Source organism: Homalodisca vitripennis, chromosome 3 (genome assembly GCF_021130785.1).
Source record: "Homalodisca vitripennis isolate AUS2020 chromosome 3, UT_GWSS_2.1, whole genome shotgun sequence".
Classification (NCBI taxonomy): Eukaryota; Metazoa; Arthropoda; class Insecta; order Hemiptera; family Cicadellidae; genus Homalodisca; species Homalodisca vitripennis.
Window position 1 is genome coordinate 22,654,727 of NC_060209.1, and position 144,179 is coordinate 22,798,905.

The 144,179-nt window shown below is 33.3% G+C and overlaps 2 protein-coding genes across 5 annotated transcripts; one reads left to right on the forward strand and one right to left on the reverse strand.

The window, feature by feature from the left end:
* Window positions 1–4,549: 4,549 nt before the first annotated feature.
* On the reverse strand, window positions 4,550–46,784 carry LOC124356690 (mediator of RNA polymerase II transcription subunit 15-like). 2 transcript variants are annotated; one of them, XM_046807839.1, is made up of 8 exons: window positions 46,391–46,765; window positions 42,612–42,813; window positions 38,894–39,073; window positions 31,847–31,973; window positions 29,479–29,606; window positions 26,394–26,558; window positions 23,463–23,670; window positions 4,550–5,051 (listed from the first exon to the last, which is right to left on the reverse strand). In XM_046807839.1, exons 2-8 carry the CDS (start codon window positions 42,804–42,806, stop codon window positions 4,960–4,962), a joined length of 1,095 nt encoding a protein of 364 aa, XP_046663795.1. In that variant the 5' UTR covers window positions 42,807–42,813; window positions 46,391–46,765; the 3' UTR covers window positions 4,550–4,959. The 2 variants fall into 2 exon arrangements, with proteins under 2 accessions (XP_046663795.1, XP_046663794.1); XM_046807838.1 differs by lacking the exon at window positions 4,550–5,051 and adding an exon at window positions 15,124–15,780 and having other exon boundaries at window positions 46,391–46,784.
* Window positions 46,785–50,400: 3,616 nt separating this feature from the next.
* Window positions 50,401–99,025, forward strand: LOC124356691 (leucine-rich PPR motif-containing protein, mitochondrial). 3 transcript variants are annotated; one of them, XM_046807841.1, is made up of 23 exons: window positions 50,401–50,650; window positions 52,575–52,714; window positions 52,895–53,017; window positions 56,677–56,823; window positions 59,335–59,455; window positions 61,263–61,494; window positions 64,173–64,364; window positions 68,890–69,103; window positions 71,606–71,821; window positions 73,158–73,417; window positions 75,153–75,338; window positions 78,776–78,916; window positions 80,064–80,262; window positions 80,384–80,591; window positions 84,228–84,459; window positions 85,889–86,048; window positions 86,273–86,419; window positions 87,610–87,730; window positions 90,240–90,456; window positions 91,657–91,858; window positions 93,966–94,250; window positions 95,604–95,755; window positions 97,957–99,025. In XM_046807841.1, exons 1-23 carry the CDS (start codon window positions 50,514–50,516, stop codon window positions 98,029–98,031), a joined length of 4,107 nt encoding a protein of 1,368 aa, XP_046663797.1. In that variant the 5' UTR covers window positions 50,401–50,513; the 3' UTR covers window positions 98,032–99,025. The 3 variants fall into 3 exon arrangements, with proteins under 3 accessions (XP_046663797.1, XP_046663798.1, XP_046663799.1); XM_046807842.1 differs by having other exon boundaries at window positions 52,578–52,714; XM_046807843.1 differs by lacking the exons at window positions 50,401–50,650; window positions 52,575–52,714; window positions 52,895–53,017; ... (1 more) ...; window positions 59,335–59,455; window positions 61,263–61,494 and adding an exon at window positions 63,052–63,143.
* Window positions 99,026–144,179: the final 45,154 nt, after the last annotated feature.

The following is a 144,179-nucleotide window of genomic DNA, read 5'->3' on the forward strand; positions in this document are numbered from 1 at the left end:
TAATAATGTACTGCCTTTACAAGTAAATTGCAACATCAGTAGTATGTTCGCTATAAATAACTGATGTTCATGTTACAATTTAATATCTTACACCTCATAATTATATTTGTTCTACCTCGGCATCAGATTATGGTGGATATAACAGGATTTACTATTATTAGTAAATAACAAAATATGTAATATGGCATTAGTTGATTATGGTAGTTGTGTTTTATTTATTTCCAACGGACACACTTCTCCATTTTTATATTCAAAATTCATATAATTAACTTATGAATAGAAGAACATCTTATTTACAAGTATTGGTTTCAGTAAGCTACTGAAACATAAAAGATCGGCACATCAACCAGTTAACGTACCAGATACATTTTCAGTTTATTGGAATATGTTGGTATTGGTAATTAGAATATATTTGTTTGTTACAAATAAAAATGTGTAACTAACACCTTACGACATATAGAATTTATGTATTGCTATTTTGTTCAGTGACATTATTTTATGAACAAAATAGTTTCCAAATGTAATGTGCAATCATGCTGAAAAATAGTCTGTAAGAAATTGTTCATGATGTATCTAAGGAAATAAACATAATAGAAGTTTATCCATGGGAAAACATTTATTTGTACATTACACTAATTATAAACATCCATTTGTACAAAGGTGGATCAAACACATAAACTAGAATCCTTCACTGCAGCTAGAAAAGCGTGTTAAATGACTTCAATTTCTGAGACTTTATAACAGAAACATATGATATTCTAAACATGGATGAGGCAGATGGAAATCTTGTACTGCCCGGCACTTTTCCGTTTTTTTAAAATATTTGTACACTGTCAATTATTGGTACAAATAGTTTCTTCAGAACATTACATATAATATTCATTTGCAGTTGAAAGCGTTTTTCATATCAATTTCAGCTATTTATCTCTATTTTATTTTTTTAATTATTGTTACTAATTTTTATAAATAAGTATTTTTTACATTGCAAAAACCAATAAAACTATGGCATAAAAATGTAAAGCCTTATAAAAAATAATTTTTATGGGGAAATCCATAGTATATGAAGTATACCAAAAATGATTTTATACAAAACAATAAAAATAATTCCCACTCTAAAATCATTTTTTTTAATATTTATATTGGCCCTGTAGAACAAGAAACATATGTTTTGTATTCTTGTGTAGAAAGTGATGTAGCTCAAAACTTCCAAGTGATAGTTCTCACGAGAAAACAAGAGGGTCAAATTCCCTTATCACGCATTCTCTAGATGCGGGCGAGTAGTAGTGACAATCTAACGTATCATAATTTTACAGATTTTTGGCATACATATTATTTATACTATTCCATTAATTATATATAAAATTTAAGACATCTCAATTAATACAATATATAATTTAAATGTAGTTTTAAATAGCAAAACTTTTATTAATTGGTGATTGCACTAAAGACCAGACTAGTCACTTGCCACTGGCATAATGTCCTACAATGACTAGTTACTATTTGCAAGTTAAAGGGTTAAATAACTGTTATTATAATTTCATGACACATTCCAGGTTATGTTTGATCCTCTTCACAATGTCCGATGACAAATTACAAAACAAATGTTAGCTTATTAAAAAAAAAAAAAAAAAAAAAATACTGAGCAACACTTAATAAACAAACACTAACCATTAACTATTACTAAACTGAGTTGTACTCATATTATTTATTAATAAATATTATAAATACATTGACTATATTACATTTATTTTCTTTACAGGAAAATCTGTGATTACATACATAGACAGCTATAGTATTGTAGTATTAATTACTGTACAAATACAATTTCTACAGAACTGCCAATTTTGAAGTATCATTTGGCTCATTTTCACAATAATAACACATAGCATACACAATAGAGGCAGATTTAACCCAATAATGGCCAATAAGCTATTGGAACAAGTTTTTTTACAGATCAAAATTCCACTAGGAAATGCAAATCACTTGTTACATGATCTAAGATACACCTTAGAGTCACATATCTTAATAATATTATAAGTGCGAAAGTGCCTTTGTTTGTTTGTTTTGCTTTTACTTGTAAACAATTCAACCAATTATCCTGAAATTTTACGTGGATATTCTTAGGATCCCTGAGATCAATATAGGCCTATTATTATTTCAAAAATTCTTCCGAGTTACGCCCCACTACTCTCTAAAGGAGTTAAAAGTCCCATTTAGGTCTCTAAAGTTTGGAAATGTTAATTGAAGGCCCTGTTAAATATAATCAGTCATTCTGTGAAAACATTGTATTATGACTATTTTCCATTGTGTAAAAATAATTGTTGCATTACTAGATAACAAACATTTTATAATGTTATTAGATCCAAGGAGCTTAAGTCACCCTTTGTAACTATTGTAAGTTTACACAATAATTTTGTATAGTGTTTATATTTTTTTCACTTCTTTTAATACTCATATTTTTGGCTAGTTAGTTAAATAAGTCCAAGGTATATTTCACGTGATATGCAAATTTTCACATAATGCATGTAACTTTTTATGAAAATATTAAATTTTCTTTAAATTACAGGTGATTAAATAGGCTAAGCAGGGTTTTCATTCGAAAACTAAAAAATTGTATTAAAACACTTATAGCTCAAGTATAAAAATTCTGTAAACGGGAGTGTATAGTACTAATTGGGGGAACAAAAGTTTTTTTTCAAAATAGGGGTAAGTAATGGTGTTGTGTTATTAGCAGTAATACAGTAATTTGTAGACTAATAATTGTGTAAGAAATACATAATTGGCTTACTTATATTAAAGTAACTTTTAATGTAAGTAAGTTATCAGTACCAATATAAGCTCCATCTACAACATAATTGGCTGCTGATACCAAACGGCTTGGCCGATTTCTATTTTCTTTACCAAAATACAGCATTTTTTATGAGCTTCAATTTGAGGTATTAGTTGCAATTAAACATTTTGGCTTTGGGTACAGGAGGGCATGGGGGTTAGCACCCCCATTTTGAAAATATATTTTTGTTTTGTTCCCCCAATTAGTACTATACACTCCCGTTTACAGAATTTTGATACTTGGGCTATAAGTGTTTTAATACAATTTTTTAGTTTTCGAATGAAAACCCTGCATAAAAATAACACTATGAGGCACTTTTATTAAATTCTTTATTAAAAATGTTTATTTTCTTATTTGATTCTCGAATCCGGGGAGACTTCACATAGTTGGTAAAAACCACATATTCACATACATTTGATCTATAAAGGGAAACTCTTTTACATCTAAACATAGGGATAGAAATTATTTTGATATTCAGCAACACTCAAAATAAAACATTTCAATGTAAAAAGTATTCTTGGTAATTTCGTATATTAGTTCAAATTTGATGTGACTATACAATCATATTTCACTAATTTTATACACAGTGATGTTACATACGCCTATTTCATTCAATTATATTTCTTTAGACATGTTTTAAATATATGTGTCAATTTTAATAAATTACAAGAATTTTTTTAATTTTAGTATTCTATTTAAGTAATTATTAAACACACTTTATATTTCTGCACAAGAGCATAAATATCAAACCTTGTTTAATTTTATAAAAATAGGATAAACTTTGCTATTTTCCCTCCAACACTATGAATAGTAATTCCACATCAAATTTTGGAGCGTACTACATGCTAACTTCAGTAATCCTGATAGCCATATGTGAAGTACCATGGCGCTAAACAGTTCTCACAATAATGTTTTGTGACAAATAATCTCTTGTCTGAATATGTATACAATCTAGAGGAATGAATAAGAAACACTTTCATATAGTTTCTGTCGTTCCCACTAGATCATAGTGTTACTCTGTTTATTTCTTTTCAGTTCCAATTTACTGCAACATGACGGTGTTCAATCAGTTAGTAATCAGCTGCTTCAATTTATGTTCATGTACAATTCAGTTGTCATGTCAGATATGCTGTAACCTCACTTTTATGTTGCTGGTTTATCTTAGAGTTTGTAAACTTTTTGTTACGTTTGCTGTGAGTGAATAAACATGGATGTTTGTGTATATTAGTATCAAATGTGTGAGTGTAGTATATAAATAGTCAAAAAAAAGCTTGAAAAAATGTTAAATTGAGTGTTTTTCACATTACTTCTGCAGAAAACCCAAAACACCTAAAAAAAAAATTAAAAAGCTCACTATTTAGGGCACTCCTACAGAGAAAAAAAGAGTTAGATAGTCACTTAATAATTTCTGCATTTTAAAAAACCAATTATCTCATTTTCCTGCTCATAAGTTTTCATATAATCTATTAGTTATATTTTAGATACTTACAATCTACATTTTGAGCTGAACAAAATGGTATGCAACACTAATAGCTTTAGACTATAAATGTACTTTTCATTCATAAACAATAGCCAAAATTTGACTGGCCGCAGGGTGTTGATCCATGGCTGATCTAGGATTAATCAGGATATACTTGGCGAACAGAAGAGCCCTTTTTTGTGTTCAAGAATATGACTGTAACGTCTTCATTGATTGATCCAGTTGCAGTAAAACTCCCATTATCTTTTAAAAACAATTATATTTTAATAAATAAACACAATGTCACACATGCAGTATAAATCAAAACCTATAAAGTTTCTTTACTTCATTGTTTCAATAGATTTTCTTACGAGCAACAGTTTCTCTTATTTACAATTTTACAATCCTGTATAGGAAGTGCTCATAATATAAACAAAATAAAAACATAAATGTGTCAGATTAAACTTTAATAAGTATATTTTGCAAAGTAAAAAAAAGTAACACATTAACTTGAAAGAAAACGTAAACAAATAAAAGAAAAATTGACTGTCAAGAAACTTTTCAGAACACACGGTGCCCACTAGTTTATCCTCCGGACAAAGGTGTTCCGCTGTGCCTGGCTTGTTGCCCGTACTTGTGGTTGACGCCCCACAAGTACGGGTGCTCGCTGCTATTGTCTTCTCAGTGCCAAGCGGTTGGTGCCGACTCCGAGCCTGTTCTGCGCTACTGGTTGCGGTGCTCTTGCTAATCTTCTCCCTCGGACTGTAACACACTCAGTTATACTCCCTATGTACAAAAATCATTAGTTACCTTAAAGAGATCATCTGAGCTTTTAATTTTTTTAAGACCCTTGATGTACTGTCTATTTTACGTGTTGTACAACATGTTAACATTATTCCTACACACACTAAATTACATATTTTGTTGATTATGTCAGCTAGTAACAATGTCAAGCTGTGTTTCGATTTTGAATAGGACTAAGTACAGAGCCCTGAAGAACTCCATACTCATCATACTTTCATTTGACCATTTACCATTCAAAATAACTTTTTGCTGTCTATTAGTTAAATGTGAGCAAAATAATTTTAAACATGATTCCATAGTGGTCAATTCCAAAATTAGGTCAGAGTGATTAACATAATCAAACGCCTTGCTTAGGTCACAAAAAATGGCCTGAGCAAAAGCCTCACACTCATAAGCCTGAATGACACCATTGACTAGGTTTTCAATAGCCACTATCGTAGATTTTCCCTTTCTAAACCCAAACTGAGATAAATTTAAAATATTTATTTTTAAAAATTGGCTTATTTGGTCATAGACTACTATTTCTATTAATTTCCATAAAACTGATATGATTGAGATGGGTCTATAACTTCCAACACTATTATAAACATCCATGTTGTCAGAGTTGTTTAATCTTTTAGATACATTTAAAATCTGGTAATAGGTTAATGGACTCCAATTAAAACAGTCTGGAGTAGAATTTGGATTTTTCAATAAATCCTCACATAGAATTACTAGAGTACCTATTTTTTGTTTGATTTGTTTTATATGCGGGCCATTTATACTTCAACCTCCGATCACACACCATGATAGCCAGACACGTAGCAGGTCCGTAAAGTGCAAAATAGTATATAGTATAATAAGCAGAATTGCGCATCTTCCCTCGTACAACATTTGGCACTGCAGAGTTTGAGTAGCTAGTCTGCACTGAGCTGCAATCACAAAAACATGTCCGCCTCTATTGATTCTCCCACACAGGTGAATTGAGGAGTGTTATTTGTTTCCTGCAAACAGAAGGGAATAGTGCAGCAGAAATCCATTGAAGAATGTGGTGTGTTTACGGAGAAAACGTTATGAGTGATGGTATTGTAAGCGAATAGTGTAGAAAGTTTAAAGATGGCCGAACTGATGTGCACGATGAAGGAAGTCAAGGACAAAATCTGTTGCTACAGATGGCCTTGTTGAACAAATTGGCACAGTGCTTAGAGAAAACCATACATTAAGTGCTTTGTACTTGGAATTTACAGAAGTGTAAACATTTTTTTATCACTCTATTGTTATAAAACGTTTAGGCTACAAAAATATTTGTATTCACTGGGTACCAAAAATGTTGATTCAAAACCCATGAAACTCGCCAAATGGGCTCAGCTTTGGCATTTCTAAAATTTTACATTCAGCCATCTTTAAACTTTTGATGCATTTCACATACAACACTATTACTCATAATGTTTTCTCCGTACTTCTCATCCACTACTGTGCACACCATAGGACTGCTATGTGTCTGACTGTCATGGCTTGAGATCGAAGGTTGAAAAAAAAACCAGCCTTCATACATTCAATAAAATAGTTATTGAGATGGTTTTATTTTGTTTGCTGTACTTCAAGTGTTGTTTTTAATGAGATTCCAAGCCTCCTTACAATTATTACTGCTATTATTAAACATATTTAACAATGTGAGACAACCCAGCACCTGTATGAATTGTTTATATTGTTTAAAATATACTGATATCCTGTTGTAAGTTGTGGTTGCTTTTATTCTTGGTTAAATTATATAAAAAAAATTGTTTTTCATATTTGATAGATTACTCATAAACCAGTCTTGATCATCTTGATGAGTTTTTGTGTTCAAACACTGGAAGCATTTAATTTTATTCAACTAAATCACAAAATAGGGATGAAAGTTCTCTTTTGCACTATTTTTGATACAATGATAAAACACAACAACATAATCAGACAAACACAATTTGGGAAAAAACTGACTTTGGAAACACCAATTGACACATTTTTGCATTGTTCTTAGATGGTCTTTGACGTTCTGAACTGTAACAATGATTTCATCATAGTCTGAAGAAGGAAAATGAAAAATGTATCATGTGGTGTTGGAATGATGTATTGATATATGCATTATCAAGGCAGTTTCTATCTCTTCTGGGTTTGGTATTCATACAGAAAAAATTAAATGGTATTTTTAAGATTTAAAAAAAAAACATTAATGGTTTATTTTTTTGGATGATATCAAAATATATATATAAATCCCCACCAACAATAATAGTGTAACTACACCACTGAGTAGTGAAATAAAGCAAATATTCAAGTTTTTAAGAAACATCATAGGATCTCCTGCAGTAGAGTGATATAAAGACACAACTATCAATTTAAGATGATCAACAAAAATTGCAGATGATTAAAATTGCAATTCTATACAAAAAAAACTGCTTACATCACATATCCTAGATTAATATTTATTACTTATATAAAACCATGATCTACCTCTTACACGGTTATTTTTGCTAAAAATACTGGTACTGTAGCATTCAGGTGGATTTTGATTAAACCAGCGTTCAGAGATGCAGATGACATGTATATTTTCTACTTTTTGTAAACAATTGTCAAGAACCAATGTTTTAAAGTCCTTACATACGTGGAAAAAGTTAGCCTATTATTCGTTATTCTTATTTACATATTTGTTATTCTTATCCTTATTCATTAGTACGGATGTAATAGGAGAAATAAAGTGCAGAAGACTCCGTTGGGCAGGCCATGTTTTGAGAAGAGAAGAGGAATGCAAACTGAGGAGGGTAATGTACGGTAACCCAGAAGGAAGACGACCCCGTGGGAGACCGAAAGTGAGATGGTGGAACCAGGTGAAGGCTGATATGGAGAGGGTGGGCGCTTCAGAGGAAGATGCAGAGGACCGTTCAAGATGGAGGAGCTTTGTTGGTGCGGCTAAATATCACCTCCGATATAAATGGCCCTGGGAGTAAGTAAGTATCCTTATTCACAATGATATATTATTAATATTAGCTATAGTTACATTATATATAATTTGACAACTTACTTAAATCATTTATACTATTCTACACATGAAATTTAGATCTATTTGTATTATTTATTGGTATTACACTTTGTTTTTAGTTTGTAGACTGCAGTTGACAATAAATTCTTTTGTTTTTTTTCTTGATTAGGGTAACCCTGATCAAGAGGGGGTGATGGCAGCACTCGGTGCTATGTGTTGGATTGTGCATTCATGGAAAGATGTAAGGCTTGCCAATAATAAAGAAGGGACACAATTATTACCAGTTTACAAGCTGGTATCAGAGAGTTCCTGCACTGTACTCTCTATTATTTTTTGGATGTGACTGTACAAGCCGGCAGAATTTATTGAAGCGCCGCCTTGAACAGTCATGTTTAAAAAGAAATGGCAAGAACAGTCCGGGAACTTTCTGATACCACCTCGTACACATTAAGTTCAGATGATGCCTTTTACACATGTGTAGGTTCGGTAGTAGTACCAGAGTGGCTATTGCACATTGTAGTCTCTGTGTTGATTTTAAATATGAAATGTATTTTGTTAGTCGCTCAATATAAATCTGCAGTGAAGTTGTTAACTACTTGTACTATAACTAGACAGTAACTGTTCTATAGTTTGAAAAGTTCACTGCAGCCTTATGGCACAGAGGCTGAGTACAATGTTGGATGTGACTCAGTATAGACCAGCAGTGAAGGTACGGATGTTCATAAATATTTACCAGCCTCAAGACAGATTAATATGTTCATTCGCTTATATTTTTGAATTAGTGTTTTATCATTGGCAGGACTATAAATAAACACAAAACATGCTTGTAACAAATTTTAATTTTTTAAACATTACTTTATATTTAACCTCATATAACAGTTGTATATTTATTTCATATAAAGAGTTTTTCTGAGAACATACACATAAGATCATTAACTTCCCAACTATAATAAATTGTACACAATGAACACTATTTATAACTTTATACCTGGAAAATGGTATTGCATGTTGTAATGGATTTTTTTAAAGTGCTTAGAATTTTTTAATTTATGAACCCTTTGATAGCAAACACTGACATAAATAAGAATCAAAATCCAATAAGTGTAAGAAACGATTTTTTAGGCCGTAGAAAAACTATTTTATGTTTTATTAGCGATGTTGTTAATAATAACAAAACTATTAATTCTTTGTTTGTTATTTTTGACGATGGAAGGATTGTGAAGGAAACAGGATTTTTCCAGACATTTGCCATCGTTCAGTGAAACAAGAAATCAGTAACACTACGTTTCGAGACCTGCAATCTGATCTCTTCTTCAGGTAAAGAACTAACCTAATACATAATTACAAACTAAGTTAAAATAAACAAATCTTACCAAAGCGTTGTGGCACGCCTTAGTCAGGAATCACAACCTACATGTTGTTTGTCATATTCACTAACTCTATAAACATGCACTTAATATAAACTATACAAAACACTAATCATTAAAACTGAACTCCGGAATACAGGTCACAATAAGTCTTCACTCGTCTACTAACCACCTACGACTGACCAGAGGGTCTAGCCAATGGTGATCGTCACAGCTGGTTAAAACAAGATGGCGGAAATAAAAGGGAAGGTGGACAGGAATGGGCATAAGTCCCCTAGTCCTCTTTATCTAGGTTTGAAATTGTATAATATTTCACAGTCATATAAAAAAACTTCCCTTATCTACATTTATAAAAAAATTTAAAGAACCACTTTGTCAAAAAACATACTATAGTGTAAATGAATTCTTTGAAGACAGTTTATGATAAAAAGAAATAAAACAAATATATGTTAAAAAAATTGTAAAATGAGTTTAATATAACCATAACCATGAAGAGGACTCTTTGAGGTTGGCTGGAAGAGAGGGCTTTCTACATGCTGAACGAGTTACATGGAATGATTAACTTTAAACTGCAATATAACCTCATCCAATTCATACATTTCTCTATGTCTTCCCAGTCCTTTTTTTCATGACTCTGTAACATATCTCAAAGATATTGTTAGTAAAGAATTATCTATCTGCTTATTTGAAAAAAATTGTAACAAAACTTTAAAACTGATCTTTCTATAAAATGTCCAGGTTTAGAGAAACATATCAGATTATTTTCTTCTGTTGTAATAATTTAGGGGAAATCGTAAATTTTTAATTCAATAACCATTTTTACTAATCTCAAACAAGAACACACAAACTCTAAGCACGTGAGCACATAATACAAATACATATTTACACTATAATTTGCTCTGAGTCCTTGTAAATTAAGTAGAACATATTGAAATTTTCAAGATTATATGAGTTTGTTGCCTATATTACATTCTGTAAATTTACAGTGTCTGTACCACTTCTTCAGACAAAGTTAGGTCAGCCACGATCACTATTAATGAGTTTAGCTGTAGCAGAGCAGAAAAGCTAGTTGTATTCATCTGTTGATGGATACATTGTAAAGGTTATGCAGATTGTGTATTGTGATTGAACAATGCTATGTCAGGCACAATCACTATTACTGAGTTCAGCTGTAGCAGAGCAGAACAGCTAGTTGTATTCATCTATTGATGGATAAATTGCAAAGGTTATGCAAATTGTTATTGTGATTGAACAATGATATGTCAGCCACGATTACTACTACAGAGTTCAGCTGTAGCAGAGCAGAACAGCTAGTTGTATTCATCTATTGATGGATAAATTGCAAAGGTTATGCAGATTGTGTATCAGGGGCGGTTTCAGGGAAGGGGCCATGGGGGCCATGGCCCCCCCCGAAATACTAGGAAAGCTTAGTGTAATATTTTCTATAATCTATAAGTTCTAACAAAATTGAATCCCAATACTCGTACATATCAATTAACAATAATTATTTTAGTATAAAAACGAGTCAAACAGAAAGTATTTATTTTTAAATAGTATTAAGTTAACAATCAGTTTCAGTGGTCAAAAGGCACTCGCATCTAGTTGGCGCCTTGAGAACACAAAGAAATCTGGCAACAGTGCAGCCGCGTCCCTCCCAACCGTCATCTTGTTATTGTAGTGACTCACAGCCCACGCTCGTCGCGTATCACGTAGTCTGTACTCATCCGCCGACTTGTACACTTATAGTGTTGTGTTTTCTGTATTCGTTGCCTCCACTGGTTTGTTTAATGTTTAGTTTAATCTGCAGTTCTAAAAAAATGGTAAGTACGAACACAGACAAATGTTATAGGCTATACTGTTTATGTGTAATTGTGTAGACTATAGGCCTAAATAGTGTATTTACAAAGTAGTATTGCATTTACATTAAACGAGGAAAACAAACTCAAAAGTAATTAATATTTATGCATTTATTTTATGCTCATGTATGAGTGCACAATATTCATATACTTCTTCTTTGTAAAAGAAATAGGTGCACATAATCACATATTTATTTCTTTTAAATTGAATTTAATGACTAAAAAAACGGAAAGACGCCAGAAACGCGCGCCACTATGTGTTTATTTTCAAGTATTTAATACCCCTTGGAAACAACCTGACTATAAGATAAAAAAGATTCAGAATTTGTTCTTGTATTTGACAAAAACAGCATTCAACAAATAACGCCAAAATGAAAACAAATTTTCATCTACATTCGACTTTTTTCTAAAGCTATATTCTTTTGGCCCTTTACATATTTAAAGTTGCTGACCTATGTAAATTAATATGGATATATTATTCAATTTTGTGGAATGAGCATCTTCAGACCTATATTTTTGACAATTCATTATCGTGGAATTTATTTTTGCACAATGTTTCAATATATGTATTCCGTGGCGTTGCTAAATAAGCAGTAGCTTTTTGGAATACCTATCATGAAGTGGCCCAGTTCGAATACCGTCGGGAGTCGGGACCATCTCTCATCTCAAGTATAAGTACAATTTTATTAAGACTTTTCTATGTTTAAAGGTAAAATATAATAACTAATTAGTGAATACGTACCGGTAACTATTTGGAAGCATAATACGGTCTTGTCTAGGTTAGGAAAGGAACTATAAACAAATAACAAAATCACGAGACAGGCGCTTGGCTTTAAAATAAATACTCAACCTTAATTTTTTAAATGATAATTAATAACTTCCTAATTGTTTCAGGCATCTCAAAATAATCGAAAACGACCGAATCCAAAATCAATTATTAGTTCATATTTTCAAAAAGTTGAGAAAATAACAGACGACAATGAAACACGTGTAAAAAAGACTAATATATCTTCATCACAACCTAATCCTGACTCATGCATAAATACTTTATCAATTTCTCTTACCGATGCTGCATCTAACAACACCACTATTGTGAACACTGAAGAGCACAATGAAAACCAAAATACATCCCTAGAATTAGGTAGAGATGGTAGTTGTGCCAATGACATAGGGCTTTTTGTGAATAAAAAGACAGATGAATTTACAAAGTGTCAATTGTTAGAACGACATTGGACACCGCCCAAATCATATGAATTCCCATATTCAATTCACACTAAAAATGGCAAGGAAGTAAAACGTTACTTAGGTCATCAACACCTGGAACAAAGAAATTGGCTAGTTTTTTCCGACGTTAAAAAGGGGTTATTTTTTAAGTTCTGCGTTTTGTTTTCCGATAAAAAGTGTGGGCACAATAAAGGGATGTTAGCTCAGAACCTTGTAACCCAACCCTTGACTTCATATGCCAAGCTATTGGGTAAAGACGGCTTCATACAAACACATGAAAACACGGCTTATCATAAAATATGCGTGCAGGCTGGTCTAGACTTCCTTCAAAGTTATCACAATCCGGACAAATCCATTGACAACCAAGTAAACTCTCAACGACTACAGCAGGTACAAGAAAATAGAGAGAGGTTACGCCCAATAGAATAAATCGTATTCTTAGTATTCTTAGGCAAACAAAATATACCTTTAAGAGGTCATCGAGATGATGGACAACTGGATGAAGAGGCTGGTCCGAGTAACGAGGGGAATTTTAGAGAACTGTTAAGATTCAAAATCTCTTCAGGAGATGAGACACTAAAACGGCACTTAGCCGCAGCGTCTTCAAGAGCAACCTATATTGGTAATACCACTCAAAACCAATTGATCACATGCTGCGGTGAAGAGATAACGGAAACAATATTAAATCAAGTCCGAAACGCAAAGTATTATTCGGTGATTTTTGACGAGACGACAGATATTTCACATGTCGAACAACTGTCTTTGAACTTAAGATATGTACACAACAATAAAATTCAGGAAGATTTTGTTAAATTTATTGATGCTTATGAAAACATAAAATCCATCAGTCCAGATCAAGATGTGCATAGTGAGCAACGTTTAAGTGGAGAGGCTCTAGGAAAGATTGTTGTTAAATTACTTCATGATTTATCCTTAGATCTGAACAACTGTGTAGGAATTGGCACAGACAGTTGTAGTGTAATGTCGTCTGAAGCAGCGGGTGCAGTATCTGAAATACAAAAGGTTGCAAAACATGCATGTAGATGTCCGTGTTTAAATCACGCCTTGAACAACTCTCTTTCAACTTCTGTAAATATTGCTTGTATCCGAAATACAGTAGGGATAATAAAAACAGTAGTGTCGTTTTTCAATGTGTCGGCCAAGAGAAATCAAGTTTTAAAATTAACACTAGGGCGTCAGTTAAGTAGTTTGTGTGAAACTAGATGGGTAGAGCGACATGAAGGAGTAATTCAGTTCAGATCTGGGATTCGTCAGATAGTTGAAGCACTCACATCTATCTCGTCATGGCAAGATCGCACAACTTCGTCAGTTGCAGCGACTTTGCTCAACTCTTTATGCACGGCTGAGTTTTTAATATCAATGATGTCATTGATTGACGTTCTAAAAGTCTCATTGCCGCTCAGTCGACTTCTACAAACACCATCACTTGACACTATCCGGGCATCTACCGCAGTCACCAACACCATGGCAACATTAAAAGAAAGAAGGATTAAATGTGATGATATATTCAAACAAATATTTTTTGAAACCAAAGCGCTAGCAGAGGAGCTGGATGTTGAATTGAAGTTACCAAGACGTACGGGCAGTAAAACTAACAGATCAAATCACCCAGGAGACGTAGAAGAGTACTACAGACGATCTATTTATATACCTCTTCTTGATAATGTTTGTGCTGACTTAACATCCAGGTTAAGTTATAGCTCACTGGAATGTTTTGGCCTACGAGGAATAATTCCCACCAATATAGTTGAGGATGCCAGAGAAAAAAATGATCTCATTGTCAATTTAAAAAAAGGTTTCGAACAGTTTGCACCTATTATCGGTGATGGAGATACCCTAAGTAATGAAATTCAGTTTGAAGGTGACGTGGACCTGTGGAAAAATCACTGGAAGATGAAGAAGGAGTAAGAGCAAAATGTAAAACTCCCTGAAGATATATTGAAAGTGTTAGACTCCTGTGACCCAAATATATTTCCAAATATCCATGATGTTCTCAAAATCTTGGCCACACTTCCAGGTACATAAATTAATAAATAAAATTAGTCATATAGGTATGGGCTGGCTGGGTGACTTTACATACTTTAGATATGTGGGTTTAAATGGAAAAGCACACAGAATGGGTACTGTATTACCTGAAGAGTATACTATAAGAACTAACCTAAGAATAAAAAAAATATCAGCCACGATCATTATTACTGAGTTCAGCTGTAGTAGAGCAGAACAGCTAGTTGTATTCATCTATTGATGGATAAATTGCAAAGGTTATGCAGACTGTGTATTATGATTGAACAATGTTATGTCAGCCACGATCATTATTACTGAGTTCAGCTGTAGTAGAGCAGAACAGCTAGTTGTATTTATCTATTGATGAACAAATTGTAAAAGTTACTAATCACTAATTTGGGACAGTATGATGTGTAAACTCCTTACATTGATTTACTTATAAGAAATTTTGCTCACGGCCTTATCAAATTTGTTATAAATAGTGATCACCATATTATAAAATAAAGACTTTTAAGGCACAACATCTGTTAACAGGATAATATTACAATTAAAAAACACTGTTGTATTATAAATAATCTAATCCTAGCCAACAATAATAATCAAAATGAGAATGCCTATTTAACATATATTACTTACTTTATCAATAAAAACATGTGCTTGATTGAAAATATAGTAAAGTTCACAGGAAGACTGAACAAGACAATGAACGCAAGTTTGCATTAAGGATACTTTAAACATGCTTTGAAACTATTTGAGTGCAAAAATAGGCTACTAAACTAAAAGTTTAAAACATCATATCCTGAACACAGATAAATTTAAACTTATTAGCTAATCCAATAATAACTATCTTGTCTACTTCCTCTTCTTTCCCTTCTTCTTTTTCGCTTCCTGCCAAGGATTGAAATCTTCATCTCGTTCATCATCAGACTTGGTAAAAGGAATGGATTTTTTCTTCTTGGGTCTAAGATTAATTTTTGGAATGGAGCTTGGTGCATCGGGTTCTGTGGTGGGTGGGTTGTCTGGCAAAATTGACTCATCAAGCGTTTGACAAGCCTTGAGTACTTGGTCGATCTGCTTTTCTCGACCTGACAAGTCCACATTAAGCTTGGCCTCCAGCCATTCGCGTATGGTCTTAGCTGTCAGAGTCTCTAGGTTTGTCAGGCTCTCTTGGTTGTCCGTATGCTCCTGCAGGACCAACATGATGTCTTCCGTGCTGATCTCTGGCCACAAACAACGAAGTTTACTTCAGCGAATAAATATATTTCTAACCCCAAAATTAGAAAAAATATTTACAAGGTTTATGTATTAATTATCCCGTTAGAAAAGTAAGGACATTTCAGGAAGACGTTAAGCCAACAAATACTAGAGCTTCTTTGTTTAACCAGTGAGAGATAGCACCTACTTCCTGGATGCCAACGCGATATACCCACGCATAACCAATAATAAAAAAAAGTATTTTTTAATGAAGATATAAAACTCTGTCTATAAAAAATATATTAGAAATACTGTTCAATCTGATGTAACATTTACAGTACACAGAAGATGATGCATGTATCTTTTCAACCATATAATTAATAAATAAAATATGTGTAATGAAAGAACAACGTTTAAATTGTAACTTGATTTATTATATCTGAGTGATTGTATTAAACAATGTAAATGTTTATTTCTAATAATACTGATGAACCAGGTGTAGGGGACAACAAATGTTTAATTATTTTGAAAACAAAGTGAGCAAAAGACTAAAAGATGTCAAGAGAATCTAAAGAAATACAAGAGAAGGGGTAAGAAGAATACCCAAGCTACAAATAATGTCAATAACAAAAATATCACCAAATTTTGAAAAGTATGGTAAACTGCTGTGCGATCTCTCGTATGTTAAAATTATAAATAACGATTTAGTTCATTCAGCCAAATTGTTACACATATCACTGAACACAGTATAGACATAATAATTTATGAAAATAAAAAATTTGTTACTTATTAGTTTGTAGAGAACAAATAACCTAAAAAGTTACAGAAAATTAGAATGAATGTCACATTAGTACAAAGAATGAAAAGAAAATACTATGGCAAATTAAAATGGTACGATCAGTCCAAAGTCTTCTCCCTTCTTTCCATGATATGAACTCTTCCATGGTATAAACAGGCAAACAATGTGTTAATAGCGGCCTTAGTAGTTGCAGTTAGTATTTTGTACCTATCAGGCCTGGGAAAGCAGTGTTATGGTAGTGTAGCTAATGTTACTAATCCATGTTCTCCGAATGCAGTGTCAGATAGGTTGTTTGCAGAACCACTTTTACACCAGTCTCACGCACATGTAACATCAACACCTACACCTCTTTCACCCACGACCACTTCAATCAATGACGCAACACATTACACTGACAACACTTTTTTAGGGTAGACCAGAAACAACCTGTCACTAATGGAGGAGATGGAAGTTTGTGTGGAAGTTGTCTCTGGATGGCGACGATCGAGAAACTAATCATAGTTAGCTATAACATTAGGAGTGTTAAAAATAAAATTCCTGAACTTGTCATATATCTCGATTCTCTTCCTCGATCTCCAGATGTGCTGTGTCTACAGGAGAGTTGGACTGATGCTGACACGGAGGCTCTGCTGCATACCGTGCCTGGCTACAGACTTGTCTCTTGCTATTCACGCTCAGAACAAGAGGCAGGAGGGACCGCAATACTAGCCAAATCAAATCTAAAAACTAACTCAGTGAAGAATATGAATCGAATTAAATGTATCGACGGCACATTTGAGTACAGTGTTGCTGAGGTTCTTAAAGGTTGTAATTCGTTTCTAATAATGTCTTTGTACAGAATTCCTGAGAGCAAAGCTCTAGATTTCTTATCTAGTCTCAAGGAAGCGCTCACCCTAATCTCTAAAAAACATAAACACATAGTTATAGCTGCAGATTTTAATATAGACATTTTGATACAATCAAAACAATGCGAAATCTTTAAAAATGTTATCACATCTTTTGGTCTGAAAATAAACTTCGTAAATGCAACTAGAATAACAAAGGTGTCATAAAAATGTATAGATAATATTCTCACAATTTTTAGTCCCGATGTATGCAATTTGATGGAGCCTTCATTCTCTGACCACCAAATGCTGTTACTAGAACATCCCTTAATAAAAAAGAATCAAACCCAAATTTAAAAAAATAAATTATTTAAAAACAATTCAATAATTACAATATTAGTAATTTTTTAAATAACCTTGAATTACAACTGAATATTTTCGATTATTATACGACTGAATTTGATTATTTTTATTCAACATTTCTAAAACTTTTTGAACAATGTTTCCCACTGAAACTCTCAACTAAGACAAGAGGAATACAGCAGGTTGGATGACCGGGGGAATTAACACATCATGCAAGAGAAAACAAGAATTATATGAAGCTCAGAAATCACTGAACAGTCCAGAGCTCACTAAATACTATAAGAAGTATTGTAATATCTTAAGAAAAGTAATTCTTGCTTCCAAAAATATGGCAAATGACAGATTCATATTGGATGCGAGGAACAGCCCACAAGCGATGTGGGATGTGGTTAATAGAGAAACTGGTAAGTTAAAATTTAAAGCGGATGAGGATCTTGAAATAATAGTTAATAAATCTCCCATAGTCAATAAATTCCAAATAGCCAATTCATTTAATGACTTTTTTATTAACGTAAGTAAATTAATTATACCAAACAAAAAATTACCGATTAATTTTCTGAACAAAGATAACAAAATTTTTCCAACTTTGTTTTCGTACCCCACTAACGCTGAAGAAGTGTTTCACATCATTAAAAATTTAAAAAATTCCAAATCATGTGGATGGGATGAAGTTCCAACTCACATATTAAAAGTATCAGCCTCAATTATACCAAAGCCTTTAGCTCTTTTCATTAATAATTGTTTTTCAAATGGTATTTTTCCTGAAAAACTAAAATACTCACTAATTAAACCTATCCATAAGAAAAATGACAAAACTGACATGTCAAACTACCGTCCTATAGCCCTTCTTCCAGTGATTTCCAAAATTTTCGAAAAAGTAATCGCAGTCAGAATTCATAAACATTTTACTAAATATAACATTTTGTGTAAAAATCAATTTGGTTTTAAACCAAACTGAACTAATTGACACAATTTTATGTTCAATTGACAAAAACCATCGTACTGCATCTCTTTTTTGCAACCTTTCAAAGGCTTTTGACTGTGTTGAAAACAGTATATTGTTAAAGAAATTAGAATTTTATGGCTTAACCTGTTGACGAGTGCAGCAAAACATACCCAAATGAGTTAGGTCCCATATGAGGGAGGACGGCATTTTCCGTTGCAGACTAATGACTGTCAGTTCGTTCTCACTGACTTACTGTGACGTCTAGCGGAGATTTTTTGAACTTTTCAGTTGTTTCTAATAGTGTCGCTGTAAAGTGTTGCTAGTCCTGTATCGAGGTGGCACCTGGTGATAACTTTTAAAACTATTTTACGGAGGCGGGACACAAGACCCGCTACGCCTCCAAGGTCGCCATTCTATAAAAAGGATAAAAATTTGTCCTGGAGACCATACATAGATGTCTTAAACAAAAAACTGAGTTCAGCTTGCTACCAAATGTTTACATTAAGGAAGTTGGTAGACATTAACACTAGGCTTATAGTTTATTATTCTTGCTTTTATTCACTAGCACAGTATGGAATACAAATATGGGGCAGCTGCTCTGGCATTATCTCTGTCCTCAAAATTCAAAAGAGATACATAAGAACCATGCTATTTTTGAATATAAGAACCTCATGTAAAAAAATATTTACAGATTTAGAAATATTGACAATTCCATCATTGTATATTTATAGTTGTTTAATTTTTATTCATAATCGTCTAAATTCAGGAAATATAAAGCAACATGAGCACCAGTATAACACCCGTTTTAAAGATAGACTGCAATTTCCTGTACACAAATTAACATTATTTGAAAGTTCACCAAGTTATATGGGAACAAAATTTTATAATAAGCTTCCTCCTCATTTAAAACAGCTTAAAATGTCTTGTTTTAAGAACTCAGTTAAAAGTCTACTAATTAGTAAAGCTTACTAATAGCATAACTGAGTTTTTACATGACAGTCTTTACGATCACAAGTTTTAATGTTTGTAATATTTTAATGTAATGTAAGTTTTATTCTGATGTAATTGTATTACAGATTTAGTATTTATTATTGACAAGCAACCTGTTCACACAACATCTGAAGTTATAAAATCTGTGAATGTTTTGTTGCAATAAACTTCTTGATTCTTGATTCTATAAGGCCACTCCCCCAGAATGACACAAAGAAGCGTAAACTACTCAGGCAGTGCTATGTGTGCAAACACACCACTCGAACTGGACAAAGAAGAAAAGAAACCAGCTATGAATGTTCAACATGTGAGGTCGCCCTTTGTATATATCCTTGTTTTGAGCAGTATCACACACTAGCAAAGTTTTAAATGAAATTATAGCTTTTAACAATCTACAATGTATTTTATATACATTTAAACTATGATAAACAAGTTTATTAACAATTAAAAGTTTTTTTTTAAATTTTACTCCCTAATAGTCTGTCACTGGTCAATGAGGCACTCAGTATGGACCGTCATAGCGGCACGGCAAATGTCGTGCGCACTCGTCGTCAACAGGTTAAGAGGCTCAGTTCACAGTTTATTATCTTCATATTTATTAAATAGGAAACAAAAGGTTACAATTAAAAATAGCTCTTCTGTCAAGTTTTCTTCCCACTGGCAACTCAATGATCGTGGCGTTCTCCAGGGCTCAGTGCTGGATCCACTACTGCTTCTCATTTACGTGAACGATTTCCCACATAACCTAACTACATCATCTGTAGTTCTGTTTGCTGACGACACCACTCTTACTATAAAATCAAAATCTCTTGATGATTTAGAGAATAAAATTAATCAAGCAACTGACGAAGCAGGACAGTGGTTCTCAGCAAATGGGCTACTGCTCAATGAAAATAAAAGCCAATTATTAATATTCTCAACACTCCAATCGGCAAGCACGTATACTAACTTTAACCTAACTAATATTAAAGTAACATTGTCATGTAAATTTCTGGGTTTAGTTGTGGATAATTCAATATCATGGAAAGAACATTTTCATTTTATAGAAAAGAAGTTACATTCAGCCTGTTTCGCATTGAGAACTATCTCTCATGTGGCTAGTTTAGATACTGTGAAAGCAGTTTACTATGGTTATGTTTACTCGCATCTGAGGTATGGAGTGGTATTTTGGGAAATTCAGTGTTATCAAAACAAATTTTCAAAACTCAGAAATATATCATTAGAATCATGTTCAAACTTAAAAAAACACAATCCTGCAAACCACTTTTTAAAAACCATAACATTCTCACTTTACCATCTCTATATATTCTAGAAATCCTATTACTGTTTAAAATTAATTAATAACAACTCTTTTCAAAAACATCAAGTATTGCACTATCATAACATCAGAAATCAACCCTTACAATACCCCATACACAGATTAAAACTATTCAAGCAGGGTCCTTATTATTCAGCTCTTAAAATCTACAATAAATTACCTCCAAATCTAAAGAAGGAGAATTCCATAAATGCATTTAAAACTTCCCTAAAATGCTACCTCATTAACCAGGCATTCTATTCAGTTGATGAATACTTAAATGAATAACAGTTGTTTACTAGTTCTTATTATTGAATTTTTAGACCAAGTTTATTAAGCTTTGCAGATATGTAAATTCTGTTTCTTGATTGGTTTAGTTTAGTTTATTAGTTTATTTTTAACATTGACAATTCATATGTTTATCTTTAGCTATGCTGAAAATTATAAACCTTTGTGAAGCTTATAATAAATAAATAAATACATTTTTGTGAAATACTATTTTCAAACAAGATTCCTTGATTTGGGAAAAATTTGTGTAGAGATACATTTTGAAGCTTTTGCAATTATTATTGAGATATTTAAATTAATATTGTGGTTTGCTTATACCATTCCCCATCAGGAGATGTAGATATTTTTCTTAACAACCTGGATAAAATACTGTTCCTTTAAATCAATATCCCAATTATAGAGTGTTAGCCAGTGGAGACCTAAATAATAAATAATTGTACAATAACGGTGAAACAATGTTTATTGGTTAAATTCAGTTGCAACATGGGATAAACAATTGCCTGGATAATATTTTTATTAAATGTGTTAGGCATTAGTTAGTGTGTTGTATTATTTTTTACTTTTCACACTCAGATCATGGTTTATTGCTTGGTAACTGTCAAGATGTTTTAAAATTTTATTTGCATTCAAACTTATTATCTTAAGTTTTTATTACCTAACTCTGCTGTGGTATATTTAATAGACAGCCTAGTCTCATTTGACTGGCATAGTAGTATTTATTTCAAGTTAACATATGCAAACCAAATTTTTGAAATGACATTAGAAGTAATTTTGAGGTCCTTACAATTTTGTAAAGTTCCAAAACTAGCTACAAACAGTTCTTTTAGAAAAGTAAGTAACATATAGTATACCAAAGATCTTGCAAAAATTAAAAAAGGTTATTGTTTTTAGGCAAATTGAGAACACATAGCTCTATATCACAGCTGACAGTGTTGAAGAAAATAATAAAAACATGCAATTGGTGAAGCCAAGCTTAAGTAATGCAAATACAATTGAAAAAAGTACAAGTAAATGCAAGGCCGTATGAAAAATAATAAATAACAATAATAGTAATAACTCCAGACATCACAAAATTAAAACACCAACAGATACATTCAATGAGTATTTTATCAATCTATCCACTGTTATAAACATTTATTGACAAACATATTATATATTTAATAATTAACTAAAAATAATTATGAAAAAATTAAAAGCAATTTGAAATGATAAAATAGAGATTATTATGGCATTTACTTTTGATTCTTTAGATAGGAACTAAATTTATAGTACATGAACACAACTCTAATTTGTGGAAGAGAATTATTAGAGCAATAGTATCAATAAACACCATATATCTTTATTCTTATGAATGTGTAATACATCAATAGCTATAACTTATAGGCGGGTTTTATTGATAAATTAATGGTTACTACAGTACTGTGTTTATTATATTATTTTTACTCTTGTTGACATTCTTTCGCTTATTTTTTTCATCTTACAATTTAACCCATTGCGGATCACTGACGAGCTGGGCTCATCACGCAGCGGCCAGGCCTAACGGTATGATGGATAGCTCAGCTCGCAAAAGCGGTCTGCTTTTAAGTTTCCCTCCAAATAGTTCTAGTAATGTCTGATAGATCGGGCGATCATCTTCACTTGTCAACTAAGAGTGTTTAACAACGGTCTACGTTTAGAGTTTTCAAAAGTTTTATAAATATCCTACAGATCGCAGTTGTATGTCGAAGTTGAAAAATCATTCATATGAGTTTACTATCTGCTTTTTAGCACTTCTGATTGGGTGTTTTCCACAGTTGTTATTATAATACTTTTGAGGTTAGTGACAAAGAACTAAACGACGCAGAAGTACATGTTGGTGGGTTTAGTCTAGACAATGGCTCAGATGTTGTAATCGCTTCGCCCGAGCCGCTTTATTTAGACTATGATTCAGACATCATCAATGCCACCCCGGAACCTTGCTCGCGTGTTATCGTTCCTACATCACGGATACCCCAGCAGGTTCATGTCCATCCGAACGAATACCTTCACAGCTGAATTTTCTAGTATACAATAGTGAGCAATACAATGTGGCGCACCATTGCTGTTTGTTCGGCCGCTGACCATAAATTAATTTGTGCCCGCGCACCAAAACAATACGATCCGCAATGGGTTAATGTCTCTGATGCACGTATTTGATGAGTACAAATGTTACAGCTACTCACCATTACTGTTGGTAACCCTGGGATGTGGAGGTTGCTGTACTGTCTTTGCCCGGCCTACGGTGCCCTGATTGATCCGTGTCGTGCTGTTTGGTTGGTTGAACTGTCGGGTGGGTGTAGTCATTTGATTAGTGGAGGAGGACATTGCATATTGCGGTCGTTGCTGCTGTGTTGACTGTGTTGTGTAGTTGCTCTGTGCCACCGGAACTGTCTACAATTCAACAACATCTTAATTGTAAAATTGTTGTAAATAAGTTTAATATAGTGAAGAAATAACAACAAATGTCCTTGATAAATGTTTAATTACAACGTCTGTGAATTCCTGACTGACGGCTAATTGGACAACCTGGTAGTTTTAAAATATCTTAAGAGTTCAAGTCGTTTTAGTTAATTTACTGACAATTATAATCTGTTGTAAGAAATTATCTGACATGACCAATGCATGTAATTGTGTTACTTTGATTGAATAAACGAGTTATTGAATTATAGTTATACATTTTTTTATTTATTTACACTGAAATTTCCCATACAACCAGCATGAACCAATTAAGTGTTTATAGACGAAAAAATCCTGTTCTGAGCGAATCATTTACGCAGCTTGGCTAAAATAGTGTGGTAAACAATTCCAGATTAGTGCATCACATCGTACACTACAAATGTGTTGAAGCCGAATCTCAAGTCCACTGTATCTTAGAGTCCACTGTATAAATTTCGATCTGTAGAAATTTGGCATAACACTAAGAAATGTTCATATTCCACCACTTCTAGTCCGGCAACATGTGGGTAGGTGAGATTTTCCTTATGCCAAACTAGTAAACAGTGAATTATTTTAATCGAAAAATAGTCTTGAGTATTACGTTGTCTGTTTGTTGTGGTGGTCGATCGATTCTGGCTAAGAGTCACGAAGAGAAACGGAAGTGCTCGAGCTGAGGAGAATTCCTTGTTGTGTGAGCATTACTGTCATTTGACTAGTGCAAATGAAAAAAAAATTGTGGTATTTACCAAAATAAGAATATTGAAAATCTACAAACAATATTTCATTTGAAAACCATATATTTTACGTTTTTTGTCCCAGCATGTCTACTCAAGAGCTGATATTAAAGCTTATTAGCAGAAGACAATAATCGATAACTAAAAAAATGTTTAGAAACTTGTAAATTAGGTGGTTTCAAGAAAGTTAAGAATGGTATAATTTGGTTTGGCGATAATCTTACATCCAATATATATATATATATATATATATATATATATATAAGAGGGAAAATACCTAAGCTCTGGCACAATGGCAGGATCAAACTGCTAACTTTCAAATATCCCACCATAGCTAATCACTGTGTTATAATTTACTCAACGTTATGTAATTTATACTTGTAAAAGAGTACAATAAGACGTACAAATGAAGTTTGTGTAAAAGAAACATGGAGAATTGTAGACAGGAATTGTTATAAACTTTAAACTCTGAGATGGTATTGTAAATATTCTGATACTAGAAACAAGTAATTTCCTTATTATTATTAATCTCTAAGATAGTATACATTTATTTATTAGGAATAAGCCATTTATGAAAAAATTTTGGATTCTAAATTGGATCTTCAGGTTTTTATGGTAATTATAAATAGATCTAATCAAAAGGATTTCATCCTTAATATCTGTAATTTTATATTACTATTATACACTTTAAATAAATGGTTAAACTTAATTTGTATTCTGATGATTATAGCTAGAAATAACAAATAACTCAGTATGATATAAATGTAAACTTTAATGATGATAAATTAATTGACATACAAGTTTGAATTTTGAAACAAGATGGAGGATACAATAATGGTAAATTTTTAAATACAATTCTTAATTTTTAGGGCAGGGTGGTCGTGCTGGCTTAATGAAATAGAAATATTGGGTTTTTTTTTTATAAAAGATATTGTAATTTTTGAAAAATAATTGTTGTTAAATTTTAATTATTTTAATTTTGAATTATTAGCCAAATCGAATGTTCCTGGGTTTTATGTTCTTCCAATGAATCACTAGTAAACTTAAAAGGAATTTTCTCACCCAATGTCTGTCTTCTGCTTCTTTGTACTTCAGTGATAATAAGAATTTAATAAAGTAACCTTTCAAATACTGCTGAATAAATGTAACCAGTTTCTTTATAATAATAATCTTGCTTCACTTCTTCCAGATCCCTCTCTCCTCTTCACCTTTTAAAAATCTGCTCTCTTCACTCTTCAACAATCATCCCTGCACACTGTATCACTGACTTTAGTTCACTTTATAACTTTTGAATTTTATATGTAATAAGGTGAATTTTGATTAATTTTGATTTCGTATTTATTATTGTTTGTAGTTAAATTTGAGACAATTTATAAATAATTATTCCTTAATTATTATTACTAATAAAGTTCTAAATTAAATTAGGCCTAAGTATTGAAATGGATGTGAGATGGGTGTATGAAATGAGTCATTACATATCATAAGCAAGAATTAAACCGGCGAATCCAAATCCTACTTACGCATCAAAGTAATAGCTTGGACCACACAGCTATCCTGGCTTAATGTTGTGAATTCTACCCTTGTGCTTCCATTAAGGATATGTGGTGTGTCTGACAAAACCATTCCTTTATAGTACGTCAATGGGTTACAAAAGTTATTTGAACTGTCTTGATCTTTTAATTTTACACTACCAAACCAAGTTGAAATGAACTGAATTGGTCAATATGAATTGTCTCTGTAGCTATTTTTACTTTAACATTAGTTGAACGTAAATATTTTTCTAGCTCAAAAGTTAAATCTACTTATGTTAGTGGATCCAATTAATTCTTTAATTCTTAGACAGCCTAGTCTAGCCTAACCTACCTACGCTAATCTAATCTAATCTAACCTAGCCTAACCTAACCTAGTGATTTTACCAGTAAATCAGAAAGGATGATATAATACCTGATTTTGCATGCCAACCTGCACCTGATTACTGGCCATGATAGTCTGCTGGTTGCCCTGAACCACCATTTGTCCAGCGCATTGCACCACCGGCATCACCTGACCTCCACTCGGCTGCACAATCTGCATCATGTTGTTCTGCTGTACCTGTGATCCTGCCTGCATCTAAAAAGTGATGAGTTATTGGCAATTTGTTTGAAAAAATTAGAGAATTCCAGTTAGTTAATGGAAATTTATATGCTTATGTTATAATTTATTATAAAGAGGAACCCAGTATATGCAAACTAAATTTAATTGTCAGTTCCTAATCAGCTCTGAGCAGTTCTTGAGAAGGGAATAAAAAGTATAAACTGATTGCATAATGTAATTTCACAAATCAGTCAAATCAATGAAAATATATTTTATACCATTACATTATTTTTATCTTATATTTCTAATGAGAGACTGATCATCTGTTTTTGAACTTGGTATTGTATTCTCCCTTAACATTATCATAATCACAATATCACTAGTATTCAAAAATTATAACTAAAAACAATATTTTATACATAGAAATTGTAGCCTTTTCACAATTTAAATAATATCCAAACTGTTATTTTAAATTTGAACCAAATTTGTTAAGTTTGCTTTGTTTTTTATTATGAAAATACATTCCCTTTAGCCATCTTTCATATATAAGCTATATAACATATTTATCGTGTCATTTTTTAGGAGAGATCTGATTTCCCCAAAATACCCCCAATTACAACTATAACCTTTAAGAAGTGCATAAAAACTTTACAAAATGAGTACGAATGTAATATGACACCTTCTGTAGAAATTGTCCAATTGTTATATAATGTTTTATTACTGTGTTTCGTTCTTTCGTGAATACCTTTTCTATCAAGCTTGCTGTTTAACAGATAGTCTGTACATTGACTCAATGTATTGGTTACTTTCTCAACTTTCATGTTCGCACAGCCATTGGTTTGTTGCAGTTTCCAATGAGCAAGGGTCACGTTGTGCACATATTTGGTTACTGTCAGAACTTCCCACCTTAAGGCAACGGCTCCTCCTTGTTTCATGGCAACTATAATACTGCCGCTGAGTCCGTTAAGCGTGCCACTGCTTCATATAGCCGTACTTTTTACTTTCTTGAGATTTTTGCTGTTTGTGTTATGTTATAATTGTACAAATGGCGGAGAAATATGCACAGTGAATAAGTACATCATTTGATTTATGACTAGAGTATAGTGAAAGTGATCAAATTGCTACTGGTGAAGCTCCCCCCAGGAGGGTTCACTTCTGGCTGGTTTATACCTTCCAGTTGAACTCACACTGGGCACAGCAAAAACCGATGTGTCATTTAAATCTGGGCAAAATTAAAGATGTCCAGGGGCAGCACATCACTAACCCCAAAAATTCTGTAGTGCATGGGCATGGGTAGTTAGATAGGTCTAGACTACTGCGGGAGATTACTATTGGAGTTTGTGGGGTTCCCTAAGAGTAAAATGTTCATGATAGTCTAGACATAAGGGCTTGCCATCCCCTGCCTGCTTTGACTGGAAGGCTCATTCAGAGCTGGCTTCCCCTTCTTCCAAGGGGATGTAAAGTTAACCTCATGTATCTCGACAGGAGTTGGCCCCTACCCCAACATTACCTATCCAGAATATCCTGTCACTCCGGAAGCAGCACTAAGGTTCTTTTAGGACTAGGTGCAATTTCTAAGCATGTACTAAAAGAGAAAAAAAAAACTGGAGAAGATCAAGTTTTAGACTCACATAAAGACATTTTTGCTGTTTCGAAAAGGGAGTTTGATAACACAGAACACAAGTCAACTGAATTGATCATTTTATTCCAGGCACAGATGTAAGTGACGATGAATTTGAATCCATCACTTTCTTGATTTGTTCAGAAACAATGTGGATATTTGTGTTACACGTTAGTGGAAGTCCAAGGATGGTTTGAGCAAATTATTTTGATCTTTCAAACTCTGGACTTAATCTATATTTGAAAACAAATTAAACAAGGAAAACTAATGCTTTCCACTCTTTATTGGATTATGACTTTGTATGTCACACTACAGAGGATACAAATAGATACCTCAAGGAGTATTTAGAAAATAAATGGAGCTATCAGAAAACTTAAAACTGAAGTGACAGACAAGACATTAATGCAGATGAGCTCTACTGTATTTTATTATTTTGTTTCTAATGGCACATAGCAAAACATACTTGGAAACAGTATTATAGTACTGACTCACTGTCAGTAACATATTTTTCTAAAGTACTCAGTCAGTACAGGTTTTTTCTCTTACTAAGGATGCTCTCTCTTGACGACAATTCCCTTGCAAATGGTGGGAGCACGCTACACAAGAACTGAGAAGGTTATTTCAGTTTAAGACAGAAACTATAATTTCCAGTATGAGGGGGAAATCCTTATTCACTTGAAAGGACAACAGGATTTTGGTCATTTGCCATCATTATAGGTTACAAAAGGTATAACACAATATTTCCAGGATTGGAATCTATCCTCTTCGTCAAAACGGCTACCTATTATAAACAATTACTATGAAAAGTTGCATGAACTTGGATTTTACTTTTATTTTATTAGACACTTTTCGACCAAAGATGGCTTCTCAGGCCTACATATATTTATATTTTCTTGATCGGGCAACAAAACAAACTTATCAATGGCACTGAAAATAAATTAAACCCGAAATAGATTACAATTGGTGGAAGCAGACACTCTGACCATAGTAGAAATTTTAATAAATTCCAGTGACCATCGCATCTCAGGAATGTTTGGTACGCCATTTAAAAAGGATATGGCCATGGCATTCCTGATATTCAGTAGGAAATTACATGTATAGCAACAAGTGGTACTAATTTATAATAAACATACTGTTTCAACTATGTACCTTTATGAATTTTCACAAATCTCTAAGTATATGTCACCACAGGTTTGGAACTGCTGCCTTAAATGCAGGAAAAGATTTCAATACAAGCGCAGTCTAATACACATGTAAAATGTGTGTGTTGCTGGACAGAAAAAACATTTGCTGTTTCCTTTTAATAATAAATTGTAATGACTTGTTTTAACTCACCATCTGGCCAGCATTGGGAGTCATCATTATGGGCTGGGTAGCGGTCTGGGCAGACACCACAGGAGACATGCCTACCATAGAACCTTGAGCCAGGGATGCCGGAGCTGCCAACACATACTGGACTTGACCTGCAAGGGTAGTCTTACATAAGCAAACACTTAACATTTAAATTGAACTAATCTTATTTGAATGAAAAGATAAAACTTGTTCAATACAATTTATGAACCAAGATTAACCCTTCATACGCTGAAAGCAAGTCATATAAAATTGCTCTAATGCTCAATAAAACAAAAAATAATTTTAAATTTTTTCAAAGTTATATATTTTTTTAGGTTTATTGGTCTTGCAACTGATGAAAAGACATGATAGTTTTTGTATTGCTTTTATTTTATTTACATATAAGTACATACATATACATGTAAATATACACAGCAGTATATAAAGTACAATAAACTTTTCTGAAAGTAGCAAAATTTAGCACAACAGTAATTTATATTATTTATACAAAGTTAGTAGATAATGAATGGAACAAATCCATGACAAATATAGAATATATAAAGAACACAAAATGGTACAAAAATAAAAAAGGCACACTAATATTGGACTTGTGTGTGGTAAATCTCAAAACACTCATCTGGGTGGAGGGCAGGTTTGGCCTCACATGATTTTCATAGATATACAGTTTATCACATTATCGATATGGATAACCTCGCACAACAGAAAGCTAAAGCAGTATTATAGCTGGTTATAAACAAAAAACAACAATACACTGCGGTCGCCGGCAGCTGACTGTCACACACGAGTATTTCCGCTTAGAGCGTACAGCTTGCTCACTGGCGATGGCGCTGACTGACAAAGCATACAAAAGCTTCCGTTGTAATTGGTCCCAGCTGTTTTGATAAGTCATGCTTCACATTGCGTCATATTAGAACACGAAATATTCACTCTCAAGCATTCTGGCGGCAATTTGTAGAACTAACGTAAATATATCGCATTGTCAGGGGATACCGCGATCTATTCCGCTTAGAACGTTTTGAGTTAGATTTACTCTGTGGAATATTCCGCTTACAGCGTACGTAGGGTTAATACTCAAGTTTTTATATTGCATAACACATTATATTCTGCTCCATAGACTCTTGGATGAATCCATGGCTCTCTAAGTAAGTGATCATGGATTCATTTCAAATCATAATATGACCCAGACTAGCCAGAAATAGCCAAGAGCTAAGGCTTAAAGAGATTGTAAAACATTCTATTAATTGGCTGAGTATTAATGGAGCCTATCACTCTGAGGGGTGGCAAAATTTAACTGTCTGTACGATATCTTGAGAATTAATTGATCTGCATACTTTGAATTTCGCATGAGTTCCATTGCTATATAGACAACATTGAGTTCGATGGTGATGCATGTCTCTCCTTTGAATTTGATTGAGAGCTACGTAGGGTATCTCAAAATGAATTGAGCTATTGACCTGACATCATGTACACTATACTATTACTTAGAGGGGTGGCACCATTCCTCTTCTGTATGTTTATCTGCCTATGTGTCTATTTTCAGCTGGATATCTCAAGAACGAATTGAAATTATGAACTTGTAATTTTACATGTGACTTTATGTTTGATTAATAGGCACGTTCCTCTATCATGGGAATTGGCTGAAGCAATCACTATCATCAACAGGCTAAAAACATTTCTCTCGTCTGATTGTGTCTATGTGTAGCCCCATTAACATTTTGAGAATGAAATGAGCTACAGACCTGACGTTTTGCAAACAACTTCAGCTAAGAATGTTACACAACATGTAAATAAATAAATTAGCCTACATTAGCTACTAGGTGGGAGGGTGCTGTGTTGGTAATTGGCTGTGGTCGTGTTAAACAACCTTACTTTGGTTGTTAGGAGTTTGTAGGTAGACCAGTTGGGAGGGCTGGATCTGCTGCTGGGTGGGAGGGTGCTGTGCTGTTGGATGACTGGGAATTGCAGTGGCTGTATTAAACAAACTTACCTTGACTGTTAGGAGGAGTTTGCAGGTAGACCAGTTGGGAGGGCTGGATCTGCTGCTGGGTGGGAGGGGGCTGTGCTGGTGGTTGGCTGGGAATTGCAGTGGCTGTATTAAACAAACTTACCTTGACTGTTAGGAGGAGTTTGCAGGTAGACCAGTTGGGAGGGCTGGATCTGCTGCTGGGTGGGAGGGGGCTGTGCTGGTGGTTGGCTGGGTGTGGCAGTGGCTGTATTAAACAAACTTACCTTGACTGTTAGGAGGAGTTTGCAGGTAGACCAGTTGGGAGGGCTGGATCTGCTGCTGGGTGGGAGGGGGCTGTGCTGGTGGTTGGCTGGGTGTGGCAGTGGCTGTATTAAACAAACTTACCTTGACTGTTAGGAGGAGTTTGCAGGTAGACCAGCTGGGAGGGCTGGATCTGCTGCTGGGTAGGAGGGGGCTGTGCTGGTGGTTGGCTGGGTGTGGCAGTGGCCGTGTTAGTTACAGTCTCTTTGTTCTGTAACATAGATAATCACCATTATTTCATTTTAATTCATGGCAATTCAAAATTGTATAACTTACAGAGATTATATATCCGTGACTTTATTAAATAACATCAAATTTATTTATAGGTAGGCAGAATCTCCCTTTAACCACTATACATGATTTGTAATACAAAGTCACTATGAACTCTTCAAGTGCCTATAAGTTATATCTGGTCAAGCCAATTGCTTAAACATAACAACATTTATAGACGCAGGTCGCTCTGGGTAAAAAACTGAGTGTTCTCTGTTGAAAATGTCCAACAGAGATTAGTTAGAAGTGCATTTCTACTTGAGTCTGTACTTATCAAAGTGTTTTTTCACTGCTATTATGATGATTACCAATATATCAATCAATCAATCAATCAATATTTCTTTATTACATTGAACATTAAGTACAGTAATATAATCAAACATAGTATAATGTAATAGGAAAAGTCGCTTAGGTGTTTGTTGCATCCAGGAACTCCTCCAGGGTGTAGAGTGGAGTCTTGACAAGGAATTCTTGAAGTGCTTTCTTCAGTGCGTTTCCAGTTAGCAATTGGAAGTCTTCTGGCAGTTGATTTCTGAGTTTTCGTCCTATGTAGGACGGTTTTTCTTTCAAAGAGGGCTGTTCGATGGCGGGGTAGAACATATCTGGAGGCATGTCGTGTGTTGTAGTCATGGAAATCGTTGTAAGTGTCAAAATTGAGTCTGTTCACAACATGTAGAATTGTTTTGTATACATACAAGGCTGGTACAGTTAGAATGCCTAAATTTGGATACGCTTCCCTGCAGCTTTGTCGAGATTCAAGATTGGCGAGGGATCTAATTGCCTTTTTTGAAGGGTGAGTATCCTCTTCAGGTTTTCAGTAGAGCTGCCCCAGATGATAAGACCATATCTAATGTGGGACTCTACCAGTGCGTAATAAGCAGCTTTGACGGATCCCTGAGTACCCACTGATTTGAGTTGCCTCATAACGTATATGCCTGCGCATATTTTATTGGAAATGGTGCTCACATGATGGACTCCATGAAAGTGTATACTATCGATAGTCAGGCCCAGAAATTGTGTTTTATCAACTACTGATATGTCTGGAAATATTTGTTGGTATTTCCTTTTTCCTACTGAAATGCACTTGCGTTGTTTTATTACGATTTATTGCCAGATCATTCAGTGCACTGTATTTGATGGCTTGTTGGAGAGAAGTCAAGGAGTTAAGGGATAGTTCATCTGCTGTGTCATTTTTTATAAGAAGGGTAGTGTCGTCTGTAATACATTATGCAGTCAGTACTGGAGCTGGCGATGAAAGTAGGGAAGTCATTAGTTAGAAGAATTAAAAAAGAACTGGGCCCAAGTACCGATCCTTGAGGCACACCTCGTGCCAGTGGTTTTGGAGTTGATGTGTACGATCTGATGATGGAAGATTCAGTATGCTGTACCTCCACAAGTTGTGACCTTCCTCGGAGGTAGCTGGAGAACCATTTGTTCTCTATGCCTCTTACTCCCAGATTTTCCAGCTTTTTTAAGATTAGGTCATGTCCCAGACAGTCAAAAGCCTTGCTGTAGTCAAGAAATAGGGCTGTTACGTACTTTTCGTCATCTATGCTGTCAATGATTGATTCTACTAGGCTAATAATTGCTGATATGGTTGATTTTCCTTTTTGAAATCCATGTTGGTTGAACTGTGATTAGGTCATGTTGTTTAAGGTAGGCCATCAATCGCTTCAGAACAAGTTTCTCTATGATTTTTTGCAAATGTAGATATTAGCGAGATGGGTCTCTAGTTCTGAGGGTCTGATTTCTTCCCTTTCTTGTGTTTTGCATAGACCTTTGACACTTTAAGCCCTTGAGGGAAGTGACCGTCGGCAAAAGATTTGTTAATGATTGCTACAAGGGGTTGGGTTAATTTCATTTGCACAGAACTTCACACTCTTTGAAGAAAACTCATCTATGCCACTGGGACGATTTGTTTTTTTCAGGCTGCAAATTGTTTGATTCACCTCTCGGTCCAAGTTGTTGGTGTCATGCAAAATGACTGTGGCAAGGGAATGTGCAATAAGGTCGGGTTTTTTCCTGTCCACCCAGGTGCTAGGGTATGTATTTGGTTTTTGAATTGTCATGCCAGCCATCTGAGTAAAGTAAGTGTTAAGGCTTTCGGCTACTTCTGTAGGATTATGTAGGGTGGTGTTGTTGTTTACGTTTTAGGGCACTCCTGGTTGCACTGTTTCCCAACGCCTCTCATTATTAATCAAACTCCATAGAGCCTTGGTCTTGTTGTCAGATTCTTCTATGTGCTTTGAGTTTGCTTGCCGATGCAGTGTTCTTAGTTTTTGGTCATATATCCTCTTACTGTTTCTCATTATTTTTTGTCTCGAATGTCTCCTGTTGTTTCATAGGTGTTGAGGGCTCCGTAGGTAGGAGGCTTTCATATCGGCAGATTCCAGGTCATAGTAATGAGATGGTTTGGTAGGGCCTCTGTTCTTGTGTTTCCTTTGTGGCAGCAGATATCTAGGGCAGTACAAAGGGTGTCATGGAATATATTATAATGCAGTTTCTGTGTCTTCAGCAGTTTCAACAGCATTCCAGTTTTTGTTGTAGAAGATGGATTTGAGATTTTCAAGGTTCTTTTTCCCCATTTGTCGCTTTAGTTTTGATGTTGAGTTGGTCTCTTGATTAGGTTAAGGCTGCTCAATTGGGCTGTATGGTCGGAGAGGAGAGTTTTGTAAAATAGTTACAGTGACCTCTGCTTCTGGGATGTTGGTGCATACGCAGTCTATCGAGGATCTCGTCTCGGCTGTTACCCGTGTCGCAGGAAGGGGAAGCCTTCTTATGTTGTGTGTGGTTAGTTCGTCTTGTAGCATCAAATTGTCAGGGTTGTTTTCTTTTAGGCTATCAATGTTTATATCCCCTAGTAATAAAAATAACTTATTGTGTGCTTGGCTGTGGTCTAGGATGTGTGATAAGAAGTTTAGGCCACTTCTTGTGTTTCCCACCAGGAGGGCGATATACACCAAGGAGATATATTTGCTTTTCTTTAATTTTGATCTGTGCCATTGCTGCCTCAAAGAGGAGCTCTTCACAAAAGTGTGTAATTTCAATGGCCTCTACACTGGTTGTCAGGTTGTCCTTACAGTATATAGCGGCACCTCCTAGCTTGTGATCTGTTCTGCTAAATTCAGTTACCAGATTGTAGCCTTGTATTTTGGTGTTTAAAATTTCACTTTTGACTCAAGCCGTGTTCTGTCAGTATTAAAAAGGCTAGGGGATGTTTTCATTGAGCAAATGGTTTAGTCTGTCAACTTTGTTTGGTAGGCCCTCTGATGTTTTGATGAAGGATTGTCAGATGTTCGTTTCGTTTCGTTGTTTGTGGCCTAAAAAAAAATTCTCCATTTTCTGGCGTTGGGGTATTCAGTGAGCAATCAGAGACAGCGGAGGTTTCTGTAGATGTATTGCGACTTAGTTGGATATTAAATTTGTCAATTTAGCATATTCTGAGCTGTTATTGGGCCAGTAATTATTTATCAGCTCTCTATAGAAGTCAAATGTTTTTCTTAAAGAAGGTTTCATAGTCCTCATTGATGTCTTTTATTTTTGCATGTTTGGGGATGTGCCTTTTTGCCGTCTGACTGAGGATTCACAGGTTGTGTTCTATTGAGTTCCAGTGTTGGAGGGAGTGACACTTCCGCTGTGTAAATCTGTGCTTTGCTTCTTGCAACTTGCAGTGACACGCTAAACATGTTATCCCTTCTCTTTATAGTAGGATTGTTATTCTTGGTCAAAAGCAGCAGTGTTTGTTAACAAGCTTACAGAGTTTTTCAGTTTTTTGGAAGGAGTTTGTCTGGCTCTCCATGTTAAACTTTCGTTCAGTTTTTTAGTCAGAGTTTGTCTGGCTCTCCCGCTTATTTGTGATGAGCTCAGTTTTTCTGTAGGAGTTTTGTCTGGCTCTCCCGGTTAAGTCTCGTTGGGAGAACTTAACCCACTATATAAAAACACATAGCAACAGTTGTTCATATTTTGTTGTCCCCTGACACAGAATTCGGCTATAAATGTCAGTTAACCCTTTCAGGGCCAGGATCAAATATGAGATGTTGCAAAATTTTTTCACATATCATATCCCCTTGTGACTAGTCAAAAGTGCCAGGCTAAACTTGGCAATTTTGCAGTCTCTTAGATTAAAATTTATAACTTTTCATAAAAATTAGAGAATTACCTAAAAGTTGCACCAAATTACTCGTATAGATATATATTATCAATAAAAAAATATATAGTAGTTTTAAATAATTTAAAATTTAAAAAAATAATGTTTTAATAGACTACATAAAAACATTTTTATTTTTTTGTAAATAACTAAAAAATGAAAAATAATTTTACTGTGGGAAGCTATTTTATTATATTGTACATTTAGAAAGGAACAACCATACACAATTTTGTGTTATTTCTCTCATAAATAAGTTTTTTATGACACATTTTGTATAAATATGCATAATTTTACTTCGCAACAAGTGATAAAGCAACTGACTCTTACACTGCAAGAAACTTAAAATAAATATTCACATTATGGATGTACCGGTAAACAGATGATTGTAGGATCCATAAACAGTTTCAATACAGTTAAAAACACTATTTACCAAGAAATATTTACACAATTTTATTTGAAATTTATTTACACTTTTTCTATTTACAAATATGCTACTTACAATTTCACTCCCGTGAGATCGCAAATTGTCAATCATTGTAACTACTACACAAAATAGCTAAGCACTACTAATATTTACAACCACAAAATAAAATAATGAAGAAGAATCCAGCATACAATTAGTACGATTACACTAAAGCATAAAGAATTAACAACAATAGATCGAGTCAGCTGATAATGTCACGTGACAATTGCGAAATAAAAATGCATAGACCTCCAAAATAAAAATGATATTCATATTAATTATCTACAAATATACCAGGGAATAAAAAAACATAAAACTTTAATCATTTGACGTGGTATTTATTTAAGAAAACGACGAATATCAAGGCGACTATATATTGCCGCCTGGCGCTTATCGCGTATGTCACCGACGGCAATATATTGCCGCCTGGCACTTTTCTGTGACGCGATCTATGGCGGCAATATATTTCCGCCTGGCCCGGAAAGGGTTCAGTTACTTATTGTTTTTTTTTTTTTAGGTTCTGTGTTTATTAACCAAATTTTAATCAATCATTTATGTTTATTAGTGTTTTACTTTGTGTGCTGTAAATAACGGAAAACTTAACCAAACTAAAACAGATAAACCCCAGCCTCCACCTAGATGAGGCTGGGGTTTATCTGTTTGAGGTTTATCACACAAAAGTAGATTTTTAGTGTAAAATGTTAAGTGGTTTCCTATATAACCCATATATAATATTTTGATAGTAAAATAATATAATAACCCAATTTTTTTAATATTTTTGTAATTAGACTAGATACTGTCCCATTGTCTTTAAGGTTATTTATATCTACATTGTATATGTTTAAATACTTATTAAGTTGTTATTAACCTTACCGTAAGAATAAAAACATATTTAAACTTTTTTTCCTTGTAGTAATAAAAATGAGGATTCCAAAACATAATTAAACATTAATAAATGAAGAATTCTGGGGCTTCAGAAAAACGTTTTTCTATCACTGGTAAATAAATACAAAATTTCCAATATTTATTTCTTTATTGCAAGGCCTTTTGTAATCAATAAAAATCAACAAATATTTATTCATTTTTGAAGTGCCTGATGATTGAATCATTGATTCTTAAAGGCCTTGTAATAACGAAATAAATATTGGAAAATTTGTATTTATTTACCAGTGATAGAAAAACATTGATAAAATAAGAAAAGATTTTTACAACTTAAGCATTTGATCGGAAAATAGATTAGCACTTTACGGGTTAAAACTTGATAGTTGTGAAATGATCTACCTGATGATAAGAAAATTGTCATTAATACTTTAATTGAAAGACAAACATCAAAAATGTATTGTGGGACCATAGGTGAATTCTGATCACCCGTGGCTTGTTAGTGTATGAATATAAATAATAATTGAAATATGAATGAAAATTGTGTGTGTCTAGATATTGAGAAATATGTCTATCAAGGAAGGATAGTTCTCATCACACAGTTGAAAATTTCGGAATTCTTGTCCAGACAAAATTAAATAATAGTATGCAAAGACAGAAATTCCTGATGATGCCCCTATATACTTCCAAGCCATTTAGCCTGGTGCAACAAAATTGGCTAGTATGCAAAGATAGAAATTCCTGATGATGCCCCTATATACTTCCAAGCCATTTAGCCTGGTGCAACAAAATTGGCTAGTATGCAAAGATAGAAATTCCTGATGATGCCCCTATATACTTCCAAGCCATTTAGCCTGGTGCAACAAAATTGGCTAGTATGCAAAGATAGAAATTCCTGATGCTGCCGCTATATTGTTTCCAGCCATTTAGCCTGGTGCAGCAAATTTGGATAGTATGCAAAGATAGAAATTCCTCTCAATGTCCAAAATGAATCTTTGAAGATACTCCCTAGCCGCCCAGACGGGTACCTGAAGATACCTCTGTTGGATTCACTGAGCTTTGGGGAATATTATAACAAAATGTAATATATTTGAATTCAGGATTATTCTTAATATCATTACTGCCCTCTGAAATGCCTAAAGAAGTTTCAATTGAAATTAATACTGTGCTCTGACTTCTATTACAGTTATTACCCACTTTGGCACAGTGAGACATGATATTATTTATATTTTTTACCATGAAGCTAAAAAATGTTCATATTTTTGGTATATTTATGTTAAATTTGGTTACTCAAATTATTATTTACGTGAAGTGGTAACCAAGAGTTGATGTTCTCAAGTTTGTCCCTAAACTAGTCAGGAATTTTACTTACAGGAGTGGTGAGAACAATGCCCAGCATGTCCATTACTTTCTGGAAGTCATTGTATTCGTTTTTGTTAATTCGGACAGAACCCTCGTACAAGAAATCGAACATGAGATTCAGCAAGCGAGATTCGACATCTGGTAGGTGGATTGTGATCATCTGCAACGTATCTGGGATATCCAGGAATATCTGGAAATTGTTAATAAACGGTTAATTTTACAATACGGTACCAGCTTAAAGTAGGTGCTATTGTGATCATCTGTACATTTCCGGAATATCTGTAAATTGTTGAACAACTTTTTGTTATTACCAGTTATAATAATACCCTATCTTAAGGTAGACTAAACGATATTGTGATTATCTGCAAGGTGTCTGAAATATCAAGAAATATCTGAAAACTCTTAATAAACAATTAATAATTAATAGTTTACACACTTTGCTTAAAGTAGGTGATGTTGTGATCATCTGAGTAATAATATATTTAGTGTATCATAGAATATCTTGTAACTGTTAAGGAATAACTTTTACTCAACAACAGTGTAAATAAAACAATCCTAGATTAAGGTACGTGTTATTGCGATCATTTGCATGGTGGCTGAATTATTCCGGCGTATATCAGTATTGTTAATAAACAATTACTAATAATTTACACGAAACAATGCCATCTTAAAATAGGTGCAATTGCGATAATTTGCAACATGTCTGAAATATCCAAGAACATGTCAATATTGTTATCGTACAGGACATATAATTGCAAGACAGGTTGTGGCAAATAAACTTGTTGTTTAAGGCTTTTAGGCCTGAGACATATATTTAAATTTTGTAATGAGTGTAGTTTAGTTTTTCTGTGATAGCACTAGTATTAAAATTATTAACTGAGATCTCTACATTATTAATAAAATATAACAGATCCAAACGTATGGCTTACAATAGTATGTTTCCTACTATGATAATTTAATGTAAATAAAGTAGTTTATATAAACAACACAGTGCCTGATTGAGGAAGGTGCTATCAATTCAGTCGCAATGAGCGCCACAGTAAGAGTTACAAGGTTTTAGTTGGCTAATGAATTTAAGATTATGCTGGAATAATAACAGAGGTGTCTGAGAATAGAATAGTTCATAATTACAGTGCCTTCTTTAGACTGCAGTAGTCAATGAGACTGACTGCTCTGAGCACCTATTAAAGTTTATAAACCAATCATAAGATCCCTTTCCACTTTACATACAAAAATAAATGGATTTAGATAAAACATTGTTATGAACTTATTTGGACTTCTGAACTGCGTATATTTTGCTTAGATTCTGGTTAGCATTGTATTAACCTGTAGAGAACTGATAGCTATACTTTGTTTCAAGTTTTTTTTTGACAACGGAAGGATTTTGAAGGAAACACGATTTTTCCGGACATTTGCCATCGTTCAGTAATACAATACAATCAGTAACATTCCTTTTTGAGATCTGCAATCTGATCTCTTCTTCAGGTGAATGCTCGAACCAATGCATGACTAAAATGTAGGTTAAAATAAACAAAATATAACAGAGCATTGTGACATGCATAAGTCAGGAACAACAGCCATGTTGTGTGTCTATTCCATGCACACTAACTCTAAAATAAATACTTCATAGAAACTAAACATTACTTATTAAAACGGTGACGGCTATAACCCTTAACCTACCCAGAAACTACTAAAGTGCGCAAAATTAGTATTAATGGACTCCAGGGAGTAAAAAACACTTCATTCAAAATGTACTGAAACATTATAAAACACCAAAATAATGCATTATTCTCGCCTTCTAAGCGTTGTACTTTTAATTATAATTTTGGGAAACTATGATAATTATTGAAACATAAGTGCACACTAAATGCTACATACAGAATTTTTGAAATGTTATGTGTTAAAATAAATATTGTTTAACATAGCACAGGTATATTAATTGTTACATTGGATCAAATGTTTTTAACATCATGATCATCATTCTTCTTTTAACATGTTGATTGCTGTAGAGGCATAGTGCATACAGGATAGTTACGAGTTCTCTAGATCACTCCGTATAGAGGCACAGTGAAGCTACGATTCTGTTATTGCTACTAATCTTCAAAACAAAGTCACAAGTAACCCTTTATGGCCGTCCCTAATTTTAATCTAATCTGGGAAAAAGACCATCTAGTAAATGAGTATGTACCTCAGATAAGAGGTTCATCATTCATGACATTTGAACTGAAAATGTTTCTCTCATCAAAAAGAGTTGCTTCAAGCAGAACTACTCCAAAAAATCCACAAAGAAATGGCCAACGTCAATGGTTCAATGAAATCATGTGGAAAACTGTTTTGTTAGCCCTGAACTCAAATAACATGATCTAAAATCAATAGAAATAAGAGGGTCGTCCACAAAGTAACACCCGTTTTGAAATAAAAAATAAACTAGTTGAGATACAAATTTTGTATTATATAAATGTTAAAACTGCAGCTTTTCTCTACTTTTCTACATATTCACCATACAAATTCAAGCACTTATCATTTCTTTTAACAGTTTTTTAAATTCCGTCTTTAAAAAAATCTGCCGCCTGAGAACGTAGCCAACATGTTACAGCGTTTTGAAGCTCTTCATCACTCGCAAACCTCTGAGATGCAAGCCACCGCTTCATGTACGGGAAAAGATGGAAATCACTGGGAGCCAAATCCGGGCTATAGGGGGGGTGGTCAAATGTCCGTTTGAACTTTTTCAAAAGTTCTGTCTTTCTTTGAGCTGTATGAGGGCGGGCGTTGTCATGGACAAACACAACACCAGATATCAGAACACCACGACGCTTGTTTTGAATCGCTCGTCATAGCCGTTTTAAAGTTTCACAGTAAGCTGCAGCTGCAATGGTCGTACCACGCTCCATAAATTCAACGAGCAAGATGCCCTTAGCATCCCAAAAAACTGTAGCCATCAATTTTCTCACTGAAAAAGATTGGCGAGCTTTCTTCGGCTTGCTTGGCGAAGCGGTATGACCACATTGCATTGATGGACTACACCTTCACTCATAATGTTTGGGCCATACACCGCACTCAATTCACGATGAATTTCAGCTGCTGTGTAACTTTTCTACCACAGAAATCTTATTACACTACGCACTTCACACGTGGCGGGATTTTCTATCACGGTGCTCATGTTTTTACGTTGTACCAAAAGAACGCGCGATCGCACGATGCTCTCCCTTGCACAGCTAGAAGCGTACTGAACGGCTGCGCACACCGATGTGAGAATGGTGGCGCTACCCCCACTACTTATCGCGCCACGCCCAAACGGCGGTTACTTTATGGACGAACCTTGTATGTTCTACATATTAGCCTCAGTTCTATACAATCTAATATTCTGTAACAAATTCTACACCTCATGAACGCATATTATGTAAACACTATGTAAACTTTTTGTTAATTGACGCTACTTGTAATCTTAAAGATTATCAATAAAGAATTTCTGATTTCTGATTCAAGTGACACCTATTGATGAAAACAGGTAGCACATTTGAGCAAGAAATTGTATAACAAAACATTCAACAAAGACCACGACTTGAGAGAAGAAGTCCTACCTACTTGCACATATGTAATTACAAGGTGATTGTGGTGATATCAGCTGTCTTGTTTACTCATTAATCAACTTTAGTTTTTGACAACTACCTGAAAACCAGTGATAAATATATAGCCTGTGTGTCAATATACAGGGATATTCAATTTACCTGTTTCAGGAGTGAGCTGACAGTGCATAGCAGTAGCTTATGTGCGTACACTTTGTGTCCTCTGGCACACACAAAGCACAGGTCGGTGAAGTTATTTTGTGCGTTAAATGACTGCAGAGAGAGCACCAATCTCTTGCAGTGCTGTGCATCTCTCACCACTGCCTTCATCTTCTTGGCTGGTGGTTCTGAAGCCATCACTGTTCTGTAATGATAAACAGTAACCTATGTCAGTAACAGTAACATGTTATGTAGTATACTTCACTAAAATATTATCTCACTCTTTTTAATATTTGAGTTTTATTAGTTTATGTAGCCAAAGTTATATTGTGAAACGTTTAGGTGCAGTCACAGTCTGATTTTGTGCCTAACACACAGTTTTTGAAATGCGGTATTTCGCGTTAAATCTTGAAGGTATAGGATGAAATACAAAGATACAATGTAAACTGACCATGAAGCCCAATAATGAATTTAAGTTACATTAATACTTCCACAATATTGTTTTAAATCAGGAAATAATAATTTAGTGATGTGATCCTAACATTCCTAAAGTCAAGGAATGTTTGGTTTGTAAATTATAAATGAGTTCAATGCTTCTAAAAGTCAAAGTCTTTATTGGAACAAAAACAAGTTGGTAACTCAGACAGTTGAAGTCAAATTGTCACAAGGCATTACAAAAGAAATAATAGTAAATACTACAACTTGTGTCTTTACTGGTACATCTTTACTTAAAGTTAAAATAGAATTCAAGTAATAAAATTCATTCTTCACAGAAGATTAAAACTAACAATTAACAAATAGTAACACAGATAAAGCGAAGTACAACAATTAAAGTTAGTCAATATTTGGAGGACAAAATCTAATTAACACTTAAAGTTCCATATAAGGTATGCACAATGATGATAAAAACTAAAAAAATAAAAAATACATTATAATTAAATATGCAAAATAGTTAAACATTAATATCACAGATAGGGCAAGGTCATCAAATAAAGCTAAATTGTCAATGTTTGAAAGATCTAAAAAGTAAAAACTCATTTACACTGTAAAAGGGATTCCTCAGTAGCCAAATGTACAATTTTGTTTTAAAACATTTAAAATCAATATCACAAGCATTCCTGGGAAATTTGTTGAACATATTTAATCCTACATTAAATTAGGCTACTTATTAAGAAAGTCAAGATTCAAAAGATAAAGGAATTTTAAGAATTTCTAACAGAAAACAAGGTAAAACCCTCTTCTGAATTGGTTTAAAGCAATACGATCATTTTACAATTACTTAATGAAATTAACCGTGTCTTACCCAGCCTAAAAGGCTGGATTTTAAAACATTTAGACAAAATTTTCTGTCCTGCAAATTGTCAACTAGTTTAATTTTTATTGGAATGTAATTTAATAAAAGCTTATGTACTGATAATTTAAAGATACAATTCTACTACACTCATGTTCTTAGTTTTATGAATTTTGACCGTAATCTTGACCGACCCAACAAAAAAAACTTATGTAATGAGCTTCCCTTGAAGTCATGGTCTTTGATTAATTTCTTCTGTACTGGAGTTTGTTGATACGTTTAATGGAAATTCAATTGGGAACAAGCCAATAATCAGTTGATTAGTGATTGTAGAAAAACAAATCAACAATGACACATTAATGTACAAATGAATATCCTTACTGATTCATTTTTGGAGAATTGACAAAACTATATTTGGTTCTAGTCAGGAAGCTTTAAACAAATACAAACTATTGGTGGGCTTGATTAAAGTGTCTTCTACTAGCGAATACATTTATCTTGATTGACGATTTCATGATGTTGTTGGAAAATAATTGGCCTTTTTGTTTATTACAGCCAAATTCTAGATTTGGAAGTCGTGCATGAGTAGCTGGTTGTATGTTTGTGTAAGAGTGACATATGTTGTAAATTTATGTGAGTACAAGTGACTAGACTATGGTTAATCAACACTTCCACTGCCGACAACGTCACTTTGTGCATGGAATTCTTTAGACTGCCGACGTCTTTTGATGGCGCCAACTTTTACAGTAATAAAAATTCATTTAAACGTATTTAGACTTCGGCAGTAATAGTCAATCGTTATTTCTATGTTTTTATTTCTTAATCTATATATTATGATCTATAAAATGTTGTTGGCAGTCATCTGAATATCGGAAAAATACGGTTTTTCACTAACTCGTCGTCACGTTGCAGCGACTGTTTGTTGTCATTCTACTTTCCTTCTGCTAATTCGTCGTCTGCATTGTTATTGTTTTGCTTGCTATTACTTTAGTTTACAACTGTTTTGTGAGTACATAAATACAATGAATCGTAACAGTATTGTAAACAATCAAGTACTAGAAGAGTTTCTCAGATTTTCAAGTAAGAGTGAAAGTGATGATTTATTTTAAGATGACATAGACAATGATACTGATTTTACTACCGATGGATTTGTTGACATTGTTTTTTACTAAACAAAATGGATTCCACCAAAATATAACATAGCATTACAATGTACAATTGTCATACTGCTTACAAAGTATTATTATTTTCAATGAAATAGATGTAAGCCTCATAACTTAAATTAAAATTCACCGAGTCCATGATTACACACAAAGCTCAACACTACACGAGACACTTGTGCAGCATTGACAGAATCATAGTGCTTATGATATTATCAGCTACAAATAACAATAACAGTATTATATAAGTGGTGTTATTTGTGGCAAAACACATAATGATAAAATGTTAGTTCTACCTTGGAAATTAAAACTAAACTAGGGTAAAGTAAAATAAGCGGACCCGGTTTTTTTTAATCGATATTATCAAACGATATTTAATTATTATACCCATCATTATACTCAACCAATATTAATTAATTTTAACAATAACTAAATCATCTACACCAACTGTACACACTTTTTCATATTCTAAACACAATTTGTTCTATAAGTAACTTCTTTTAAAATTAACTTTAGAAAACGATACAAAATAACACTAAAATATGATACTGTATTTTTCTCGGTTTCAAGATGTTTATTTTGTTGTTACATTTTCTTTTCTTTATTATTTAAATGTAATCCTATTACCTTCCTTAATTTCATCGTTTGATTAATGATCATGGTTCCTTTATTATTTATGACGTTATGTAATTTTGTTGAAACTATTTCTATTAATTTGAAACATGTGACTTTAATTTAATATTTCAGATACATCGATATCGATTGATAGTTCTGTTATTCGATATGTAAGTATCGGCGATTGTAATAAGTGATATAACCGGGTCCGCTTACCGTACTCTGCCCCTAACCATAAGCCCACATATGATTAACACTAACAAAAACTGTATATGGCCTAATTCTGTTCTGAAGAATAAGTGAACTAAGTAAAGCCTGTCCAAACCCTTTTAAGAACTGATACCTTCTTTTCACTGGCTTATGGCATTTGGAATAGCTATGTAACAGAAGATCTAAAAGATATTCTTCCAACAGTGTGTTTTTAAATTTTAAAATTCAATTCCATGTGAGTAGACATGCTTTAACATTTTGTTATTAACATGATCTGACTTGGTAAGATATTTTGGTGGTACAGGTTATCAATTTGAAAAGTAAACTAATCCTGTAATCTTGGTTTCCTTATTCAAATTATCATTATCATTACCATTACCATTATAAGGTAATATAAGATGTACTGTAAAAACCAAGATTAAAGTTTAGTCTAAACTTGGCCTATCATTTATATAATAATAATAATAATGAGTCTAAACTTAGAATCAATTATTTAACTGACTTACCAGTAATAATAGAATCACTGAGTAAAATTTAAACTTCGTTTTAAAAGGTTGTATAGATAATATATCCTGTCCTTCCGAACGGATGTTATAACAACAAACCTCACAAACAACAGCAGACAGTTTATAGCTAACAACAACATCAACAGAACGGACTCAACCGCCATCAAACATCGTCAACCAACCAACGAAATCACAAGATCCAAACAACATTCAAAATGTTACAGATAGAGACTGGCCACCAGGCACGGTAAAGTGCAAGCGGTTTTCGATTTAGCATTATTCTTATTTATGGAATTTTAAATCTCTTTTAAGCCTCAGCAGCTATGCCAACTTTGAAGTACACTGCATTAATTTCTATACAAGAATCATCTCTCCTTGATTTGAACCCGCGATCTCTCAGAGAGCCATAATATCCATTAGTATAAGGAGGAGGACAAAAGACATATCGTATACTTAAGAGATACGAACTTCAATCTTCAAGATATCTTACCAAGGTTGAAGAAAAAATTGGTCACTCCACATGGAAATTGTAGACATTTGAAGTAGTCGTAATTTTGTAAATTTTAAAATCAGACCTAATGAGAAACTGTTGAAGATAATACTTAATATCTTGGTCTTTAACTGGCAAAACCAGATAGACAGTGTCAATTTTGTTTAAACTGTTTGAAATTTGTTCATAGTTGTATTTAAAACTATATACATTAGTTACAATAAGTTCAAGTTCCTTGAAAGCATAGGTAGGCCTACTTGTAAGTCTGTATCTTATGGCTTCCCTGAACTTAGTAGTGTTCATGTTACTGATGCTTTCCAGAAGGCTGTATATAGCTTGACCGCTGATATTGGAAAACTGTTTAATGATTTTAAAAGTCGACATTGTAGGGTGTTTGTCTTTTGCATGGCGGGTGTTGTATACATGAAAATCTTGTCGTCTCCCAAACAGCGATACATTCTTCTTTATGCATGTAAGCGAGTTCATTACATATTGGCCTTGAACAGTTAATATACTGAGACGTTTGAAAATAGGACTACAATGCTCTAGATGGTCTGACGATGTACTGTAATGATGCGCAGTGCCTTCTTTTGGAGAATAAGTATCCTGTTGCATGCTGGTGCATGGCCCCAGAGGAGAATACTATAGACTAGGTGGGAGTGAAAAAGTGCGTGGTAGACCGTTAATAGGTACCACTCTGGTACCACGTTTCTCAGTTTTCTCTTTAAGAAGATAAGAGTGTTGCGCAGACTTTGTCTATGTGACAATTCCAATTTAACTTCCTCGCAGTCCTCTTGATGGTCAACTTTCAACAGTGGAGGCATATGAATTAAATTCTAAAGCAAGCATATATTTTGGTAAATACTGAGTTTACCGAATAAGATTCCAATTTCAAAACAATTTTTTATAGTTTTTATATCATATTTTAGCGTGTAAACATATTTTTTCACCGTTTGAATATGATAGGAGTAATTTTCAACATCAAAGGGGCACACAATAAGCTCAGGTTGACGTGTGAGGATCTATGAATCCACCCCAATATCCCAAAGAAAAAAAAAAAAAAAAAAAAAAAAAAAAAAAAAAAAAAAAAAAATTTCCACACTCAGGAAAATCAGCTATTCAGTCTCAGGAAGAATAGCTCTTTTAATGTTTATACATTACACTAACTGGTTCTGTACATGGCCAATAATCAAACTCATGACTCGCTATTGTAAAATAATAGTGCACAAAATAACAATGGTGATTCATTTTTTTTTTGGTTTCTGAGTAGATGTAATAATATATTTTAATTACCCTGCTAAGAATATAATACGGTAGTGAACTACTGGACAAAAACACAGACTTCCATAATATCTTCTGCTAAACTTGTGTAACTTAATTGTCAAATTACCCGATTTTTAGGTAGTGGCGTATTCAGGGAAGATATTGTGGGGTGTATACATGGCGGGATCATGGAGAAATATCCCTAAATAGGAAATAGAATAGAGAAAAACGACATCGACAACAGATCTCCGAACCAAGAGATCAGATAGCCACAGTTCATCTTTCAATGATTCAACATCAACTTCCCGGTACTGCACGCCTTCACGAACCCCAATAATCCTCAAAAATCTATTTCATATCACCTCAACTTTTGAAGTTTGGCCTCTAAGATACGGTAATTACATTTTTGATCCATCCTCCGGGAGCTAACGGACTAGTAAACAGAAAAGTGTTCGTAGTGTTGTAATGCCCCTGGATGTACTTGCTATAAGGCAGGGAATTTGGCTTACCCGTTTAGTTATGTAATTCACATGCTCTTCAAAGCTCAACTCATCAGTGAAGACGATACCAATAAAATGAACTCTTTGGAATGATGATCCATCAAGTTGATAGTCGAAGGTAAAAATTATACCTTTCCGGTGAAAGGTAACGACCAGGCATTTAGATTTCAGAGTCATGCTGTTATCAGCACACCACTCTAAAATTGCATCGAGGAGTACCATAGTTACGAAGCTTGACCCAGCAGAATGTTAAGATCCACCGTGTCGAAAGCTTTTGCAAAGTTTAAATATATCGCATATACTTGATTTCCCCTAATGAAAGCTTCCAGTATACACTCTTGAAAACTAAGAGATTAGTTGTAGTGGATTTTCCTGATGTAAATTCGTACTGCCAAGGACTTATAATGAGTTCAGCAAAATGTTGCAGACGATACAAGACAAGACTTTCTAGGTGTTTTGCAGTGAAGAAAGTATAGTTATCGGTATACAATTTTTAATGCCTCCCGGATTGTTTTTCCTCAGAATTGGAATAACACGACCAAGTGTCAGTACTTCAAGGAAAGTTCCATGGGACTGCCACGGGTGCTACTTCTCACGTGTTAACTGAAATGATAACAAATTATTGTTCACAAAACGATCTCGGCTAAGATGGTACAATATTATCATTCCAAGTCCAATTTACAGAATCCGGTAATAAGGATATTAAATTACTTCAACTTGATGTTAATAATAATATGATTGTTGTAGATCTAATGCATGATTATTAGTAATGTTGTGGATTAATAAGTTTTTCATCACTTTAATTCCTCGATTCCTGGCAGGTGGAGACTTTAATGCGAAATATATAATGTGATGTTATAGGTTAATTAATCCCCGTGGAAGAAACTTGCTGAAGTGTGTACATAACAATAATTTCAGTTATTTGTGCACAGGAGAACCTACTTATTTCCCAACTGATAGATATGAAATTCAGAACCTTCTATACATTTGTGTAACCAGAAGTGTTTCTCAAAATTATACAACTATTGTTTCATCTCGACTTTTCATCAGATCATACTCCCTTGATAGCAACAATAAGTGCATCGGTTCTGTCAGTAGAACATATTCCTTCTCTAACTAAAAGCATACCGACTGTGAGCAATTTCTTAACGTTTTAAATAAATTCCTAATACCTGTAAAGTGTTAAATAGCGTTGTATCGAAGAAATAAATAATGCAATTGATTTATTTCATTGTTCTGTTCATCCTTATGCTTGGAATATAACTCTTGATTTAAAAGTAAAGTACGTATTCACGTTAATTGGCATAAAAAAAATAAGAAAAAATAACTGAAAGTGGTGTCTGAGACGTGTTTGGTAACATTTTAGAAATCCTATAGACAATAATTTAACACAAAGAGTAACACAGAAATGCTGATTTATTTACATTTTATGAATTACGTCTGTTCGAAAGAAATTAGATAATCTAAAACCTTTAATTTTTCTAAATCTATATTGGGTACTAGGAATTATATCGTTTTTGTATAACCCATTATCTAATCTGTTTTTAATTATTGAGTTAAAAGAACCATTTTAGTAAGAAATCAATAAAATTGGCCTGTATATTATTCCTCCAGATTTTTATTTAAACCGATTGATATTTGTTTTAAACTTGAAAACCTAAATTAACGAAAAACAAAGTGTATATTGAGATTTCGTGGACCGTTCCGGAAGCCAGCCTTTAAGCAAAATAGAGAAAAAAAAGAGAAGAGACTGAGAAAATTGTTCTCTCATAACCCTAAAAGTCCGGTGTGAGTGTGTGTATGGGATAGGAGTGTAATTGTTTAATTTATTTTACTATTTGAAACTAATACCAATTGTTACTTAATCGTCATGTCTTCTATTTTACGCTCTTCTAAATTTGTTCGATATTTTGTTGGTCTTGCCAGAAATATTGTAATTTCACACCGGCAAGATGCAGACGGAAGCCTTTTGCAAAGAAGCCAACATTTGTCTGGATTATTTTCCAGGTAAGTTATTCTATAATAATATTTATTAAGTTATAATGAAGAAATTTTTATTTAATTGAAGCTTGATGCTGATACCTAGGTACTATTCTTCTAAAATGGTAGATTGGCCTCATGCCAACCAAAGTCTTTGTTATTTAGAGGATAGGTTATTCTATTTGTATTTTTCTTCCTTAGTAGTTACTTCAGTTAATATAGTGGAATTCAGGGGTCAATTCTTTCCTGCCAATGTGGGTTAGCAACACTTAAGAACTTGAGCGGCCACTTTCCTTTCAAGCACATCTAGAGCAACTGCTGTTGGTTAACCCTCTGAGTGGCGGTACTTTTTTCTCCAAGTGGCGGGACATTTTTACTGATTTTGTATGTTCGCAAAAGAAAATTTATACAAAATCCTGTATATTATATAAGTATGACATATCATACATCGATTTAAACTTCATAACACACAGAGTAGAATGGTAATAATATGAAACACTTACCTTGGATTGGTGTAAAAAACCAATGGGTTGAATTCCAAAAATAAAAATTCAAAGTTTTTTGTTTTATATTAGGCTGAGTAAATGTTCCTAAACTTAATTTTTTAACACAAATCCAAAATAGCCATTTTGTTTAAAATTTAATTCTGAACAAAAATATGTATCCGTTATATGTATTATTCCTAAAAACAACGCACTATTTGCTGATCGAAACTTTTATGTACACGTTTTTTACTGCATTTTAGTCAGTATCAGAGCCAACCACATTCCTCATCATTCTTCCTGGTTTGAGAGGCCTCCAATAATGTTCCAGGTAAGGGAAACACTCCCTATGAACCCCAAAATTACAAGTAGGGCACCAGAAGTGACTTTTACCCCCTTTTTTGGTGTGTACACACACTGCACAAAGTCTGGTAAATAAGCAATCCCGTGAAGAAGACCTACACTTGGTCCAGGAGGTAGTAAAGTAGGTGGATGAACCGTTTGTAAGAGTTCCATTAGTACCAGCATATCTAAATACTATATCAAATTAAAGTTTAGAATCTGGTCTTTCTAACCATACCTAATATATAGCGTTTAAGTCGCGGCATAACATCGGAAATACCGGAACAAGAGAGGCTTGCGTTAATAGACGCTAGAGCGTCTTTGCCACTCGCGAACGAGATTTAATAGACGCTGCAGCGTCTTTCACCACTCGGAGGGTTAAAGTAACAATGCACAAAACCAATACGTTGGTGTTCATGTTTTTCTTATTCTCCCTGGACTACACTAGTAGTATTCTACGTGAATTACATAATTTTGGAACAGACGAACCGCATGAAGTCCAGACTGAAGAGAATAAACCTAAGCGGTGTCACCGCAGAGGAGCCAGGAGCACAAACAGTCACACCTGACTTAAGATGAAGCTGTGCTGAGGAACACAATGTCGGCATTTCCTGTGATATTAGATGATGATACATTTTGATATTATTCTTTCAAACCTTCTATCTTGAATATCATTCAAAGTTTATGAGCATTATTATATAGGATAATGGTACTTTAATCTCCAAGAACATACAGTATTTGTGAGCTTGGATATTACTTACCATGCAGAATATTTCAGTTTTCAAAATATAAAATAAAACATAATTTTAAAAAATTATTAAAAAGTTTCTCAAACTGAAAAATATGATCTGCGACTTTAAGCCCATCTTGTAACTTTGTGTACAAATAAATGAAGATAAACAAATGTTTTAACAATAAAGTAATAACAAATTAGAGCAATAATGAAATAGTAAATTGAAGTCATCTATTTTTTTATTTGATTGCTTTCCTAACTTTTTCTGTTTTGTAAAAAACTCCTGTTCCAAATAAATAGGCTACAATTCTGACTTTAGCCATTAATGTTACTTAGCTGCTATTAATGGTTATTATTAAACATTGTTATTAATTAATGACTTTTACTTTTTTAGCAGTTTTTCCTCCACTCCAAGTTTTAGTAGAGGATCTTCATTAGATCATACAATCAGACGTTTGGATGAGGATGCTCGACGAACTGGTAGAATATCCATGAAAGAAGTTGAAGAAGCCTTAAATGAAATCCGTCACTTGAGTAAGTTGAGTACAGAATGTTACAGCCCTTCATAAACTAACGTAACAAATTGTTATGTTAAGTTTCATTGTTAACAATGAAATTAGCATATATAGCACAAATAAAAATTTTACTGAATGATTTCTTTAATTGAAATTAATGATTATCCCTCTTTGTGTCTATATTTCTTTCGGTTTTCAGAGAAAGCAACAACATCACAATCTCTCATGGTGATAAGATGTTGTGGAAACTTGGTACCAGAGGAGGCTCCAGAGCACCGTACCAAACTTGTTGACGAAATTTGGAATACCCTAGAAAAACTTGGTGAGTAAAGCAGTAAGCTTGCGGTTATGTACAATCTCTCATGGTGATAAGATGTAGAAAATTAGTCCCAGAGGAGGCTCCAGACTTGTTGACAAAATTTTGAATACTCTAGAAATACTTGGTTAATAAAGAAGTAAGTTTGTAGTAACGCACAATCTCTTATAGTGATAAGATGTTTTGGAAACACGGTACTATAGGAGGCAACAGAGCATCATACCAAACTTGTTGACGAAATTTGGAATACCCTAGAAATACTTGGTTAATAAAGAAGTAAGTTTGTAGTAACGTACAATCTCTTATGGTGATAAGATGTTTTGGAAACACGGTACTATAGGAGGCAACAGAGCATCATACCAAACTTGTTGACAAAATTTGGAATACCCTAGAAATACTTGGTTAATAAAGAAGTAAGTTTGTAGTAACGCACAATCTCTTATAGTGATAAGATGTTTTGGAAACACGGTACTATAGGAGGCAACAGAGCATCATACCAAACTTGTTGACGAAATTTGGAATACCCTAGAAATACTTGGTTAATAAAGAAGTAAGTTTGTAGTAACGCAGAATCTCTTATAGTGATAAGATGTTTTGGAAACACGGTACTATAGGAGGCAACAGAGCATCATACCAAACTTGTTGACAAAATTTGGAATACCCTAGAAATACTTAGTGAGTAAAGCAGTAAGCTTGCGGTTATGTACAATCTCTCATGATTATAAGATGTTGTAGAAAATTAGTCAGTCCCAGAGGAGGCCCCAGAGCATTGTTCCAAACTTATTGAAGAAATTTTGAATACTCTTGAAAAACTTGGTGACACCAAAGCAGTAAAGTTTGCATTGATGTGAAAGTCTAGAACGTGGTTTGTTTGTTTATGACTTGGAGATCACCTGTTGGGTAATTCAATTTTCAGTTTCAACACCAAAATTATCACATGATATAAAAATAATATAATACACATTTATTCTGTAAAATTATCATGATTTGTGTGGACCAACTCATTTCCTTCAAATTGCAAATTATAAATAATAATAATTATGATAATAATTTATGTTTTGAATTTTACAATAAAGTACACATTTTGTGGTAATTTTGAAATTTTATAATTATTATATAAAAGTACATACCTTTTATTTGTAATACATATAAATATAATTTTTTGTGTCATAAATTTTATATAAACGATTTTTTTTGTTCAAAGGAATAAACTAGGATAATGAGTTGGTCCACACAAATCATGATGATTTTACAGAATAAATGTGTATTATTTCATCTAATTTTCATAGTTAAATCAGAAGTTTGACATTTTAAAGAAAAACATTACAATAAAAACAATTTGTCTAATACAAGTTCCAAATTTATTGAACACATAACAAAATGTTTTCTGTGTTTATAGGGGTTAAACATATGCTGTACATTTACATAATTTGATTGTAATACTTGCTCTCAACTGCCACATTGCATAAAATTATAAATTATAACTTAAAAATTATGCAAAATGATAAACTTATTGTATGATGACAAACATTTTTTTGTTCTTTATTATCAATAAATTCTGATATAAAATGTTAGAGTATTTCCTTGTGAATATAACGGTATGTAACATTTATGAAATATGCCTTGAATAAACACCAAAAATGCCTTGCCAGTGTGGATGTTTGCCATTGCCAGTTGTAGGGATAAAAAGAAAACACATTGCTTAAAGGATACACCAGTTTAGTGTTACAAAATATGATCAAAACAGTGTTCTCAGCAGCTGTGATCATTGCTAGTACTTGTGGCGAACAACAGGATTGGCGATATCATTCTTTCTCCATATATGACTAATCGTGAGTATCGAAGCGACTAATTTTTTATCATTGGAGCGACGTTACATACTGTACTATAATTTAATAAGAATAATAACAGAAGAATACGAATTGCAGCAAGAATTTATTTTCTTTCTAGCAACAATATTAGTATATCTCTCACTTTTTCTAGCAAATTTGTTGTATCTTATCTAAATTTTTCTTATTTTTAACAGTTGTATTTTGCTATAATTTAAATACTTTGTTGTTATACATTCAATTTGTTTTCTAGTTGATATATTTTTCTGAATTTTCTCCTCAATAATTTGCTGCCCCAGGATATAGTACTTTAACCCTGGAACTGGTAAACGCCCGATAACAGGCGTTTTAGTCGCATCCTAGATAGCAGCACCCGATATCGGGCGTTCTAATATGTCTTTTATTTCTCAATATTACGTACTTAAAACACGATCAAAGAGTATCGGTATTGATACCAATCGAAAGAAGAAGCTTCAATTAATGTAAATAATACACTAATAAATAATTTTATCGTTTCGTTACACGTCCATACGTTTTATAATCTCTAAACTATTTGTTTACATACTCCCGCGTACCGCGCTAGGTGTGCGCGCAGCAATGAGTCAACTGGTTCATTCGGCTATTGTTATTTCGTCAGCTGCATGGTGTTCTGTCTGGTTTATTGTTTGTATGAGTTCGTTGTAATGATGGTTGTGTATATGACACAATACTAGTAAGTTTTTTGTGCATGTTTACGTAATGGATTGTAATTTCCGCGATCGTTCAAGTGGCATTCAAGAACTAGTTGTACATGAAATAAGCAACGATGAGGATTCCGATTTAGACATTCAATCAGAACATAATTAAAAAATATATAATAAAAAATAAAAAAATAGAAAATTAATATGAACTAATAGTTACAAGATTGTACAAATCCAAGTGAGCTTTGAAGTTCTTACTTTTGTTGGTAAGTAGCACTTTCGAATGTCAGTGTATGATTTTTGTACCGTTTACCACATGTAAAAATAAATACCTTATAAACTATGTGTTGTTTTATTTTTACTCAGAATTAAATGCTCTTTCTTTTTTATATTTTGGATTTTGCATATCACTAACAACAACAATTTTACAAATAAAAAAATTTGAACTAACTTTTCTTTTTTCTAAAAAAATTTGTTTCATGAAGAGGTAGAGTAAGGATATTTTTTTTGTTTTAAATATATTATGTGAAAAATGTTCCTTGAACAATGCTGAATAAAAAAATATATAATATGACATAGGTACTTTATAGTAAACATGTAATAATAAAATAAATATAAGGCAATGTATGAAGTACTAAAAATACTCTGCTACTGAGAGAAATTTGACCGCCAGCTCCAGGGTTAAGCGCATATGTAAATCCAGTCCTGATTGACCATACATTTTATTCTCTACCTCAAAATGGTTGAAATAAGTACCAAAACGTAACAGTCTTACGACTGATACTGGAGGTGTAGTAATTTTGTTTTTAAAGTTTTATCTTATTTAAGTCAATATTCAATGGTTTTGGGTGTTTTAGAAACTAAAAAAGTGGTTCTGTTCTTTACCTATGTTAGTAAGTATACGTGTTGAAGTTTATACTTTTAAGTTTCTTTAAGAGTGACAAACTCATAGTGGTCAATCAATTCTTGTAATAAAAGAATCGGTCTTAAGGTTAAAGGTTGTGTAACATGATACTTGATACTTGTTATCTGCATCCCTGACCAGGTAGCTGGATCGATGGCGTCAAAAATTTAGCCATGTACAAGACATTTTGTTACAATTTTGTTAAAATTTGTCAAAATCATGTTTGATAAAGTACCTCTTTGAATGTGACAGGTGTTCCTCTGGATATAAGCCACTACAATGCCTTGCTCAAAGTCTACCTGGAGAACGAACACAAGTTCTCACCCACCGATTTCCTCACCAGGCTGGAGAGACAAGGTGTTGAACCCAATAGAGTCACTTACCAACGGCTGATAGCAGGTATGTCCTCTTTTTCATAGTAGTGATTTACAGCCCAGGGTAACTGTTCAATATAAACGCTTGGGTAGATACCCAAAATTCTTAAATACCTAGGAATGTATCTATTAAAAAAAGTTTTAGTTTACAATTCTTATAAATTTTTAAGTTTTGTATGCATGTGTATAGATATATTAAATATTTTTCAGTAATAGTTATATGAAAAGAATTTTTGTGACAATGCTTCTTGAGCAAATTTGTAGACGTACTGAAAATGTTTCTTAACACTTCTGGCGCCGTAGACGCATATATTAGAATGGTAGATTTTGACCAAAACGCCAAATACAGTTACATCCAATATTATAGAGTATGTCTCTTGGAGAGTTTTTTTAGTTCACAAAAGGCCTTCGATATGCCTGGTGCATGCTCCGTGCTTATTGTGCTTGCCAAGGGAGTGTTTATAAACGACCTTCACTCTGAGACAGGGGGAGGGTATCGCCCTTTGTCTAACTCCAATCACCTTGCTCGTCAGTTCAGCATCTCCTACAGAGCCATAACAAAACATATCCTGTGGCGTGTATTACTGCTTTCTTGTCTTGGCATTATAGGAAAGTTAATGGATTCATTAGTGGCATGTGAAGGGTTAATGACATAAGTTTTGGCTTTATAATTGTGGTGACGGTGAGGGGTATATTTAATATTTAAATCAGGTTTTAAAATTCTTTAATAAGTTTCACATTTTTATTGGAATCACCTTGTACATAATAATAATACTGAATGCATAATAGGCTATATTAACCACCAGCAAATTACGCAAAAATTTGCATTGATGAATTTTGATTTGAAATTACTCTTACTGTAAATTAAATTAAAATTAAGTCTGTTTTGTGTGCCTATCTAGTGTAAATGGTAGGTAATCTATTGAAAAGGGAACTCTTAACCCTCTATGAGTAATATTAGTTGTGTCACCCTTACCATATACTGCCAAGTAAAGAGTTCGTTATTGTAATAAATCTTTAGTGTAACTAGTTTAAGCAAAATGTATCATGAATGTAAACGTTTGTGTGGGTGGGGAGATTGATTTTTTTATATTTCTTTAGAAAAGCCTTATATACATGAATCTATATCTGTTTATTTTGTGTTAATAGCTAATGGTATTTTCAAAATGTAGTGTTTAAAAAATGTAAATATATAGACACTGTTCTAGTCCAGTCCGTACTCAATTCTTCACTGGTTTTTCAGCCCCATCTCCACTGGCACCTGTGTATCAGATTGTTTATTTTTTAAATATTTATTTTTAATAAATGTTAACACTCTCCCCTCTCCCCCCAACAACAATATTCACCTCACACAATGTTCAAAAATGTCACCATCAGAACTGTCTGAACTTGAATAGGATCTTTCTTGATCAGGAAACCGGTTTCAATAAGCTAAGTATCCTCCTCCATTGGACTACAGTTACAAATACATAGTTGCGTTACACTAAACACAACAATAAACACAACTCACAACAGATAAATGAACCGAGATGTTGATCCGAGAGCTGTTTGTAGGAAAAGAAATGATGAAACCAGTACGACAAGCGGTAATCAGCACAACCTTCCCGTCCATTACTGGGTTCACACTGGCTGCAGCACTCACTGGAATTGCAGGACTGGAATTCCTGCAACAAATGTGTTAAAAGTACTTATAAGAAATAAGGCAATAGAAAAAAGAATAATTTCTCGTTTTGGTGTTGGTATTGACGATTCAGTTTCAATTCATAGCTTGCAAACCAATGAATCAATGTACGTGTTTGGTACTTGGCTGGTGAAATTTGTGCAGAAGACTTGTTCTGTATTTTATTTTATTTACTGTGTTTGTAAAAATGCAAATTAGTGCTAAAAATATCTTTATATCTATATATTGGCAACTCATCTTTTCCTTAATACCAAAATTTTTTTCATTCATTCATAAATATGATTTATTATGTACTGAACGTTCTCTACATGTTTATGTAGGAACGCCAAATGGCAGAGCAAATGTGCCCTCATGGACTGGAGTATGTTTAGGTTTTTAACTTGTACTATCAAGTTAATTCCTCTATACGGGTATTAAATAATTATTTTATGATCCTTTAGAAACTGTGTTCTTTCTACGTATGCCCAGATGATGGGTGCTTTATAAATTGCATTTGAGTAAATGCCCATGTATGTCTTGCCCTCTGGGCATTTTCTTAGAACATTATAAATAATTATACTTACTAAAACTTTTTCTGACACTCTAGTTTTTTTTAATTTCTGGTAGTAAACTTAATGTTGCTGCCGTTGCACATAAGTAGCTTTAACAGTAACAATTATTAAAATAACCATATTAATAACAATAACAATGTAGCTTTGACAAACAGCTCAAACTGTATTCACAAAACTACTATAGTTTCGACTTTCAATAAGTCATCTTCTGGTGTTGTTGTCAATAAATATTAAAAGCAAGGATTATCTACTAATTTTGCTTTCAGTGCTTTGTAAGTTTCTGAAGAAACATTTGTGATTGTAGGATATTGTCAGAATGGAGACATTGCAGGAGCAACGAAGATTCTGGAGTACATGAAGGAGAAGCAGCTGCCTGTCAGCGAGGGCGTTTTCAATGCTCTTATACTTGGGCACTCCTTAGCAGAGTAAGTATTAAATTAACAATGAAATTGTCACCGATCAAATAGTTCTCACTCTTATGTAATTAGATAAAACAGATAAGCTCCACAGATGTAGCTAAGGTAGCATACCACTCACTTCTGGAGACTCACCTTAGGTATGGGATTGCAATATGGGGGGCCACCTCAGTTGCAAATCTAAACAGAGTGCTCATTATTCAGAAAACAGCAATAAGATCGCTAGCTGAACTAGATTGGCAAGCAAGCTGCAGAGAAGCTTTCAAGCAGCTAAAAATTAAAACCGTCATTGCTATCTACATCCAAGAAGTGATACTTCTGGTTGATAAAAATGGTCTTCCCAGAGAAACTAAAACCCATAGCCATAACACCAGAAGCACATCAAGAATCCCTATTCCACGACACAGAACAATGCTTTTTGAAAAGAAACCAACCTACATCGGGACAAAACTGTACAATCTTCTGCCGGATGACATCAGAGCACTAACGGGAGCTGCCCTGGGACACAGACTGGACACCTGGCTAACGGATCAACCCTTGTACTCTATTCAAGAATTCTACACTCTTGTCGGAGCATAGCCTGACACCATTGTATTATAACATTCTATGTAATTGACGCCATTACTTTTCTTGACGAAAATGTAAATAAAGATTTATTGATTGATTGATATGTGGGAGTAGCAAAATTTAAAATCAAATAAAGTTTAGATCTTTGGATTTCATTCAGCTTAAAAACTGATATGGTATGAAAAAATTACTGGGAAATATAAATATATTACAACGAACATAAAATATACATGAACATACAACAAATATTAAAGCAATATTGTAAAAATGTGGTTTTTCCAAAGTGACGTGAGACATTTGACTTCCATGTTTATTTGTAAATTGTGGTATAAAGAAAGTTGAAAAGTAACCCAGAACAATTTTATGGTGGCATAAACTTGGGTTTGAACACTTCTAGGCAGTTACTGAAAGAAGTGTTAATATTTTAAATATAAAAACTTACATTTAAAATTAAGAACAAAATGTTATAATGAACAACTAAATATACATTTTCAATATCTTTAGCACTTTCAATCAGTAATCAAGCTTTCAATATTTTATATATATATATATATATATATATATATATATATATATATATATATACACGTTAAATTGTATAAATGGCAATAGCCTTATTTAATTTCAATAAACATTGAATCACAAAAAGTACTTGCTCCGCCGGGATATATATAGATCTAATTATCATTTCACTTGGAATTAAATTTAAAAACGTATAACCTTAAAACATTAAACATTTTTGAAATAAAGAACAGTTTGGCAAAGGTAATCACAAATACTTTTGTTTACTGAGTATTATTAATATAGCTAGAGTTGTCAATAACAGGTCCAGTGTTATATCACTTAATATGAAAAAAATTACAAACACTTTAAAACATAAGTATCTTATTGGCATAACATAATTTCTGATAAAAGTGGAAATGAACGCTTTGTAATATTAGCATTACATATGAATCTTATAATTTCTTTCTGGAAGACTATTAAACTAGATAAATTTGAAACTAAAAACTAGGTTATAATGAAAAAATCATACTAAAGTCAGAAATCACAACAAATATGTTGTACAGTATATCAACACCATTAATGCAAATGTAGTGTACAGTATGTTTATTCTATTTATGCAAAATATAGTGTAATTTAGGTGAAGAAGTATTCTCATGATCTCAATGTACAATTTAGTGCACTTAAATATTTTAGACTTCCAAGCCGTTTGCAGTTATTAATGACTAAAAGACAATGTGTTTTGCAGTGATATGGAGAGTGCGGAAGGTATGTTAACCGTAATGAGTCAGGCAAACCTGGAGCCGAGCAGTGAGACCTACGCAACTTTGTTGTGTGGCTATGCAAGAAGAGGTGATGAAGCGGCTATAGACAGACTGATAACGGACTGTAAAGTAAAGGATGTGCTGCTATCTGACAGGGACTATTTGGAGGTGGTGTACACAGCTGCTATCAGTGGTCACGAGGAGCTTGTGGACAAGGTAAGTGGTAGTTACTGCAAAGTCAAAGATGTGCTACTGTCTTGTCAAAGATTATTTGGAGGTGGTGTATACAGCTGCTATCAGTGGTCACGAGGAGCTTGTGGACAAGGTAAGTGGTAGTTACTGCAAAGTCAAAGATGTGCTACTGTCTTGTCAGGGATTATTTGGAGGTGGTGTACACAGCTGCTATCAGTGGTCACGAGGAGCTTGTGGACAAGGTAAGTGGTAGTTACTGCAAAGTCAAAGATGTGCTACTGTCTTGTCAGGGATTATTTGGAGGTGGTGTACACAGCTGCTATCAGTGGTCACGAGGAGCTTGTGGACAAGGTAAGTGGTAGTTACTGCAAAGTCAAAGATGTGCTACTGTCTTGTCAGGGATTATTTGGAGGTGGTGTACACAGCTGCTATCAGTGGTCACGAGGAGCTAGTGGACAAGGTAAGTGGTAGTTACTGCAAAGTCAAAGATGTGCTACTGTCTTGTCAGGGATTATTTGGAGGTGGTGTATACAGCTGCTATCAGTGGTCACGAGCAGCTTGTGGACAAGGTAAGTGGTAGTTACTGCAAAGTCAAAGATGTGCTACTGTCTTGTCAGGGATTATTTGGAGGTGGTGTACACAGCTGCTATCAGTGGTCACGAGGAGCAGCTTGTGGACAAGGTAAGTGGTAGTTACTGCAAAGTCAAAGATGTGCTACTGTCTTGTCAAAGATTATTTGGAGGTGGTGTACACAGCTGCTATCAGTGGTCACAAGGAGCAGCTTGTGGACAAGGTAAGTGGTAGTTACTGCAAAGTCAAAGATGTGCTACTGTCTTGTCAGGGATTATTTGGAGGTGGTGTACACAGCTGCTATCAGTGGTCACGAGGAGCTAGTGGACAAGGTAAGTGGTAGTTACTGCAAAGTCAAAGATGTGCTACTGTCTTGTCAAAGATTATTTGGAGGTGGTGTACACAGCTGCTATCAGTGGTCACAAGGAGCAGCTTGTGGACAAGGTAAGTGGTAGTTACTGCAAAGTCAAAGATGTGCTACTGTCTTGTCAGGGATTATTTGGAGGTGGTGTACACAGCTGCTATCAGTGGTCACGAGGAGCTTGTGGACAAGGTAAGTGGTAGTTACTGCAAAGTCAAAGATGTGCTACTGTCTTGTCAGGGATTATTTGGAGGTGGTGTACACAGCTGCTATCAGTGGTCACGAGGAGCTAGTGGACAAGGTAAGTGGTAGTTACTGCAAAGTCAAAGATGTGCTACTGTCTTGTCAAAGATTATTTGGAGGTGGTGTACACAGCTGCTATCAGTGGTCACGAGGAGCTTGTGGACAAGGTAAGTGGTAGTTACTGCAAAGTCAAAGATGTGCTACTGTCTTGTCAGGGATTATTTGGAGGTGGTGTACACAGCTGCTATCAGTGGTCACGAGGAGCTAGTGGACAAGGTAAGTGGTAGTTACTGCAAAGTCAAAGATGTGCTACTGTCTTGTCAGGGATTATTTGGAGGAGGTGTACACAGCTGCTATCAGTGTGGTCACGAAGAGCTTTTGGACAGAGTAAGTGGTAGTTACTGCAAAGTCAAGGATGGATGTGCTGCTGTCTGACAGGGACTATTTGGAGGTGGTGTACACAGCTGCTATCAGTGGTCACGAGGAGCTTGTGGACAAGGTAAGTGGTAGTTACTGCAAAGTCAAAGATGTGCTACTGTGTTGTCAGGGATTATTTGGAGGTGGTGTACACAGCTGCTATCAGTGGTCACGAAGAGCTTGTGGACAAGGTAAGTGGTAGTTACTGCAAAGTCAAGGATGTGTCACTGTCTGTCAGGGATTATTTGGAGGTGGTGTACACAGCTGCTATCAGTGGTCACGAAGAGCTTGTGGACAAGGTAAGTGGTAGTTACTGCAAAGTCAAGGATGTGTCACTGACAGGGACTATTTGGAGGTGGTGTACACAGCTGCTATCAGTGGTCACGAAGAGCTTGTGGACAAAGTAAGTGGTAGTTACTGCAAAGTCAAGGATGTGTCACTGTCTGACAGGGACTATTTGGAGATGGTGTACACAGCTGCTATCAGTGGTCACAAGGAGCTTGTGGAAAAGGTAGGTGGTAGTTGGCTTAGTTAAAGTTAAAAAATAAAATGGCTTTTGTTTCAATTGTTGTTTTCAAAGGCTTACAACAAATGTAAATTTCTCTATTTCATTGTTGATACAAATTGAATTGTGGCAATTTAAGTGATTGCAGATTGTTGTAAATTTTGTTTATTGATTTTCTACTACAAAAATGACAATTGTTTTATGTGTGAAAACAAAATTTTAAGTTGTCTTGTATCTTGTGTTATGTTTACTTTGGTCGTTTTCATATCGCTTTAATTTAAAATATAAAATGAAGTATGTGTGTGCATTGTAGTAATCAGTAGAATCTGTCTAATTACCACCTTCAAGATGTATTTCAATTGTCCATTGCCACTTTAAGAATTGTACTATCATTTTTATAAATATTCTGAAATAACTGTTTGATATCCCAGGATAATACAGCAATACTAAATTGTAACAGAGTTATAAATTAAAAAATATTGAATAAATGTGACTTTTTTAGTATTTTTGCCTCTATTTCGTACAAATAAGTTTAAATTAACATTCTTATAAATATCACAAAACCCTACCATCCAGATTCAACCGAAGTTCTCATATTTGTCACAGATCTTGAAGAACATCAGGAATATGACTGGGTACAATCAAGATGCTGCCAACGTACTATTGCGGTTGGTTACCAAAGGCAAGGATGAGGCTGCGTACAAAGTCTTCCTGACCATGCAGCCGCCTATACGCACTGACCAGACACCTAACATGAGTGGTCATGTCATCATCAAGCAGCTGGTCAAGACTAACAGGGTATGAGAACGATACACTTCATTAATCATTGCTACATTATTGCATTAGCCCCCAAGTTATAGGGTACATCTAAGTGTTTGTCATGTATTGGAGCTTTCAGTAGTTATATAATTGTTTAATATTGGTCTAGTTGAATATAGATAGAGTGCAGCATGAGTAACGTAGTGAGATGTAAACGTTATACACAGTGGCACTCCCTAACAGAACATAATCTGATCCTAGTGTTGGCGTATAATACATTATCAGATGATTAAGTCAGACATCAACATGAGTCACTGGTGAACCATATCGCACTGAAATAAGTACTAAATACAAAAATGAAATAAAAAATTGAAAAAAACTATGCACTTTGTAGAACAGATTATCAAGAAACAAAGACTTGCAGACATCGTGACGTGTTTCGATTGTTTCAACCACTCTATATTTGTGTATGTGTTTCAGTCAGTGTCCAATCTGCTGGAACATGGAATGGTTTTATTATATAATATGTGATAGAAAATGTTTATACCAACCAATGTTATGTAATTAATTGGCTATCTCATTCTTGTTGGATATTTTTGATTTCTATAACCTTTTATTGTCCTTATCGCAGAATCAATTACGATTTAACCTGAAGGTAGTGAGTACTTACCTAGGTGCTAAACAATACTAAACGATACTAATAAGAGCGTCGCTAAAAATAAAACTGGGAAAGGTGAGCTAAAGTGAATAATGAGGAATACTATTTCAAAATTCTGTTTTCTTTGTATATAAGTAAAGTACATACATACACTCATGTTAGTATTCTTATATTGTCTATTTAACATTTACAATTTTAGTATACAATTATAACATGAAACAGACAGAAAATAATTGATTTATTGTTATTATAATTTTCTACAATATGACTCTTATTTTTATACAGTTTACTCATCAGTTGTATATTATCACTTTAAAAAATTATTTGACTTATTATGGAAAAACCACGCCTTCCTTGAGCTTATTTTTAGGATTAGTATTTCAGTTTTTGTTTGGGTTCTTCTATTATTTACGGTAACATTGTATAACCTTAATATTTTTATTTTTTAGATGTCAATAAATTGAATAAATACATTTTACTGATATACTTTTTTACTTCCAAATGTAAGTTGTAGGCCTAGGCTGTATTGAGTAAGTATATATCGTTGTACACGGGGAAATTTACCACTAAAAAATAGTGCTCTGGGGAAATTTTGGCTGATAAAACATATTCTGGATCCCTGCTATGAGTCACGTTACAATATGAGAAATATTACCTAATTTAACAACACAGCAAAAATCTAAAAACAAATGCTCATATTTGTAGAATTTCAATTGTACTAGTTTGGCATTACAATTGCTACTCCAATAACCTGAATAGTCTGCATCCTGTCCTGTAAATTTCACTTCACGCAAAATATGCATACTCAACAGTTTACATTGTAAAAACTATATCTTTCATATCTTGGAAAGCAGATGAGTATTTGTTTGCTTCTTAAAATGAAAAACTTATGACAAAAATGTTTAAATAAAATCAACATTGAAAAAATTAATTTTTGTCGTTGTTATTTTTATTTATTGAAAGAAAGGCATTCTTTTATAAGAAAACTAAATAAAATGTTTTTTGTTATACTTTTTTTGGACAAAAAGTATTTACAATAAAACAAATAATTACAGAACAACCTTTGTGAGTTTGGTCACCAATTTACAAAATTTACTACTCAATTTCTTTTGTGTGGTTGCTTTGTAACATTATTTAGGTAAAAACCAGTGCAAAAAGTAATTTTTTAAGAACTTTAAATAATAAATAGTTAAAAGACAAATTGTTAAGCAAAGTTTCATGAGAACTATTTTGATTTCATAACAAATTGCTGTCTTAACTTTCACAAAGAAAGTTTTATCTCTCTAGAATCGTTATCATACCATAAATAAAATTGAAGGAACTAACAGGTGAACAATGAAATTAGATCGTTTTAAAAACAACTGCATGCTAAGCAACGTGAGAAGTAGCTGTTTAATGAATATACAAGTAATTACTGGGTAATCAACTAATAAACATAAAAAAAAAACTACATGAGACTAACTCAATATGTAAGGAGACAAGGGTTTGCTTATTTGTTGGACGAAAACTGGTTGGTCATGTACATGGTTAGGTGAAGCCAGAGAAAGTCGTGGACTCATGGAGATTTGCATGTTGAAAGTTATAGGTCACTATGCTTTACATTTGTGGCTGTGATCATGATTTTATCATATTTTTCTTTATTTTAGTTTTGACAAGGCCAAGTTATATCCAGACTTCTATCAATTTATAATTTTATTATATTTATTTTACCAGATTTTGTATGAAACTATGCAAACTAGATTGTTACAGAAAGCTAATAATGTTTCTAATCCAACTGTTTGTTTGTTTTTCACTAAAAAATTACACAACTGTGTTAAGATACATTTAATCTCTATTGATTTCTTGGAGCACAATTAATTGTCATATGCTTGTAAATAATTACTGTTTATTGTCATATGAACTATTATGAGTTATTAACAAACTCGAGAATACATTCAGTTGAGACTAAGTCAAATAAGTTCTTAAGACTATACAAGAGTTAAGAATTAAAATAAACATATTTTATATCTAAAATTTAAAATAAATTTTAACATACTTTGATGTTTTTAAATAAACATACTTGACGTCATTACTTATCTTATAGAAAATCAATATAAAGATTGTGTAGAATCTTGGAGCATTGGAAAAAAGGTTTATTGTACTATCACTAGTATAAACGAATACAACATTTTCCAATATAAAATATAAAAAATCATATTGGAAAATGTTGTATTCGTTTATACTAGTGATAGTACAATAAAGATTGTGGTTGATCCATGTAATTAATTCCAAAATATGATTCCCACTTTTAGTTCATCACATAAGTACTATGTACTATCTATATATATAAAAGAAAGTCGTGTTAGTTACACTATTTATAAGTCAAGAACGGCTGATCCGATTTGGCTGAAAATTGGTAGGGAGGTAGCTAAGAACTGGGAGAAGGACATAGGCTACTTTTTATCCCATTCCCGATTCAGGATTCCGCCCCACTGGTCTCTAAAAGTTACAGAAATACCCGTAAGAAATGCATTGCAGCAAACATATGTTATTAAGTGAAAGAGCCTTTTCAAATTTAATCAGCTGTTCTTTGTAAACATATATAATGCGACAAAAGAAATATATGTTTATATCATTAATTTAATTACTATTTTAAATTTCTTTACACTTATAGTTTGAAAGCATAGAGTAAGCTTAAGAGAAACAGCAAATTTTGTTTCAACTGTTTCTGCAATCACTGTTAAACATAGACTTTACTATCCAGATAATACAATTCTAATTTGACGTAAAAAATCACCTTTAACTGCAATATTTATCTAATATAAACCATGCTCGTGCTTGATCAGAAGAGCAATGCAGATATCAAAATTACTATCTTACGTTGGCTACAAATATAAAGAATGTTATAAAACCAACCTTAGTTGTTGTTGTTTTTTTTTTTTTTTTGACAGAAGTATGGTTCTCAAAACTTCGTGTGTACATATTCTCTCAATCAAGACAACAAAGCAAGCTCAATCATGGCATCGGAGATATAACTAATTTGATCCAGAAGTGATACACGCGCAGAGCCTAAAATAAAAACCATACGCAATTTCGCTTAACATCTGAAGCTCATAATCATTAGACTGTAATAATATGTACCTAAAATATGCCTATTTTCGTTTCAAAATTACATTGAGCGCCATCATTTATTACATTGTATGTGCGCTAACGAATTCCGACTTTTTGACTCCTGTCCACGATGGTCTAATATAGTTCAATTGTATACAAAAATCATGGAATATTGGAGAAAAATTCCAGTTATTTCACAGGTGCATATTGAGACTGTTTAAAAATTTAAATCTTAAATAGATCATGAGCTTGGAGTATCTTTCAGTGACTATCATTTATCTCAGAAGGGTAATAACGACGTTCAAAAGAAATATGCCTCCTATGTCCCAATTTTTCTGTAGGAAATCGTGTGCGAAGCCGTGGGTATTTGGTTGTACTGTAATTGGTATTTTATTGAAAATGAAGAGTTTTCGTTATAAAATACTTACGAATTTATTGACGAACTAGCTGTTACCCGCAGCCAATCGCGCATAATCGCTTTTAATAAGTAACATAAGGACTTCGGTTCTTAAGATTTGCGTGTGAAGCCATGGGTAACAGCTAGTTATAATATAAACTAATGTAAAGGGTTGAAACAATTTTAAAACCTAAACAGAATATGGTCTACAGTTGCTAAAAATGTATGTTAGACACATTGAAAAACTCATCCAGTGAATTAAGCCGCATATCTAGAAGCCAGTTGTAAAATTTAGTTTTAAAAGTATTAATAGGGTATTTAGCTATTAAGGTTATTAACTTATTGTAGATTTAAATGAATCATACCTCTTATTAAATACAATTTTAAGACATTTGATGACATGATACTTGATTTTCCAGCCAGTAGAGCAAATCATCTCTATGAGTGAGAGACTGGAGAAGGATGGACACACAAAGTATGGTCTATGGCTGGCAGTGGAGACAAGCTTTCATCATGGCAATATCGATTTAACGTTGGACCTCCTCAGGGTACTGAAACAGAAGGGCGAACCCATCAGGAACCACTATTTCTGGCCGAGCATGGTCACTGCAGGGAGGTCAGGAAAACGTGACAGTGAGTATTTACTATATTTATTATATCGGCTCACTATTTGGGTTGCTCCTTATATAAAACACATCATTATATACTTAGGTCAAAAATGTTTAGTTTACCGTCCATGTGTTTCACTATTTTATGTTGAGTAAAAAATTATGATTGCAAAGGAAAAAAAAAAATTAATCTTAGTGTTCTTAACTTTACAATTAGTTCTACAATTTACAATATTCATTTAACACATTGTAGTACCTAGGAATTCCAGATTTTTATTGTATGGCTGGTCTACAAATGGATATAGCTTGACTTCTCCAGGAGATGTAGTTATAAAACTTTACCAAAATTACACTTTGTGTTTTAAATTCACCATAAAAACAAAATAATATGTTGTAAGGCATTTCCCTAATTCATATCACCCTCTCCCCCTAGCGAAACTTTCCATTCTCACTGACTGCAGACAAACACGTGCTATCGTATCTTACTCTTCCTAGAACTGTCCAGAGTAACTCCTAATCATCTGATCTTGAAGTTTCCACAGACACTTTCGATTCAGAAATTTTCAACTTTCGCAGACTCTTGAATCCCATGTAAATGAACCTCCAATTGCATGATTTTTACAAAGCATTTCAGAACTATTGGAATCATTCCACCTTCAATAGCTACCACAAGACATATCCTCTTACTGACCAATCATGTTGATGAATTATGTCAACTACCAATTAGAGTACATTGGTTCTGGTGTGAAGACATGGTCAAGGAGCCTACCAGAGGATGCTGGATTATGGAGAACAAAGAATCTACCGGGAATTCTTCGTAAATCCAGCCTTCGGCACCAGAACCAATGTACTCTCATTGGTAGTTGATATAATTTATCAATATTATTGATCGGTAAGAACACATGTAATACAATGATATATCATGATATGTATATACGATAACGGTGATATGTGTATGTATGACTACACTGACTACATCTATGATTGTCTTCCTTGCCATAAGCAAAATGACAGCAATCAGCTGGTTGGAATAAAAAAAAGTAATATTTTGCACATTTATACTAACCAGAAACATTAAATATGTGATTGCACATATTTGGAAAAGTTCCCAGCCTGTTCAGTGCTGCTATCTGCATGACTGCTCTGTGACACTCTCTGTTACCGTCACAAAACTGCTTCACACTGATATACCTCAAAGGCAATCTCTGTAGAAGGTGATTGTAAATTACTCATCTTGAGATTTGGAGATATGGCCCATGGGTGTCATCGCCATAGGGGACATGGGAAACGTGCCCCCCCCCAATATTTGAAAAGTCAGTTTTGTCCCCTCCCCCTAAATTTTATAACACTTTGGGGTTGTTTCAGTTCCAGTATACCTCCTTTAAGCAAGGAGTCAATTTGGATTGTTAGAATGTACTGACTGTAAAGTGAGACAAGTCTACAATTTTAAAGTTAATGTTTACTTTGTGATGTGATAGACCACATTTATAACATTAGTGTGTGTAAAATAAAGCAAATTAAACCTGATAATAATGAAATATTTACCTGATAATATATTTATTTTATTATGAGTTTTCAATTGTATTTTTAGACATTTTTCAGACCAAAAATAAATTGTTACAAAGAAAAACTTGCTTGTAGAAATGTAAGATTTTGGTTTAAATTAGTGTTCTAACGTCATTTCAAGGTCACAATTTTTCAAAAATTTTCTGGGAGAGGACCCACCATATATGTTTTGGGGGAGTACCCCAGGGACCCCCCATTCGCGCGTCCCCCTCCCCCCAAGTTTTGATACTGACGATGCGGATGGGCCCATCTGCTTGATTACCTGACATGTGTATATCCTGGATATCCCACAGAATGATTTAGTTCACATGAGTTTTGTTCACGATGCTTTATTTGCCAATTCATTAGCGGTTTCATTCCTTATAACACCATACTGTACGATGGCTGTAACTTCTGTTTGGAAAGCGTTCAGGGTGCTCACTCTGAATCCCTGCACCGGTTCCTCTCTGTTTTAGAACCATCACTATACCTTGTCTCCCTATCATGGCACACACGTTAAAACGATCTGTACACTCTGTTTTATGTAAACAGCTGTTTGTACAGAAGAGCATAAATAACTGCACAAGTTCTGCACTTTCACTTCCTTAGACCCCCTCACACCATGACAATTGCTTGAACACTTTCACTTTATTTAGCCCCACTTAACATTATGTAACCGTTACTGTGGTATCACCATTATTGGTAGTTTAAATATGTTCACTTACCTTCACACGATGCACTGTGGCCGCATTATTATCGCAATTGGTGGCTTGAATGATTTCACTTTCTTAAGCTACCATCGATGACACTACTGGTGTGGCTTTTTGTTAAAAATAAATTTTTCTGACTTGGTACCGAACGAAATGAAAGGTAGGTGCCGTAGTTACGTTATGTTCTCAGACACTTTTATATTGCTGGGAACAATTTTTAAATAATTTAATTGTCAACTGGTAAATAATTAATGAAGACTCTGAACTACCAGGTGTACTCAACATCATGCGACTAATGGTCAATGAGTTCGACTTGGCTGTGAGTTTTGAAACGCTGAAGGACTACTGCCTGCCGTATTTGGAGTTCCAGACTCCCCAGCAAGCACTGAAGGCGATGGTAGAAGCAGGTTCCAGGTTGGGACAGGCGGTGTCGGCACTGATTGCTCATCTAGTCTCCCAGAATCGCCTCAAGGAAGCTGTGGACGTTGGTAAGTGGTTAATGTTAAGAATGGCTTATAAAAATACTAAACCGTTATTCCCTACCAAAATCTTCACTCTTTGTTTTTTAATCAGTAATTGTATGTAAAAACTTTTTAAACTGTCATACAAGTTAAGTTGTCCAACAAATTGAATACCTTCCTTTACTTCCAGTTGTGTGTTGGTTATAAATTTTAAGTATACATATTTAGCTGTGGTACATAACTGCTCTTGTAGATGTTTGTTTGGAAGCAAAAGGTATGTTATGCGATAAGCATTATTGTTTTGTAACAGTGATATGCATTAACCCTTTGCACGTCACTAGTAAATCCATTACCTTTCCTTTAACGCCAAGACCAGTTAAAAAGTTTTCTTTCTTTAAGTTCAAAGCTAATTTTTATTATATTAAAAGTATAAAACAGGGCATTGTACTTAAAATATTAGCGTATTTATTAATAAAAATAAAAAAGAAACTGTTTGTTTCTATATTTTTTACCTAAATGTAGTAGTAACATATAAATAGAATTTTAAGAAAGTGATTTTTGTATGTTTGTTATATAAACCATAATTTTTAATTAAATATTTGGATACTAGGGCTAAAGTCAGATGTGTAAAAGTGCAAGAATGAAGAATATTTGTTAGTCTTTAAATAAAGCAGCACATTATATGGTTGATTTTATCAGATATATTGTCACTTAAATATGTAATATTTTCAATGTATACAATTTAATAATAAATATTCCAAATAAATGCAATCATTACGTCTGTTCACCAAAATTTTGGCTTGATTACTGTGTTTAATGTGGGTCACAATCAATTCCTTCATTTTGCACACAAACACATGTACACAACCCAGCAGAGATCACTTCTGGCTGGTTTGTACTTTCCAATTGACCCACACTGGGCACAGCAAAAACTGAGTACCACTTAAATCTGGGCAACCTTATGGATGTAGAGGAGCGGCACATCACTAACAGCAAATGTTGAAATTCTGGGGTGCAAACGTAATTTGATAGGTCTAGTCTACAGCGTGAGATGACTGTTAGAGTTGGTGGGGGTCGTTATATAGGTGTCAAAGGTTCTTGCTAGCCTAGATAAGGGTGTACCATCCTCTGCCTGCTTTGACTGGAGAGGCTAGTTCAGAGCTTGCTTCCCTTTCTTCCGAGGGAACAACCAAGATTAGTGCCTTAAATTCTTTTTCATGGATCTCAACAAGAGGTGCCCTCTACCCCCGACCTTACCCATCCTGAATATTCTATCACTCCGGAAGCTGTGCAAAGGTCCCTATAGGATTAACTGTGGCTAGCATAGCACGCACTGCTAACTGAGTCCTGGTTTACGTTGCAGCTCTGTTGAACCCTCGATTGACATTAAAATCTGCCTTCTTGAGTCGTCTGCTGGTAGAATCATTGCAGCAAGGTGGAGATGTGAAGTCTGCGGTGACACTGGTGCATGTGCTTACCAGTGGTGGAACAGCAGGAGCTGCAGGGGAGGGTGAGAGGGAGGAAGATGACGAGGCTGTACTGACTGACGAAATCCCCAGTCGCTTTCTCATCAATGTAGCCAGCTCTGGACAGACTAGGAGCAGGATTGCTTCAGTACTCAAGGTAAGACATGAGATTTTACTTGTCATATGCCTTAAAACAGTAAAAGAACTAAATACACTAGTGTTGGGTGATCTTTACTGTATATGGTTATTAAAGTAAATACAATTTTTTTGTTTCTCTTTTCATGAAGTAATAACTCATTTGTTCTGAACCAAGTAGCAGCATCTTTGATAGTAGCTTGAGGCAGTAGTTTAAGTTCATTTACGTTATCAATAGTATTTAAGAAAGTAGTATTGTTAGTTAACATACTACTATTGTTTAATTTTGTATTGTGCATTATTTCTCAAGTGCAAAATGGTTATATTGTTGGAAAGAAATGAAATTAAATGAACATATAATAAGAATTTTATGTTCAATGAGTTTGGAAAATCATTAATGCAATTGAAAATAAATGTGGTCTCAAAACAGATCCTTGAGGTTCTCCCCATTCTTTTCCCATACATTCCAATACTTTACCTTTAACTGAAACCAACTCTAGCTGATAAGATTAACAAATGTTACTGATGCATCAGAAATGCCATATTTCAGCTTTAATAATTGGTTATCATGATTTACACAAAAAAAAGCCACACGTAACCTGAGCAAAGGTTATGTTTTCAAAATGTCAGAAATTTTTCTTGTACTAGCCAATCCACAGCATCAATAGTGGATCATTCCCTTTGAAATTCAAACTGAGAAAAGTGTAGGTAGTTATTTTTTTTTAGAAAAGGCTAACTTGACTATATATTAACAATTCAATTGACTTTGTTCAGACTGGGTTAAAGATACTGGTTAATAAATCTAAGGTTGATCTCTCTCGCATTTTTCAAAAACCAGTCCTATTTAGACTCTATTATTTGTTTGGGAAGACACTATATATTGAGATCTGTTTAAAACTAAATGGTACAGCGGCTTTTTTCCGTGACAGTTTGTATTATTTTTTTTATACAATACATTGTTACATGTATCTTTACTACTGCGCTGTTAAACCTTTATGTTACATTTATAAGTATACGCTAAATTGAATTTCCATTCAGAATATTTACAATAATTATTAACCTCACATACTAATTCACGCTTCGTTTACTTATGGGAGGTATTTCCTTTTTTCATAATAAAATTGTTTTATAAGTGTGTTACTGTATGAGCATATTTCAAAATTTTTAATTTATATTGTCCCTCCACACAAGTTTGGCCTTGGAGGTTTAACCTATATCTTTTCTTCTTTTCTCTTCAAGCTTATTGCTTGCTTAACTTCCTCGATACAGTTTAAAAAATAATAATTAAATATATCCAGTGAATTTTAATCTCCTGATATCTAAAGTTGTTATTATTGATTATTTTTTCATTCCATATTTTAGATTTCCCATAAAATTTTGAAATTGTATTTTCAATCTATTTGCGTTTGGCTTTACTTATTGCATTTTTGTATTGGTTTTTCAACAATGTTATAGAACTATGTGTTCTCAGTTTGCCTAAAAACAATTAATTTCTGTCATTTTTGCAAGATTTTGAGTATACAATTTTTTTATGTCTAATAGAAATAGCTCCAATCATATTTGAATTACTACTCCTAAGAACATCCTGTTATTCAAGAGCAAGTTCATTGAAACTGTGTTGGTATATAATAAACGGAATGTATAAAATAGTTATTAAAAAGTCTCAGAATCAGTAGAAGTTTCATGATTTTGAACTATACTCTCTTATTCTCAACTCATGCCCTAACATTGTGAACTGAATGTGCCGTGTGTGACAGGAAATGGTGCAGCAAGGACTGGGCATCAGTAACAGCTGTGCAGAGCTGGTCGAAAGTCGCCTGACAGGTGATCAGCTGACTACGGAGATATCAGAACTATTAGCTAAACTATCAGCTGGTGACCTGTCTCCCACTGAGCTTAAGAGAACTGCCAAGCTCTCTGGCCTAAACACATTAAGAAGTCAGGTATGCTGGCTCTATGTATTATCATTCATTAGAGATATTATCTGTAGAATAAGTGGTCAGCGTGTGTTGTGGAAGAATTAGTCAAGTATTGTTATTATTTAAGATTGGTATAGGGAGTTCAATTAAAATCTACTCTATTCATCATTTGTATACTATCGAATTATTTGTACAAATACGGAATAGCATCACTAGGATTAATAAAAAAGTATCATATATAGAGGGTCATTGCAACTGCAACTGCCTTGTCAAGATGCTCCGTAACTGGAACAATTAAGGAACCGCGACAACATAAATTTAAGAGGTTCCACTGGAACTGTCACTACATCGAAAATGTAGAAGGTTCCACAGAAACTGTCGCTACAACGTGACCGTTGCAACGTATTCTATAGGCTAATACTGATACTGGAACAATGAGATAACCGCAAGAATATACATTACAAGTCAAGAACGGCTATATTTATTATTCCTGTCTTTTCTTTTCCTCATTACTGTTTGTTATTGATTGAATATTTATTTCTATTCTGCACTTTTTTAATCTGTAACAATGTTTTATCATTTAACAAACGTTAAAATTTCTAGTTAAAGAAATGTTTTAGTATTTTCCACCTCTATTATTATTTACATGTAATTTTTACCTTATTATATTTTAGAAATACCATATTTGATAGAGTTTGTAATCTGGAACTCAAACTGAAATAAATATATTGTAAAAATAAATATATTTATATTGTAGATATATTGTAAAAATGTGTTAGTAGAATTCGTTAGAATTTCAACCACTGTAAATTGGTGTTTTTTTAGTCATGTTGCAATTAAACTTATCTAATATAAGCAACATGAGTCGTAAAAAAAATGAATATGACGTTTCATTGCAACAGAACTGTTAGTTGCTCCACGACCGTTCTGAACTTGTTGCAACAGTTCTGTGTCTGGAACGTTTTGGCACACCTATAATCGTACATGGATAATAAAAATTATATAAAAATTTATTGAAAATATATTATTATTTGAAAGTTATCATTCATTCTAGACATTCTTCAAATGAGTATATATATTTTCTAATTAAGTAATTCCTTAAATATTTTTTAAACCATTTTAAATTTTTGATTGAGAGATTTTCATTTAAAATTTTGTATATGAACTTTATACCGGTAAAGGTTGGTGTTTTTTTTTATTGTAAAACACTAGGGATGATTTTCTGTTGCTTGGGTTGAAATGGTTTGTCTTGTGCAAAGTGTTCACATCATGGTTTAGTTTGACAAAACATTTTGGTCTTAGTATAAACAAAGAGAATTTTAGATTTAAAAATGTCTACATTAACGGACATATATGGCACTGGAACCATCTTCACTCAACTATTTGAGTTTGAAGGATAACAGGATTTCGAGCATTTCCAATCATTAAGTGTAATAAAAATAGAATTCTACTTTTCTAGGCTTGGAATCTATCCTCTTCCTCACGTGAGAAACAACTATAACATTAACTTTTGACGCCTAAGGAAGATAGATTCTTTTTAAATTTGAAGTGTTTTATTTTTGTTACATAACGATGACAAATGTCCAAAATCCTCTTACCCTATCAAATCATCCATCATCACTAATAAATATTATGAATAATATATATTATATATTGAAAAATGTGTTGCTAAGTGTTGCCAATCTCAAGAAAAGCTGGACCAATTCGGCTATTTTTTTTAATGTTCGTTGAATTCTGAGGAAGGTTTTCATGGAGAGATAAATAGGAAAAAGTTCTGGAAAATAATTATAATGTTTATGAAAAGTAATTTAAATCAGTTTTAATCATTTGTGAGGATCAGATTAAAGCTCTTTGGTGAACTTCAGATGAAAGTGTCAACAGCTGTTTAGTGTCAGTTAAATTTTGATTATAAATTATAAATACTAAATCAATTCTTAATTCCAAAACATTCCAGGTAACTTTTAAAATCTTTCTCCTCATACAACCCTTCCTCGGATTCAAATGAATATTTTACAAAAAGAATTAGCAGGATTGGTCAAGCCGTTCTCGAGGTTAGCGCTTAGTAACAGATTTTGCAATTCTTGTTCATTTGAAAGATTGTAGAAACATTCACATACGAATATTAGGAAATAGTCTTAACTGTATTCTTGAATAAAAAGGCAATTCAAATATTATATCATAATACCGAGGTGGTATCAGAAAGTTCCTGGACTAGGTCTACTAATTTTTGTTTTCTTACCTGGGCTGTTATCCCCTTCGAAATAAGCTCTATTTAAGTTGATATAACGAACCCAGTGTTTTTTTCACAACTGGAAAGTGTCCAAAACAGCTTTTCTGGAAAGCTGTTGAGAACTTCCTGTGTTTTTTCCGTAATTCATCAACACTGTCAAACCTTTCATATGCATTTTTCATTTTTGAGAAGAGACAAAAGTCACAAGAGGCTAAATGGGAGAATAAAGGAGGATGTGAAACGGTAGCCATGTTGTTTTTGGCAAAAAACGTTGTTTTCATGGAAGCATGAGCTGGAATCATGATGTGTAACAGCTAGTTTTTGTCTTTCTTCAAATCAGGCCTTTTTCAACGCACATTTCCCTCAAAGGCCTCAAAACATCACAATAAAAATCAGAGTTCACTGTAACACCAGGTGGCACAAACTCACGATGGACAATGCCTTTAATGTAAAAAAGAACCTCGAGCATTGTTTTTGATGCAATTCTCACTTTTTTGGGTCTTGGTGATTGTAGACTTTTCCACACTGATGACTGCTGTTTCGTTGCTGGGATCATGACCATAAAACCATCTTTCATTACCAGTTATGTTCCTGGTTATGAATACAGGATCACTTTCAGATGTCTCTTTGAGTTCACTGCCCACATCTACACCAAGGCACAATTTTGACTGCAACTCAAAGCATGCCTAGATTTTCGGTTAACATTTTTTTACAGCTTCCATAGCTAATACCGACACTACTACATAAGTAACTTTTTTGTCTGACAACGGTATTCTTGAGTGAGATGCTGAATTTTTCCAAAAATTTCATCTGTTTTGCTCGTGGAATGCCGTCCTGATCCAATGATCCAGTGATCTTCAATTGAAGTTCTGCCAGCCTTGAAATGAGCATACCACTAAAAAACCTGTGTTCTGCTCAGTGAAAACTTCTTCAAAGGCTTCTTGAAGCATTGCAAAATTTTTCAGTGGTGATTTCTTAAGTTTAAAGCAAAACTTGATGCAAGCCCGTTGCTCGAATTTATCAGCCATCACAAAAATTGGCACGTAATGATAACACACAATAACGACTGGCTTGTACAGTCGCGTCCACAAAAAATGGTGAGTACAGTCCGGGAACTTTCTGATACCACCTTGTATATCAAATTGTACTTTTCACTAAGCTATACTATTATTTTTAAAACGTAATGATGCAGTGACTAACTTGTTTTAATATTGTTGATCATGTTTTATAGGATGCTTCATATTTATTACATGTCAGAGAAAAAATGAAGGCAAATAACGAAACACAAGACAAGATTCTTGGTATTACTCGAAGCTTGTTTAACTTATATTGTGACCAAGGAGACCTTGAGAATGCATTAAAGATCCAACAGGTAATTCTAGATTATTAATTTATGTACTCTTTTTAATACTAAGCTGATGACGCATTGGTGTGAAGCATTAAAACTACTTTATATACAATGTACACTTCGACACGGGGATATTAGTGTTGTTTTATAACGATTTACATTATGTAAAGTGGAAAAAAAATTGTAATTAGGCTACAAAACGAACCATATTACGACACTTGTGGCTCACTATTTTTGACTTACTGTACATGAAATAAATATTTAGACTCGCACCATAATATGTTTTGACTGAAACAGACAGTGATATTTTTATACTTATAACAATGGGCCGTTTCAAACAGCAGGGAACATTATATTTTATATTGTTATAATAATCAACTGATTTAAGTCTTCTAGTTGTTAAAGAAATCCCACCGAATAACATCAAGCAGAATGTTTTATTAATAACAATAGTTCTGCTGAAATAACTGCCGCAAATATATCTACACAGAATAGTGTCTAGACAAAAATATGGTGTTCATGTGAAACTATTGTAAAGCTGTCAGTTTGTCGACGAAGACTGTCACATTAAACCACAATGAAGAGTTTCTTTTTCAATCGTATAAATGTAATTAATGTTCACAGAACTTCAAATTATTGCAGTAATAAATTGACAAAAGCTCGGTCTAGTAATTGTTGAAGGTCACATACATTATGTTGGTGTCAAAATTCATTGCCTGTCGCGATATCTGTAGCTTTACTGACGGAAACTGTCATCTTTGTACCTGAAAATGTATTTACTAGGGATCATCATATGTGGAAATTAAATGTTTTTTAGGGGAAAATATTACCGATTTTCTTGTATAAGTATTTTTTTTTTAAATAGTGTCTGATTGTTCTGTGTAGTGAAGTTGTAGATTGTTAATACTGGAATTGTACCCTAGCCTTTTATTATTTAGATAATTTTATATATCACATACCATAAAAGTTTTCACTAACAAGCAATTATTGTATATAAAAAAAATTAATTTGATAATGCTCTGTGTTCTGTTTTTATAAAAAACAGAGAAATAAAGGTTAAATGATATAGTACAATTTAGAAAATGCTATATTGTTCTGCAGTATAATATAAAAGTATTGGTGATGGCATTGTTCCACTTTTAATAAAAGTTGAATTTGTTATTTTTTGCAGGAGTGGGTTGAAGAGTATAAACAAGAATTGACAGTGGGGTGGTTGGCTCAGCTTTTGGAGTTGTACTGTACCAAAGAGGATTTTGAAGGTGCCAAAAATTGTGTGGAGAACATCAAGAAGTCAAAAGAAGCGTTTGAACTAGATGCTAGCAAAATCATGAAAGCTGTTAAGCTCTACATCCAAACTAACCATTTTGATGGTAAGCAATTCTCCAGTAGATCTTTCCTGTAAACTGTAAACAAAACTTTATACCGTGAGTTTGGTTTTTGTTGAGTTTTTGAGTACAGACAATTTTAAAGGTTAATTTTTGAATGTTGCAGAAGCTATTGAATTGCTAAAAAGTGTGAAACCCAGGGAAGAAAAAGGATTCCAATTGAGGTCTCTGGCATGGCAGACTCTGCAAGCGGTGGCGGACACAACGAAGGATCCTGAACAGGTGAAGAAACTGCTGACAACATTGGTGGACCAGAAGTACATTGAAGTCAATAACGTCTATCTTGGTCCTGTCATCAAAGCTTACATTCTAAGGTACAGTTTTGGAAACAGCAATAAAGCTTTTCTGACCCAAATAAACATGTTTTCAAAAACCTGCCAAATAATAACTGACTATTATGATGTGAGATACAACCTTTACTATTTTTTATGGATTAGCAGTGTTGGAGTCTGTCAGACACAGGTATGTAAAGCGCAAGTATTGTCATTATGTATCCAAAGAGACAAACACGAAAAACTCTACATGAAGCATGCATGGGTAACCGCTCAAGGATATAATTATTATGTATGTTAAATGTAAAAAGGTGGATCTAAATATTGTATAATATTTGCAATAGGTCTAGTTGTGTGTGTGATTCTAAGCTAAAAATGAAGAATAACTTTTTTCCAATTTCCACTTGCTTGTTTAGCTGCTAGCCGCCATTTTGTAATTTTTACTAACAAATTCTTATTTCTAAAACTAGAAGTGCAGTCATTGAAGCGAAAAATACGGTCTTACCTCCGAATTTTTTTACTGTGAAACCGATTTGCATGAAATTTTGGAATTAGGCTCATCTTTACCCTTAACTTCAAAAGTGAAAATGATCTGAACTCCGCCTATTATTTTTAAGGGGTGTAAACAACCCCTTAATGGAAAAATCGACATTGAGCCATTTTATCGCTAGAAAACATGTTTAATAGTAAGTGGTGAAATTTTAAAGTGTTTTCTAACACAATTACCTCATATTAAAATCATTTTCAACCCCTTGAACATCTTACAACCCTTGCAAACAACCCCTAAATTGAAAAAAATCACACAAAAAATACTGTGGTATGATATAAAAAGATGTAAGTATAGAGTTAGTAATATTTTATATTTTCTATAATAATTATCCAAATATTAACCCCCTTTCAACCCTTGAAAACTACCCCTTGATAAAAAAAAATTGTTTAAAATTTTTTTTGATAAAATGAAAAGGATTGAAATATTATTCCACACGCTCGAAAATGATTATCATATTCTTAAGCTTTTCTACCCTTAAATCTACCCCTAAATTAAAACAGTAAATATATATGATTACATATTATTTAAAAATAATTTAATTTAGAGTAAAAAATTGCCATTTATTGGATAAAGTATTTACAAATTATACAAAATTCACTCAAATGTGTTTATATATACATATAAGAAAGTTGGTATGTATTCATGCCTACGTTTCCAAAATATATGAGCCATATTATGTATATATATTCACATTACAATAGTTTTGGGTCTCTATTATACTGCGTACTTTCACATTGCTCCAAATATTCATAGTACAAAATTTTCAGTTACTAAGTAGAAAAAAATATGATAAGTTTTTTTGACCATAACTCCTTTCAATTTTCATGCTATCACAATTTATAAAAAACCATTGTAAAGGTAATTAAGAGAGCTACAACATCCTTCATTGCAATATATATTAAAAAAAACCTTTTTCTCAAACGGTGAAGGGTTAAAGGGCTTAAGAGAGGCTGTGATTGCGCTGCCACGCGCTCTTTAAACAATCATATTTCCGTCAATTTTTGTTTTACAGAAAAATCAAAAAACCAAATTGTTTGTCAGAAAAATATTTAAATCTTTCATCCTACACTTTTATATGTATATGTCGTAATTTTTGAGATATTATGAAAAAAGGGGGTTTTTCAAAAAAATTTTGAAATTTTTTTTTAACCATGACTTTTTTGAAAAATATGTGTCCTGAAGCAGCCAAACTGATACAATCTATCAAAATCTTTATAATAAAGTTAATTCTAGGCGGAATACGATTAATTTTAATTTTTGTGGAAATGGCACTTATGAAACCCATTGATTTAAAAGAAAAAAAAATTAGATGCTCCTCTTATTTTGCAATACAGCTCACTTATTTTACGTGCAAAAGACTTTTATAGTGCTCATTTTAAAGCTTATTTCAAGCACTATAATACTCTTTTTAATTAGAATGCCTAAAATGCATCTGCTCGCCGCTAGATGGCATTGACCACATCGATTAAATTTCAGACAAAATAAAAAACTGCTTTGATTTTTAATATATAGCTTAATATTGCACTTAGAATACTTTGTAAAGAACAAAATTGTTCATTGTTTTACCTGCTACAATTGTGTTCTTTATAAAATTTTCGATAAAACGTATACTTTTGGAGATATTTGCAAAAAACCGATGAAAAACGTGAAACAATTGCGAATTTTCAATTGCCAATAACTTGAAAAGTATTGGATTTTTCGAAAAAAAAACGTTATAGATGATTTTTTGCTTAAAATTAGGCCTTCTATCGATATCCGAGGTTATTTTGAAAAAAATATATTCACTCCCGAGAAAGGGGTGGCAACCACCCCCAGGGTGGTTGCGGAGTTCAAATCATTTTCACTTTTGAAGTTAAGGGTAAGATGAACCTAATTCCAAACTTTTATGCAATTCGGTTCACAGTTAAAAAAATTCGGACCAACAATGCTTCAATGACTGCACTATAAAGCTAAAGAAACCAAATTTGGCACATAGGTAAGAGGAAAAAATTGTGTTATTTTCTTTAATATTAACAAAATGGCGCCTGTTGAAAGTTAAATAACAAAAAACCAGTATAGTTATAAAAAATTAACTAGACACCAACTATTTGGAGAATTTTATTGCAATTCCAATGGTACTAGTTCAACGAAATCCGTCAAGGCATAAGCGAGCACAACCACTTCAAAAGTACGCTTGCACCAGCCAGAAGCAGCAAACAGAATTTCAAAATACATAGCCAGCCCAACCTTTCTGTTAAACCCTGTATACTGATCTGGAATTGGTTAAAATAAGCAACCAGGTTTAGTCAACATTAAAGATGTTATAAAAAAGTTGTTTAGATTTAAACGCAATATCTTTACTTCTTTGTGCAAGGCTTGCAAGGCAAGTAGAATTTAACCAAAACACATTTAAAAATCAGTGTCTTGATCAAATAGATTTTGTAAAGTTTCTTGAGATACTCTTGGATAATGGGATGCACTTGTGATTACCATGTAGATTATCTCCACAAATGTTACACATTGTGTATTTATGAACCTAACTGTATGATTCCTTACTACAGTAAGGATATCCTTTTGACTTTTTATCGTGGTCATATTGAATTACTTTTGTGGTATTAGGTCAACTTTACTATCACTAAAGAGGGAGGAACAACATTGCTGTTCTGTAGGCTATCATAAATTAATTACCTTTGTTCTTCATATTTTTAAATCTTGTTAGTGCTGAATTTCAGAGTTTTTGTTAAATATAACTATGAAAACATGTCCAAATTTAATTTATTAAAAATCTGAGTGTCTTATATAATGGAAGTCAGCATTTTTAGTGAAATTTCAGTGTTCACACTGTTTAGATAATAATTACATTTATATAAAAAAAAAAATGTTTGAAGTTGCCGTAATCATTGTTTTCTTTTGTTCAATTGTGTATTCAACAATTGTAAAGGTGTGTAATATATTGAATAATAATTCCTGAGCTGAAGGTGTTAAGTGACTTGTTACTGTGTAGCTTGTGAACAGCTCTATGAATTTCAAAAATATTTTAAAACTCCTCAGTCACTTAAATGTTTTTGGGATCTCAAACATTAGAGAATTTACTTATACACTCTTAATAAAGTCCTGTTCACTGATCATTTGACCTTGGCTTGTTGTAGGGAGGATCTGGATGGAGCTATGAAGGAGTTTGAACATTGTGTGAAGACATATCGAGCGACCCCATGGAAGAATGAAATAACCTTGCGGCTGATCGAAAAAGAAGATGCTGAGAAATTGCAGACTGTGGTGGATCTCAGTACTCAAGTACATGGAGAAGTTAACAGTCTGCACGACCTTGTGCTGTCCTTCATCGAATGTGGCAGGATCAGGCAGGCTCGCAAGATACTGGAGGTAATGCCATTAAAAATTATGAATTATAGAACTTGATAGTTAATCAACATAGCTACAAAATTGATTGTATTTTGTCAATATTAAGATATACTAAGTGTCTTGTTACCTAGATAAAAATGTGTGGTTGTAGCATTTTTCAGGAGAGAATTAACCCTTTTGCTGCCAGACATTTTACTGCGCACATGCAAAAAAACTTAAGGTCTTTTTAGTCAAAACACGTGGTTTTAGAAAATGCACTTTAATAAAAACTGTTTTTGATTATGAATGGTTTTTTCTCATGAATTGACTGTTAAAAATTATTCATGTTTTTAATTTAATGTTTTAACATAACGAATAAAAAATTATTATTTTAAGTCAAAAGAATTAGTTAGATTTTTCCTAAGTTGTGAAAATATGGTTTAATACATTTTTGAAAAATGCATTACTAAATTAAACTTTTCTTAACAAGCTTTGCTGTAAATAGCTATTATTCACACTTGCCTCTCTGATCATGAATGACAGGTAACATATTTTTAATCTATGTCATACTCAAAGATCACTGGGAAAAGTAGTTCTCTATTTCAATACCCAAAATAAAAAAAAATGGCATCTCTTCTGGAATGTGGCATGTAGTACTTCGTTACAATTCATAAGACTCAATGTTTTCCTCCTTTTTGGCATGCTCATAAATGAGAGCTTAGTCTATCATTCCACTCTCTACCACTTTAGTCTCTTAATGTTTCAAACCACACTCTTGTTTTTATCTTCAAGATTAAAACTAAATTCTCCATTTGAGAACACATTACAATATAAGAAATAAGACGATCTAAGGAATTAATAAATTGAGTTAGGATGATTTTGACAAGAGGGCCCTTGTCAATAGCTATAATCTAGGGGGCCCCAGAATAGCTATAATCTGAGTACTGGTTGATCCCGTTCTTGGATCTTGGTATATAGCCTATATTTGTATTTGTTTAATTATAGTTTGGAAAATTGTGACACTCATCTCTCCACACTTAGAATAAGCTTAAGTATCTAATTCTAATGGTTTCTAAGTATGTATATGTGTTATTCCATTGTGCTTCGCTGACTTGCACACATAAGTACGTACAGTATGAAGCTCTAGATATGTATAAATGAATTACTTTTCCTTTACTTTGACAAAAACTAAAAAAAGTACATGTTATGAAAAAAATGTTTCTCCAAACATGTTATTCAGCTCTTCTGCCTGTCTTTGTGATTTTACACAAAAATTCAAAGATATGCAGAACTAATTTTATAGTTTCTTGAGATGTTTAAATTGATTTTTCTAGATGAAATTGACAGTTTTTCTCATTATTTTTATCATACAAGAATGTTTATCTGGTTAGGAAACCAAGGACCTCTCTCCAATCAGTTAATCTGAAATGTAATGCAACAGCTAAAACTTCCTAACATTGGATTTTTTCAGACTCCAGGCATGATATCTAGGCATAACAGGATCCACTATGCATGCGAACGCTACAAGAATGAGGGTCTGTCTGCTCCTCTCGAGGGTCTGGTTGAGGCTACCAAGGACCTCCCACACATCGATCGATCTGAAATCTACTACAATCTGTTAGAGACCTATTGTAAGCACTAGATCACAATCTTATATTTATCTTGTGGATTAAACTAATTAATTTTTAACTTAATACAAAATGCCTAATGACACTTTGGGGTTTATACTTTTATCTTGATTTCCAATGTATATATTGAGTTTTATCTGCTAATTTATCCACTTATAACTAACTGTATTTGTAGCTTAAATGTGAAAAAGAATTAATAGCTAATGTATTATTCCGACTTTTCCCAGGTCAGGGTAACAACGTTGACAAAGCACTTGGACTTTGGACTCAGATGCAAGATGAGGATGTCCATGTTACTGATGAGTTCTTGATCAAACTTGGCAGCTTCTTAAAGAGCAAAGGACTTCAGGTTCCTTTTGAGATTCCAAAATCAGGTAATAACTCTGCTTAAGTTTACAGGGTCTTTATGTAGATCAACGCCCGTATTATATTTTAAATAAAATATTTTATTTTCTAGGGTGAGAATTGTGACCGGCATAAAAAGAAAGTTTAATTCATAAGGTTCCTTTCATATGAATTGTTCACCTACGTTTAGAGTGTTTGAGTCAATACCCAATTTTGTGTCAGCTGTGTAGAATTAGTAAAAAAATCAAACTGTTATTTCATAAGATTTTATCAACACTGAAATACATCTTGAACCGTATTTGAATATGGATATTATTTATGAAACACCCTGTACATGAATTATTGTGCCAATAGTCACGAAACATGGAAGAATTAGTGAGGTGTAATGCACAATAGTTGACGCAACAATCAAAATATTAAAGTTTTTTAATAGTTTAAAAGTATGAAGCTCTAAATATGTATAAATGAATTACTTTTCCTTTACTTTGACAAAAACTAAAAAAAAATGTACATGTTATGAAAAAAATGCTTCTCCAAATATGTTATTCAGCTCTTCTGCCTGTGTATGTGATTTTACACAAAAATTCAAAGATACGCAGAACTAATTTTATAGTTTTGTCCTCTTTTGATTTGTATCAAAATAAGCACACTTTTGTTTCAGTAAATTATCTTATTACCAAAAAGTGCATCAATATATGACATTTCAATGCTGCAACTCCAGGTTACACAATCATTAACACATAAGTATGGATGTAGGGTTCAAGTTTTAGCAAGTCAGGATTATGCTTCACCACGCATAGTTGGCTTTGCTGAGGTTCAATGCAAAATTTCAATTTATAGTTGCAAAGAAATTTCTTTTTTGGACTGCTAGATTCTGCCCTGTCGTGAACAACTTTTTTCCTTTCAGAATTTATTCACTTTACATATGTCAATGGCATGGCAGATGCAGCTTTCCGGCGTTTAGTGCTTTGTGATTGTTTATTGCGGCACCTCTTTATTTTTGTGTTTCATATATTTTTAAAAGTTTACTACAATGTCTCGAGCTTGGCTATGATACATCTAACTGCTTCCAAACGTTTTTTAAAGTTGACACATGCCATTAAATAAATACGTGATTGTTATTTTTATAATAATTTGTTTATCTATTAAAAATTTCAGAGAATTCTGCCCATACAGTTTTGTTCTTAATGTGTTTTGTTTTGCAATTTCAATGTTGTAGGTGCTACTAAGAAGGAGGATAAACCTAGTGATGCAGAAGTTCGAAAACAGTCTCAGAACCAATCCTTGGTTGCTGCAATTAATGCTAAAAATGTGGAGGAAGCATTAGTAATCAAAGAAAAGTAAGCAGTACTTGCAGTACATTAGATACCTTTTAAGTTAACTAAAGATTCTTAAAAACACAACATACATACATGGTTTGTCTCTAAAGCAATAAGACTGAGTTTAGTAGAAAGAATTTGGTCTGATCTAATTGGTAAATATTAGTGATGGGTGAACTCAGACTTTTTGAGTATTAAATCAGATCCCGTATCTTGAAATATTGACTCACAATTCTCAAATCTTCCGCTACTTCCTGTAGTACTTTCCGCTTTTTATACACAAAGTACGAGTACAACAAAAACACATTTTAGTGACTGGTAATTTACATATTGCTGCTGTTCACAATATATACAGCCAGCAGACTCGCAGCGGTCCATATATGTAAGTACAGAAAATCCAGTCTGCAAGCATACTATTATTATTTACAAAACTATGGTAATTTGTTAATTAATTACATTACCTACCTACGTTTTTTCAAACACAATGTACAATAAAAACTCATTTTAGTGATCAATAATTTGTGTACTGTCAATCAACCAATAATTAATGACACAGCAATTTTCCACATATTTAAATGTTGAATTCTATGGATCGATTTCCAAATTCAAATGTTTGTTGAAAGATTTGGTGGATTCGAGATCCAGCATCGATATGTCACTAGTAAATATTTGAAAATGTCTCCTAAACAGCCTCTTTGGGCAATGATACATCACTGTGATTTAAATTGCTACAAAGGCTCTTTTAGTCAACTACTGTAACCTCTTTCAGAGACTGCGATAGCTCATCGGAAGATAGAAACATCTTTTAACTGTGGATCTTTCAAGCTTCTTTTAGGTTTGGGAACAGAAAAAACTGCTAGATGCACATTGGGGTTGTACGACGGCTATTAGCAAGCTGGGTCACAATGACGGAGATGTGGGTTTGAATGTTGTTGGGTTGGATCTTTCAGAAATCTCCAGTCTATTCCATTTGATGTCCTCTTGTTCACATTTTCAGAGTTAATTTTGTGAACCGCGGTTTTACAAATGTTGGGGATTAATCTCACATTCAAACAACATCAGAGTGTAGGAGATTTTTCTATTTGGTAGAATATCTTTTAAATGTATCAAGAGTGTCCAGATCACTCCATATGTTAGGAATTCACTGTAACACTAGAAAACCTTCGTTCTTGATACAACGCCATCTTTGTAATGCTCCTTCACTATGACAAACATCTTAGAAACTGTTTTACACAGGTGAAAGCAACATTGTGCTGGGCTGCTGTAGTGAACAGTCTAGTTATGACTTTCAGCAATAACAGAATCTTAAAAATAGCTTTTTCTTCATGTATAATCCTTACTTTGTCAGAGCTTTCATTTGACTGCTGACTGATGAGTTGCTTAGTTTAGACCCTCCACCACAAAAACCTGAATCAGAGAGCCTGGAGCAGTACACAGTGGCCAGTGTAATTAATTTGTGGACATTTGCCTTGACATTCGTTTCCTGGAAGCTAAAATTTGCCAAGTGTAAAGATTTAGTTGGGGAAGTAAAGGGGGGGGGGTTACTTTGCTTGTTAAAACAAGACCTTTTTTAATTTAAACTTTACTTATCCATATGTAAGACAATGACTGTATAGTGTAAATACATTAATTCATGATATATTTATCAATTAGTGCTGAAATTTTTGTGAGATTTTAGTAATTTTTCAATGTTAACCCTTCGCACGCCACTAATAAATCCATTAATTTTCCTATAACGCCAAGACAAGTAAACAATTTTTCTTTCAGTTCAAAGCTAATTTTCATTATAATTAAATTATAAAAGTTAAAAGCAGAAGAAATATAAAACAGGTAATTTTACTTAAAATTAGCACATTTATTGATAAAAATAAAAAGAAGATATATTTACAAACTTTTTATTTAAAACAAATTGTAATTAAAGTAAATACACCTTGTCACACTATAAAACAAGATAAATATTTCAAACTAATAACATCACTACTACACGATGAAGAATAATGATGAGATATGTAGTAAACAGTAGTAATACAAGCCACGGAAATGTTTGGTTATGGCTCTGTAGGAGACGCAGAACTGATGAGCAGGTGGTCGGAGTTAGGCAAAGGATGCTTCCCTCCCCCTACTGGAAAGTGAAGATCATTTATAAATACTTCCTTGGCAACCGCGATAAGCACTAGCGTGTACCAGGCATTTCGAAGTTCTTTTGTCAACTAAAAAACTCTCCAAGAGTCGTAATCTATAATATCGAATATAACTGTAGTTGGCGTTTTGGTCAAAGTCTACCATTGTAATATATCCGTCTATGGCGTGGGAAGGACTAAATACAAGTGGGGTTGAATCATAAGGTAATAGCGCAAAAACCAGTTAGTGAAAAAATTCTCTTTTTAAATCAATACTTTCAGAAATATAGCTTTTTTATTTCTTTTTTGTTAATTCTGAATATTACTCTAAAATAAATAAATGCATAACTAATTGTTTAAAGTTTTAGCAAAATTCTAACACAACGTTTATATACAAATATGTTTTGCAGTTTGGAAAAGAGTGGGAAGGAGTTATCAGGTCGAGATGTTACGGGATTGATGGATCTCTTAGTAACGAAGGCGAGGTACCGTGAGGCAACGAGCTTGCTAACCTCGCTCCCAGAGGATAAGATGCCCACCATGCGCACTCTCAACTTCTTCGTCAGCAAGTTGGCTCAGTCAGGACAGCTGGATTTGATGAACCGGGTTGGAGAATGTCTGTCTGAGGTCAGTACTGCTTAATTCACAATTATAGTATCTACCACATTTGATTTCTTTTTAGTAAACTATTATTGAGGTCAAGTTCTAAAATTAGATCTCATTAAGTGAAGGCAAATTATCATACAAGGTGTAAATGTTGTATTGTTGCACAAAAGATTTGTTATTGTAAATTCCTAAAAGATATGTGTAAGTATTCTCTGTTCAGATCTTAGTTATTGAGATATTTTTCAAATAAAATAAACAAATAATAAATTGGAGGCAAATTATCATGCAATGTTGTTACTTGAAAAGCTTATTTGTTTTTATTGTTATGCAAAAAATTTGTTATTGTTAATTCTCAAAGATATGTATAAATATCCTCTGTTCTGAGATCTCTAGTTATTGAGATCTTTGTCAATCATTCCAAAAAGATTCAGTTGCTTGATTGAAAAATCAATCACTTCAGTATCAATTCATTGTTTTAAACGAGTTTATCTCTCACTTTTTACTATCACTGCTATAAATGAATAAAATATTTTCCAATATAACTTTTATTTTTTGTGCAAGGCCTTTCGGAATCAATGATTCCATCACCAGGCACTTCACAAATTAATAAATGTTTAAATTTTTTTCAAATAATAAATATTATAATAACATATGGTAAAAGCTTTGGATATATGATTAGCCAGTATAACATATTGAAACAGAATTACATTTTAATTTTCTTATAAATTGATATGAGAGTAGAACTGAATTTTGAATTGGTCAGTCTTCATTATTGATAAGTTTTTCTTGATTTGTGTTAATGTAAAATGTTTACCAAGCATTTAAGTGTATCGTGTTAGTAACTTCTTTCAATAATTTGTACATTTTTATTAGAGATGGTGTGTCCAGATTCAATACAGTGTTATATTGGAAAATATTTTATTCATTTATAGCAGAGATAGTAAAATAAACCTTTTTTCCAATGCTCCAAGATTCTATATTATCTCTCACTAGTCAACTGGCGTTACTGGAGTTTGCATGTTATAGCAAATTGTAGGCTGGCCGTCAATTAGAAAGTCTGAACAAATCTTTTTTTTGAGATTAGTTTTAATACTCAACAAAATACCTATGTAAAAATACTTTATTACTCTTATTTTAGTGTTCTTGATATTTTTTCTTTTAGTCCCATCATGCACTACTCATGAAAGAAAGGTAGAAAGCCAATCTGTGTTTGTGTTCCAGGAACTTAAGAAGATGACATCCTATATCAACAGGCACATGAACTGTGCTATAGTGGCTGGTAAGGTCCAGGAGGAACTTGACAAGTTGGAGAAACAGATTGACACTGCGTCAACTCCTGATGAAGTCGATGTTGTTGCGCAGACGTTCCCCAGCGGAGGCATATATGGCGTGTTGGAAGCTTCACCATCGTACCATGAACAAGGTAGGTTTCTGATTGTATGTGAAAAAAAAAACACAGTGATATAAATAAAATTTTATTGATATTCATCATTTTAAAAGCAGAGTGACTGCTTTGATATTTTGAAGAGTAAGTTTACATCCTTTCATAAATCTAAAACTTATATCCTCGTATCTGCTTGGCGTCGATTTTACAGAGAGAAATATAATCATATAAAATATATATGAATAAAATATCTTATCAATTTCACAATATTATTATTCATAAGATCAACCCTAATGACTTAATCCTACAAATAGTTTAATCAAATTCAATAAAATTACAATCTAAACAATAATTTTTCCAAAGATTATACATAAGTCACTAACAAAGTAGTACATTCAATTTAAACTAATGCATTAAATCCAGACTATAAAAACACTTCTGAATCAATCATATTCTAAATTTATTTTTTTATTACTTTTCCCAGTTCTTTAATTTCCTTGGGAAGTTCATTATAATATTTTATACCCATTATGAGAGGAATTTTTGAAGTCAATTCTAATATTCTTTTTACACTAATAAAATTATCTTAATTTCATGTATCATAATTATGAACATCAGCATTAAAAATAAATACATTTATTATTATCTTTATCAAAATGTACAACTTGAAATTTATGCAATCTTAATAGGCTAGTACCATGAAATATCATGGAATGTTCTAGATAAATTCAATTTATTCATTGATATTTATAAAAACTGTTTCATATACTGACATACTTCTTCAACTGCTTCTTTGCAAAGAAGCAGTTGAAGAATAATTCAAAATTGGGTCAGGAGATTAGAATATCTTTCAGTGATTATCACTTTATCTAGTGACAAATAATAAGGTGACAGTATTAATAATTTCAGTAACACTTAGAATATTGTTGCCAAGTTTGGAAGAATAATGATGTTGAAGTTCGTAGTCTTTTTAATGAAAGCACTTGCAATGTAATGGAGCTGTATGATGATTTAAAAATGGAAGTAGGCATTTATAAAGTAGATATTATTCCAGTGTTTATGATTAAAAGACTCAGAGGTTAAGAAACATTGTGACTGGTTCTTATTTTAGGTTCTGCATCTGTAGAATACAAGCCTACTTGGTCAAAAAGCGTCTACTTCCGGCACTTTTAATCTACTATGGTGTATTGGGATTGAATGAAAATTTTAACTTTTGGATTGCTTTATTCTTCAATGAACCAACATTGGTGCTAACTCTTTCCATTGGTTCTCGAGATAATCATGGTGTGGACACCTAATCATACCTACACATCAAAACATTTTTGAATCGTCCCGATGTGCTAATAATATTTATGATTATTTTAATTCTTCAAAATGAAATACATGCATACTTTGTGAGCCACCCAGCTCACTGTCTATCTATGTGCCCTCAGTATTATTTCTTCAAAGTTATGAATCGTAAACCTAATACATTACACTGTTACACTGTATACCCATTTTTTCCAATCTCTGTTTGCTATTTAATCATACTTTGTTGGTTCAGTCTAGTAATTATATATTATTTTGTATACCTAATCAGTATCATATGCCTTCGTGCTAAGCACACCCATTGCCTCCTTACTGGTTTCTTACCATACAAAATTGCACTTTTGTCTGCACATTGCTTTGCAATTCCATTTGTAATGTGTTTATTTGTTTTCTCAAATTGTAGTCACAGAGTTAGCGGTTCATTCATTAGTGCCCGGTCCCTCCGACTTTGTTCCTTCCGTTACTGTAAATATGCCACTCACAATATGCCATTTATAGTAAAAGTTAGATGTACTAACTGTCATAACTATTAGTAACACACGAGAACAGATTGTATTTTGTTCATACAAATACAAAATTTTGGAATGAGTATTATATATTAAGTAGTGTTTTGAAATAAAAATATTTCTGTTTTATTCTTATACCTAAGCTAAATATGACAAATGTCATCTAAATCTGCCCCCTAGATTTTGTGGTACAAGTTGAGTACCAAACATCCAAACACCAAAACATAAAAATATCCAAACATTATTAAAAAAGAAACAGTTGAGTTTATAATATTAATAGGTTTAGTCGAAGTTCGATTGTTTTAAAAACTCTTTGTCCGTTCTATTTCTAGTGGTGAGGATAGTGGATAAGTATCACAGCAAGGGCGTGTCACTGCCAGCCAATGTTCTCTGCATGCATTACCTGGGTGAGGGCCAAGTCCAGCAAGCGCAGCAGGTGTACCAACACTACAAGCTGGCCAACAGCTCCCGCCTAATGTTCCAGAACGTGATGGGCAAGGCCAGGAGGTCTGCCAATCCGGTTTTATTGGAGGAACTCCTCTCACTGGTCCAAGGAGCTGCTTGCATAACTCCAGTAATGAAAGGCATAATCTGCAGTAACCTCCTCAACATGTACCGTAAGTTGGGGCTTTCTGTTTTCATTTCATCATCTAATAAGACTATTTTAGTCAATCAAAGATGTGTTAATTATTTGTAGTTGTTGAGATAACCATGAAATTAGCTCAATTCTTATTCCTCCATGCTTAAAGTACAAGCTATCTAGTTTATTTGTATTTTTTTTTAGTTAAAATAATTTTTATAATATCTTTTTAAAGGTTTTATTAGTTTTCCATAAATTTAATATATAAAGACACCATTTCCAACATACTAAAATGTTTAAATTTACAATTTGGTACCAATAGTTAGCTGAGATTGTAGTCATAATTAGTTTTAAAATAGTTTAAAATTAAATAGAGTCGCATAGGATTGTTCATCTCAAGAGATCTGAAAAAAAATTGGTGACAAAGAAGCTCTTTACATAATTTTAACACAGAGGCTAGACTACAAAGTATTGTGTAATCTGAGTGAAGAGGTATTCTTATTGTCTTATCAGGTGATAAGGTGTTCTTTCAGTAAGTAAAACTACTTTTCCGTTCAAAACAAAATACAAGTGTCTCTGAAAATTGTCCATTGAAGCCATTAATAAAAACTTTGTTCAAATCGAGACGTTTGCAACAAACAACTGATAACTCTCAACTGTGACACGTTTGGCACTCCTGGTTTTTGTAAGCATATCTTTAAAGCGTTTGTGTTCGCTTATGCGTTAACGGATTTTGGTAAAAAAAGTACCGTTGGAATTATTATAAAAATTGAAAAATAGTTGATATGTTGTAAAATATTTTTAACTTATGTAAAACAGCTGTTGCCTATGAAAAGACAAAATGTTTGTTGCTCCAGGCTTGTGCAAGCGTACCATTAAAGTGGTTGTGTTCGTTTATGCACCAGCAGATTTCGTTGAAACAAGTACTGTTGGAATTGTAATGAATTTGGTGTCTAGTGCATTTTTGATAACTATACTGGTTTTTGTTTTGTTATTTGTTTTTAAATATTTTCAATAGACGCCATTTTGTTTACATTAAAGAAAAGAAGACAATTTTTTTCCTCTTATCTGTTCAAACCTCTGTACCAAATTTGGATTCCTTAGTTTGAATAGTTCTAGAGAAATTAATTTTTTATAAAAAATAGAAAATGGCTGCTAGCAGCTAAACAACACATTTTACAACCTATATTTATAGGACATTTATTGCTTAAAATGAAGAATACTATCACCCACAGAAGTTTGTGACACCCTTTTGTGAACATCCTGTATAGTTTGTAAAGTAGTACTTCACATTAGTAAAGAAATGCAATAGCCACATAGGTATAAAGTTTACTTTTACTGTAGTAATACTCATATTTGTTTTTCATGAATGGTAAAAATCTTGTTCCAGTAAAATCAGGAGATGTGGACAGAGCTTTGGCGAAGCTGGATGAAGTGGTGAAGACAGTTCCTCTAGAAAACCTTTATACCAATGTATTGATTCAACTAAAGGAACAAGCAAATGCTAAAAACCTTCCATTTAATTATACCATTCCACCAAAGGTAAATAATATCTCCACAGAGTTTTGTTGATTGTAAAATCCTAATATTATAAATGCGAACATGCCTTTATTAGTTTGTTTCACTTTCATGTGTAAACTATTAAACCGATTATATTCAAATTGTAGGTGGACATTCTTAGGGAGCGGGGGATGAATATAGGCTTATTCTTATTTTGTAAATCCTTCCGGGCTACACCCAGCATCCTCCTGGTCTCTAAAGCAAAAAAATCCCATCTTGATCTCTAAAGTTGTGTACTATGAACTAAAAAAGCCTTTTAAATATAAACAACTGTTCTGTGTAAAAATTGTATTATGACAGCACAACCATATATTTAACCACTATTTTACATTTCTTTACATTTATACTGTGTAAATTGTTTATTGTAAATTGACAATGAGGCAAACTCAACCGTAGCATTACAAATATATTAAACTAGAAGTGGATCGCGATAGATGGAAATAAACAGTTTTTTAACCAAAGTAAGTTTATGAGACCTATGTATACAGGGTGTTTGAAAAGTATGGGTACGGCTTAATATTTTAAAAACCATAGGAGATAACATCTATAAACTTTGCACAGTGTCGTATGGCTACGTAAACTATATTTCCTTGCTATTACCATGATATGCTAACCATGGGGGGACGGCCCACAGAGGAAAACATGGAAATCTTAAATGAGAGCATGGGTCGAGTGATACCTCATTTGAAAGAGCTCACTTAGTAGAGTTGAATGCCGCAAACTGCATCTCAAAAGGTTAATCCAATCAGAAATGGCGGGTTGTTTTAGGTACACATTGTGAAGTACATTATGCGCTGCCATTTCGGACTGGATCTTCATATTCTGATGCGGTAGACGGCGTTTCACTCTACTAACCAATGTGTTTTCACTGACTTTTTTTAATTAGCAAGTTATGTCATAAATTTATAACACAATAAATAAAACTAAAATGAATTCGTCATCTTTATGTTTATGAATTAATTAAGTTCTACCATTGTTCTTTGTTGGTGAAATAGTTAACTTACCACTTAATTTTTGAATTAAATTTGTTTGTTATTTTTTATAAATACTAATCAGTGAAACCATTAGTCTTACCATTAGTCTAAGTCAGTGAAACCACTCTATTAACTAACAGTTTTACTAGCAGTTTTACAAGCTTCTACTTCAGTTATAACTAGTAGACCAAGCTGCACAAAGGAAATAAAATATTGAAGCTGCAACAAAGCAATCACAACCCTTGAATTTGACTTTTGCCTCAGTTTTACTTTCCCCACACTAAAGAGTTTTATAAAGAAATGTTTCAGTCCTGGTTTTTTTATATCTTACTCTAGTAACATCATTCTCTTGACTCATTTGAATGACATGACGGTTGAGCTTTCGGACAGATTACAACGTGCTCAAAATTATTGTGTTTGCTTTATCTTCAACCTTAGACGATATGACTATATAACACCTTTCATCAATCAGTTATAGGCTATCTGCTAAAATTGAATTACTCCATCAGTTCCACATTCTTAGCATGCTATATTCTATTTTGTATAATGGTTATTCCCCTTCTTATTTGTCTGAATGGTTTTCTTTTATTTCTGAAACAAGCAATTGGAATACTCAACGTTGTGGAGCCTCTTTGTTGTCTATTCATGTTATAGATCTTATATTATTACAGTAAATCATTCACAGTCTCTGTTTGTCGACTCTGGAATAATCTCCTGGATCATATCAGAGGTGTTCGTAGTCGAGAACGGTTTTGGGGCGGTGGTTAAGCACCATCTGTTTAGGGCCTCATCGGGTTGACGATTTCATGGCATTGGGTATGGGACGATGACTTTGTATGAATGGTAATGGGTAAATGTCTGTTAATTTCCTTTCAGTTTTTATTTTATTTTTTTATTTATTTCATGAAGAGAACCTTCTTTTCATTTTATTACTTTAAATTTAGATTATCATTTATGAATGTACAACAGTAATGTAGACTATATAGTGGCTCTGTTTTACACTAAAAGTGTTGGTTCATAATTTTATGGTTAGGTGTAAGAGAGGACTTAATAGTCCTCATCTCGCAAATTGAATAGGTTTTTCCTTGTGTTCAATAAAGACATTTTTAATTTAATTTTTACGTTATATATACATACTATTGGTCCAATGCTCTGATTTAAAAATAAAAATTACTATAAAAATTCATAAATAATAAATGATTGTTACAGAAAGTAAAAGATTCTTCAAGTTCCTCGTCGTCTAGTGATGCGGAGCCCCAGAAGTCAGTGGCAGCGAAACATTAAAGTTTATTTTAGTAATTTGTTTGTATCAGATTGTTTCTCTGTATATCAATATAAGCTCCTTTGTGTTTGGTTTAGTGGACATTTGCTGCAAAATCAGAGTGGGCTTAGCGAAAATTTGTAGAATATGACAAGTAATAATAGTGTATTTCAAAATGAATATGATAAGATGATTAAAATGTCACTCTTTAGAGAATGTAAATGTTTCTAATGAAATTCTCTTTAAACAAATTATGTAGTGTTCTTAAAAACTGTGCTCTTGAGTTAAGAAGGTAAAGTGAATAATATATTATGTATGTATTTGTTGATTGAGTATTGTATTTTGCAAATGATAAAACAAAATATACAATGTAATGTAAAGATAAACAAAATTAATCTTATCAAAAATCATCTCTAAAATTAATACATCAATTTGAAATGCAAATAATACAGAGTATAAATTAATATCATTGAATAAGAATTATAAACGATTAGCCAATCAAAACATATTTTCATATTTAGTGAAAACAGTATGAACTTTATATACAAATAAATTTAAATGCATTCAATTGTTTAAATTTAAAATTTGAATATTCAATTTCAACATTTAATAATGTACAATTATATAACTGTCAGAACTAATTTACTCATGTCAGTTTAACCATTCACTTGACATTAAATGAGTGCTATGTTATTATTAATCTTACAGTAATAATCAAAGGTTCTTTTTTACTTATCAAAATTAAAATTATGATAGAATAACACATTTAATATAAATTGTGCTCTACAAGTATGATCACTTTTGTTTCGTGATGAACTAATTTGATAATTTTCCACGATTTAATGTAGTTTTCACATATTTCTGCTGTTCTTTCTGTTGATGTTTGTCGTACTTCATACTTGTAAATATTGAACTGTTTAAAATTATTTACTTTTTGTATATATTTAGTTTATGAAATAGTATTGTTAGTAATAGTATTATTGTTATTATCAGTTAACAATAAAGCTATACATTTTATGTATATGACTATTTGATTGTTTTCACCTATATTGGGATCTTTTCATATGTTATCAGTTTCAAAAAATTAAACATATTTTCTCCTGGTATCCTGATAAAATAGAGCAAATTTTTCCCTGAGCTTTTGTTGTAGCATTTTATGGCCCATTATTGTTGTACACCATTATCAGTAGAATCATTACAAGCTCAAGTTGTTCATGGACGGGAAATCTGTGTAACAATTGAGGAGGTCAACTTTGCAACCAAGTATCAACACAGGGTTGGTTGGTGAATGACAAGAGGCTACCCCTAGTAGATTTTCTATGAGATTTTTTAATTAATGCATTTTCTCAAACATGGATGGCTCCAATAACTAAAAACTATAATTCATAAATTTGTATATAAATATGTAATACATATTGGCTTATACTGGGTGTCCCAAAATTACAGGACCAAACTTCACCAAATTGCTCAGGAGGTCAAACTGAACGAAAAATGTTATGTGATGTATAGTCCTATCTTGCTTCGTTTACCGTAGATCGGCCATTTTGTTTTTTACATACAAGTAATTTTTTTTCAATACGGGTTTACCGATTTTGTTGAAACTTGGCACAAATATTATAAACATGAACATAAGTTGTAAAAAAATATAAAAATAAAAATCTTATGTGTATTTTCAAAATGGCGGCCATTTAAAATATTAGAACCTAAATAACTTGAAAACCAACAGTTTTTTAAATGGCCGCCATTTTGAAAATACACATAAGATAAAAAAAAATATTTTTTTACAACTTATGTTCATGTTTATACAAAATAGGTAAACAACAAAATAGGTTGTTGTTTCAACAAGTTTCAACAAAATAGGTAAACCTGTATTGAAAACAAAATTAATTGTATGTAAAAAACAAAATGGCCGATCTAAGGTAAACAAAGCAAGATAGGACTATACATCATATCACATTTTTCGTTCAGTTTTACCTCCTGAACAATTTGGTGAAGTTTGGTCCTGTAATTTTGGGACACCAGTATAATGTAATGCGAACTTGTGAACATGATAACTGCTGTAATTTTTAATAACGATAACGTACTTTAATGACACCATAATCAGCTTTAAGCAATTTATTAATTCAGCAAGTTAATAAATAAATATTCCAAAACAGCCTAGTATGAGTTTATATGCTATTCACGGTTAATTACATACTGACCAATTAGTTGATCTCATACACGTATGAGCACAACATATTCAGAGCAAATTGTAGAGGCATCAATTAGTAGGCTTTGATGTAAACGTAATGATAGAATGAACTGTCAAGTTCACTGTCAGAAATTGACGTGTTTTAGTTTTCTGTAAACCAAAGTTTTAATAGCATAAATAATGTTTAAAATTCGGTATCCTTGAATAAGAAATGCAAATGATGTAAGTGATCACTTTTATAGTTAATTATTTCACATTGAAGAGGTTGTATCTTCACTAAAGATAAAAATAATTTACAGGCTTTAAGAAAGGACGGTACAATAATAACAGTACCTATGTTTAATATACCATTGTTGAATAAAATGTTTAAATTAATGTTGAAATCCCAAAATATACAATTAAAATTCGATAAATTACAGCTAATAAGAAGCAGAAAATTCAGCTCTGCAATTCTGTGATGCAGCAGATAATTCATAACTAGTATAGAGTAGTTTTCAAGGTATCGCTGTGGCTCTGCAGTCAAGATCTTGAAATTACATTTGAGTATAGTAAACTATGCACAATATTTTACTTGTACCATACTGTACTAGATCAATATAACACCTCGTGTTATAATTATTATAAATTTTGGCAATATGTTCTTAATTTGATTACAAATTCAAGTTATATAATGTAATTACGATGTCTATAAGTCTAAGTCAGTATAGATAAACAACACTTTGTGGAAAAGGTTTTGCGTACAACTTAGATTAGTTTTGAGCTTGTTGGCGACAAGGATGTAAAATACGGCAGATGATCTGTCTGAACTTTACTTGTAGGTGACAAGTAAGACACAAGAGCTAAAATATTGTGTTGGGTTTGAATCAAGTTTTATAAACTGGTGTATCTCTCTTTTTCACTGAGGAAGGAAACACATTATTTTGCCAGGACATTTAAAATATTGACTTGTTAGTTTCTGCGAACAATGGGAAATTTTTACATTCCAGAAGCTCTTTTCTTATCGGAATTCTTAATTAAATTAATTTGAAAACAAACACTCCAATAGTACAATTTTTATTTTTGCGAGGCCTTTTGTGTTCAAGGAACTCGGCATCAGACTTACATAACTGAAATAAGTGTTAAAAATAATAATATAAACAATTTTGTAAATGATGTGTTCCTTAAACACAAAATGCCTCACATAGATAAAAATTGTATTATTAGAGTGTTTGTTTTTAAATTAATTAAGAATTCCAATAAGAAAAGAGCTAGAACGTAATCATTGACACTAGGTCCTCTCAGCTCAACAAACTATATCAACTGAAACAAAAAATAAGATTATTAGCAAATGATATACATTTTTGAAAAAATGTAAAAAAAACAAAATATTCCCTTAATTTGTTAAAATATTGATTCCTATTAAGAATTCTACCACAGAAAAAGTACTTCATAATGGTAAAGTTAACGGGTTAAATCTTGAAATTAAATCTTTATATTCAAAACAATCAAATTTTGAACTTCAAACATTTAAACCCATCTAGAAATCACTAGAAATTTGATTTAAATTAAATTCCTTATTTTTCACATCAAATACACAATGATTCTAGAAAGTATTATATACAAACAGAAACTGGAAAAAGAAGTTCAATACTCTTCTGAGAAAAAATCTAAACGCAAAAAGATTTGCCTGAAAATAACTTTTCAAACAATACGTTAGTTCAAAATTTATCATCATGCACATTTACAGTTGCAGAGTTATCCATCGTGAACAAAGGTTTAAACTTCAGCATAAACCTTTTAATAAGCAGGAAGATGTATTTGTTGATGTTGAATCAAACATAAAATTCTTAAATATTGACCAAAGAAATACAATTTGAAATGACGTAAATTCAGTTCTTCTTTAAGACGAAACAATGTACAAAAAAGTAATATAATAAAATCATTAAAAAGCAAAGAAGTTTTCTACCTAAAAGCAGTTAAAATTAACACAATCGTTATAGTGGATAAAAGTAATTATTATTCTAGAGTACAATTCTTAAGGGTGGCCCTTATGTAGAATTCAACAAGAATCCTTTAAACCAATATATTGCACCAGTAACAACTTCACTAAAACACTGAAAGACAATCATGCCGAAAGAAATTTTTAAATCACTCATAAGTACAAATCCAACTATCCCAAGATTGTATTGTCTTCCAAAAACATGCAAACCTGGTAATAAAATGAGTCAAGTCAAGTCGAAGTCAAAGCAAAACTTTATTCGTGAACATAGAGTACAGAATATGTGTCAATAGATAAAAGTAATTATAAATTAGGTTGACAAATCTCTCCAATTTGAAAATTCTTCAACGAAGTAGAATGTCTTGTCGGCCACCAGGTGGTGAGACGTGTGTCTCTGAATGGGAATAGTCTCTTCTCTTCTTTAAGATGTCTTGGCAGTAGATTGAAAAATTTTGCTCCTGCATAGGAAGGTTTTTTTGGCAAAACATTGCAAGTCTGTGAGATTGAAGGTTGAAATTTACTGCGTTTCTGGTGTTGTGGGTATGGATGTGTCAATGAATCTTTCAGCATTGCTTGTGAGAATGTGATTGATGGACTGAAAGATAAACAAGGCAGTAAAACAGTTTGGATACCAAGGTCTTTAAAGGCACTTCTACAAGTGTCTCTTGGTCCAAGCTTGCTAGCACTCTCACAGCCTTTTTCTGCATTATTAGGACTCTATTCAGATTTCCTGCAGTTGATCCACCCCAAACAAGCAGTCCATATCTTATGTGGGATTCAAATAGTGAGAAATAAGCAACTTTAGCTGTTGCGAGGTCTGTGACAGCTCTAACTCTTTTGAGCAACATACAGGGCAGTACTCAATTTGTTGCAGACCAAATCAACATGAGGTGTCCAAGATAGAGCACTGTCTACAATAATTCCCAAGTACTTAGTTTCTTCCTCCACCTCTAACATCGGGAGTCCAGCATTTTCATTTTGTGCTCTACTAAACAGTACTTGCTTTGTTTTTCCTTCATTAAGTGCCAAGTTGTTAACATGACAGTATTGTTTGGCTACATTTAAAGCAATGAAGGCCTTACAGTCTAAATTATCAGGTTGCCTTTTCTGCCAACATCAAAGCAGTATCGTCTGCATACATTGTAGAAGAGGCATACTCACTGAGATGATTGGGTAAGTCATTAGTGAAACAGTATATAGAGTACTGGTCCAAGGACGGATCCTTGAGGAACCCCTCTACTGATAGGAAGTTGATCAGATCTTGCATGGTAAGTTGTGTTGTTCACTGTATATTTGATCTCAACCAATTGAGTTCTATTTTTCAAGTAGCTTGAAAACCACCTTTCTTCTGTATTGTGAATTCCCAATGTTTTAAGCTTTTTAATGAGCAAGTTATGTCCCAGACTGTCAAATGCTTTAGAAAAATCTAAGAACAAAGCTGTGGTCAAGTTTCCTTCTTCCAACTGGTCTATTACACCTTCAACAAAACTTATGATGGCTGTAGTGGTGGATCTTACCAGGTAGGAAGCCGTGTTGGTGTTCAGATAAGAGATTGTTAGAAGAGAGGTGTCTCATCAATCTTGTTAAAACAATTTTTTCAATTATTTTAGAAATCGTAGGAATAAGAGATATCGGTCTATAATCACTTGCAACTTTGCATGTCTTTTGTTTATTTATCGGGATAAACCTTAGCTACTTTAAGATCGTCTGGAAAAATGCCTTGTAAGAGAGACTTGTTAATTATGTTTGTCAATGGAAGCCTGACCAAAAAAACTGTCCACAACATCTTTTGACAGAGGACCCCAGCCAGTCGACAACCCTACAGGCTACACCTACTGCATTTGCTCCAAGTAATGAGAAGATGCCAGCATCATTGTAGGTGAGACAGATGTTCATTTTTTTCAACTCTATAATTAAAACAAACAGACAAAATGATCATATTATCACATATCCTTTCAGCTGCAAACCACCCTTAAATTCAAAGAAATTTTCAGAGGGCCAAACTGTAGATGATTTTTTCAATAAAAAATATAACTTTTTACAAAGAAACACATGGCCAAAAACTACAACATGATACCAGCCCAAAATGTTCAAAAGAATTTTTTTTAGAAACAGTGCCCAGGAAAAAATCCAAATTGAAACAATTTCAAAAAACAAAAACCTTCATAAATTCTTTCCGGAAAACAAAGCAACTGGTTTAAAAAACCAACTAAGTGAACGTCCTCACAATAAGAATCCCAAGAAAAATCAAAATAGAACACATGGAGGAAAAAAATTGTCGAATGACAATTCTTCACCAGAATGTAGATTCATTAGCAAACAAGGTAAATAGATTGAATCACATGCTTGAGAACACAAATCCTGGTCTGGTAATTCTTACTGAACACGGATTAAAAAATGAACATCTTGAAAATACCAGAATCCCAAATTATGATCTCATAGCAGGTTTTTCAGGGACACACATAAGAAAGGAGGAGTTGCCATTTATAAGAACAATACATTTGGATATAAAATAGAACCAATCATTGCAAAACCAATCAATAGAAATGGTGTGTGAAACGCAACTAGTTGCTATCTCAGAGGGACAGGAATGCACTTATGTCTTGGGAATCTACAGGCCACCTGGAGGAGATCTTGACGTAGCCCTTGACCATGTATCTGACATTTTGGACACTGTACCTGTATGGAAGTCACGTATTATAATCATGGGGGATATAAATATCGATTGTCTACTAAAACAAGATAGGGACAACGCAAAGCTAACTAATACTTTGGCAGCATACAATATTCACCGTTTACAACTCCCAACCTACCAGAGAGACAAATACTACATCTTCATCCATAGACTGTGTATGTAGTAAATATCACTCCTCAAGAAATCAATGTCTCTACATTCACTACTGGGATTTCTGATCATAAAGCACAGCTAAGCTCAATCTACAAGTGTTCAGCTCCTCTGCCCATTGTAAATTCAGAAAGAAGGCACTTAAAACAAGAAAAATTTGGACCACCTAAAAGAAATTCTCCGCGATCAGGAATGGGATGAAATCATAAATACAGAAAATGTAAACACAGCGTACAAAAAACTTAGTGGCATCCTCACCTCAGCAATGAACACAGCCTGCCCTTACAAAAAATCTAGATTCCAAAACAAAGGCATAACTTTAGAAGCATGTCAGACCTGTTGCTAACAGACTTCAAAAAGACTTTCTTGAGGCTCTTGAGCAAGAAAAATTAAGACCTGGGGTTGAGGCAAAAAGATTAACAGCAGAAAGGAAAAAAAAGCATATGATTTGAGATTGAAATTTTGTAGAAGACAAGCAAACTGCCGACTTTATTAACAATGCTGATAACAAGCCTAAAGCGATCTGGGACACCATAAACAGTGAACGACAAAAAAAAATGCACGGAATCAGCAATTGAACTGGAAGTTGACGGAAAGAAAACTCAGAATCCACTCCAAATAGCAGAACACCTAAATACTTATTTCACAACTGTTTCTTGACCCATAGTTTCTTGTATAAATCCTTCTTATAAGATATCAAAATGGTTAGTGAAGGAGTGTCAACAGTTTCAATTCACCCCTACTTTATCCACTAAAGATAGGTATTATTCCTTAAACTCCACAAAAGATTTAAAGATTGAAGAACATGAATATCTTGTATCATTTTATGTTAAATCTCTTTATTGAAATGTTTCTATTAAAGATACTATCAAAATCATCGAGGACTGGCTGATTTCCTTAAATTAAGAACAGATTAAAAATATATCAAGATTTGAATTGAGTTAGTATTGTTTAAATGTTATTTAAACTGGTTAACTTAACGATGGCAATCGTTAGCCTAACATGTTTAATTACATTTATAAATATTTGAAGTTCATTATTACGGACTAAGATCAAAATATAAGGATTGTAACACATTGATCCACCACTTGAGCTTAGCTTAGTTAAGCACTGTGGCCTTACATTTTGATAGGTACAGTATTAATTGTGACCAAACTATTGTTTGAACATATTATTTTGACAGTAGTCACAAGCTGTTCCATGTGGTAACCATGTGCTACCCTGTAATCAGTGGCGTAGCGAAGGGGGAGGGGTCCAGGGGGTCCGGACCCCCCCGAAATTTTAAGACATATTAAAAAATAAAGCATGGAGCAGGAGAAAATAAAGGAGAGTTATCATTACTCTTGTCTACAAACATTAAATTGATTTATTTTATTAAAGTGACCGTTGTTAAAAATATAATTGTCCTTTCGTTTAAATCATAAAGTATCAAACGATACTTTTGGGGTCGGCCTTTTGGATAGTTTAGTGTAATCACGGTATTTCTATAGGGCGCGGTCACGTGATGTCGCAAAGTAACCTGAACCGTAACATGACGAACAGTTTAAATTAGCGACCACTTCGTTCAAATTCGTCTTCAGGGCGTAAAATGACTGCTTAGAATTAAGTTACGACGTTGATTTTAGGTGCCATTAAACTGTAGACGTGTATATAATTATCGAAAAAAAAAAACATAAAAATCACTTTCGGTCAGAAAATACACTTGAAAAACTCTACTGATTAGAACTTCAACTAATTTGGACTTCAGTGATTGAGGTAAATGTGGTGTTTGCGACTGAGTTATGGCGACGATTTTTGTTATCATTAAACTGTACAATGTACCTATATAATTATCGAGAAAAAAAAATCACTTCCGGTCGGTAAATACCGAAGAAAAGCTGTCTACAGATTCAAGTTTTGACAATTTAGGATTTCACTGGTTGAGTGGTTGAGGTAAAAGTGGTACTTATAATTATGTTAGGACGTTTATTTTAGGTATTAATTCAACGTCGACTAATACATATATAATTATCGAGAAACAAAACAATAAAATCACTTTCGGTCGGAAAATACCGAGGAAAAACTCTACTGATTCAGATTTTGACGATTTTGGATTTCACTGGTTGAGTCGTTGAGATAAAAGTGGTATGTACTTAGAATTATGTTAGAACATTGATTTTAGGTATCAATTGAACGCCGACTAATACCTATATAATTAATTATCGTAGAAAAGTTGAAAAAATCCCTTCCGGTCGGATAATACACCGGAAAAACTCTACTGATAAGAAGTTCCGACTACTCTGGATTTCACTGACTGAGGTATTATTTAATTTTCCTTAGTATATTCCGATCGGAAGTGATTATTTTTGTTTTTTTTCTCGGCAATTATATTTTTTTTAGTCGGCGTTGAATTAATACCTAAAAACAATGTCCTAACATAATTATAAGTACCACTTTACCTCAACCACTCAACCAGTGAAATCCAAAATCGTCAAAACTTGAATCTGTAGAGAGCTTTCCTTCTGTATTTACCGACCGAAAGTGATTTTTTTCTCAATAATTATATGGGTAGTCGAGTACAGTTTAATGATAATAAAAATCGTCGTCCTAACTCAATCAAAAATACCACAATTACCTCAATAACTGAAGTCCGAAGTAGTTGAAGTTCTAATCATTAGAGTTTTTCAGGTGCATTTTATTTCCGACAGAAAGTGATTTTTAAAAATTTTTTTTCCGATAGTTATATAGGCCTACTCGTCTACAGTGCAATGATATAAAAAATCGTCATTATAACTCATTCATAAATACCTCAATCAGTGAAATCCAAAGTAGCCGAACTTCTAATCAGTAGAGTTTTTCCGGTGCATTTTCCGACCGTTAGTTTGATCTGTACCCGAGCAACACCCGAAAATTGCCCTCTTTTCTAAAGGGTTTTCGGCCGTCAGTGGCCCAATGTCCCTGAAGGAGTATTTCATTTTCTCCACAGAATATAGTTAGTTGTGTCAACTATACGCTTGAGTGAAGCTCTGTTTTGTTCTTTTTCTTTCTTATCCAGTGAATCCAACATCACTTTGGTGCCTTCTATTCGGCCAGAATCGAACTTCGTAAAGTTTCTGTAGGTATACAAGAAAATTTGTGGTACTAGAGTTGCTGTGAGAGTTGAATTTGCCTATTACATCTTTCCACTTTCTATAAGGCGTAGTTACTAAAGCTCAATATTTTTGGTATTTACCTTTTACCAGTGAACTCATTGGCAAATAACACACAAAACGTCCCCCGGATCCCCCGGTTTCGGGCCCAAATTTTCGGACCCCCCCGAACGAAATTTCTGGCTACGCTACTGCCTGTAATTATTGGCCATTACTTAAAGGACTTCTTTGGTGGCACTTGATATAACTGCATACAAAGTTGTAATTTATTTGGGCTTCCTGAAGGTGTAATCATCGTTTAATGGCTTCTGATAATAGTATTTAACTCTTGATAAATGAAGTTTGATTGTATTAGTTAAACAAGAGTTAACCTCATTCCATGCTATAAATTGGGGCACAGATAAAGTGAGCACTTGGACTGCTGATCGAAGTGACAGGCTCAAGTAGTAAATATTTTAACGGTAAAAATCAAAGTTACGAGAGTCAGCCCTAACGTCGGATCACGGAACTAACTAAATAAATCACATGAACCTCAGGATTAGTTTCATTCATAAATCACCCGTATGAATGATTTATCTGTTGTGTAGTTAATGTAACCAAAGGATGACCTATTTGTGTTGGAAAAGTTGATGGAATTACAAATAATTTGTACGCAGACTTTCATTTCAAGTAGATTACTTTTATCAAAACTGTAAAAGCGTAATGTGTAGGGGTTTGTTTAATAATGTCTGATTGTTTATTGGGATAAACCCTATGGAGTTTTAAGGTATTATAAATATAAATTGTAATGGGTTTATTATACAGTTACGACGACACAAATCTTCTCCAAAATTGGCACATATGGATAGATACATAAACGAATTTATTCCAATAAATATAAAATACAATATTTACAAATAATTAACTTTGGAATGGCCTGGCCACTTTCACAGGGTTACAAACTAAAGAAAAAACAAAATAATACTACTTATCCACTTAAAATCGTCAAACATGTTTCTTATCAGCAGAGCTGCTCTTCGTGGCATTCGTGTCAGATGCAGATGATAGGTTTATCGCTAAATTGAAGGCTAATCACTATATTGTAGACTGATAAAAATAAAAACATTGTTTCTTTAGGTATGTTGGCCATATACCGGATGTTCAAAAATGATTAGTACAATTTCAATCTTACTATTGTACTGTATTGATTTTCTATTAGATCGACCATATGATAGATTTTTTTGTTTCACCGTTCATTACAGTTAGGTCTTTTTATTTAATTCTTTTTAGGGTAGGGTACGATAAGCGGACCCGGTTTTTATATCGATATTGACAAACGATATTCAATTATAACTTTCGATATAGCTAACCGATACTGATTTTTGAACAACTAACTCGTATCAACTATAAACACTTTTTCACAATATAATAAACGTATTTTCTTTTATAAATAATAACAGGCAGTCGAAAGCTCGTGGAGGACCGTGAAACGAAGTTTAAAAAGTGACATATCAGCTGACCTGCTTGCAGATCATCTCTGTGAGTATTTGTGCAGGATAGAAGTACGGTTTTCTAGAGAAGATGCTTCAACAACTTCTCGAAAACGGTTAATCATTGCTACAACGGAGAAAAAATATAAATAATTACGTATATTTTGCATTTCTTGTTATACATGCGTTTTTTTGGTGTTGTAATTTTATTATTATTTATGAGATTTCCCTATTTCCAGACATAAAAAAAGTTTGTTTCATCGTTAGAGCTCATTTACTATTTATAAGATTATCGCTATGTGCATTGTATTAGTTAGTTTCATTTAAAATATGATTGTGATCATGGCTATAGATATGTTGATATGAGTTATTAATGCGTATTCGATAAATGAATATTAAGTATCGATGATTGTACTAATCGATATTAAAACCGAGTCCGCTTATCGTTTTCGCAAGAAGCACAACATACAATCCCCATCTCTCAGCAACATACTTCAATGGGTAAAGGAGGTATCTATGTAATAGTAGTAGCGTGAGAAAATGCAAGAGCAGGAAGACTGCGTGATTTACAGAGTTAACCAAATTGAAGATTTTTTTGAAGGATGACTAAGTCTAGCCTAACATTCATAAACCAGTTCTTAAGTTACACGAAGCGACTTTATTAATATAATTATAAGTTACTACTTGTACAGAAGCCAAAAACTAATGATAAACCTCACTTTCTTGCACTTGTATCAAACATTTTTGTCCGCATATATGAGAGAGACCCCAATTTTGATATGCATGGCCACCTCGATCTCTTGATATCCAACCTTGTGATCTATTTCGGTACTTTCTGATTAAACAGAGGCCACCTATTCAAGGCATGCTGCGACTGATGTTAGGTTAGGTTTAGGTTAACCTAACTTAACATAACCTAACCTAATCGTTAGTATTTATTGTGTAACTGCCCACCCAAAGCTGCTAAATCCCGTTTATTATCGGTGACCTCTGTTTAATCAGAAAGTACCTTTTTTTCTTGTGAGGATTTACAAAGGCCATTGTCTACAGAACACAAGTACACACAACAGATGCGTTCAGAGGAATAATTACGGTTGCCTTTTTTCAGATTTCACCCCAACAGTTGGAGAACACATGGATAGAACTTGACCACCAACTTAATGTTGTCCCTGCCACTAATGTAGGGCATATAGAGATCAACTAAGTAAATAGATGAACACGTTTGTACTTTATGTAGATAATAGAAATTAAATTTTGGCACGCATTTGCATTATTACTGAACAACATTGTAATAATCGTTTGTGGACACCCGGTATATTAGGGGTTTGCAAGAATACATTATAATTGTTATACCTGTACTAGAATAGAATAAAAAAATAGAATATAATAAAAAACTTCTTCATTGAGGTGCAATTAGGACCATATGGCCCTTTCTTACACTTAACCTCTTAAAAAACAATATCAATAGTACAAAATAAGGCTTATATAACTAAAACTTACTAATACAATATCCCATTCACTCTTCCATTCACACAGTCACGATTCAAAGAGTAGCCCCACCGTCCGCCACGATCATCCGGCCCAGGTATCTTCGTCTCAGCTCCGCCACAAACCGTTCCCGGCTCTCAATTTGTTTGAGAGAATCTGGTAAGGAGTTCTATAATCTACAGGCAGTGACGGTAAAGGATTGGTTATAGGTCGTGGTTCTGTGTATTGGAATTCTGAGACTTGTGCACCAGACCGAGTTTCCTTGCACCACTCCCCACCAAAAACTGAAAGTTTTCAGATAAATATTTTGGTGAATCTATCTATATTCATAATAGAGTAAAACAATGAAAGAAATGTGAATCTGCCAATTTTAGAATTGACGACTGAATAAAATATGGCATAATATGATCCCTTCGACGTAAATCAAACAGAAAGCAAATGCAATAATTTTGTGCTTTTAGTGCAATTTAGTGATATGGATAGTGTGAACTTTGATACACAGCTTAGTATGTTTGTAAGGATAATAATAATATGCTTCAGGTGTAATACTAACAAAAGAACCGTTTAGTTTTGAAGCTTGTCATTTTGAAAATGTATTGTATTCATCAACAGAGAGTGGTTCCGAGTGGGAAAAAACGATAAACGGTGGTTTGCAAAGTGCAAAGTTTTGCAAAGGAAGGTAGAGACAGGGCCAAGATGAATGCAAAGCAAACAACCCGTCTGTAGTTTGCGATATTGGGCAGAGGTTATATATTCCCACCGCCCGACGATACACTATTTCAAATGGGATTAAAGTGCCTCCTGTTTCTTTGTTCAATAAATTTGCTCTCGGAGAAATCTTTATAGCTCTTCCTGAAATCTCAATATCTGAAATTGAGATATTACACGTTACAGTTAAAATTAAGGACACATTGAATTGTTTTTCCTAATCTAAAGACTGGTCCATAATATAAAAAATAATAACTAATGCATGATGCTATGGTTAGACTAATTATTGGTAAAAAAATGACATCCTTTGTATATTTGAAGTAAAATACGCACCTTGTGACATTGGGTGTAAATCGGAAAATAATCTATATTAATCCTTTTCATCATTTAATCCATAGTAACGAATTCAATTTTAGGAAACAGAATGATAAGGTTGGATAATTATTTTACTTATATTATCCTGCTATGTCTGTATCAATTATAGCTAAGTCGTTAGAGTTTTCTGAACTAGGACTCGAACCCCGTTCCGGCATAGCACTTTACGTTAGTAAATGTTAATCTGTAATAATCTTTAGAGTGATGTAATATCATAAAGTATTCCGAATTAAAGATTCGGGTTACTCCAAATAGTGCGTAAATATTGTACGGACATTCGTAATTAATTACACGTTGTACTTCATCGTACTATCAGGGAGGTCTTTGGTGTCTTTTCCGTCCTTATAATTAAAATGACCCACTTAACAAAATAAAACTGTAGGGTTTTATAAGTGCATTAACGATTATGCAATTTTAACTATTCAATGGGCTCTTAAAATTAATTTTCTTTAATAAAAAAGAATACATTTGAAAAAAAAGATAAAAAGCAATAATTGAAAGCAACAGTCTTTAATTATTGGGATTGTAAATATTAACATCTCAAAATAAAAAAAAAAAAATGAAATGATTTCCGGGATTTATATAGAAAGTAGACTCAGGCTGCAAGCCGATTTACAAATGAACCGTCGGATCTTTATTGTCAAGGTTTCAGTTGCATTTGACACAACTTAATATTCAATCTTCCATAATTTTCAAATGAGAATCACTTAAGAGATGCAGAATTGTATTTTTAAAACACCTAATGCGATGTTTATTTTGGAAATGTAAACAAAATAATCTGAACGGTTTGAAATAAAATGAGTTTTATCATAACATGAGATCAGTCACAGCTGCATCCCTGTCAATCAGTTTGTTTGGACTCGTCCGAACGCAAAGTCGTTTCCGCGAAGGCCTCTTTTGATTTGAATGGTGTCAAGGGATGGCTATTTTCAATGAACTAAAGTTTATTGTTAGACTATTACAATATTTCCTTCTGTTATGTGTGAAAAAAGAACCTTTTGTCAGTTGAAAATGGAGCTTGTATTGGCTATTCTTAATTTATCCACTATATTGGGAACATACTAGCCAATATTAATAACCTTTATTTTTGTGAGGGCTTTCGATAGCAAGGCTATCTCCATCAGACACATCACAAAAGTAAGTATAAAAAGTAAATTTGTTTTTAATAATAATTAGACATATGTGATTTTAATATTAATTTGTTCTGTGACGTTTTTGGTTGTATGTTTTTTGAATGATTTTTGTACAACTTTTGATAAATTTGTCCTAGAGGTGCTAATCCAATTTGGGTTTGTGTCTTTAATTGATAAAAGTGTTTTATTTGACTTTTTGTCAACGTTTCTTTTTACCTTTTTTTTAAACATATATTCAACTAAATCCGTTTTATATATTTTCAACATTCTTTATATACTGAAAGGCCTGACAAAAGTAAAAAGTTATTAGCATTGGCTGGCGTGTTCCCAATTTAGTGAATAAAAAAAACTCTTCTCTGTTTAAAGATTTCTTCAGTTTGTTTGTAAAGTGTTGAAACAAAGAACATCAACACAACGTTTCGAGTCTCACAGACTGAGCTCTTCCTCAGGTGAGCAACTATTCAAAAACGTAACATAGAAATAAACAGACATAAAAAATTCTTGTAACAAGCAGTAGTAAAAAAACACAACAAACATATACACTAGCGGATACTCAACTTACAGCGTCTGCGGGGAGTGCAAGAAGTGACTTAATAGTTGGTCTTATACGACCTGAGGAATGTAACCGCCACGGTAATCGGGTCGGTCAGTGTGCGGGAGCTAATCGGGCGACCTTTGACCGAGGTCGGAACGGGCACAATCAGGACGATTATCGGTGAACGGGTTTGGTCGAGTACGCACTTGTGGAAGGAAGGAACGGGTACGCTGACGGAGGTTGGAGACTGGACGGGTATCCGTGAGTTAGACGTAGATTAAATTAAGTCTCGATATATATTTTGGTTACAATTTAGGTTCCAATAAATTATGGCGGGCTATGCAGGTTAGACGGGGGATCGTGGGGATCGGGAAATACGGGCAGCATGGTTCAGGTATCAAAGGTCAATATATGTTTTAATTTTTAGGGGGTTTTAATTATGAGGTAATATTAATCAGGAATTCTAAATCAAAGCTGGGTAGAGGAGTGTCCCAGCATAAAGACCGATCCGGGCCTTTGGGGGGAATATAATTTGGTTTTGGTGTTGGGATCACCACGTGGTTCCTCACCACTACCAGATAATAGGTTTAACAATTATGGTAATGAACTACCCTCGTTTCAACGACTACTTCCGCTTGTCACCAGATCATTACACATTCAAGAACATTTCAGGTTTGACGATTTTTCATTTAAAAATCCACTCAATATACATGGTTTAAAGACGTGCTTCGACTCCATGCACACTTCTAAAACGTTGCACTTAATAAACTAATATAATGTCGCTAACAAGTACTAACAAACCAATTTTGTAATAAGATCTTGAAGTTTAAATCGTATTACTGCTTAGTTTAGGTTGCGTTATGTTTTAGAATTTTACGTTTTTAAAGCTTAAATACTTGAATAGTAAATTGATAAAGGGTTAATATTTGTTTCGATTTTAATTATAATATGTATAAGTTCCCCTCTTTAAAATATATGATTGATCTTTTGTTTGTGTTACATTAATGACTTCATGTGTAGCTCGAGTAAATTTCAAGGAACATAAAGTCTCAAGTTTGATATTACTTGGAAAAACATCTTGGCACCAGATATCTTATCTCAAATGGACTGCACAGACATATGGGTTGAAAACATACTGACACGTTTATGTTGTGTGTTTTCACATTCTACCGTTTCTTACGAATTGTTCGTAACATGTAGAAAACTTCGGAATGAAAGTGAGTTTTTTTGAATAGTGTGTTTAGAAAGTTAGGTTGCAGTTTATGTGCATCCTGTTATCATTTATAAGCACAAGTTCAGTGAAATGTTTGACATGTAAAGGGAATTAACCTACCGCGATACAATTCATTATCTTTTTGACACTAATAGTCTACATTTAATACATTATATACTTTCTTACATTTCCATATATGAAATATATGATATGAAATTTTGTTTTGATTATATTTTTTCAAATATTTTGTCGTGTTTTATAGAACAATTTTAGCGGGTTTAAAGATTTTTATACCACTCCATGGGATTTGGCTGAGCGTTAGCAATTATTTTTAAGTTGGTCTTATGGGAAACTATGATGACAACGAGAAAATAGTAGAATAACTAAATTTGTAAACAAACTCAATACACCCGCAAGAGATTACAATACGTGTATTAACCCGTGTAGCCTAACTATCCCAATACATACAACCCCATTTTATAGTGACTTCGTTTGCAGAATGTCATTAATCACTGAAATCCAAACACATATCCTGAATGATCATGTGGCAAGATATGCTGAAAAAGATTTCATATATAGACTTCAAATTTTGCACTAAACTTAATTTCTGCAAGAATGTGTTCTATGATGCCTCATTTTCGTGACAGCTGTTTTTGAATGATTTCTCTCTCTATCTGTCCGTAGGGCATCTCAAGAATGGAACGAGCGAAATACTTGAAAAGTTGCATGTTACGACACGTGGTGTGGCGTACTCCTATATTTTAGCCTATCATGTATAAAAATAACGCAAATTAACAACTATTGCTTTGTTTTTGGCTGAGCGTTGCGAAAGGCTTGGTTGGTGGCGAGGGGCTGGAAAAATCTTTTTTATGGCTGTTTCGTTGACTTTATGTCTCATTAAAAAACAGGCGAAATTAAGTTCGATGATGGTGCATATCACTCCATAGGATTTGACTGAGCGTTAGTGAACGTTTTTTGGCAAATTTATGGGCAACCACAATAGAAAATCAAAGAATACGTACATTTTTATATAAACTGAGTACAATAATGACAGTTTTAACATGTGTCATAGTAACTGATGTAGCCTAATAAAATAAGCTATAGACCTGAAAATCTGCATGCAATATCGCCGCTACACGAAGGTTGTTACATAATTACAAACATAATTACAAACATAATTACAACATAATTACAAACCGAAAGAGACAATAGAAATAAATTTTGTTCAAGAAATCTACGCTCGTATTTAGTTACTAAGTCAGCATGCATAAACTGTTTGTCAACTATTCCTAGGCCCGTGGTCTAGGCCAGCGGTTTCCCAAATTCTAACGAGTTGAGGACCCCCTGAAAATAACTCAAACCATTGGGGGACCCCTAAAAGTAATTTTGAATGTATGGTAAGTGTGGGTATTTATTAATAACTTAAACAAACGGATATATATGTATATTTATATATAAAATATATATATGTATATAGTATATATATATATAATTATAATCATAATGTACTTGTAATATATTTATATTATTTATACTTACTGGATATATACCAACGATGGATACAGCATAAACTGAAAAGTAATTTATTGCACTCTTGTGTTTACATTATTATCCAATAATTTTTTAAAAGTATTAAAACAAATGCCAAAAACGTTCGTTTGCCTAGCTAGGAAACAAATAAGTGGGCACACATTAAATTTAAAAAAGATGAAATTTTATTTTACATTACATAATTTTATTTTTACATAATTTAAATTGTTATCAATTTAATTTTATAATATTATGAATTGTTTAAAAGATTTTTTTTCACTTTTTTATATGATTTTGATTAGTCCTAGTGTGAAAGATTGACAAATCTATCTTTTTTGTCCAGAATTTCTTTCATATCAGGTCGCAAGTTTGAGACCTTTAAACGAAAATCGTCATGCACATTGAGACGATTCCGATATTTGTTTTTCATATAGCATAATGTGGGAGAACGCCTGTTCACATTTGCATGTTGTGCAAAATTGTATTAAATGTTTTAAGGCTTTAAAAGCTAACTCCTTGTGGTCTCGCTGCACTATCAACCAAAACTCCATGAGTGTTTTCGTCCTTGTAGGTACTTTTTAAGGGTGCCATTGCTTAATAAAATCAATGAGTTGGTCTTGTTCTTTTTCAATTAAATTTAGTTCTTCAATGTCCATAGTAGTAAAGGGATCTCTTATCCAACTGTTCTTAGAATCTGGTTCTGGAAAAATACTCTTTCAATGATGTTGCTAAAGTCTTTAAGGTGGGCCGATATTTCTTCTCTGACATTTTTCTGATAACTGCTCCTGGTTAGATTCTAAAAAACATTTGTAGTAATCGGAAGTTTGTAAATGATTTTTTTCAACTCTTCTGGACCAAAGTTCAAATTTTTGTTTCATTGCTGCAATCTTGTCCTCCACTCTGAATATATCCACATAAAATCCTCCTTGCAAACTTAAATTTAATTCATTTAAGTGTCCAAAAAATATCTGATAGGTAAGCAACCTTACATAGCCAATTAAAAATCGTTCAGTTTGATTAGAAAATTGTGTTTCCAGGAGAAAAATAAAAACACGAACCTCATCTCTTGAGTTCAAAGAACCGCTCAAGTACCTTTCCCCGAGAGAGCCACCTAATCTCGGTGTGTAACAAGAGCTGAATATGCTCACTCTGCATGTCTCTGCATAACGCTTCAAACAGCCTGGATTGTAGGGGGCGTGATTTAATGAAATTAATTATCTTAACAACTTCATCACAGGTAGTCTTAAGTGTTACTGGCATATTTTTCGCTGCCAGTGCTTCCCTGTGGATGCAACAATGAGTCCATTGGACATGTGGTGCGACTTTTTGTAATATGTCCCAATAATCCTGTTTTGTAGCCAGACATAGCTCCAGCACCATCACTTGTAATAGAAACACATTTATCCCACTTAATATTGTGTTGGGAAAAAAAACTTATCAATAGCATTAAAAATATCTTCACCTTTTGTATGCATAAGTTCACAAGAGAACAAAAAAATCTTCATAACATTGATGTTCGAAAATAAATCTGACAAAAACTAGCATAGTAGCTTTCTGGGATGTATCCGTTGCTTTTCATCTATTTGCAAGGCAAACATGTCGCTATTAGATATTTTCATAAATAAATTGTATTGGATATTTTCAGACATATCTGTTATTCGCCTTTGAACTGTATTGTTCGATAATGGAATTGAGCTGATCATTTTAGCTGCTTGATCTCCAAGCACAATTCTGCACATTTTTTACAGCCAGCAGGGATAATAAGTTCTTCTGCTATTGTGTGTGCCTTGCCAGAACTTGCAAATAAGCTCAGCAACTGGTAAGAAGCTAATGTTGCATTTTCATTGACATTTAGACCTTACAATACCTTTTTTAATTATATTTTTAGATTTTTTTTAACTCGTTTAGCTTTAGGTTGAAAAACTCTACTGACTTAGTTTTAGATTCAGGATGTTTTGTTTTCAAGGTGACGTCGCAATTTAGCAGGTTTCATGCCTTCATTTGACAAAACTTCTAAACAAATAACGCACTGTGGCTTTGGATTATCTTCAGTACCAATATATGTAAAACCTAATTCCAAATATTTCATTATTGTATTTTCTTATTTTTTTACTGGTACCTAATTTTTTACTCACGCTTCTTAAGCTAGTACAGGGCTGTTCACAGCTGGGTACTTCATCGACCATAGCAGTACTACATGAAGGATGCTCTTCCTTTTCCACGTCAGATATTGGCCTTTTTAACTTGGCACTAATTAAACCAACGATCCATTGTTACTTTTGGCTACTAAACACTAAACTAAACCGACCAACTATTATTAAATAAAACTGTTGTTACATAAATGCAATTATCAACAGACAACAACTCTGAGTACCACTGAACGTACAACACAGTACAACTGAATCTATTCTGAGAGATCACGTGAGCGACTGCGAGTGTCGGCGACGGCGCGTAGTGGGGAGCAGGGTCAATGCCATGGCTGACAAACCGGTTAGGAGCGGTTTTCGCTGGAGTGGGGAAATGTATATCAGCGTCATTCGCCGCTCACTCTCGTACTATCGCTCCGTCACTCGCCCAGTAATGATGTCTCTATAAGCTTGTCACAGTTCCACATTATGGACTTACAAACTACGCTGATCGTATTTACTCGCCATACCTAAAATATCTGTTTAGTGTTATATTTTAACACTTTAAAAAAAAAATCAAAAATTATAGAATAACTTTTAATAGAAAGTTTTTTTTTTTTTATTTTATACCACCTCGCTGCGGACCCTCTTAACGAGCTTTGCGGACCCCTAGGGGTCCGCGGACCACCTTTTGGGAACCGCTGGTCTAGGCAGCTATAATCACGTGCCGCAAGATCAATCATCTATGTTGGTATGAACCGTAATCGGCTCTCCCGAGTTTTGACTAAATGTTATGTATCAAAAATATATCACATACTTGGGTATATAAGGTGGTATCTATTTATAACCAAATAACCTTTTCCGCTGTTATTACTCCAAGATGTTATTGACAATGATGTAGCTCAAAAGTATTATTTTAGTTGAAGAAATCTGTGAAACATTTCAATATCTGACGGGTATTGTAAGATGAAATATTTAGTTTCGGTCACATAAGATACATATGGCGGTTATTCCAATCCCATTACTACTGTCAGAGAGACCCAGACTGCCATATATCCAGACGTTCGATACCACTCCGTCCTCACTTTATCTTGTTTATTTTCCTCAAACGACCTTGTTTTCAAAGATACCACTTAGTTCAGTTGACGTTGAAGCAACATTTATAAAACCAATGTATTATTTTAAATCAACTGAAATACGTTAACCTTATTTTTAAGCTACTATAGCCTGTATGTAAGTTTACATAATATATTATTAAATTATATTATAATTTAAATCTGTACTTAAAAACGTTCTATGTAAGGCTGTCCATATGCCTGTACTTAGTATTGGAAAAATTCAAAATTACACAGAATACCTTTTAAGAGTAACATTAAAGAAAAATAAGCGTAAGAGTTCTTTCTCTCAGTTTTTAGGAATGTAAATATTACCATTTAAACATCTATTTATTTTTAAGGTTTTAAGATTTTTATTATGAGTGGAATTATAAAAATATTACCATTCCAATATATATTTATTTTTAAGTTTTGAAGATTATTTTTTATTAGGAGTTTTTGTAGGGTTTACATGTCGGGTCATGAACATGCCAGGACATGTCAGGTCATCGACATGTACTGAACATGTCAGGACACGTCGGGTCATGGACATGCCAGGTCATGGACATGTCAGAACATGTCGGATCATGATAAAATGAACTATTTAGATCATAACCGATTTGAACTAAAGTACTCTTTTTATTAACCTACTAATCAACAATGTTGTCTACCGAAAGTAAATAGATAAAATTTCCGCCACCCCTTTTGTTATTTAGGATCCAAGTATTTTAATCAACTACTTGCAGATATAAAAAGAATTAATAACAAACGAATTTTGTAGAAATATTACTGCTTGGCTTTTCTTTATTTAGGATCTAGAAATTTTTAAATAACATTTTTGAATAGATCGTGTGGTAAATTTATTGTAAATAACATGGTTGGCATAATAAATTTAGATAATTATATTATATGTCATATTGTTTCATGTAATATTGGATTTACATTTAATTTGTTGTATGTATGTGGTTAATGATTTTTACTAACCTTGTAAATAGTATTTTACTGTATTAAAGTATTGTATATGTGTTGGTAATTTCATTTTTGTTTATTTGTTCATTATATCATTATTAAGTAATTAAAGTTACACAGATACCGCAGAAGGCAATGTTTTCTTTTCACTTTTTGCAGATCCTAGACGAAAATTCTGTTTTTAAAATGTTTTCAATTTCTTTTTAGCTAACCATATTAATCGGAAAAGGGGCCAAATAATTCAAATGATATAACTTTGTAAAAATAACTTAGAAAATAAATAATTTATTCATTAATTTATATACTTTACTCTTTTGTACCCGTAGTAAATAAATGTTAATGACTTATTTTATATTAATAATTAAATAGCTGAGAGATGATTTGCGTTTTATAGGTACACAACCTGGTAATTCCCGAAACCGATAGAAAAGATAACACTTTTTTCAGATCAAAAATTTCTTAACTTAAACTAGCCTTTAGACTCTGTGTCAGCTATCCATATACAGAACCTTAAGTGGCAACTTTCAGTCTCTATATTAAGTTGTCTGACGGTGATAGAACTATTGTTAATGTGCTTAACCATAACTTTAAGTGGATCAAGAAGAAATATAATTTGAGGAGAGAAATACCTTTTTATATTTTTACCCTTTTAAAACTTCAATTTCAACCTTTAAAAAAGTATTGTCACTGACGATTGATTGTTTTCTTAGAAAATATATCCTTACTGACTTTAAGAATAACACCTAATTACTTTTTCGCCGTTTGTTAACCAACTAAATGAAAATGCCTGGATTCTTGGTACATATAGACTACATTTCAAATATGTGTGTTAGAAGGCAATAAGTCTGAGGTTTTGAACAAAGATGTTTAAATAATGGAAGGTGGCGACGAAAAATGTTTACTATAAAATCAATATCTGTGATTAAAAACACAATACAAAGAGCGGATTTGTTATAAATTGTGAATACTAGAGCAAAAGGCCTATTAATTTATGGATTTAGAATACATTTTTGACATTGTCTAATACTGATCCCATATTTTCTATCCAATACCTGGGAAAATAGCACAATGCCACACATATCTCAGATGTAGTAGATTACTTGCAATCCATAAAATTATTTCATACCCACTTTGTTTAAACATATTAGTCTTTCTGCCAGCAAGGTTAGCGATGTATGTAAGACTATAAATTCACAGTGGTCTCCATATATTTCCAAAGTTGGGGTAAACCAGAGACGTTATCTACACAAAGTTAGATTAGTTTGGGGGCAAGAGACACAAGGAAACAGCAAGGACTTTATCAGTCTCACAGTTCGGAACTAAGAGCTGAAAGGTCACTACTTACTGTACTGTGAACCACTCTGAGTAGGTCTAGGTTTAGAGTTTACAACTTTGGCAAATACCGATAGTTTGTAGTAGATCCGAACGAAGTGAGCGACATTTCTTCACTGAGAAATTTTTATTCCAGCGTTGGAGAAATGTAATTTCTGCTTGTGTGTCTGCACAGATATCCCGAAAACTAAAAGATCTATAAACTTACATTCTTACATGAATCTTCTCTTCTATACAGGCAATAAAGTTGGATTATGGTGCTTATGATGATTACGTAACTCACTTGGATGTGGCTGGGCGTTAGCGAATAGTTTTATATTGGTGTTATGGGTAATTATAATGGTAACAAGAAATTTGCAGACGAAATAAATTTGTAAATACTTAATATAACTATGTCAGTTTTAAACATGTGACATATATTTATTCATAGAGTAAAAAACATAAAATAATTGAGTTGAGTCAATGGAATATGAATGTGTGGCAAAATCTGTCGAGAAAGATTTTATCTGTAGACTTATGCATGAAACTTAATGTATTTTGAGACACAAATAAATTATGTTATGGTTCTCATGTCCAACCATCGAATTTGGCTGAGCATAATTTCTGTTTTAATTTGTTTTCTGTGTACCGAATGGAGGAAACACATGGGGTTGGATACCGCTGAGGTCGTAGTAATGAATACTCGATTTTCAAGTTTACTTACATGTTTAATTGTGGAAAATAAAAATAAAAGCACCACTTCTAGATATTAAAAATAAAATAATGTATTGCCACGTTGTTGCCAAATAGAGTGATTTTGCATACGACTTTAATAATTATTTAAACTTTAAAATTGACTTTCCTTCGCGTTGATCTCGATTCACGAGCGCGGGCGTCAGCATCTTAGCTCGACATTGCAGCTGTAGTCGGAAAAAGTGAAGATTAGTAGACTAGAAGTTAATAGTACTCATAGTTAAAATCAAACTGAGAGACTTGAAGTTAAAATCAGAGACTCAAAATTGAAATCAGACGAAGTTAAAATCAGAGACTCGAAGTTGAACTCGCCTATAAAAATCTCGACGGTATTAGCCATTTATCGAGACAGGTTAAGATTCATGACAACATGGTTTCGTCAGAATGACATCACCACACTATTATCGCTATTAATCTGGCAAATAAAACATCAACTAAGGTAAGTTACTTTACTTACTATTTACAACTTTACTTTATATTACATTCAAAATTAGATGTCTCGCATGAAAGGGCTAATTTTGAATACAAAAATTTAAATTTTACACGAACAAGGCGCACAAGATGTTGCTAGGCAGCAGGAACGGCAGCTGTAAAGTACTCGAGAGAAATAATTCATACGCGTGCCTATTAGGTTATTAATCCGCCAAAGAATTTAGTTCCAAGAACATCAGATGTAACTTATATTAACCAGTAACGAGTAACGGGATTGAGAAAATATTTATTTTATAACATACAACTAAATAACGGTACATGTGTATTGTCAGTCTGTCTGTTTGGGTACAGGGCATTTCGAGAATGGAATGAGAAATGAGTTTCCAATTTCGCATGCATTATCAGGGAAGCCTCTTACACGACGTTTGATATGTTGTACTCCTACCTTGGTACTGTACATGAGCCTATGTACAGAGTGTCCCACGATGAGTTTGACCTTCTATTAATGAATGCAACAGAAATGTTGTAAATATGCAGCTTGTTAACGGTAAAAAATTGTGAATAGGAGGAACAAAATATAATCTCTACACAGTACTTAATGAATTGACGTGTTTTAAATGGCTTTAGAACAGTTGGTTAAATCTTGGATCTTATCATACTAAAATAACTGCATTAAAATGAACCATTACACAATTTTATAATAAAAGTTTATTTTTTAACCCTAAAAAAACAGCCTGACATTTTATTCACAGATACGTTTTTACAAAGCGTTTTTACAAAGCGTTTTTACTCTTATTATGGAAATGGTAATATAACGGTGGATGAAGGAATAAGTAAACAAAAACAAAAATCAAATGCACATATCTCATTACAGTGCATTCTGCAAAAATACTTTAGTGGAATGTGGTTTTTGGGATCTGTCAAGATTAGAAAAATAAACATATTTCTCTCGAAAAAATTGTGATGATTATGAATGCTATTAAAATATATTCTACTTTTAAGTAAATATTTTCTTAAAAGAGAGAACAGATAATTTTTTGAAAATAATACTGTATTAATGTGAACACCAGTATCTACCGGCGTAAGCCAGTTGAAACATTTATAAATCGTTATAACGGAGTATCAAAGGATGCGATAGAACGTAGAGAAGGTCTTTCTCTACCGAACTGACTGTAACTTTTTTCCGGTTTAGTGACTTTCCTAGCCGGTAACTCTGATGAACTTTGACCCTTTAAATCCCAAAATCAATCCTTCCTTAGATTAAGAGGAGCCTGTATACCACGTTTCAAGTATTTAGGATCTTTCTATTACACAGTATTTGCAAATACGGACAGACATATAGACAATACCACGATTTGAGGAAGGACCTGTCGTGTCCTTAACAAATATTACGGTTCAAGAAAATTAAGTTTAACACTCCTTCATTAATTCTCGAGATTTATCGTTTGCTACAAGAACTATACAACAGTAAAACTAAACAAACACAAACTTTATGCCCTCAGAAGAGCGCTCGTAGATCCAAACCAAGTTCCGTCGTATCGAAGTGGATAAATAAAGAAGAGTTACAGTGACTGTGACAAACTGTTAAACGACTTTCCATTTCCTCTCGAGTTGTCCTGCTTTGCTCCCCAGGGAGAATACATCAGATCCTGTTAACAGGAAACTTGTCCTCTGATGTGCTCAATATATTATAATGATAGCAAAACATGTTTTTGGAAGAATACATTGAGATGTTATTCTACCCTGAGTTAAAAAAAAACTTGATTAGAATATTTCCTGACTTTATTTTACCCATATTAATGGTTTTAATATTTTAAAACGTCCTTGCACGCGGAAGGAAATAATCCATTCGGTCCACTCACACTATATTTTTAATTAGAAATGTAAAATTATTGAAGTTAAAGAATTTAATGCTAATTTTAAGTATTGCTGACTAGTTGCAAAATGTACTCTTTTGTATACTAAACCTTGTTCGAGGTAGGTATATAAAAATATGTACAAAGCTAAAACCTAAATTTGAGTGCTATAACAGCTATTTTGAGTATTAAGACGACACTTTAAAGACAAATAACTTTAATACTCCTAAAATTAAAACAAATTTATTCACATAAGAACTCCGAAGGAATATTGCAATAAACGAGAAAATTACTGCTAAATGGAGACATATACATAAAAAATACAATAATAAAAACTAAACGTCTATTAAGATTACATAGTTCTTGAAAAGAGTTAAATACGCGAGAACAGTTCGAATGAAAAGTAAGTAAATATGTTCAATTCAGGAAGTCTTAAATACTACAACATTCATATCATAATTTTATTGATAGCAATCTGAGTATGTATCCAGAGAAAAAACAAAGTAATTTGATTCTCTCAGAACACATTTTTGCTGAGTTTGGGCCTAATTTTCCATTGCTAAGATCGCAATGGAGTGCTCCATAGTAGACAATGAAGTTTGTACTATCATCCTGTTGTTCCTGTCCTACTTATCTTTGTGCACACCTTCATATCCGTTCAATGTTACCGTCACGTCGAAAATATTTTCTTGAAACATCATGAGACCACTAAAACACCACACTCATAGCATGAAAACCAGATGGGAGGAGTGATAAAAGTTTACGAAAGATATTGTGATCTTGATGCGACGTTTTCACGTTATATGCTGATTTGTATAGAAAAATGGGAGTTGCGATAGAAACAACGCATACGATCTACAAGAGAAATATAACAGATACGTGGTACTTTCTGTGATGGAGTGACTTAGTCTATAGTAAATATCTTCAGGCTGCATGACTTATTTTGTTGTATGTTAAAATCTCTTACGATTTTACTCAGTTTGACATTTTACAAATATATTTATTGTGTTTTCTCATTGCGATCGTGTTTACCCATAGCAAAAATGTTTGCTGAAGCTTAGCTTAATCCCATACAACTTATGGAGCGACATGCACGATCATTAATCTCAGAGTTGCTTATGCAGAAATGAAGCTTCGTGCAAAATTGTTATGTCTATAGGTTAGCTTGATCTCTAGATATGTGCGGGAAGACAGACAGATACAGTAAAAGTTGTACGCCATATAAGCAAATGTTTAACCGAAACACAAGCTATTGTCCGTAGATTAGCTACTTCACAGTCTCGCTGCTCCGATGTGTATCTCCCTTGTTTATTCTGTACTTGCTTCTATATTTCGGTTGTGTTTTGGTTTCTTTGACGTTAAAATTATTTTTTAACAAATTTAATTATATCATATTCATTGAAAATCTCTTTGCATTAGTAACATTATATTTTATATTTTGATTTCTAAAGAAGGAGTCAGGTGCAAGTACTCGAAATGTTATTTCGCTTTTTACTCTATATACACGTTTCGTAACATGTTTGATCTTAAAATATTTGTCAATATGCTTGCTGCAGAGAATTATAAATTATGAATTTGTCAATACGCAATACTAATATAACAGTCACACAGCACCTTCTTCAGCCCCTACTTACTATAGTTAGTACGTAGTCTGTTGTGATTGGTGTTTCGGCGTATTACACTAATGATTTATTAGAAACTCTCTGCTGAAACTACCGTCATTAGTATTGTTCATTCCACTTCACAATGTCATTATAGTTGACATCGATGCTTGCGCAATTTTAATAACTCTAACTAAGGGTGTGAGTGGCATATAAAAGCCGGTTATTAGGTCATTAGAACATTGGTATATACACATCATTGCAGCTGTAATATTGCACTAACACAGCATTCATGTTTCTACAATCGCACGTGCGCTTACTCACACACACATACTTAATAGAACGTCTAAATGTACGTCTAGTCAGTGGTAAAATTAATGGCCAGTAACAGTTTTTCTTTAAATATAAATAATACATGGAACTATAACAGTTATTGAATATGTAAGTTAATGTGTAATAAATAAGGTATAAGCTTTTAATAACAGGTTATTAATGTTTTTCTTCTCTGTTGTAAAAGAAAGTTTTCGTACAAAAAGGTTTGATTCCGTATTCCGGAGCTGTTTTGACAGGACAGCCGGTGGAGTCAATATGTTGTCCTTCAATAAAGGACGTGGCTTGACTCAGAACTTTGTATGTTTTTCCAGCAAGTTGTTGCCGGCTGCAATCCTTGAACTAACTCTGAAAAGGACATCAACATCAATATTAGTGTTACTGCATAATGTGCCGACCTTAGACACATAGAGGTCATTGTATGTACATGTATTCCATTTTGACAGATTCTATTAAGAATCAAATTCTTAATAGCTCTACAAGCTCTATTCTATAAGTTGGTTTTTTATACGGTGGAATAGTACGAGTGTGTTACTTGAGATCGACAATCTTTGCAATTGAACGCAAAGATTTAGTGTTCGGGTAAAAAAAACTACGGCTACTATGCACTTTCATGAACTGATTAAATTACAAGCAAATGTTATGCTAAGTATTACTTACATGATTATATCTAAGCTAGTGGGATTGGTCAATTTTATTCAATACTTCATTCTGACCTATACGGATCTCAAGCAAAATGTAAATAAGTCCTTCGATTGAGAAAATAATGATTGGTTCACTCTTATCTTAACAAATTAAAATTAAATTTATATCGTATAGTTTTAGAGCTTAGTACGGAAAACATTTAATATTATAGTGGCAAATATACATCTTTACTTTTATGTTATTCTTAAAAATATATTTTACTTGTAATAATTCTAAAATATTATAACATTAACCTAATTTTATCTGTTTTATTATATATTAATTACGTTATTATTCTATATTTTTTTAAACAAGTGGAATTAAAATAATATTTTTAAACGACAAATAAGTATACTAATCAACACAAAAAAGTTGATCCTGTGGGGATATAATTGTTTTCTTGATACCGGTTGCCAAGTAACTTACTACATGAAACATGATGAATTTGACTTGTGTTCGAATGTTTCTGAATAACATCATGAGATTTGTTATTGGCTATTGCCATATATAAAAAATGGTTCAGTTACTAATAACACGAGTGTTAGTATTTATTTAGTGTAGTGGTATTTTCTCCCAATATTCACAAGGGTAGACACCAATAACGAACAGTGGGATAACACACATTTCAAAGTTTCGCTCTTACAATTGATAAACTTTGCAACTGACTGCACTGAGTGTCTTTTTTACTACGTGCTTGAATGGTGAGAACAATTTCAGTAGCATGCATTCAAAGAGTAAAATAATGTAGATCTGAGAGCCAAGTCGTATTGCAGACTTATTCCTGGAAACTTTAGCTAACTTTCTTCTCAAACATGTCTCAAAGTTGAAAGACTGTGAATAGACGTGGGAAAATGACAGTTAGTGCTGTTGAAAGCTTTGGAATCTGATATTTCCTTTGGAAGTACGTTTGAAGTTGGAATAATATCTTGCAATTTATCATATATTATATTCAAATATATTTTCATTTTAAATGTAAAGTATTTATGATGGCTTTTGTGTTATAAATGAGTTTGTTTTGTCATTTTATTTCGATCTGTAAAATTGAAATATCTAAAAAATGTATTATGACTTGAATAAATCTTCTGAAACACACACACACACACACACACACACACACAAACACACACACAGGAAAGCGTTTGTATTGTAAAACTTACATACACAAAATTTATAATACGAATATGAATAGGTTGCGGGTCTGCTCTGAACTATGTAAGGTAGTGGAGGAGTATAAATAATAAAATATTATAATTATAGCTAAAAAAAGGTATGTAACTATTTAAATTGAATATATAATAATCTAAGTTTCTTAAATAGCCCTGTTGTGGACGTACTACGGTAAAAAAACATTTTAATCGAGTATTTATTGATCTAGAATACTGACACGATCATAACAAGTATTTATAGATCCAAATATTTCGGTAGTACGACTTATAATTGTGGAGTTGCGCGACTTAGAGCGTACTTTTTCCTGAAAACAACGGAGAAAATTTATAAAGTACGGCAACTAATCTGAAGGGTCAGCAGAAATCACCTCTAAAATTTCAACTCAAACATTTTTCAACGAACCTGTAGGATTATACTATTTTTGGTTAGTAAGATAAGAAATACCTTGACCTTGTGATGTGATTGTTTAAAGTAAGCCCTAATCTTTTGAGAAATGCATGGTTGGTCCTCAGATCTGTTTTCACAGTTCTACTGGTCGGTAGTCTGGCTAGTGCGAGGATTGGTGAAGTGTAGAAGTGAGTGGTAGTCTCTTATAATAAACACTGTTCAGTTATAATTTTGAAATGTCCTAAATCTACTTACAAAGCTTATTCTGGTTTTAGAACGAATGTGAGTAGGGTTTGAGTACTAGAACGAGATTAAGCTTTATCATGAAGTGATAGAATGTATTATATGGAAAAAGTGACACATAGCATACTAACAAACAGCAATTAACATTTTTGTACGCCAATGTCTTATTAGCTTAGCTCTTATCGCTAACCACTCAATCTCGTGGGACAGGAAGAATTTTATGCCTGTCTGTGTATATGTCTATCTGTTCTCACTATGTCTTGAAACGAACTAACATATATATATATATATATATATATATATATATATATATATATATATATATATGCGCATAATGTTAGGACTGTTACTTTACAGTTACGTAAAGAGTATTCTACAACAAACCCCTTTTATATATCTAACATTCTATATAGAAATATTCGTGTTCATCATAATAGATGGACTCTCTTTGAATCACCCTCCTTGCCTGTTTTCAAAAATAGAGTGAAACAATGGCTACTTCAATTAGGTATCACACAAGCAGAGTCCATTATATCTGCAGATTACCGAGCGGCCTGACCTGCACCACCCATCCTCAGGCACTTTATAATATTACACCCGACCACTAGACAACTATACCACTACTAAACCATACTACTACTAAACCATACTACTACTGCTACTACACTACACTACACTACCATTCCTACTAGACGCTACATTAGTACACACCACACTACTACACTATTATTACATAGAACCATGCTGACTTGATCTCCCCTGGGCCAAACACAATGATATGATGCCGTTGCATTATTATAGATAAACTAACACTAAATTATTTTTTTACTAAACGTAAAAAGCCAGTTCTCATATTAACTCGTGTTTTTTTTTTAATTATAAATTTTATGTTCAAAATTCTAGCACATTCTATTTATTAAATGCTATTAAAGATATCAAGTTCTTCATGTTAAGTTATCGTGGCGGACGATCAACTGAAGCCTGCGCACAGGCTGAATGCCCATGCAGGCTTTATTCCTTATTAATTATTTAAGTAATATCTTAGCTAGATAACTAGTAAACTATTGTTTTCAAAACAATTGTGTTTAGTGCTTTTCTATTGTCATTAATTTCTAAGTGTATTTAATGTACAGTTGATGGAATAAACATTCATTCATTCATTCATATTTTATAGATTATTCTCGAGAATGAAATAAGCTACAGGATTTTAAATTTTGCACTCAGGAGGCAAACACAATTCCTATTTTGTCTGCATGAGGGATGTAAACATTTCTATTCTGCATTTTGTATGTAAATTTTTGATGGAACCTCAGAAAAGCCGGTTATTCAACACGTGGTGTAGCACCATCGCATATTGTTTACTAATACATGTAATAATTTACATTTTAAATTAATCATTAACATATTTCAATAATTATTTTGAACTTTAATTTATTGTTTGTGTCCATGGAATAAGAACAATAAACATACCCTTTTAGACTAGTTAATAAATTGCTGTCAGAGTTCATAGGATAAAGTCATAGTGTTTAATAATTTATTTCGATTTTTCTTAAGTATTACTAGTAGTTTTCTCTATAGTAAAATTACTTAGTTGAAGTGAATAGATTACTAATGAAATTGTTAATGGGTATCCTCTTTCTAAACCCATGCAATAATATGAAATTTAACTGTTAGCGAAGTAAATTAGAACACTTGAGTTTGGCGATGTGCCGCTCAATGGGGTTGTACAAATGTAATATAAACGATGTTTTATGTACTCTGTAGATCGTTCTTATACAGTAAAATTTATTGTTTTCAATTCGGTTTACGATTAAAATAGAGTTTAAAAATTAATTTTACGTTTTGTAGCAATTATTGATGCTGGCAGTACCAAATAAAATAATATTTTTGTCATGTGCAAACGATCAGAATGTATTGTTAGCGACACATGCCGGCTCTGGAGCAGCCACTCGTGTATTGATCAGTGGACACTTAATTGTGTTGTTTACAGAGTAAACATCGCCGATAATTGGGTCCGACGGTGTAAACAGTTCTCGGCAACACGTAACAACATGTTATAACGTGTCCAGCCGACTGTAAGTTACTCTGATGTGTGTTGATGATACAATATTACAACATCTCATGTAATAAAATAACAATATTTTACACCATCTTTTTAAGCGATGATATAATTATGGAACAAAACAATCAATATTTGGAACGATACTATCAGTGATTTGTTGTTATTTAATGAATTTAATTACATACACATTAATCTAAAAACTATTAAAAACTATCAGTATTTACATCTATAAAACAATTAAATCACGTCAGTGTTTCATACTTTTATGACTGGACTTTGATAAAAGGTATTTAGCCGAAACTAAAAGATAAAGTGAAGAGAAAAGACATCTGGCACGCAAGCTTGGCAAGAAAGCGAGTGAACGTGCCTAAGATAATATCACATACTTAGGAGCCTTTTAAGAAAATGGATGTAACCTTTTACCCGTGCCAAGAGTATTCTAAAACTTGGCCGAACATTGTCATGCCTCATGAGCTCCTACTTAAGTCGCTGTTTTGGGGCTTTTTGTTACTCATTGTTCCGATATAATGTTGCATCATGTTTCCTTTCAGTATAATTATAAAAATATCAAAATCAGTCTGTATGAAGTTAAGCATATCTATTTACAATTTAATTACAACAGTACCAAATTATACTGTATATTTGAATAATATGAACACCGATTTTGATAGGATAACACTTTCTTCTGTCTGCTCAGTAAGTTATTTTGAATCGGTGTGAAAAAGTTTTATATTAACTGTAATAAATTTAGAAGCGTTTTATTCAAGATTTAATTCCTGATTATGATATTTGAATATGACAAAGTATCAGGCAAATCTGTTCTGAGCTAATAATTAAAGTAACGGTATAAAATTTGTCTCAAACAAATAACAGTTCTTAATTCTTAAAAATATAATATACATGGAAATCAAAGAAATTTGTTAGTTTTCTAAACCAGATCTTTCTGAAAACACCATTATAACTGTATTTGATTTATTATGGGTGTTATTAAAACTGTTTCCCTTTTTATATATTTTAATTGAAGAAAATTATGGATTTTTTTAGTTAGTATATAAAATGATTAAGGTATGTTATTTTATACGAATAATAAAGTGAAATACTTAATTTCAATAGCATTGGTTCAAAAATAAATCTATGTATATAGAATTATGAAAAAAATCACCTTTGCAAATTTCTCTTCCCAACAAAGCTCCCTGGCTCAGAGGAGATAGAGGAGGGTAATTACTCATCTTAAACCGTTTCACAAACCTGATGAATGGAGCTTATTAATATTTTAAGATTAATTAAAAACATTCACGTAAAGATTTATATTAGACTTTGGAAGGTTTTTTGTTCAAGGCTGTATCGTTAGTGTTCTATTCCTACCTTATTGTATTGTAACTGGCTGAGCGTTACTGAAGCCTATCACTCGAGGGGTTGGAAAAATGTAATTTCCGTTTGTTAGTCTATTCACATTAAACCTGATAATGACCCTAACCTTCATTTCAATATAAGCAACATCAGTTCGATGGTGGTGTATGTCACTATACATTTGGCTGAGCGTTAGATAAAATTTTCACATAGTTCTTTGTGAATTAGGGCTTAGTGGACAGTTTTAAACTGTTTATTAAATCACCTGTAGCCTACTATCTTTATCTCAATAAAGACTTCATCCCTAGACTTTCAATTCTCAATGAAAAATGAGGGGAATAATGAGTTTTATGCTGGTACATATCTACTCGATTTGGCTGAGCGACATTGAGAAGAATGTGAAATTATCGTTTCCCTACGAGTTTATGTCTGACCACAGGGCAGACCTGAAGAAGAGCTACGAGTTTGGTATGTCCATGGAGAGTTGTTGAAAACTTTCCAAGAGCTTTCAAAGAAAAAAAAAAACATAAATATCCTGGCCATCTGGTTAAAGTAATAAAAATATGAACGGATTTGGAAACATTATACTTTATTAATTATACATTTTAATGTATCGGTAAATAATTACTTATTCCCATATAATTACTTATTGGTTATCAAAGGGAGAATTAATACTCAGAGCATAATTAATTTTGAACCAATGCTATCTTTAAATTGTGTATTTATTGTCCCCCAAACCGTAAGGTTTTCGAGGTATTTCTCAGTCTAACTGTTAAAATGCGTTATATTAACCACATATGGTTTAAGTGCATCCATGTTTGAAATTTATCTCATGAATGAAACATCCGTTTTATGTTATCGCTTTGTGCTTGGGTTATCTCTACAATAAATTAACGTTGTACATTTTAGGTATGGTATATTTTGTGTTATGTATATTTAGGTTTATATTAAGAACTATTTTCTTTATATAAAAATGAGAGCATTGTTAAGTATGTCATTAAGTACCTGTTAATTCCATAGGAATTTAAGTTTTGAGTTACCATCGGAAAGTGCAAATTATAAAAGTTAGTTATTTCCTAAATAAGGGAGGAAAGTGTAACTCTCTTACTCACAGAGTATTTTGACCACTGGAGGAAGAAAAAGGATAGAAGAGGATAGCAAGGAAATTTAATCTTATACACATATACAGTGGCTGGATTTTTTTATCTCGGTCTGCTTTGAAAATGTAGTGCTCATCGCCTGGCACCAATGACCTGGCCGTTGGCACGCAGCGAAACATCTACCGACACCTTGAGCCCTACATAACAACCAGAGCCAGCAACACCGAGCTCCTCGTGGCCACATTACCGCACCGACACGACCTGCATCCAGCCACCCCATCCATGACGAGACCCTGCTCGTGAATGCCTATATAGAAGAACTGGCCGTTCGGCACAACTTTCGGGTGCTGAAGTTCCACGAGTTAAGCCGGAGGTATTTCACGAGGCACGGTCAACACCTCTCCATGCGAGGTAAACGGGTGCTGGCTGAAATTATTGTGAAGAGCCTCAGCCACTCAGAGGCCCGTGAAGACTGTGCCGCCACCGTTCGAGCCCACTCCGGCAGCCACCAGACATCCAGCCATCAGGAGGTCTACATCGAACCACCAGGACGTGTCCTATGCAGAGGCTCTCAGTGGAGCTGCTGCTTCGCCGACTACGCGAGACCCGGCCATGCATCTCAACTGGATAAAATTAACATGCAAAATTTTTTAGGGACCCCACTCATAGCACCGCTCAAAATTTGACAGAAAAAAACAAAAAAATCAAAAAATCCAATCTGAAAAGCCAATTATCCTCAAAGAAGGTCACTCTGGTGCATCAAAACGCACAAGTGGCTACAAATAAGGGAGACGAACTGTCACTCATGTGTGAAGAACTCAATCCCGACCTGCTGATTGTAACCGAACACGGTTTCAATAACAGCAACATTGACAGTTTCAAAATTCAAAATTACCAATTGGCAAAACTCTTTCTGCCGCAAACTCCTCCAAAGGAGGAGGTGTAGCAATTTTTTTTGAGAAACAGCTTTTCCTTTACCCCTCGCACGTTTGGCACATCCGTAGACAAACATTTTTGAAGTTACAGGGGTAAAGATAAGAACAAGTCAATCACAATTTGATGTGATTGGCTTGTAAAGGTCTCCCAACGGAAACGATGAATCTTTTTTTTCAAATTTCGAACAAATTTTGTCTGACAGGACGAAGAAAAAAGCGCAATTTCATTGTCATGGGGGACTTTAACATCGACATTTTAGATGATAACAGTCCAATGACTAGAAAACTCGCTGACTTGTTGGGGTCGTTTGGCCTTAACTGGTCGATCACCTCTCCCACGAGAGTTACGACCACTTCGGCGACTGCGATTGACAATGTCGTCACAAATTTGTCAGACACCGAGGCTTTAGTGGTCAACACAGCCATTTCAGATCACTATGGCCAATAGGTCACAATCAATGGTCATGAACCAGCAAGGGATCCAGTCAACAAAAAAACAATCAGAAACACAAGGCCCGCAAATATTAAGCTCTTAAATTTTTTTCTTCGCTCAAGAAAATTGGAGCTTTCTAAATTTTGGAGATCCCCTTGAAACACAATTCAGTAGTTTTGAATCGACCTTTAACTACCACTTAAACGTGAGCTGTCCCCTGATAAAAATTCAACAAAAAACGAGGCAACAAAAGTGCACATGGATCACCAAAGGTATTTCTAATTTTCGAGAGAAAAATTATTGTTTCTCTCAGAAAATTAATAAGCACTCATTAGATGAAGAGTTCAAAATCTTTTTTCAAAATTACAAAAGAATTTACAGAAAGGTTATAAGAGCTGCGAAAGCTTATGATGTAAACAAAGCATTGCTCACGTCCAAAAATGTCTCAAAAACCGCATGGGCCATAATAAACAATAAATCCTCACTGATCGACAAGAAAATCGATCTCCAAATTGAAAAATGAACATATTAGTGACCCAATGAGGATCGCTAAGGAGTTCAACAAATTTTTTGCCTCGGTTGGGACTGACCAAGGACTTAGTCCGCATCAGAACCAAAAATCCCATCATTGATACCAAGTCCAGCAGCCTCAATGGCTCTGACCCCGGTCACAGAGGAGGAGATCGCCAGAGTGATAAGAGAACTCTCTTCGAAAAAAATCTGGCTTCTAAAACTGTTGCTCCAAGCATTTGTTGAGGCCACTCGAGCATTTGATTAATCTCTCTTTTCATTTGGGAACGTTTCCACCCTCTCTCAAAATTGCGAAAGTTACCCCAATTTTTAAGAAGGGCGACCCCCTTTCAACTCAAAATTATCGCCAATTTCAATGCTGCCGGTCTTCAGCAAAATTTTTGAAAAAGTTTTTTTCACTCGATGTGTGAATTTTTTTGAAAAAACACAACCTACTATCAGCAAACACAATTCGGGTTCCGAAGTGGAAAGTCAACAACTGACGCAATCGTTCGTCTGGTCGACATGATAGTAGAAGGAATGGAAGATCGAGGAGACACGTTGAGTGTATTTCTCGACCTATCGAAAGCATTTGACTGTGTTGACCACCATTCCCTCATTCTCAAATTGGAACATTACGGGGTGCGAGGAGTGCCACTCAAGTGGCTCGAATCGTACCTTAGTGATAGAAAACAATTTGTTGGAATTTCAGACGTTCGATCTGAAGGGAGAGGGCTTTATTATGGAGTTCCCCAGGGCTCCATCCTGAGTCCTCTACTCTTTTTGATCTACGTCAATGATGTTGGTTCATCGGTTAAGCCGCGGACAACTCGTCCAGTATGCCGATGACACGACTCTATGCTTCAAAGCGAATTCAAAAACAGAACTCGAAGAGATTACATTCATTGAACTCAAACAATGCGATCCAGCATTTCAATGAACTCAACCTCAGAACAAACCCAACGAAATCAACATTCATTCAATTTTGCCTGAGACAAACGAACTCAGGCTCTTAGTCCCACTGTCATGTTGAATGAGACTGAGATCGAAGAAGTCTACTCAACAAAATTCCTTGGAATACACCTCGATCAAGGGTTGACATGGGGATTTTCATGTAGACAGCGTTTGTTTCCAAGGTATCCTCAGGCATTTATGTTTTGAGGAGACTGTCCGAGTATTGCCCGACTCAGGTGCTGATGACGGCGTACTATGGACTAATCTACCCACACCTCTCCTATGGATTGGTTTTTGTGGGGGGTTGCTCAAAAACAAATGTTTCCAGAATCTTCATTACTGCAAAAAAGAGCAGTCAGAATCATTGCCAAGCTGCAAAGGAGAGAGTCGTGTAAGCCAGCATTCAAAAATCTGAAAACTGTTGACACTAACCTGCCTCTACGTATTAGAGACATGCCTTTTTTCTTCATGTCAAAATGCGAAACCATAAGAGGTAGTAACATACACTCTTACGCAACAAGGGGCCAGGGAGAACTACCGAACTGGGAGACACAGAACGGCAGTTCATGAACGTTTACCGTCTCAGGCGGGAGTTCAATTCGTCAACAAATTGCCAAATTCAATCAAAAATGCCCCAATTCTCAAAGCATTTAAAACCCGTCTGAAAAACTGCGTTGATTGCAAAAGCATTCTACAGCACAGACGAGTTCATGGCACACACCATTGGGAGACCACCGATGGATGGAAGACTGATTAGGTGAAAGAGTGGGGACAATTCGAATGATTGGGAATGAATAAATGTTGACAATGTATGTGTCTAAAAGGGATTGAGATGTAAGAATGAGTGGAAAATTTTTAGTTTAAACAAATATAATGACGATTGCCATACATTTTTATGTTGTCTAACGCAATAAAACATTTATTTATTTATTTATTTATACTCAAAATAGCTGTTATTAATACTCATATTTAGGTTTTTTAAATTTGTACATATTTTTATATATCTATCTCAAACACGGTTTGGTAGACAAAAAGATACATATTGCAACTAGTTAGCAATACTTCAAATTAGCATTAATTTCTCTAACTTCAATAATTTTAGATTTCTAATTAAAAGATAGTGTGAGTGGACCGAATGGATTATTTCCTTCCGCGTGCAAGGACATTTTTAAAATATTAAAACCATTTAATTGAGTAAAATAAAGTCAGGAAATATCAATATCAAGTTTTTTTTTAACTCAGGGTAAGAATAACATCTCAATGTATTCTTCCAAAAAACATGTTTTTCTATCATTATAATATGTTCAAGCACATCAGAGGACAACTAAACAAAGTTAGCGAAATTTTCTTCTTTTAAAATTTTATTACTGCAGATAATGGAATTATTATTTTGCATGGTAGAGAAGTCACAACCGTAATGATTATAACGGTGATACTGACATTTGATCAGTACTAAACAAAGTATTGCATCCATCAACAATCTTAACTATTCGTTATAAGCTAAAAAAGTTACCTAACTTATATAAACTATATAAAAAATGCTGTCAATTTAACTCCACATATATTTATTGGCTTATAAATAATCGTTATTGATTGTCGATTGTAGTATTTGTAATAAAAAATTAAAGGAAACAAAAAAGGATATAAAAGTTAAAAATTATTCACCACAATAGTTTTGAAGTTTTGTTTTATTTATCCTTGTGTCTCTTGTGCCAGTAGTTTCAATGAACCAATACAATAAAAAATTAGTACAGTAACTATTAATTTGAATATGTAGATCACTTAAAATAAATAAAAATGAACTTTTCATCACTCTGTATTATATTGGTTAATTTCCAATACAACAGAGATATGCGAGTTTACGGTTTCCTTTTGTTGCTAAGTCAGCTGATTTTCTCTGTCCCAAACCCGTGTACCAAGTTTAAGTATTCAGGATATTTCTATTACCACAGTATTTGCACATACGGACAGACAGACAGAGACACGATTTGAGGAAGGACCTGTCGTGTCCTTAACAAATATTCTAGTTCAAAAAAATTAAGTTTAACACATGCATCTCAGAGTTGCTTATGCAGAAATGAAGCTTCATGGAAAATGTTTATATCTATAAGGTTAGTTTGATCTCTAGATATGTCCGGAAGACACCAGATGCAGAAGTTGTACGCCATATAAGCAAATGTTTTAACCGAAAACACAAGCTATTGTCCGTAGATTAGCTACTTCTCAGTCTCGCTGCTCCGATGTGTATCTCCCTTGTTTATTCTGTACTTGCTTCTATATTTCGGTTGTGTTTTGGTTTCTTTGACGTTATTATTATTTCTTAACAAATTTGATTATATCATATTCATTAAAAAAAATTTGCATTTGTAACATTATATTTTATATTTTGATTCCTAAAGAAGGAGTCAGGTGCAAGTACTCGAAATTTTATTTTGTTTTTTTACTCTATATACACGTTTCGTAACAAGTTTAATCTTAAAATATTTGTCAATAGAATTGCCGCAGAGAATTATAAATTATGAATTTATCAATACATCATTCTAATTATAACAGTCACCCAGCACCCTCTTCAGCCCCTACCTATACTACATGTACTATAGTACTATAGTAGTTAGCAGTATGTTGTGATTGGCGTCTCGGCGTATTACACTAATGATTTATTAGAAACTCTCTACTGAAACTACCGTCATTAGTATTGTTCATTCCACTTCACAATGTCATTATAGTTTACATCGATGCTTGCACAATTTTAATAACTCTAGTCAAGGGTATAAGTGGCATATAAACGCCGAATATAATGTCACTAGAGCATTGTTATATACACATTATTGCAGCTGCAATATAGCACTAACACAGCATTCATGTTTCTACAATCGCATATGTGCATACTCACACACACATACTTAAAAGGACGTCTAAATGTACGTCTAGTCAGTGGTAAAATTAATGGCCAGTAACAGTTTTTATTTAAACACAAATAATATATAGAACTACAGCAGTTATTTAATGTGTAAGTTAAAGTTTAATAAACAAGTTATAGGTTTTTAATAACAGGTTGTTAATGTTTTTCTGCTCTGTTGTGAAAGAAAGTTTTCGTACAAAAAGGTTTGATTCCGTATTCCGGAGCTGTTTTTACAGGACAGCCGGTGGAGTCAATATGTTGTCCTTCAATAAAGGACGTGGCTAAACTTAGAACTTTGTATGTTTTCCAGCAAGTTGTTGCCGGCTGCAATCCTTGAACTAACTCTGAAAAGGACATCAACATCAATATTAGTGTTACTGCATAATGTACCGACCTTAGGCACATAGAGGTCATTGTATGTTCATTTATTCCATTTCGACAGATCCTATTAAGAATCAAATTCGTAATAGCTCTATAAGCTCTATTCTTATAGCTCTATTCTCAGCTCTATTCTTCTTATAAGCTCTATTCTATAAGTTGGTTTTCATACGGTGGAATAGTACGAGTGTGTTGCATGAAATCGACAATCTTTGCAATTGAACACAAAGATTTAGTGTTCGGGTAGAAAAAGCTAGGCTGCTATGCACTTTCATAAATTGATTAAATGACAAACAAATGTTATGCTAAGTATTACGTACATGATTATATCTAAGCTAGTGGGATTGGTTAATTCAATACTTCATTCTGACCTATACGGATCTCCAGCAAAGTGTAAATAAGTCCTTCGATTAAGAAAATAATGATTGGTTCACTCTTATCTTGAAAAATCAAAATTACATTTATATTGTATAGTTGTAGAACTTTTATTTTGTAGAGAAAACATTTAATTATAGTGGAAAATATACATCTTTACTTTTATGTAATTCTTAGACATTTATTTTACTTGTAATTACAATTCTCAATTATTTTAATACTAACCTAATTTTATCTGTTCCATTATATTTGATTTACGTTATTATTCTATCTTCTTTAAAACAAGTGGAATTAAAATAATATTTTTTAAACGACAAATAATTATACCGATTAACACAAAAAGGGTGATCCAGTGAGGATAGAATTTTTTTTATACCGGTTGCCAAGTAACTTACTACATGAAACATGATGAATTTGACTTGTGTTCGATTGTTTCTGAATAAAATCATCAGATTTGTTATTGACTATTGCCATATCTAAAAAATGGTCCAGTTACTAATAACACGAATGTTAGTATTTATTTAGTGTAGTGGTATTTTCTCCCAATATTCACAAGGGTAGACACTGAAACGAGCAGTAGGATAAAACACATTTCAAATTTTCGCTTGTACAATTGATAAACTTTGCAACTGACTGCACTGAGTGTCTTTTTTACTACGTGCTTGATTTGTGAGAACAATTTCAGTAGCATGCATTCAAAGAGTAAAATAATGTAGATCTGAGAGCCAAGTCGTATTGCAGACTTATTCCTGGAAACTTTCGCTAACTTTCTTCTCAAACATGTCTCAAAGTTGGAAGACTGTGAATAGACGTGGGAAAAATGACAGTTAGTGCTGTTGGAAGTTTTGGTATCTGATATTTCCTTTGGAAGTACGTATGAAGTTGGAATAATATCTTACAATTTATCATATATTTTATCCAAAAATAATTTCATTTGAAATGTAACGTATTTATAATGGCTTTTGTATTAAAAATTAGTTTGTTTTGTCATTGTATTTCGATCTGTAAAATTGAAATATCTAAAAAATGTATTATGACTTGAATAAATCTTCTGAAACACACACACACACACACACACACACACACACACACACACACACACACACACACACACACACACACACACACACACACACACACACACACACACACATAAGCTTTTGTATTGTAAAATTTACAAAATGAATAATACGAATAAGAATAGGTTGCGGGTCTGCTCTGAACTGTGACTATTTAAATTGAATATATAATAATCTAAGTTTCTTAAATAGCCCTGTTGTGGACGTACTAAGGTAAAAAACATTTTAATCGAGTATTTATTGATCTAGAATACTGACACGATCATAACAACTATTTATAGATCCAAATATTTCGGTAGTACGACGTATAATTGTGAAGTTGTGCGACTTAGAGCGAACTTTTTCCTGAAAACAACGGAGAAACGGTATAAAGTACGGCAACTAATCTGAAGAGTCAGCAGTAATCACCTCTAAAATTTCAAATAAAACATTTTTCAACGAACCTGTAGGATTAAAATATTTTTTGTTAGTAAGCTAAGAAACACCTTGTCCTTGTGATGTGATTGTTTAAAGTAAGCCCTAATCTTTTGAGAAATGCATGGTTGGTCCTCAGATCTGTTTTCACAGTTCTACTGGTCGGTGGTTGTGGCTAGTGCGAGGACAGTTAAGTGTAGAAGTGAGTGTAGTCTCTTATAATAAACACTGTTCAGTTATAATTTTGAAATGTCCTAAATCTACTTACAAAGCTCATTCTGGTTTTAGAACGAATGTGAGTAGGGTTTGAGTACTAGAACGAGATTAAGCTTTATTATGAAGTGATAGAATGTATTATATGGAAAACGTGACATATAGCATACTAATAAACAGCAATTAACATTTTTGTACGCCAATGTCTTATTAGCTTAGCTCTTATCGCTAACCACTCAATCTCGTGGGACAGGAAGAATTTTATGTCTGTCTGTGTATATGTCTATGTGTTCTCACTATGTCTTGAAACTAACTAACATATATATTTTATAGATTATTTTCGAGAATGAAATAAGCTACAGGATTTCAAATTTTGCACTCAGGAGGCAAACACAATTCCTATTTTGTCTGCATGAGGGATGTAAACATTTCGATTAAGCATTTTGTATGTAAATATTGGATGGAAGCAGGTTATTCGACACGTGGTGTAGCACCATCGTATATTGTTTAATAATACATGTAATAATTTACATTTTAAATTAATCATTAACATATTTCAATAATTATTTTGCACTTTAATTTATTGTTTGTGTCCATGGAATAAGAACAATAAACAAACCCTTTTAGACTAGTTAATAAATTGCTGTCAGAGTTCAGAGGATAAAGCCATATTGTTTAATAATTTATTTGAATTTTTCATAAGTATTACTAGTAGTTTTCTTTATAGTACAATTACTTAGTTGAAGTGAATAGATTACTAATAAAATTGTTAATGGGTATAATCTTTCTAAACGCATGCAATAATATGAAGTTGAACTGTTAGCGAAGTAAATTAGAACACTTGAGTTTGGCGATGTGCCGCTCAATGGGGCTGTCCACATGTAATATAAACGCTGTTTTCTGTACTCTGTAGAACGTTATTAAACAGTAAAATTTATTGTTTTCAATTCTGTTTACGATAAAAATAGAGTTTTAAAATTAATGTTACGTTTTGTACAATTATTAATGCTGGTAGTACCAAATAAAATAATATTCTTGTCATGTACAAACGATCAGAATGTATTGTTAGCGACACATGCCGGCTCTGGAGCAGCCACTCGTGTATTGATCAGTGGACACTTAATTGTGTTGTTTACAGAGTAAACATCGCCGATAATTGGGTCCGACGGTGTAAACAGTTCTCGGCAACACGTAACAACATGTTATAACGTGTCCAGTCGACTGTAAGTTACTCTGGTGTGTGAACATCTCAGGTACTGAAATAACAATATTTTTTATAACATTTTTAAGCGATGATATAATTATGGAACAAAACAATCAATATTTTGAACGATATTTTTAGCGATTTGTCATTATTTAATGAATTTAATTACATACACATTAATCTAAATACTAATAAAAACTATCAGTATTTACATCTATAAAACAATTAAATCACGTCAATGTTTCATACTTTTATGACTGGACTGTGATAAAAGGTATTTATCCGAAACTAAAAGATAAAGTGAAGAGAAAAGACATCTGGCACGCAAGTTTGGCAAGAAAGCGAGTGAACGTGCCTAAGATAATATCCCATACTTAGGAGCCTTTTAATAAAATGGATGTAACCTTTTACCCGTGCCAAGATTATTCTAAAACTTGCCCGAAAATTGTCATGCCTCATGAGCTCCTACTTAAGTCGCTGTTTTGGGGCTTTGTATTACTCATTGTTCTGGTAAAATGTGTCATGTTGCCTTCGAATATAATTATAAAAATATCAAAATCAGTCTGTATGAAGTTAAGCATATCTGTTTACAATTTAATTACAACAGTACCAAATTATACTGTATATTTGAATAATATGAACACCGATTTTGATAGGATAACACTTCCTTCTGTCTGCTCAGTAAGTTATTTTGAATCAGTGTGAAAAAGTTTTAT

What these genes read in the sequence shown, in the direction of transcription:
- LOC124356690 (XM_046807838.1), bottom strand. Translation starts at nt 42,806, where the DNA reads ATGGCTTCAGAACCACCAGCCAAGAAGATGAAGGCAGTGGTGAGAGAT. An exon ending in TCAGCTCACTCCTGAAACAG is followed by an intron (nt 39,074 to 42,611) that starts GTAAATTGAATA and finishes AACAATTTCCAG; the next exon opens with ATATTCCTGGATATCCCAGA. An exon ending in AGGTTGGCATGCAAAATCAG is followed by an intron (nt 23,671 to 26,393) that starts GTATTATATCAT and finishes GTTGAATTGTAG; the next exon opens with ACAGTTCCGGTGGCACAGAG.
- LOC124356691 (XM_046807841.1), top strand. Translation starts at nt 50,514, where the DNA reads ATGTCTTCTATTTTACGCTCTTCTAAATTTGTTCGATATTTTGTTGGT. An exon ending in GAATACCCTAGAAAAACTTG is followed by an intron (nt 53,018 to 56,676) that starts GTGAGTAAAGCA and finishes TGAATGTGACAG; the next exon opens with GTGTTCCTCTGGATATAAGC. An exon ending in CCAAACTAACCATTTTGATG is followed by an intron (nt 80,263 to 80,383) that starts GTAAGCAATTCT and finishes TGAATGTTGCAG; the next exon opens with AAGCTATTGAATTGCTAAAA.